General features: G+C 46.3%; 3 protein-coding genes and 1 long non-coding RNA gene across 7 annotated transcripts in view; 3 read left to right on the forward strand and 1 right to left on the reverse strand.

The window, feature by feature from the left end:
• Positions 1-210: 210 nt before the first annotated feature.
• Positions 211-62,868, forward strand: HSD17B2 (hydroxysteroid 17-beta dehydrogenase 2). 2 transcript variants are annotated; one of them, XM_008257668.4, is made up of 5 exons: positions 220-770; positions 34,820-35,032; positions 40,584-40,769; positions 54,908-55,045; positions 62,158-62,868. In XM_008257668.4, exons 1-5 carry the CDS (start codon positions 521-523, stop codon positions 62,514-62,516), a joined length of 1,146 nt encoding a protein of 381 aa, XP_008255890.1. In that variant the 5' UTR covers positions 220-520; the 3' UTR covers positions 62,517-62,868. The 2 variants fall into 2 exon arrangements, with proteins under 2 accessions (XP_017197879.1, XP_008255890.1); XM_017342390.3 differs by lacking the exon at positions 54,908-55,045 and having other exon boundaries at positions 211-770.
• LOC127491340 (uncharacterized) lies at positions 43,864-51,866 on the forward strand. The gene is made up of 2 exons (XR_011384126.1): positions 43,864-49,677; positions 51,051-51,866. It is a non-coding gene; the product is annotated as an uncharacterized lncRNA (long non-coding RNA).
• A 27,855-nt stretch (positions 62,869-90,723) lies between the features above and the next one.
• Positions 90,724-106,370, reverse strand: MPHOSPH6 (M-phase phosphoprotein 6). Of its 3 annotated transcripts, none has more exons than XM_002711659.5 (5): positions 106,147-106,370; positions 103,256-103,368; positions 95,039-95,129; positions 91,778-91,875; positions 90,724-91,395 (listed from the first exon to the last, which is right to left on the reverse strand). In XM_002711659.5, exons 1-5 carry the CDS (start codon positions 106,195-106,197, stop codon positions 91,263-91,265), a joined length of 486 nt encoding a protein of 161 aa, XP_002711705.1. In that variant the 5' UTR covers positions 106,198-106,370; the 3' UTR covers positions 90,724-91,262. The 3 variants fall into 3 exon arrangements, with proteins under 3 accessions (XP_002711705.1, XP_051703286.1, XP_051703285.1); XM_051847326.2 differs by having other exon boundaries at positions 105,918-106,217; XM_051847325.2 differs by lacking the exon at positions 106,147-106,370 and adding an exon at positions 105,696-105,906.
• Positions 106,266-143,231, forward strand: part of CDH13 (cadherin 13) — a 1,467,366-nt gene continuing 1,430,400 nt past the window's right edge. Inside the window, exons 1-2 of the mRNA XM_051847323.2 lie at positions 106,266-106,355; positions 107,107-107,190. The gene's annotated coding sequence lies outside the window, so the exon portion shown is untranslated. The remainder of the gene's footprint in view (positions 106,356-107,106; positions 107,191-143,231) is intronic.

Consider the following 143,231-nt stretch of genomic DNA (forward strand, 5'->3'; position numbering starts at 1 on the left):
CACGCAAGCGCACGCACACACACACACACACACGTGCTGCTCAGCCGAAAAAGGGACTTTGCACACACTGCCTCCCCAAGGCTTCTACAGCAGAATTTAATCTTCCCCTGGGCTAGAGGTTTTGTTCTCCTGTGCTCAGTTCCATTTCTGTCAATGATTATCCAGCCAGTCATCTCCCCAGAGGTGGGACGGTTGTCTTGAGAAAGCGCATGTTTGCCTGCCACTGCAAACGCACCTGTGCTGGGCGTGCAAGGGGCAAGGTGGGCAGGGCCCGGTCGGAAGTGCCCTGTATTTATGCTGAAGTACGTGCAGTTCAACTACCCACTGGGAATATGAGCCTGCAGGATGATGCTTAATCCAGGCTCATTCAGAAGGGGCCGGGGCTGTTCCCTCCCCTCCCTTCTTGCCTCTGCGCTCATATAATCCAGGCTGCCTGCCGCCAGCTTTTGCCCACTGGAATCCCTGACCCCGAGCGCAGGAAGGTGCAGAGAGGTGGAGAACGAGCGCTTTCTCCTGCGAGATGGCAGGGCTCTGCCTGGCTGCTGCCGCACTGCTGGTGGCGACAGTTCTTAGCAAATACAAGAAGAGCCCGGAGCAGGTGGGGAGCCAGGCAGTGTGCTTGGCCCTGGGCCTCTGGGCGGCCGTTTGCCTCATCAGCCTGTCCCTGTTCTGGGGCCTTGCACTCTTCTCCCTGTCATGTCTCCTCATGTACACTTACCTGTCTGAGCAAGAGTGGTTGCCGGTGGATCAAAAGGCCGTTCTGGTGACAGGTAAGCGGACGGGCGCTGGAATTCTTACCGAGCGAGGGTAGGGTCTGAAACTTGCTTGGCTTCTGTGGGACTCTGTCAAATTTGGCTTTGCAATGACATACTTGGCATGCAGAAAATGAAAGCACCTCCCTAGTGTTTTTCGCTGCGTGGTTCTGTTCGCTTCGAGAGGTGCAGGGGAAGGAGCCAGGGCTGGGAAAGAGAGGTGAAGGTGGAGTGCATCCGAGCACTGACTTTGCACTTTCCAAGGAATGGCTATCAATAAGCAAGACCGCCGTGTTTTGTGTGTTTCTTTGTACCGGCAATGTCCTGTGTTTGTCTTTAGGCTTAACCAGCATTTTGTCTGGAGGAATGCTGGGCTGGGTTCTAGACATGGGCTCAGGCTCCTTGGGTGGGCAGGAGAGCTTACAAAGCCAGGTTCTCCCGTCCTTGGTTGTGCTTTTGAAATCGCGAGGGAATCCACCTATGCCGTCTGCCTGGCCGCTCTGCAGAGCCTTGGGTTCTGCCTGAACCCTTCCTGAACGGGTCTGTCATTAGCCTGCTAATGTTTCTTAATTGGATCGAGCCAGCCGTGTGTCTGGTGTCCAGTTGCTCATTAGCCGACTCCTGCTTTTGTGTTTTATTCCATTGCAAGTATTGAGGCCAAATTAAATTCCTTTGAGTTGTGAAACTGGTTTGTTTGGTTGTGAAGTTCCAGCGTGGATAGGGCTTTAATTAGGATTATCCAGAGTTATCCTAACCTAGAAAGCACTGCCAAGATAAAGAGAGGATCCCAGCTGCAGAGTAGGTTACAGGGTGCCTCCCCTCAACCCCGTCCCCTGCCCCCACCCCCAGCTCCCAGTTTGATCTGCTGGGTGAAGGACTGCACGCGGTGTGTGTGGAAAGAAACAGGGGGCCTTGGCAATTCTCCGAGAAGTGAACTCTAAAGTGATTTTTGTCTATCTCCCCTTTTACTTGAACCTAATAACACAACTCCGTCTTGAAATGCAAGTTGGCGCTTGATGGGATTTTTAAGTACTGTGGGAAACATGCTTCTTACAGAAAGTGTGAGGTAGAAAACACAGCCGTGCAAGGGCCGTTTATCTGCATGAGCATGTGCTACGGTCTGCGCTCCTGCAGGTAAACGGGCTGCGTTTTTGCTTTTCTCTAGAATTCTAAGATGACCTGGATGAGAACCTGTAACACTGTCTTAATTGTTGCAATCTGTGTACAGCGGCCAGTACTTGAGAATGATCCAGATCAGACTGACTTCCCATACTTGTCCATCTGAGTGAAAGGAGATGGAACAAATCAGCATATTAAAAAAGAAATGGCAAGGCCAAGGGTGATGCTGATAGGATCTCCCCAGGAGTTTCCTGAGGAATGACATGCAGGGAGCGGCACTGCTAAGGCTAACAAATGAGTAGATAAACCTCAGGATAAATTCAGGGGAAGCTCAGGGTAGCTGAGACCATGACAACTGCTCTTGCTATTTCATCTTGTCAGCATTCTTGATGCCATGCGTTTAAAGCTGGAGGCCTGTGTTAATGCTCACAGACACACACCCAGACCAGGGTGTGCAGCTACTGAAATGCCCCAGCCTGTTGAATGGCCAGCAGGCGGTCCAGATAAGGTTTCCAGATCTTTGTCCTAAATGGAGAAATGTCAAATGTGAGTTTAGTCAGAGCAGAAAACACTGAGCCACCCTGAGTTCACAATAGCTTGTGTTTGTAACAAGCTTGTGCCTCACCTCCCAAAGACACAGTCCTAAACGCCAGAATCCCGGATGTTGAAATCTGGAAAAGGCAAAATCCCCAGAGTCTAAAATCTTCAAAGATCAAAAGCTGGGAAAAACAAAAAAACATGTAAAACTTCTTTTCTTTTCTTTTCTTTCTTTCTTTCTTTCTTTCTTTCTTTCTTTCTTTCTTTCTTTCTTTTCTTTTCTTTTCTTTTCTTTTTTTTTTTTTTTGACAGGCAGAGTGGACAGTGAGAGAGAGAGAGACAGAGAGAAAGATCTTCCTTTTCTGTTGGTTCACCCTCCAATGGCCGCTGCGGCCGGCGCACTGCGCTCATCCGAAGCCAGGAGCCAGGTGCTTCTCCTGGTCTCCCATGCGGGTGCAGGGCCCAAGGACTTGGGCCATCCTCCACTACCTTCTCCAGGCCACAGCAGAGAGCTGGACTGGAAGAGGGGCAACCGGGACAGAATCCGGCGCCCCAACTGGGACTAGAACCCAGTGTGCCAGCGCCGCAGGTGGAGGATTAGCCTATTGAGCCATGGTGCCGGCCTAAAAATTCTTTTAAAAGACACTTGCTTACATTTTTAATAGGGGATTTATTTGGAGAACAGATAAAAACATGACAGAAGAGTTCACAGGCCACTTTAGACAATCAAAATAAGCAACAACCACATATATACTTGTGTAAGCATAAACACTCAGAAAGTTGAACGGTGGTCTCGTGGGTCCGTAACGGTGCTGAGCAGACACAGCGTAATGGAGAAACACACAGGACTGTGCATGCCTGGCTGGGGACCTTGTCCACTGCCTGAAATACTGGGCTGGACAACCTGGTTCTTTTGATGAGCTCACTCAAAGCCACCGCATTTGCAGTTGCCCAGAGACGAGATCTCAGAAAATTTTTATCTTTCACAAATGCAAAAGTACATTTATTGAGGAATTTTCCACCTTCTTAGGTACTCAAATAATGTTTCCACACAAAGTAAGCATGGAGATCATGGACTTTTGACACCAAATTAAAAAAAAAAAAAGAAATGCATAGAACAGAGTCTCTATAAAATGTATACCTCTTGTATCAGAAGCAATGTGAAGATGAAATACAGAGCATAGTGAATTGTGACTAACAACTCTGGAAGCTCAATATAGTGAGGAAAGGCCGGCACCACGGCTCAATAGGCTGACCCTCCGCCTGCGGCGCCAGCACACTGGCTTCTAGTCCCGGTTGGGGCGCCGGATTCTGTCCCGGTTGCCCCTCTTCCAGGCAGATGTTTGGGAGGGGGGTGTGGATCTCAAATAGGACATGCTGAGACGGGGGTCAAGGAGCTGCAGTCTTCAGGCCATCACACTGTCCTTGGATGGGAGGGGAGAGGAGGCTTCAACACCAGGCACTCGGCACCCGTGGACTCTCACGTCCTGGTATGGCCCTCAGACAGCGCTGCAGCCACTGGCACCATGGTTAATGCACACAGAAGTGCTTGGGAGGTCCAGGGTACAGGGCCATCTCCTGCAATCATTCCTAGCTGTGTGGCACTCGGCACCCGTGGACTCTCACGTCCTGGTATGGCCCTCAGACAGCGCTGCAGCCACTGGCACCATGGTTAATGCACACAGAAGTGCTTGGGAGGTCCAGGGTACAGGGCCATCTCCTGCAATCATTCCTAGCTGTGTGGCCTTTGGTACCTCTGTTTTCTCCTCTGTAAACAGGGAATGATCACATTTACAGGAACACAACTCAGACTCTCAAAGGTGGAATTAGAGGAGAGAGTGAGTGGGAGAGAGATACGACAGGGTGACTGTGGGGGGGGGGGTCGAGGAGTGGTTACAAGGAATCAAGAGATAAAAAAGACTGACAAACAGATGGAGAGAAGAAACATCCATTTATTCATTTAATAAATATTTATTGAGAACCCAGGATGTGTCATGAATAAATATTTTCCACAGATAGTGGTGGAAGAAAATTTAGACTTTTTATTGTCAAGCAATGGGATCAGAATTGCTACTTATCCTTGACTTTGAACCCACACTCACTGGGGTTCCCTCCTCATCACCAGCATTTCCTTCCCAGCCCGTCCGAGCTTGCTAGGGGACACACAGGTAACTTGGGTGTTCCACCCTCAGTCCTTTCATCTTCACCCCTCTCGAGTTCTTCAGCCATCCTGAGTGTGAAGCACTGATTTCACATCTCCCACGTGCAGGGCACACGGCTAGAGGCCTCACTGTCCGACGGGAAGACAAGTCCACCTCTAACGGTGGCTAAGTTGAGCGTGGAGGAATCTGCAGGAGACCTCCAAGGTGCCATGCGGTGGGGCAGGTCCTGTGGATGGGCTGGGAGGATTCGACAAAGGAGGGGACTTGTTAAGAATCAGACAGCAGGGGCCGGTGCTGTGACATGGAAGACTAAACCTCCGCCTGCAGTACCGGTATCCATACGCACACTGGTTCGAGTCCCGGCTGCTCCTCTTTCTATCCAGCTCTCTGCTATGGCCTGGGAAATCAGTAGAAGATGAACCTGCAAGGGAGACCCAGAAGAAGCTCCTGGTTCCTGGTTTTGGGTCAGCGCAGATCCAGCCATTGTGGCCATTTCCAGAACAAGCCAACAGATGGAAGATCTTTCTCTCTGTCTCTACTTCTGTCTGTCTGAAAATCTACCCCCCAAATAAATAAAAATCTTAGAAAAAAATCCGACAGTATGTCTCTAGAGGGAAAATATACCAGGCTAATTTTTTGCACAGCCAGTACTGCATTTAAAACTCATTTATTAGATAATGTTTAATTGAAATTTTAAAAGTCGAATATAACAGAAGATGGATCTGGGAAAGGAATTGAGATCTGTTTTCAGTGAAGGTCTTTTTTTTTTTTTTTTACTGTTCCAAATAAAGGGCTCATGGAGGTAATAACTGACATTCTGTGTACAAGGAAACTGTGTCCAAAGCCACTGGCCTTCTAAGGGGCAAGAGGTCAGTTTCATCTGCATCAAAAGCCCTCCTGACATTAGCAGGGCTACAGCCATAGTTAGCTATTAGCCCACAGAGGCTATCTGGACAAAACACACATCCACTCATCAAGTAAATATTGAATATTATGTGCTCATGACTGCTTGATAAAGAACCTGGCAACTGACTGGATACAGGCGGGATGATGAAAAAGGCTACTGTGGACAGGGATGGGGGTGTTTGCAGAGCGTGATCATCTGAGAGATGCTGTATGCTAAGTTTGACTTCAGAACCGACTTTGAGACCAGGAAAGGTGGTTCAGGTGGAATGTCACAGGCCGTTGGAAATACAGGTGGACTGAGCACAGTGATGGTTGGTGCTGCCAGAGACCATATCAAGGAGCCACTACAGTCCCCGGGAAGCCCATGAGCTCATCTATCAGACAGAGTTTCCCTTGAGCCCTTTGCATGGGGAGCATGAAGAGGTTGTTAATCCACCTACTTTTGTAAGCGTCTGAGTGGAGGTTTTCATGGGTTCTGCCGGTGGGGCATTTTGAAAGGGGGATAGTCCCACGAATGAAGACCCACCCTGCTGCACTGAAGGCCAGGACCCGTGTCTTCCTCCTCAGCCACAGCAGAGTGCTTTAGATCCAACCCAGGACAGTGCTGGGTGAGGGAGCCGTGAGGGAACTAACCACGGCAATGAAATGTCCTCTCCTTTCTGGGGTCATTGGTTGGACACCAGAGGACTGCCCTCCTCTGCCCGCTCACTCAGGTGCTTATCTCCGGGTCTCCCTTTGCTGCGAGCACCTGCCTACAGAGCGCAGAGGGACAGGACCAGCCTAGAGGAGGCTCCATTGTTCCGCAGCAGCTGAATTGCTGGCCTGCTCTGGACAACCTTTGTGTGGGCTTTGTTCTAAGTGTGCCCTGGCTTTCCCAGGGGATGGCACACTATGCCCTAGCCCCACCAGGAGGCTGAAAGTTCCCTCCGGGGTCCCTGGTGCCCTCCTGGTCACCAGAGGTCAACGCGCATTCCAGCACCGCCAACCCTATTGTCTGGCTTCCTTTGCCATCCAGGGCACTGAGTGCTCCTGCTGTCCCCGTTCTCTGACCCCTGACACCTTAGATTCTTTGTCTCACCTTTCCCCCAAGGTAACCTCTAAGGCTTGGTCCTTGGCCCTCCTATTTTGCTACATTCTCTTCCTGCTCCAACGGAAGCAATGGTCTCCTTTGTGTGAGGGCTGGCTAATCTGTGGTTTTCTGTACCTGTTATTCCACACCCTCCTGACTCATATTTATAGGATTTTAGCCTAAGACTCTAAACCTGGCACAGGTAAAGCAAACTTATATTTCCTCCTGGTCCTTTTAGTTTTTGAACTTTGTTGGTTTTTTTTTTTTTTTTTTTTTTTTTTTTTGACAGTCAGATTTAGTCAGTGAGAAAGAGAGACAGAGAGAAAGGTCTTCCTTTCCATTGGTTCACCCCCCCAAATGGCTGTTACGGCCGGCGCTGTGCCGATCTGAAGCCAGGAGCCAGGTGCTTCCTCCTGGTCTCCCATGTGGGTGCAGGGCCCAAGCACTTGGGCCATCCTCCACTGCACTCCCGGGCCACAGCAGAGAGCTGGAGTGGAAGAGAAGTAACCGGGACAGATCCAGCGCCTCAACTGGGACTAGAAGCTGGGGTGCTGGCGCCACAGGTGGAGGATTAGCCTGCTCTGATGGTAGCCTTGTTGGCATGTGTGACTCCGGCTGCCACCTGTGTTTGGGTGATGCAGAAGTCTCTACGTCTCACCCAGCCTTGTGTCCTGCACTGCTCCTTGAGACTCTCCATTTGCGTGTCCCAGCGTCAGTGTATCCCCAGCCTGCACTCCAAGTTCCCCCAGATCCTGCCACGGGCCCAGCATTCTCCGCTCACTTGATGGCAGTATCCTCATCCAGCCATCTGTCCACGTCAGAAGATTCACAGCCGCCTCTGAACCCTCCCACCAACGTACCTGAACCAGAACCCGAGAGTCCCCCCGACTTTCCTCTCCTTCATTGCCTCGTTCTGCTGCCTGTTGACTCCTAACCCAGCGGCCTTCCCTTGCCTCCTGGATCGCTGTCCTCCTTCCCACCCCCATCGTCATTCCGTGTCCAGTCTCACCATTTCTCATCGGGACTACTGGAACAGCATCGTGATCGCTCGCCACACCGCACGTTTGCTCCGTTGTCACCTTACAGCCAGGATGGATTTCCCACACTATCAATCTGATGAATCCATATTCCTCTGCTGAAAAAAATCCTGCTACAGCCGCCACATACCCTACACAGTCCACTCGTCTTATGTGCAAAGGCTCTTGACAACAGGGATGGGATCATTCACTTCCTCTACATGCCCCAATGTCGGATAAAGTTCTGGATACTTACGAGCTATTGAAAGTTGTATGTTGGCCGGCACCATGGCTCACTAGGCTAATCCTCCACCTGCGGCGCCAGTACTCTGGGTTCTAGTCTCGGTTGAGGCGCCGGTTCTGTCCCGGTTGCCCCTCTTCCAGGCCAGCTCTCTGCTGTGGCCAGGGAGTGCAGTGGAGGATGGCCCAAGTGCTTGGGCCCTGCACCCCATGGTAGACCAAGAGGAAGCACCTGGCTCCTGGCTTCGGATCAGTGCAGCGCGCCAGCCGTAGCAGCCACTTGGGGGGTGAACCAACAGAAGGAAGACCTTTTTCTCTCTGCTTTCTCACTGTCTGTAACTCTGTCAAAAAAAAAAATCTGTATGCTGTCTAGACACCATCCACAAAAATGTTAGCACCTGTGAGGCACATCAAGTATCACCAGGGAGGTAAATCCTGTGATTTTCATTAGGGCCGCCGGTTCAAACAACTTCTGGTCTCAAAAAACTGTCAGAGGTTGTCCTTGTCTACACTGCCTGCAGCTGCCTTGCCCACTGGATCATGTCAGCACCTGACCCTGAGTGCTCCACAGATTTCAGAGCTCCTTATTTATGCTCCTAATGATGAACCCTTCGGAGGTCCTGCACTTGGCCACATCCTCCACTTCCCAATTTTGGTGAGGGTCAAGAATTAAACTAGACTGTAGGGTGTTGACATACCTGAGGTGCCTCAAAAGTCATATGGTCAAGCTGAATTAAAAAATCAGTTTATTGGGGGTCAAAACAATTTGAAATCCATGCACAGTGTTTCCAGTTTTTGAAAGGCCCCTCGTTTGTATCGGGATACGCATGGGTATGATTCTGAAGCAAGGCCAGAGACCAGGCTGACGGGTGGATGGGTGAGAGAGGTCCACTGAACTGAACCACCAGAAGGTACCCAGACGATGGCTGAGAGAAAGCAGCATGTCCAGGCGCCGAGGGACCGAGATGGGAGCACAGAGATGGGCTGACGTGGGGGACCACATTGCATGTGGATGACCAGAGGCCCTCGGGCTTCCATCCACGCACACTGTCCTAGAGCAGCCTCTCCTGTTTAGCCCAAGACTCTCTACATACACCATTCTGCTGCTCCCTGCCTCACCCTCTCTCACTGGCCCACACGTGAGATCCTGCCTCGACACTCAGAATCACCAACTCCCGTGCAAAATCAAACCTAAAACTCAAGAGTGGGGACTCCTGGGAACTTGTTAATACCCTTCGAGTCTGAGGACACGCGTTCCAGGGACTGTACCAGCCACATCTCAATTTGAACCGGTGCTCCATATGGCCTTAGAAGAAACAGAACCCAAAGGGCTTGGCCACTTAAGAGTTCTCCAAGCTGGCACAAGTTAACTAGCCTGCCAGAGCCATAGTAATCCCACCAGCACTGCCAGGGAAGCAATGAGATGAGACAGGGAAGGGCTTTCCACAGCTGGCACGTCTCACTCTGAGCCCAAGAGGAGCAGCGTGAGGCTGGACAAGAGCGTGGAGAGAGGGCCTCCCACTCTGGCCAAGCAGAGGGAACCCCTCCTTCGGATCCTCCCACTCAACACCCACTCCTTTAGCCACTTAAAGTTTGAGAGAAGCTTCTGGAATAAGGCACAGAAAGTCTGTGTTAAGATGATGGCGTAACTTACTCCTCATGCAGGATCTCTGTCCTTAATGTGCTGTACATTGAGGCTTAATGCTATAACGAGTACTCAAACAGTATATTTCACTTTGTGTTTCTATGGGGGTGCAAACGATTGAAATCTTTACTTAATGTACACTAAACTGATCTTCTGTAAAAAAAAAAAAAAAGAAAAAAAGAAATTATCAATTCCCAACTTGACTCTCACTGGGATTAAACATGACAATAGGTCTGATCTGATTTCATCATCATTTAAAAAAAATCATCTATTATTCCTCACTTTATGTTTCTGTGTGGGAGCAAACTGCTGAAATCCTTACTTAATGTATACTAAGCTGATCTTCTGTATATTAAGATAATCGAAAATGAATCTTGATGTGAATGGAAGGGGAGAGGGAGTGGGAAAGGGGAGGGTTGTGGGTGGGAGGGACGGTTTGGGGGGGGGAAGCCATTGTAACCCATGAGTCGTACTTTGGAAATTTATATTCATTAAATAAAAGATAAAAAACAAAAAACAAAAAACAAAAAAAGATGATGGCGTAAACTAATACATCATCTCGGGGGAACACAGGTTCCCTCCTTGTAACACTGTCCTGCCTGGGGATGCTTCCCACGCAGCTTCCAGAAGGAAAGTCACTATCGGCCGCCCAGCCCGCATGGGGATCAGAGGCTGGGGCCAGGCGTGCCCAGCCATGCAGGGTCCATTTTGGATGGCACCAGGCAATTTCCTTCTGCCTCTGGCTGCCCTTCTTCTCTGCTCCCATGATGCCCCTGCAGCCCCACTCGTCTGTCTCTCAGCCCAATTCTGGAAGGAAGCAGGAATGCTCAAGACTGGGAGCCAAGCACCACGGGACGGAACCTGGATGGTGACATCTTGCAAAGGGTGTGAGAAACCGTGGGCCACGTAGGGTCTAGGACACATGCCCCAACCAGCGTCACATTTCCTGTTTCCAGAGTGACACAGGCACCGAGGGGCCAATGGCCGCTGACAGACTGGTACTGAAAGTCGGGGTCTAGAAGAAGGAAGCGGGGAAGTCCCACACAAATGAGGACACACCTGGGACCACGGGCGGCTGCCCATTCTCACCGCCAGCCTGTTAGTGCTAACTCATCAGACTGTGTTTTCCCACTGGAAGCAGGAAATCGTAAATTTTCATGTGTGAAATCTTCCCTATAAAGCTGGTGATTAGTTCCTTCTCATATTTAAAACAACCCCAACCCCGCAGATCAAACAAAACATATCCTTGTTGCGAGCTGGCTCTGGTTCCTTTAAACGCTTCAGAGAGAAGCAGGTGAAGAAAGAACCTTCCTCTTGCGCAAACCATTGCATCATTTGGCATCATTCCCGTGGTGACTCTGGTATCATGGTTCCTGCCTCTTTCCCAGGTCTTCCGCAGACTCCTTTAGAGAGGGGCTGAGGGAGGAAGAACTTCCCCTCCGGCAAACTTCTCCAAACTCGAGGGCTGTGCGGCTCCCTGAGCCTCCTGCAGCCCCTCTGGGGAGGGGGCATGCTGTTGGGGTTAGGACGACACAGTCCTCTGGTCCCCAAGCAGTGTTTGGCTACATGCGTGGAGGTCTCGCTGGCCTCTTCTCCTTTTTGTAGGCCAGTGTGACACTGGGGAAATGGAAGTAGGAGGTGAGAATGTCTCATCCTGCCTCTTGGGGTTTACAAAAGTCACAGCTGGGGCACACTCTGTTTTGGACTCACCATCCCCACCACCAGGATGTCCTTTTCAGGATCATCCAATTTCATCCAAAGAGCTGTTTGAGTAAGCCCGGTGACAGGGAGCTCACTACCTACTGATAGGAATCGTTATATCTTTATACGGCATTGATAGTTGTAAATATCTGCCTTATAATGAGCCAAAGTAATCCTCCCTGAAACTTGGCTCTGCCCTTGGCAGTCACATAATCCAATTAAAGGACTCTGCACACCATTGCCCTCAAACATGTGGAGTCTGCCTCCTATCACAGCCAAATCTTTGAACTAAATCTTCTCATTCCTTTTGCCGTTTCTCCCATGACCTAGATTCCAGAACCTTTGCCACTCTTTCAAGTCTTCTCTGGCCCATTTCCCGTTTCTTGACATTCCTCTGAGATGTTGACTCAGCGAATAGCATGTCCCACCTCGGGACAAACAAAACAAACCAGAGTGGAATGAAGTGAGGTGAAACTAAATCAACACATCCAAGGTTCATTAAAAAAAATTTTTTTGAAAGGCACAGTTAGAGAGAGAGAGAGAGAGAGAGAGATGTTCCGTATCTACTGGTTCACTCCCCAAGTGATGCAGCAGCCAGAGATGGGCCAGGCTGAAGCCAGGAGCCAGGATCTCCATCCGACTCTCCCACGTAGGGAGCAGGGACCCAAGCGCCTGGGCCATCCTGTGATGCATTCTCAGGCACACTAGCAGGGAGCTGGATTGGAAGCAGAGCCGCCAGGACTCAAACGGGCATTCATATGGGATGTCGAGTCACAGACAGCAGCTTAACCCTCTGCAACACGAGGCTAGCCCCTTGCTAGGTTCTTTACTGGGTACTGTTGCTTGGTGGAGTGGGGTCAAAGAATCCTTTCCTCCCTCAGTTGCATCCTGAACAAAATGAAAAGCCCTGAGAAACCAGGGCCAGTGGCCACGCTGTCAGTTTCATTTCCAGTGGAACCCTTGGCAGAAACGTCTTTGGTGTGTGGTGAGGACTGCGCCCTCCGCTCTCTGGGGTTTTCTTCTTTTTCCCATGCCTGACCATTTCTCTGAGTTGTCCTTTGGGTTCCCCTGCTACACAGAGAACAGACTTCCACATCCCACGAAATATTCACATCAGCCTCAGCAGTCAGATATTTTGCTCTCCGTCCCCAGGAAATGAGAGCGGAGAAGCCAGAGAGAGCCCAGGAGTGTCACAGTGATAGGATCCCTCGCAAGGCAGAAAACACAGCAGTGAGGAAGCAGCGTTCCTCCCTCAGCCGGGGCTCAGGAGGCAGACTCTGGGTGGAGGAGGCTGTGTTTGCCCTGCGGCTTGTGTGAGGATGATCCAGGGAGCTCTAAGCTTCAGTGGAGTCAGCGCTGGGCAGTGTGTTCACAGCCGGCCCCCGCCCCCATCTCCATACCCCTTCAGTTCCTCCTAAGTTCTACACAATATGCAAAGGAAAGTCTGGGACCGCCCACTGGCCCTGAGCTCTTGGACAAGCTGCTTCACTTCTCAGAGGTTCACCTTCCTCAGATATAAAATGAGAAACCTGATTAATGTCTCCCCTAAGGATTAAGGCAGAATTATGAATAGCTATTGTTGCCTGGTGCATGGTTGATGCTTCATGAAATATAATGAGTTTGGCTTTTTTCTTATACTTTCCATCCCATCACCTCCTTGACAAAGGACACTCGGGGGCAAGGGGAGCTTGGGCGTCCTGCCTTCTGTGCCCTGCCTGAGCACTGCTCCGTCCGTCTCATTCAGCACGGCCCTGCCCCTTGGTTTTTGCATTCTGCCTGCTCCTTGACCTGCTAGGTTTCTCTGTGTAGCTAATTTGCTTCTGCCAGCCACAGTCTCGTCTGGATTCTCACTCACAGATGCTTTCCCATGCACGGGGAAGGCTTCTCCAGCTCCTTGGCTTTGTGCCTTGGTCTACCACTGGGTCTTTTTTTTTTTTTTTTTTTTTTTTTTTTTTTTTTTACAGGCAGAGTGGACAGTGAGAGAGAGAGAGAGGAAGGTCTTCCTTTGCCGTTGGTTCACCCTCCAATGGCCGCCGCGGCCAGCACGCTGCGACCGGCGCACCGTGCTGATCCGATGGCAGGAGCCAGGTACTTATCCTGGTCTCCCATGGGGTGCAGGGCCAAAGGACTTGGGCCATCCTCCACTGCACTCCCTGGCCACAGCAGAGAGCTGGCCTGGAAGAGGGGCAACCGGGACAGAATCTGGCGCCCCGACCGGGACTAGAACCTGGTGTGCCGGCGCCACAAGGCGGAGGATTAGCCTAGTGAACCACGGCGCCGGCCGTACCCCTGGGTCTTGCCCTCCAAGCCCTGGCCACACCAGAAAGCTTCCTGTGGGACTTTTTTTCTCTAGGATCTCTCCTCAGACCCCGTCAGTCCTGGTCCTTTTACTCTGAATTGTCTTTCAGCTCCGTTTGAACGAGAGTCTTTGGGGGGCCTTGGATTGCAGAAACCCGTGCTTTAGGCAAAATGTTTGTCCATCTGTCACTCTTGCCCCTGAGTGCCCATCTCTCTTCGAGACACTCGGCTGGGGCAGGGGGTGGGACTGTGAGCAGGGAGCATCAGTGATTCCGGCCGGGGGCTGCAGCTGTTGCTTTCACAGCTGTGTCTCCAACAACTACTTGTTGATTACCCACAGGCATCCTGGTGATGCCTCAGGGACCAAAGCCAGACCAGGTCCCTGCCCTCACGGAGCTTAACTTTAGAGGAGGACATAACACAAAGGGCCCCCCAAAGAGAGGAGAGCGTCCCAATGCCACACACCCTCACGGCAAGGAGAGTGGTGTCGCCCAAAGCACTGTGGAGTGACATCTTTAGTCGGCAGTGTCTGTGTGTCAGGCAGTGTGTTAAGCATCTTCCATGTCTCATTTCATTGAATTCTCACAGACAGCTTACAAGGCAGTTGGCAAAAATCACTAAAAACTCCATACATGAAGAGCAAATAGACTAAACAGACCCCACGGCCACACCCTAGAATGATTACGATCAAAATATTGATGAGATGATTTCTGTTATTAACCTCACTCAAAGATGAGGAGCTCCGATAACTAAGGTTACAAAACAAATAAGTAAGAATCTGCACTAGAACGCAAGTGCAGATCATTCTCTCTCAGCCCATGAAGGCTGAAGGAGCATTGCAGACAGGCAGATGGCCAGTGTACCTCCCTCTATGGAGAGAACAATGAATGCCGCTCAGGCAGGTGTCTCAGACCGGCAAAGCTAATCCAGGCATTGTTGGTTTCCACACTCGGACCCAGGGTCTGTGATAAACGTGGCATTCAGCAAAGGAAGGGGAGCTCTATACCCCAGCAGGGCACCACAGAACATCGCACTCAGGAAGCCAGGAGCTTCCCTGGGGTCCCCACCGCCACCCCGCCGTTAGCAGGAGCGGCCTCTCTGCAGTGAGAGGCTATAACGGTGCTGAACAAGGTGGCTTCTCAATGCTCACAAGCCTGACACCGTTTTCCATATATTCCCAGCTGTGCCTGAGCTTGTGACTTCAGAATCTGCCTAGTGTACTTTTCTTTAAAGATTTATTTATTTATTTGAAAGTCAGAGTTACAGAGAGAGAGAAGTCTTCCATCCACTGGTTCACTATCCAATTGGCCGCAACAGCTGGAGCTGTGCCAGTCTGAAGCCAGGAGCCTCTTCTGGGTCTCCCATCTGGGTGCAGGAGCCCAAGGACTTGGGCCATCTTCTACTGCCTTCCCAGGCCATAGCAGAGAGCTGGATCGGAAGTGGGGCAGCTGGGATCAAACCGGTGCCCATAAGGGATGTTGGCACTGCAGGCAGCAGCTTTACCCGCCATGCCACAGCACCAACCCCTCTAGTGTACTTTTGAGGTGAAGTTTTGGGAAAACTTAGGGAAGATAAAACTTGGATAGGAGGTTTTAGAAAAAGAGGACAATGTAGAAAAGGAAGAATCTGTGCAGTTATAATTTCATCAGTATTTACTGAGTGCTCTGTGCCAAGGACTGGGAACAGTGGCAAACAGCAAATGTTTATTACATTTCATAAAGTGTGATGGGGGACACAGACAAGAAACCAGAATATCAGAAGGCATTGTACCATATGAGAGTGCAGAGGAGTGGGCAGAGCTAAGACCACCCAGGAGGCTGGGACGGAGGTCCTGAGCTGTGAGCGCAAGCACCCATCTGCTGGACTACATGATGATGGAAGGGTCATAGCACTTACTGGTCACGGGGTCTAGGCAGAGAAGAAGCGGATAGGCTCACAGCACATTGGTCTTCCCCCTTCAGCACCCTCTCTGTGTAATTCCTCTTTTGACTGTCTGGTTTGTCAGTGGGTTGCGTGCTCTGTGAGAGGCGGCACTGTGTCCCCGGGTAAAGCACAGCACCCATGACTGGGCCAGGAAATGAATGCACACAGACAGGAATGTGCAGAATGGTTCTGAGGGTCTGAGAAGGAGCGTCGGCAGTGAGAGAGACAGCAGATCTGCAGATTCTGAGGGCAAGGACGTGAACTGGAGAAGAAGACAATATCTTTTATTTGCAATGTGTTCAATTTGGTATGCCAAGGGTTGTATCCAGGTGGGTAGAAGTGAAGTTAAAATCCAAGAAAGAGACAAAAACCGGAGAAAAAATTAGGATAGTGTTCCACATGGGAAGGACAAGTGAAGCTTTGGAAGCTAAATTGGTATCTGAGAGGGAAGTGCACATGGAGTCCAGGACAAGGGGCATTGGGTCCACTCGTGTCTGTAGGATAGGACGTAGAAGGCGGTGCAGAGTCGCAAGGACGAGTAAGTTCCAAAGAGGAGCTGCAGCCACTATTCCCATGTAGGGTAGGCTGAAGGAGATGAGAGGATAACTCGGAATTCCATGCCTCGGTGGTACTGATTGGAGCTAATTGTTTGAGGAAATGCTATAGGAAGGATCCCTAGTACAGAGATATGAGGAGAGGATGCTAGTAGACGATACTGAAGTTTTGAGAAGATGGGAACATAGCTTCATTGACAGTGAAGAGAGAGATAAGAGAAAGGATCAAATAAAAGAAAGGATCAAATCCTGTTATCTACAAGATAAGGAAAAATGAGAGCCATGGGTGTCTCGGCTTTTGTTCTTGTGCAAAGCTGTTGGTTAGAAAGGCAATTTGCTTGTATGTAAATCTTCAATGATTTTTGTTGCCAGTTGTGGTTATAGGGTAGCTAAGAGAGTGATTCGAGGAAACGTCATGATGGAAGCAATATGGCTATTTTCTGAGCTGGAACAAGATGGTCTCATGGTGAGCTCTTGTCTCTATGTTCAGCTTCAATTAAATCTCTCACATTGACATCCTTTTCCTTTTACCAACATCCTCTATGATTGAGGATTTTTTATCTCTTTTTTCACCTTCCAGCAGTGTCTCTTGATGGGCTACAATCTGGATCCCAGGAGATTATTTGGCAATGTCTGGAGATATTTTTGGTTTTAACAACTAGGAGGCATAGAACATGCTACTGGCTTTGAGTGTTGCAGCCAGGAGTCTTGCTAAACCTCCTACAATGGACAGAATAGCCCTCACCACAAAGAATTACCTGACCTCACACGTCAATAGTTCTGAGGTTGAGACACCTCGTTCTGGGATGTGGACTCCCTAGACCAGAAGCCATGATGTTCACATGGGTCACGGGATCCTCAAGTGCCAGCAACACACATGACGGGCACCCTGTCATAGTAAAAGGAAACAGACTGAACCAGACCTGGGAGAATCAGCCAGCTTGATTGCAATTTTTTGCTTTAGTGCCCAGTGGCAGAGGGTTCTGGGAACTGTCTGGAAAGCAAGCTCACAAAGGGCATTGCAAGTATTCTGTAAAGAGGGAGAGGAACAGCCTTGGGGCTTCACCAGGAGACTGACATAGCTACAAATGAGAGAATCTTGGAACAAAAGGTCTGGAACCGCAGGTAACACAAGAACACCCAAGACCAGGAGCAGTTCATTGTTCTGACAGATAGACTCCAGCCAGCCGCTGAAGCAGCAGAGGCAGAATTTTAAACAGGCAGAAAACAGAGAGATTTCCTGTGGTGGTAGGCAAAGGTGAGGCATCTCAGTCCACCGAGGGGCTGCACGCATGCAGGGAAGGTCACACTTCGGATCAGCTCCTTGAATTCGATGGCTGGCACCCATGACTGCACATCGGAATCACTCGTGGGACCCTGAAGGACCCCTGATGCTTGGACACCCATTCCCAGAACTCAGATTTACCTGATCTGATGTGTGGTGTTTCTTTAGGGAGCACACATCCCAGGTGAAGCTAATGGGTAGCCTTACGTTGAGAATGAGCTATATCTCAAAACATGATTCACGCAGCTCCTCTCTGCAATGCCCTAAGTGCCCAGTTCCACTGGGTGTCTCAGAACGTACATGTATGTAACTGAGCTCTTGACTTTGGATCCTAGCCTACCTGGCCCTTGCTTAGGATTCGCCAACTTGGTGAACTGCATGGTGCAGCATTGTGTACAGGCGAGAATCCCACCAGTTACCCTTAACCCCTGTTCCCAGCTCATTTCCAGGGCTGTAACTGTTGCTTACAGAAGGCACCTACATACACCCTCTGCTCTCTACCTCCACTGCCTCTGCCGTAACCAAAACTGCTGCCATCTCTTCCTGGTCTCCTCCTGGCCTCGGGGATTCTGCGTTTGATGCCTTTACCCATTCTCTGCAGAGGACTGGGAGTGTCCATATCTGGCTTAAGATCTTTTAAAAGCTTTCCCCTGTAGAGAATAAGAACTCAAAGGCCCTGCACGATCACAAGAACAGAGGACCCTCTTCCTGCACGGCCTTCCTTATTCCTTAGCTTAAAGCACCATGCTCAGAGGCCTTTGCATGAATGTCCCCTACCTCCACACCTGCTTTACAGGAACAGCTGCCTCGCCTTCATATCTTCATCTAAAGTGGGGTTTCTTCATCTTGGCACTGTTGACATTCGGTGCTGGAAATTCTCTGTGGTTGGGGCCGTTCTGTACATTGTAGCATGATTGGCTGCATCTTCAGACTGTACCCGCTGGATCCAGTGGGATCCCACTCACGCCTGGTGTGATGATCAAAAACATCTCCAGACAATGCCAAATGTCTCATGGGGGGCCATGAGAACTGCTGGCTTAAATACTATTCTTTTGAACAGGTATTCCCTGGTCTTCAGTTGTTTTTCTCAATTTCCATATCCTATGAGTTGCTTTCATCAACTTTTTCCACCTTTAAATTAAATATATACTAACTGGGGCCAGTGCTGTGGCATAGAGAGTTAAGCCTCTGCCTGCAGTGCCAGAATCCCCTACGGGCACGCATTTGAGTTCCAGCTGCTCCACTTCTGATCCATTTCCCTGCTAATGTGCCTGGGAAAGCAGTCAAAGATGGCCCATATGCTTGGGTCCCTGCACCCATGTGGGAGATCCAGAAGGGGTTCCTGGCTCCTGGATGTGGCCTGGCCCAGCCCCATTGTGGCCATTGGGGGAATGAACCAGTGGATGGAAGAGCTCACTTGCTTTCTCTCTCTCTGCCTTTCAAATAAATAAAGTTAAAAAATGCATACCCACCTGTGCCTCACCCCACTAGATGCTCTTAACTGTTTCACCCAGTTCTGTAATACCAACATTGAGTGCAGCTCCTGACTTACAGTAGATATTCAAGAAAACAGGCACTGAGAAATGTGTGCTTGCATGAATGGCTCCTGGGCGTGCAAGGACCTCCACTCGGGTGAGAGAGGAGATCCAGGACAGCAGCAAGGGCATGGACTTTGGGGCAGCAAGTTAGAGGTTCCCAGCTCTGCCGTCTACTAGGAATGAGACCTGGGACAGCTTAAGTAATATCTCAGAGTCTCATTTTATTTACCTGCAAAGTCGGGATACTATCCTTGAGCGCTGGATCAGTTGTGTGGTTTTGCCTGCTCTCTCCTTGACCCCCGGTGGTTGGAACGTTTCTCCATGTACACGTGGCACCTGACGCCAGTCTCCATTAGGGCTCACCGTTGCCAAGGGCAGGATCACACTGTACTCTCAGTGTCTCATACAGAGCCAAGCACATTGTAGGTGCTCAGGAAATGGCCTTTTGAGCAGTAAGACTAACGGTTGTACCTGAGACTTAACGATAGCTCTGCGGGCTCTTGCTGCTGTGACGATCCTCCTAGGGGTTGGTCCTTGGGAAAAGTGACCAATCCCAGGCCCCTCACTGCTGGGTTAAAAGAGTAGCAGGAGGTGCCTGTTGTTGCTATTCAGGTGCACGTTCTGATTTCTTACAGAAAGCTGGGAATCTAGGCCAGGAACCTTCTGTGTCCTCCTTCTCCCCTGGCCATTACGAACAGCCTGTTTCATGGACATGGTCTGTCTCTTAGACCCAGGGGATGGAGTTGGGTGGCAATGCTCAGCTCGTCCTTTTGGCCAGCACAAGGGGAGCTTCATGTCTGCATAACAGTTCCACTGAGGGATCCTCCAATTTGCTTACAGCACGAGGCTCCCTTAGCAAGCACTCCTGAGGTCCTCTGCTTGCTTTGGAAGCCTTCTCAGCAGACCGTTCCCTGGGATTGTGTTTCCCTGGGACTGGCTCCCTGGGCCAGGAAGTGGCAAAACTGGGATCCGAATTTAGGTCTTGAGGATCTTTCTACTTCTCATGCTCAAAATTTACAATGCAGGCGAAGAGCCTTCTTCCTTTCTCTTAGGGTGGGGTTGGGCAGGGACCCAAGATACCACCTGCTAGGGAAGAGGTAGACCCCTATGTTTGTCTCCTGGGGCTGCTCTCACAGAGCTGAGTTCTGAAATGTTTGGCGTCAGAATTGTTTCAGATTTTGGATCTTTTTCGGTTTTAGAATATTTTCATCTGTATAATGAGATACCGCTTTTCAAGTCTAAATGTGAAATTTTTATATACAAAATTGACACACAGACTGTAGTTGATATTATACAACTGTGTTTTGTGCACCTGTGTTTTTAAATTTAATTTATTTGAGAGTGAGAGAGAGGAGAAAGAGAAGAGAAAGAGAAGAAGAGAGAGAGAAGAGGAGAGAGAGGAGAGAAGAGAGAGAGAGGAGAGGGGAGGGGAGGGGAGGGAGGGAGAGGGGAGAGGGGGGAGGGGAGGGGGAGGGGAGAGGGGAGGGGGAGGGGAGAGGGGAAGGGGGAGGGGAGGGGGGAGGGGAGGGGGGAGGGGAGAGGGGAAGGGGGGAGGGGGGAGGGGAGGGGGGAGGGGGGAGGGGAGGGGGGAGGGGAGGGGGGAGGGGGGAGGGGAGGGGGGAGGGGAGGGGGAGGGGAGGGGGAGAGGGGAGGGGGGAGGGGAGAGGGGGAGGGGGGAGGGGAGAGGGAGAGGGGGGAGGGAGGGGAAGGGGGGAGGGGAGAGGGGGAGGAGGGAAGGGGAGGGGGAGAGGGAGGGGGGAGGGGAGAGGGGGAGGGGGGAGGGGAGAGGGAGAGGGGGGAGGGGGAGAGGGGAGGGGGGAGGGGAGAGGGGGAGAGGGGAGGGGGAGGGGAGAGGGGGGAGGGGGAGAGGGGAGGGGAGGAGAGAGGGGGGAGGGGAGGGGAGGAGAGAGGGGGGAGGGGAGGGGGAGGGGAAGGGAGGGGAGGGGAGAGGGGAGGGTGAGGGGAGGGAAGGGGAAGGGAGGGGAGGGGAGAGGGGAGGGGAGGGAAGAGGAGAGAGCACACTCCTGACCTTTGATTCACTTCCTAAACGCCCCCATGGCTGATGCTGGGTCTGCTCAAAGCCAGGAGCTGGGAACTCAGTTTGGGTCTTCCCCATGGGTGTCAGGGACCCCTTACTTGAGCTGTTCCTTGTGGCCTCCAGGGTGTGCATTGTGAAGAAGTTGGATTCAGGTATGGAAGGCAGGCAAGAGTCAGAGAGGTCACATGTCCTTGGGTTAAGACTGATACACTGTTGTGTAGAGACCACAGGATGGTTGTATAGAGTCTATTCGCGTAGTCAGGACTCGAGCCCAGGCTCTCCAGTATAGGGTGCAGCCATCCCAAGAGGGGGCCTAAGTGCTAGGCTAACGGCTCCCTCCCGTGCCTGTTCTGTGAACAGTCAAGAGTGGAATTTTCCATCTGCGGCATCAGATCAGTCAGTGCCCTCAAAATTCTGGGTTCTGGATTTTCAGATTAGGGGTGCCCAACCTGTACCACACGTTGGTGGCTTAAAACACAAATGCATCTTTCACAGTTGTAGAGGCTGGAAGTCTGAAATCAAGCTACTGGCAGGCCCATGTCCCTCCGAAGGGCCTGGGGAACAGTCCTTCTTGCTTCCTGGAGCTCCTGGTAACCCCAGGAAGCCGGGACCTGTGGTCCATCACTCTAGTCGCGGCCTCTGCCTTCCCACACTGTCTTCCTTCTGGGTGTCCAAATTTCCCTGTAAGTACCCTGGCCATATTGGATTAAAGACTCATTCTACTCCGGCCTGAGCACAATTAGTTGTGTCTGCAACTACTCAGGTGTCCCCAAATAAGGTTACGTCCTGAGGTACTGGGAGTTAGGACTTCAACCTATCTTTTGGGGGACACAATTCAATTCATCACATTCCCCCTACCAAAAGCAAGGGTCTTACGACCACAAAAACAGTGTGGGTGTTTGTTGCACAGATTTGTTGGCTGTGGGCAGATCCACACTGCTTCTCCCTTCCTCCCTGTCCCCAAGGCTGGCCTCAGCCCCTGGCAGCACAGCTGAAGACTGTCTTATTCACCCTGCGGCCTTTCACAGCCTCACCAGGGGCTGCCTCCTCTTGCCCTTTCAGGCACAGGAAAGCGGATCCTAACTCCAAGACCCTTTAAGCTTTCCTCGTGTAGCCCTATCTGCCGTTTGGTTTTTTATCACAGAGGTCTCCATTGTCGCAGGGTAAAAATGACCAATGCCCTGTACTTTTCTAAACAGTGTTTGTTCTCACGTCACTGCCTGGCTGCATAAATATTTTGTTGATGCTAGATGGACTTTCATCTCGACTTCTGACTCTGAATGTGTCATCCACACTGTGTCCAGTCTGTGTTCATTAACTAAACGTGCTTTCTAGGAACTTCCTGTCCCAGAGACACAGGCTTCACTGTGTGGTAGGTACAAAAGTCAACAGGGAGCCCAACAAGTCCGTGCACATCAGGAAGCTAACAGTCAGAGCGACCTGGACCTCAGGGAAAAGAAGCCAGTCCAAAAGGTATCAGAGGCAGGGAAGACTCAGAAGCGACACGTCCTTGGGTTAAGACTGATAGGCTTGTCAGCGCCGCAGCTCACTAGGCTAATCCTCCGCCTTGGGCCGCTGGCACACCGGGTTCTAGTCCCGGTTGGGGCGCCGGATTCTGTCCCGGTTGCCCCTCTTCCAGTCCAGCTCTCTGCTGTGGCCAGGGAGTGCAGTGGAGGATGGCCCAAGTGCTTGGGCCCTGCACCCCATGGGAGACCAGGAGAAGCACCTGGCTCCTGCCATCGGATCAGTGCGGTGCACCCACCACAGCACGCCGGTCGCGGCGGCCATTGGAGGGTGAACCAACGGCAAAGGAAGACCTTTCTCTGTCTCTCTCACTGTCCACTCTGCCTGTCAAAAAAAAAAAAAAAAAAAAAAAAAAAAAAAAAAAAAAAAAGACTGATAGGCTCTTGTGTAGAGCCTACAGAAAAGAGATCATTGAAATATCACCACTTTTTATTCTCCTGAATTTAGAACATATGAGAAAGATTAAAACCCAGGAACATAGACACAAGGGTAGCAAATGAGAAGTTGAGCCGAACTGGAGAAGTCCACAGTACTAGGCAGGTATGCTGAATTTCCCAGTACCCAGCCCAGCGTGGGGCAGGGAGAGACTGAGGGGGTTAATGCGTGAGAGCCTGGCTGTGGCTGGCCTCTGGAGACGTGCAGTCAACTCTGAGACTGTGCACAGGGGAAGCCTGACCATGGGCACTGTTGTTCCTGAAAAGAAAGCGCGAGCTCAGGCGGCTGCAGGGCGACTGACACCACCCCAGAGAGCGCTCAGGAGTGGAGCAGCCCTGTGCATTGCGTGAGAGTCGGACCAGAACGCGTGGCCACAGACAGAGGCTCATTGTGGTTTTGACTGAATGAAGCGATTGTCTGATAATCCAAGGGACTCAGGTATCAGTGAGGGTGCCATGTCCATTAGGCCAGGATATCCCTTGTCTGAGTCCCCGTACTATAACCTGGGGGAGGGCAGGAGGGCAGTTCCTGTCTCCATAACTTGTTTTCAAGTTCCCAAGTGCGTAGTTTTCCAAGTCACCTCTGGCTTGATTTCTGGTGAAAATTAACTCTCATTGTTTATCTGGCTTTTAGCAGAGACATGCAAGAGCCCTTTCTCCTTACTCACTTTCAATCTACAAATAGAAGAGACAGAGAGAAAGGGGGGGGGAGACAGGGAGGGAGAGGGGGGAGGGGGGAGAGAGGGGGAGGGAGAGGGAGGGAGGGAGGGGGAGGGAGAGGGAGGGAGGGGGAGAGACGGGGGGGAGAGAGAGAGAGGGAGAGAGAGGGGGAGGGTGGGGAGAGAGAGAGAGGGAGAAAGAGGGGGAGGAGGGAGGGAGGGGGAGAGAGGGGGGGGAGATACAGGGAGGGGGAGAGAGAGAGGAAGGGGGAGAGAGAGGGGGAGGGTGGGGAGAGAGAGAGGGGGAGAGAGAGGAGAGAGAGGGGGCAGGGGGAGGGAGGGGGAGAGAGAGAGGGAGAGAGGGGGAGGGGGAGAGAGGGGGGAGGGGGAGAGAGAGGGGGAGGGGGGGAGGGGGAGAGGGGGGAGGGGGGAGGGAGAGAGAGAGAGAGAGGGAGAGGGAGAGAGAGGGAGAGGGAGAGAGAGAGAGTGAAAGAGAGAGGCCAGCGCTGCGGCTCAATAGGCTAATCCTCTGCCTTGGGGCGCTGGCACACCGGGTTCTAGTCCCAGTCGGGGCACCAGATTCTGTCCCAGTTGCCCCTCTTCCAGTCCGGCTCTCTGCTGTGGCCCAGGAGTGCAGTGGAGGATGGCCCAAGTGCTTGGGCCCTGCACCCCATGGGAGACCAGGAGAAGCACCTGGCTCCTGGCTTCGGATCAGCGCGGTGCGCCGGCTGCAGCGGCCATTGGAGGGTGAACCAACAGTAAAGGAAAACCTTTCTCTCTCTCTGTCTCTCTCACTGTCCACTCTGCCTGTCAAAAAAAAAAAAAAAAAAAGTGAGTGCGAGCACACACACAGGTCAGATTACAGTAATAAGCTTTCTGGAGAATTTAAGACTCTTCTGTCATAACAGATTTTTAGATATTAGACTGTTTTAATCTTTTCTTTACTTCTGAGATGTAATCTTTTCTTTACTTTTCACTGAGATGTCATGGGCACACCATGAAACTCACCCCTTTAAAGCATGCAATTCGGTAGTTTTTAGAATATATACAAAGTTATGCAACTGTTACTGCTAACTCCACATTTTCAACCCTCCAAAAAAACCCAAAACCACTGACAGGCTGCTCTCTTCTTAAACTGTCACATAGTCATCCTACCCCCACATCATCTCTGTAGGGGGCCACCCCCCCGCCCCCGCTCCCATCAGTGTCTTTTGCAGGAAGAGAATAGGGGAGGAGAGCATTGTCTAGTCCCAGTTGGGGCGCCGGATTCTGTCCTGGTTGCTCCTCTTCCAGGCCAGCTCTCTGCTGTGGCCTGGGAAGGCAGTGGAGGGTGGCCCAAGTACTTGGGCCCTGCACCTGCATGGGAGACCAGGAGGAAGCACCTGGCTCCTGGCTTTGGATCGGCACAGCTCATGGGCCATAGTGGCCATTTGGGGGGTGAACCAACGGAAGGAAGACCTTTCTCTCTGTCTTTCTCACTGTCTAACTCTGCATGTCAAAAAAAAAAAAAGTACAATTTTGAAGGAAAAAAGAATGATGGATCAAATTGGCATTTGGTTAGCAGGCAAATATTTCACACCCCAAATTCCATTGGGATGCCCATCTAACTCCTCACATTATGATAGAATTTGTGCTTTTATAAGATCTAGGAGAGTGCACGGTGCTGGGGAGGCATTTAACCAAGAGCTGTTGAAAGAATGACTCGCGAATGAATGGGTGCTTGTTAGAAGGGCAGGCAGGAACCCACAGCATGGAATCAAAAGCCAGCTCAAAGAGAGTAAAAGTTGGATCCCAGGACGGGAAAGAGAGAAAACCTGATTGGACGTGGACACGTTCTAGAGCTTATTGAAGTCCAAGGAGAGTAGTTTGTCCATTCCCTATCAGGCAAGCGGGAGCTAGAGTAGCTTCATGAGTGAGGGAGAAATGTGACAAGGCTCGAGTAGAAATGAGAAGCCCAAATCCAAATGGGAGACAAGATCATGAAAGCCTGGATCTAACTAGGAAATAACACGGCCTTCTGGGTGTGAGTGGGGAAGGTAAACAGGTCTCCTTCCCTGCGGCCCCTCTGGTGAGGAGTTTCTGAGGGCGACAGTGCTTTGATGAAGCAGTAGCCAGGGGAGTATGGGAAAGGTTAGTGGCTTGGCACCAAGGGTTTGCCATCCCCATTGAAGGCAGCTGGTCACCGGCAGGGACTGTTATTAAAGCAAAGAATAGAGAAGTTCTGTACATCACAGGCCTCTTAGAATGCTGGGCGGTATTTTAGTTGAATTTGGCAGGTAGCATCTTGTATCACTGCATGTTGGAAGTGCAGAGTGAATGTTTGGCTATGTGTCAACAAGAATGGCATCCCATCGTCACAAAGCACCTTCCCTGTGAAAAAGGCCCCGGGGGACATTAATGAGAACACCCTGGGAAGATGAAACTGCAGATAATGCTGGGGCGGGAAACTGAGTCACCTTGGAGTAATGGAGCAATTTTGCTTTATCTCTGAGAGTTTCCCATAATAATAATAATAATAATAATCTTAATTTACTTTTTAACATACTGCTGTGCTAATTATTTTTTAGTTAGTTTCTTAGCATGTTCTTACTAGTGTTGTTTTCCTTGTAAACTTCCTTGTGAAATATATGGTTGGAAACCTTTTCAATAAAATTCCCCTAACAAAACCACATGAGAATATAGAAGAATGAGCTAAAGAAGCCAGCCACAAAGAGAACTAATGTATTATTCTGTGTATTTAAAGTTAAAATCAACTACCTATGCCATCAGGGGTCTAGATAGGGGTAAGCTCTGGGGCCTAGTGATGACCTAAAGGAGGCATAGGGAGAGGTTTTTGGCCAGCTGGTTGTTTTTGGCAGCTGGTTCCCTGATCTGGGAGCTGCTGGCACGAGTGTGTTTGCTCCAAAAAGTCAGCAAGCCGGGTTGGGCATTTTGCTTGGCAGGGAAGATACCAGTTAAAATGCCTGAGTCCCACATCACAGAGCATGGGTTTGATGCTTGCACCGGGCTTGGCTCCTGGCCAGACTCCTGCTAATGCAGACCCTGAGAGGCAGCAGTGATGGCTCAAGTGGTTGGGTCCCTGACACCAACATGGGAGACCTCAGTTGAGTTCCCAGCTCCTGGGTTTGGTTCTGGCCCAGCCCTGACCATTGCTGGCATTCGGGGATTGAATCGACAGAAGGGAACTCTTGATTTTTCTATCTCTGTCTCTCATGTAAGCACAAAGGAAACTCGAGAGACACAAGTGGATAAGGTAGTGGGGATAAGCCTGGATACATGGGTCAGAATCAGATTCTAAGGCCTTTAACGCTGGCTTCAGAACTTGAATTTTGTTCTGTGGTTGGTAGAAACCACCGAGCAACGGAGAGTTGGGTGCAGAGACTCCTTTGGGAAGTAGGGCTTGCCACTGTAGGCCAGACAGATGGCAGGGCACGGGCAGTCACTAGGAGGGGTCACTGGGCTCAATAAGTGGGTCTAGAGCAACAGCATGAAGCCACAAGAAAGGTGACAGTACCTGGACTATGATAATTTTATTTAAAAAATTTATTTGACAGGTATACACACATACACACAGCACTCTATCCACTGATTTACTCCTCAAACCCCCAGTATGGTCAGAGCTACCACTGGCAACCAGGAGTGCACTCCAGGACTCCCATGTGGGTAGCAGACTCTCATTACCTGAGCCACCACCACTGCTTCCCAGGATCGGCAATACCAAGAAGCTGGAGTTGGGGGTTACAGCCTGGAATTGAACCCAGGAACGCTGATGTAGGAAGTGGGTGTTTCAACTGTGAGGCCTGCTGCCCAGATTTTGAACTTTTTTTAAAAAAATCGGTGATCATTTGACACACATTGACTGGGCAACTCCAATGTGCCAGGACTCTTTTTGCCTTGGGCACAGGAATAGTGAACTAGGTAGTCCAATGGAATGCCTTCCATAGTTTCTTCTCTTCCCTGCTCACATTCTTTTCCAGTGAGTGTGTCCTTGGGAGATTTTGAGTTCTCCAATGCACACAGACTACAGCCTATTGTAGTAGAACTTCTCTACTGATAATATTCATCAGAATAGGAATCATTTATCCAACACTTGTCTTCTGCCTTGAACCAGGGTTTCTCAACCTTAGCACGACTCACATTTGGGGCCAGATCATTCTCTGTTGGAGGCAGCACGTGTACTGTTCAATTTTGAACAGCATCCCTGGTCCACTGGATGCCAGAAGTATGGCCAGTGTTGTGAATCCCTGGGGGACAAAATTACTCTTAGCTGAGAATCTGCCTCCTATATCCATGGTCCCCAACCTTAGCTGCCTTTTGGGACCACTGGGAGAGACTTAGAAACTGTCACCAGTGAGGGTTGGTCCCATCCAAGACCAATTCAATGAGACTCTGTGTGTGTGAAGGTGGCCTGGATATTATTCTGGATTCTGGACTCAAGGTTGAGAATCTGTCCTAACAGTAAGCTCTGTGAAGTCAAACAGTGTTTGCTTACTATGGGGCTATCACTAGAACCTAATACAGGAAACCTTAAATGAATGAATGAAAGAGTGAGCCGGTGCCACGGCTCAATAGGCTAATCCTCTACCTGCGGCGCTGGCACCCTGGGTTCTAGTCCCGGTCGGGTGCCAGATTCTGTCCCGGTTTCCCCTCTTCCAGTCCAGCTCTCTGCTGTGGCCCAGGAAGGCAGTGGAGGATGGCCCAAGTCCTTGGGCCCTGCACCCGCGTGGGAGACCAGGAGGAAGCACCTGGCTCCTAGCTTCAGATCAGTGCAGCACGCCGGCCGTAGCGGCCATTTGGGGGGTGAACCAACGGTAAAGGAAGACCTTTCTCTCTCTGTCTCTCTGTCTCTCTCTCTCTCTCTCACTGTCCACTTTGCCTGTCCAAAAAAAAAAAAAAAAAAAAAAAAAAAGAAAGGAACAAATGCCAGAAGTTCAAAGTGGTCATCAGGGCGAGCCAGGGAGCCAGGGCGCCCTTCTTTGTCGCCATGAATATCAGCTGTTGGGTAGGTCCTTCCTGTTACCTTTCATTTTGTAGAAGGCAGCTTAAAAAACAAAAACCTTTGCCTGCATCGCTGCAAAGACTGTCAGAGGAAAAAGCATTGGAAAGTCTTGGCTGAGTTCTCCAAGAACTCCCACCAAGGAGTGCTTGCCCCCTCACCCAGGGACTCAGTTCAGCTCTGACAGCCTCTGGCCTTGACCAGGGGTCTCTGCAATTCCTCAGCTGATCACACATCATCCCCATCAGCGTCATCTGGGGGAGGCGAGCATCATGAGTCAGGTGCAGGGGTTCTTACCTAACGTATGCTGTGGCACACTGCTCTGTGTATACCTTCGGCAAAAATAAAATGAAAATGTGGACATCATGATGTGTTTTCTGCACCTGAGAATGCATATCAGTAGCTTGGTGGTCGTCTGGTGGAAGGCTGAGCTGAGCTGAGCTGGATTTTTTTTTACATAAGGTATAGAAAATCTTGGGATGGAAGGCAGGCATGGGTAAAGTATGTGGGCATTAGGAGAGGAGACACAGATACACAGATCCTGGGAGGCCAGAAGGAAAGTGACGCTGTTTAGGAGAGCAGAGTTCCAGAAAGCACAGCAATTTGGGGTAATCGGTGATGAATCGTTATGCACTGGGTGGGTGGAGGGGTCGGGTGGGTTTCAGGAGATGCCTGAGGGACGGACTGTTTCAGGCATCCATTCACCTGCTCAGGTCCAGCTGGACTATTTCTCAACTGTTTGCTTGTTCTGTAGCAAGGCTTAGAGCTGAGCTCTCACATCCACTGAGAAGAAACCCACTGCATTCCCTCGCCCACCCCACGAGCAGTTGTAGGGTATGCAATGTCGTCCAGATGATGGAGGCCCATCTTCTGTGAAGGCAATTGGGATGAGGGGTAGGGCCCCCGACTAGCAAGGGACCTCCACCATTGGTCCCCGCTATCTGCATACCACCCATCTTCCCCTTCTCAAGTGCTCACAGAAAAATGGACCAGAGAAGTGAAAGGATGTTCTCTAGGAAAAGCAAGCCTGCCTCTAGCACGTCCCACTGTGTAGCTTTAAACACTTCCCACTGTGCGGCCTTAAACAAGTATTTAGTCTATCGCCATCTCAGTTGCTCGTGTTAAACAGGAATAACAAGAACACAGAATTATTCATAAAGGTTATGTTCCAGGAAAAACGCATCGGCTTAAAAAAAAAAATGGACATGAATGATCCAGTTACTTTCCAGGCCTTGCCACCAGCGCTGATTCTCTTTCAAGAGCGCTGTGGGCAATAAAGATGGGGTGACAAGTATTTGCTGAGCCTTATTTGAGCCTCAGGGAAGTGTTTCGTGCCCTGGAGTTTAATCTTACTTATCTACTATCTTATTATATGTTAATCTATTTAATTGGGGCACAAGCAGTGTCAACATAAGGGTGGCTATCTGATAGACTGGCTAAGCCCTGAACAAGAGAGGGCAATGTCCTTTCACCACTGGTTCCCACTGGTTTCCAGATAAACAACCCTTGATCCAGATGACCTTTGTAACAGAGATGATGTATGCCAGGGTCTTGTGTTCAAGAGGGGTGGGGCAGGTCACTTTAGTGAGCAGAGCTGGTGATGGGAACGCACATGTCCCACCCTAAGGGCAGCTATTGGACTCTCAGCCTCTGCTGAGGGTGTCCCTTTTGGAAACGCAGGCCGGAAGTTGCTCCATCTGCTGTTTAATCAAGACAAGCTATTGATCTAATCTTCAGGTGAAATCCCCCCGATTCTTAGTTCAAATCTTTACAAAACACATGGTGTGGGCCAATGAAAACTCACATTTAGGCCTTGTCCTCTTATTGACACCTGGTAGGTGATTATCCAGTCCTCTATTAGCAAGGGGAGTTCACTGTGAAAAAGGGCCTGGAAGAAAAATATTCTAAATTATCCTTGATTGGTGAAGTATGAATAATACTTCTTTTATTAATTTCATTGTTGACCATGAAGTGTTACGGTTTGTGTGATTTTTTAAAAAAAGATTTACTTATTTGAAAGAGTTATAGAGAAAGAAAGGAAGAGGCAGAGAGAGAGGGAGGGCTTCCATCCACTTGTTCACTCCCCAGATGGCTGCGATGGCCAGGGCTGAACCAGGCCAAAGCCAGGAGCCTGGAGCTTCATCCAGATCTCCCACATGGGTGGCAGGGGCCAAACACTTGGGCCAACTTCTGCTGCTTTTCTATTAGCAGGAGGCTGGGTTGAAAGTGGAGCACCCGGGGCAGAACCGGTGCTCACATGGGATGCTGGTGTCACAGTCGGCAGGTTTACCAGCGACACCACAACGCGGGCCCCCTTGTATGATGTGTTCATAATGACCAGAATCATTTCCAGGTTTGCAAACTCTCCGCCCTCCCACCTCCACCCCTTCTCTCTGCAAGCAGTTCCAAGAGACCCTGCTTGTGTCAAAGAGGACTGCAAGGCATCCGCCAGGCCTCTATTCACAGGTTGGGTACATTTCTCCCAATGGACCCGACTCAAAAACTCCCAAACTGGCATTATTCACAGCTTGCCTAACTTCAGACTGGACCAAACGATGGGGGATGTCTCTGCTCACCAGATAATATAGCATCGGTATGTGGCGAATCCTTAAATACGCTTTGAAACTCTCCAATGTTTAACACTTAGAAAAATTCAAGGTGGGCTGACTGATGTGGGAGAGCCCGCTGCATTCCTGTTGGGGCAGACGTGAACTCCACAAACATTTCTTGAGCATTTACTGAGTCAGGTACTCTCAACACTAGGGACAAGGGACCCGTGCCTGTTGACATTCCAGAGCCTTGAACACCCATTCATTGAATGCATGTGTTTATTGAACTCCTACTATGTGCTATGCCCAGTGCTTTGGAGTATTTGAATATTTTACATCCTAGACATTTATATCCCAAACCTGCCTGATTTCAGATAACCTCTGCTGTCTCCTAGCTGAATGAGTTAGCCCTTCTGTGCCTCAGTTTCCCCCCTTTATAACCTGGCCACAGTAAAATGACTTATCTACCATGGTGGCCGGGAAGATTTCTTGAGTGAATATGCATGAAGCAGGCTGGGATTTAGGAAGTACACAATTTATTCTAAGTGTGGTTGTTTCCATTGTTGGAAAACTCTTATGAAACTCTTCTGCCTTCTCAAGAGTTTTGGCCTTATCTCTGGGTTTCCAGAGCACACAGAGGTTATTGTATGTCAGCAGGGAGTGGCTCCCCACACACGTACTTCCCCAAGGCCCTCTGACCCGCACAGCCTCATGCTGAACTCTAGCACAGAAAGTCAGAAATGATGTCTGGGTGAGATACAGAGAACAGCACTTACAACATGCTGGCTCCTGTGAGAGGCACTCTGTCTCAGTGAATCCAGGGGGACCCAGGAAAGGGTATTAACATAACCCCATTCTGCCCACAAGAAAGTGGTGGCTTCTTGTGGTTCTATGTGTTCTTCCCAAGGTTCATACATGGAAGAATCTTAACCAAGGTGTTTGGATGATGGTCATGAGAGCAAACTCTCCATCTAGCAACACTGCGTGTGTAAGTGCCTGACAATCACACACACACACACACACACACACACACACAAGGCACCATGTTATTTTTTAAACAGATGTGTATAGTCATTGCTGCTATGCACTTCTCAAATATTTACTGGTGCTGGGACCATGGTGAAGCTCATTTTGCAAGCAAGCAAGCTGAGGCAGAGACAGGTTCAAGAACCTCTCCAAGGCTGCTCAGGTTGCAATGGGAAGGTCAGGCTTGTACCCGATGGTCTATGCTATTCTACTCACAGGTAAGCACAAGCAGATGGTCTCCCATGAACTTTATTAATCCACTGCCAAATGAAATCAACCCCTGATGCAGTTGAGGGAGTTTTATTGGAGAGGATTATTGCAGGGTCTGGGGGGGTGAGGATGCTAGCAGTCACGGGAATGCTCTGGCCATATGAGCTGCCAGTATCTCAAGGATTCGGCAGAAATAGCTTTACTTTTAGAAGAAGAAATAACTAAGGGTAGACAGAAGGTGGAAGACCACTGAGGCGGGATTAGATAGTAGGTGGAAGAGTATTTGACTCTGAGGCTTTCACAGAAGGTATTGGCTGGCGGCTGGCTCAGGCTGAGAGTGGACCAGGACCCTGGGAGGGGAGGCAGAGGGAAGAATCCACGCCAAAGTTAGGTTAAAATGCTTGTTCCAGCTGGTCAGTGGGAACAGGAAGTGCAGCTAATCACTTATGAGACAAAGAGGGAATGTGGAGTCTCTGGGTCACTGGGGATGGAGGGAGCAGCTCTGAGTCTCCTCTGAGGGAGGTTCTCTGCAGAGAATGAGGAGTTCTTAACCGCTGCTGTCTTCCTGGGACCACGTGACTGCCTCAAGTTCAACATGATCGTCACCGAGTTTGCAGCTGGTACTGTTACGTGCCAGGCCCTCTGGAGGAACTGTCCGAAGGCAGTCGGATTCCAGGCTCAGGAAGCCAGTCAAGGGCACTGCCTTCAGGAATGCCCGCGAGATCCTTCTCTACTCAGAAAAAATGGCATCAAGGTCACGATGTCTTCTCCCATATCTGCCTTGCTGCTGCTCTAACTTAGCAAGTTTACAAGGCTCACCTTGTTGTAGCAGGTACAGGCACTTCATCCCTTCCTGTAGCGGAATACTATTCCACTGTGTGGATAAATCACACGTGTAACCCACTCATCAGTTGATGGACAGTTGGCCAGTTTCCCCTTGTTGCTGTTGTAAATGCAGCTGTTGTGTGGCTCTGCACTTTCATTTCTCTTGGGTAGACACCAAGGAGCATGGGCCGAACTGTACTGAAGACTGCTGGGAGGAAAAGGCAGGCCGACCGTGGTTCTATCAGGCACAGTCAAGGGGTGGAATTACACAGGACAAGTGTCATCTTAAGGACCCTGAGGTTAGAGGAAGCTCTGGCACCCATGCTGGGAGCACACCCACAGAATCCCTGAATGCATCAAAGTGAGGGCTGCGAAGTGCGGGGTTCAGGTTTCCCATGTGGATGTGAGCAGCAGGTGATGGGCTCCAGGTCCCCAGGCACCTCCTGCCTCCGCTCACTCAGATACAGGAGAATGTGGCTGCTCCAGTACGGTGGTCATGGACTTGGATTTAGGATCTGACCAGAGCCCCCGACTGCTGTCAAGGGAAGTCCCTCAAGGCTTAGAGGACAGACCACATCACACAGCCAGCATGAAACAATTTCTCATGGCCAGAACCGAGGAGCTGAGTGAACAATTGCATGGTTATTACAGAGAGACTCAAAGGCGATTTTATGTCTGTGCCTTCATCTTTGGAATCCCGGGTGTCTGTGTTCTGCCCTTGTGGGTGTAAAGCATTTTTCCAGGTTCCATCACATCCTCCCAGCTGGTTGGCCAAATTCCCATCTCAGATTCTGGGTGAGCTAACACATATTTGATATGTCACATTACGTTGACCCTCACAAAGCAACGTACGTGGGGCTCTCTATCTGATTTCTACTCTCGTTTTCTTTCTACACTTGATATCTATTCTGCAACTCTGGCGGGGGGCTGTGTAGAGGGGAAAAGGCCTGGGGTGAGGAGCAGCACAGGTGCCATCAGCTTCATCTCCTGCAATCCACGATGAGCTGGCCCCTGGGGCACGTGCCCATTCCTACTCAAGGTCTTCAAAACACAAAATCAGCTCCCATGTTGTTTTGTAATGGAAATATTTGTGGATTTTACAGAATGATGAAGGCTCACATCCTACAAACACTACACAGCAGAGATACTTGTTTAAAATTCCCATGAGATGCTCCGGTTTCCTCCCCAACCCCATGTTCTTTGGCCGCTGGCCACTCCTGGGCCCCTCAGCTGTCTTGCTCCACCCACAGGTACTCGCCCTGGGCAGTCCTACCTTATACCCCCCCCCCTTTTTTTTGACAGAGTTAGACAGTGAGAGAGAGAGAGAGAGAGAAAGGTCTTCCTTTTTCTGTTGGTTCACCCCCCAGTGGCCACTACGGCCGGCGCACTGCGCCGATCCAAAGCCAGGAACCAGGTGCTTCCTCCTGGTCTCCCATGTGGGTGCAGGGCCCAAGGACCTAGGCCATCCTCCGCTGCCTTCCCGGGCCACAACAGAGCACTGGATTGGAAGAGGAGCAACTGGGACAGAATCCAGCGCCCTGACCGGGACTAGAACCCGGGGTGCTGGTGCTGCAGGTAGAGGATTAGCCTAGTAAGCTGTGGTGCTGGCCTATTTCCCCTTCTTTAGGATGAGAAATGTATCTGTCATGCCTTCTCTGCCCATTTCTCCACTTAGCAAACCAAGCATCTCCCCAGGACCCCTTGTCTTAGCGCACAGGCAAGACAGTGAACACTGCGTGATGTTTCCCTTGTTACGTGATGTTTCCTGTCCCTGTGGTCCCAGCTCACATCATCTTGCCTTAACCCTCTGCAGGCAGCGACTGTGGGCTTGGCCATGCTATCTGCAAGCACCTGGACAAGATGGGCTTCACGGTGTTCGCCGGGGTCTTGAACGAACAAGGCTCCGGGGCAGAGGAGTTGCGAAGGAGCTGCTCCAGTCGCCTGTCTGTGCTCCAGATGGATGTCACCAAGCCTGAGCAGGTCAAGGAGGCTCACAGCAAAGTTGTGGAAAAGGTGCAGGACAAAGGTACTGCCCTTCCTCTCCTCACTGCCACCCTGCTCTCGCTCCAGCCTCTGATGCTGTGTCCTCTACTCCACCCTGGCCACTGAGGACACCTGTGCTGGCCGGGGCCTAGGGGCCACTAAGACGTTAGGAATGACTCGGATATGTCCTGTCTTCAATGAACTCTCAGAATTCCCTATCCCTGGCCCTCGCCCACCTTCTTGGCCACCCTTGCGTGAATTACCTGCTCAGCCCTCATGGCTTTCCTTCCTGCAGCATTAACAGGCGTTAGATTCCCCCAACCTGCACAAACACACGATGGGGTCACTGCCCTTTCTCTTCTCTGCTCTCAGGGCCGAGTTCTCTGGAGCCCAGCTGTTCTCTGATCTTTTCTTCCTCACCCTGAGTTTGTCGTTGCCTCTTGCGGTGCCTCCCTAACTGATCTGGCAAAGCTCATAGCACTACCCCAAGACCAAGTTTGCAGCTCATCTGCAGCATGAAAACATGTGGATGACACCCAACATGTTGATGACACCCTAGGCTTTGGGGCCCCCTCACCCTACTGCCTTCCTGGCTCTCCAGTCCTTCTTTCTGCTTCCTCCATCCATGTCCTCCTGACACAAGTGCTTCCAGGGCTCTAACCCCAAACCCCTGCCTGCTCCACATACCCTAGTCTGTGTTCTTCTCTCCCCCTAGACCAGAGTTCACAGGCCAGGTGCACGCTGAAGTCACCCAGGGAGTTTCTGCAACTACCCGTGCCAGGGCTCAGGAAGAGCTGTGCAACTCAGGGGACCGTAAGAAAATGAGATGCAAACATCAAGTCCCTTGTTTAGAAAATGATGAAGAATTTCAGATGGGAGCAGCAGAGAATGAAACCCAGTGTGGGGCCCTTCTGAAGCTCTGGGCCCTGTGTGACTGCACTGTTCCCTCCCCTCTGGCATCCTCCTGCCCGGGTGCCTCCACCCCCAAACCCAGTGTCCCAAGGAGGGTGTCCCGGCTCTCCTTTTTTAAGGGTCCCTAGCTGAGGCTAATGTTTAACCAGTCAGGAACCCCTGATCCATGCTCGTAATTTCAAGTCTCTGTTACCAACCTAGCTCTTTTTTGACACACCTGGCCCTACAGGCATATGACTTGTCCACCAGGTGTCTCCACTCGTATCCCAGAGGCAACCTCAACCAGTTAAAAACTGACCTCATTGCCTTCCTCCTCTGCTGCACAGCAGTCCCCTGCCCTGTGTTCTAGGGCTGGGGTGCTGCCCCTGCCATCCAAGCACTCATTCAGGCCAGCAATCTGGTGATCACCGAGACCCACAGCTTACCCTCCACCCCTGCACCCTGTAGGCTCTGAGTCCAGTCGATTCCACCCCTTCCATGTGTATTGTCCACCCCCTTCCCTCCTGGCCACTGTGGGGAGCACAGGCCCTCGTTATCTCGCTTCTAGGTAGCCCAGTGGCCTCACTGTAACCTGATGTTGCCAAAGAGAGCAGTGTTTGTAAGGCGCTCATCTTTCAACACCAGCCACCCCCATACAGAGCCTCCATGTGCTGGGTTCCTCCCACAAGCCAGGTCTGTGGACGGCCATTAACTTTGTCAGTTGTTCAGTGACTGATGCAGAGGCTTCCACCTCAACAAGGATCATGACCCTGCCAAACCCTTAATCCGCAAGACCTGCTGGTCCACTTAGTCAGTTCTCCAGTTTCCAGAACAGAGCATGGTGTCTCACATCCCTGCACATCCAGAAGCCTCTTCCTGGCACTTCCCTCTCCCTTTTTCCCCTAAGATTCTTGCTTTGTGTAACAGCAGACACCACGCCCACAAGAGACCCGACTCACCCATAGCATCTTCTGCACGGCTTCCCTGGTGATCCGGGTTGCACTATCACATTCCCTTCCGGACACTCTCATTATGCCTTGCATACGTCTCTAATGTTGCAATATTGTAAGTATCTGTCCATCCCCCCACACGGACAACAAGAACCATGAAACCATGCGTCTGTCAGGATTCTTTCAGATCCAGGCGACACAACTCAGTCGAAAAACGCCAAAGCCAAAAAGGGAATGCATTTGCTTAAACATTTGAAAAGACTTGTTGAAAACGGCCCTCAGAAGAGTCCCGGGCACAAGGCAAGCCCTCAGGAAAGGTTCCTCTTTTCCACTCATTCAATATTAAGCAGAGTCCTCAGCATTGAGTTAATATTTGGTGAACATATGATAGACGAGGGGAAAGAGAAAAAATAGATTCCTGGTTAAGAGGAATTTGGCAAATTTAGCAATAAGCAATCGTATATTCTACAACGGCAGTTCTCCCAATCTGGTCGTTTGCTATAGCATTGGGCTTGTCTTTTTTATGGGTCTGACTTCATGGTGTTTTATTTAAAGGGTCATCCAATTGAGATCCTTTTAAGAGGCCCAGAAGGGCCATACCGATCATCTGAAATGACAGAGCAGGGGGCTCTAGATATGGAGATCCTGTCACGGTGTCTATGTGGTGAAGAGTCATGGTACACAGTTCCCCGGGGATGAGCCCCTGCAGCTTTGTGCCCAGCATTCCGGACATGGAGGGCCAGTACCCCTGCCTGCTCTTCTCAGGGTCTCTCTGAACATCAGCCTCCCAAGCCAGACAAACTGGAGTAGTGGAGCAGGAGCGTTTAAGATCATTGAGAAGCATTTGTTAATGAGCCCCCTGGGACCTTCAGATAGTTGAGAAAAGCTCTGTTCCCCTAAGAGGTCAAGCAACTGTGTCGTGCGCCTACACAGCACTGATCAAGTTAGAGTTCATGAACGGCTGATTGTTAACTAATATTAGTGATTACTTTACTGTTATGAAGACCTACAGGTATAATGGGCTCATTGGCCAGCACAGAATTCTATGACAAGGGTTGGCAGATGGTGGCGTCCTGTCCCCACCAGCCTCTCTCACACCACCTTGTCATTGCCATGCTCTTGTCCCCAGATCCCAGCAAACCCTAATCTGTCCTCTCCTTCTTTAACTTTGTTATTTAAAGAATGTTATCTAGACCCACCACCCGATTTGGGAGCTAAGAATTGGTTTTACACTTTTTAAAATAAATGAGATTTTTGACATATGAAAACTACATAGAATTCAAATGCCAATGTCCATAAATAAAATGTCACTGGCATACATTTTTGTGGAGCCTGCGTCTGCTCTCACACCATGATGGCAGCAGGGCCTGCAAAAATAAAGCTTTTACTACCTGGCCTTTTACAGAAAAATGTAGCTGACCCTCATTCTAGAACATTCTCAAGCTGCGTGTTGCTTGGTCAAGGGTGTGCATCAGGCTGGACAGACTGAAACCTCTCTACTCTCACCATCCTAAACCTGGTGAGCTTTTTTTTTAATATATAAGATGTATTTATTTATTTGAAAGTTGAAGTTACACAGAGAGAGGAGAAGCAGAGAGAGGTCTTCCATCTGTTGGTTCACTCCCCAGATGGCTGCAATGGCCAGAGCTGCACTGATCTGAAGTCAGGAGCTTCTTCCAGGTCTCCCACGCAGGTGCAGGGGCCCAAAGACTTGGGCCATCTTCTACTGCTTTCCCAGGCCATAGCAGAGAGCTGGATTGGAAGTGGAGCAGCTGGGACTTGAACCAGCGCCCATGTGGGATGGCAGCACTGCAGGCAGCGGCTTTCCTTGCTACGCCACAGCGCCAGCCCCAAAGCTCTTGAGCTCTAACTGCCTGCCAGGCACCATCTCACTGGATGCTCATCATCACTTTGTGTCAGGATCAGGCCTTCCACTCCGATGTGCAGGAAGTGTGGTTTTATCTTCTGCAGGTCGGCTCAGTTTCTATTTTGAGCCTTCTACCATGTGGCAGGAACCAGAATTCTGAGCCTATGCCGTTTCTCTTAGGAAGGGTGGACATTCCTGGAGACGAGGCACTTGGTCTTCGGTGGTTAGCACTTGGTGTGCGCCCCAGCTGAGATGCCCAATGCTGTACACAGTCCTCATGCAGGCTGTCTGCTCCCCATTCCTCTCTGCCACCAGACAGCCTCATTGGGGCTGGTGCCTTCCCTTTCAGCACGAGCGCTCACTTGGCTTCTATGCCAGGTCCTCCCTCTTGGGCCTGCATCACAGCCTTGCACATGTGTTGTGTCACAGATGCCTCAATAGCATTTCCTGATCAATAGTTTCTGATCCAGCAGGTCTGCAAGGGGGTTTAATAATTTGCATCTCAAACAAGTCATTAGTCAATAGGGCTGTTAGTGGTTAAGGGACCCTCCAGCCCACACCATTCTGGGGCTCTGGGAACTCAGGTCTACCTAGCTACAAAAACCTTGGAGACTATGATCTCCACTTCTCTCAGTTAAAAAGATCCAGCTCGCTCACCTCTGCTCCAGACACTGGCTGGAGTTTTTGTATTATCTCTTTCCTACCATTTAGAGAATGACTCCTACACCTGGCTGTACATTGGACCCCCTGGGGAATTTTGAAAGCTATTAGTGTTCATGTCTCTTCTCTACCCCAAATCCCGAATTCCTGATCTAATAGGCTGGGATATGGCCTGGGTTTGGGGATTTTTAAGTCACATAAGTGGTCCTCGTGGGCAGGGAAGGTTGAAAGCCATTCCTGTGGGGCAGTGTGCTAAGAATGTTCTGGGGGCCGGCGCCACGGCTCACTAGGCTAATCCTCCGCCTTGTGGCGCTGGCACACCGGGTTCTAGTCCCGGTCAGGGCGCCGGATTCTGTCCCGGTTGCCCCTCTTCCAGGCCAGCTCTCTGCTGTGGCCCGGGAGTGCAGTGGAGGATGGCCCAAGTCCTTGGGCCCTGCACCCCATGGGAGACCAGGATAAGTACCTGGCTCCTGCCATTGGATCAGAGTGGTGCGCTGGCCGCAGCGCGCCAGCCATGGTGGCCATTGGAGGGTGAACAAACGGCAAAAGGAAGACCTTTCTCTCTCTCTCTCACTGTCCACTCTGCCTGTAAAAAAAAAAAAAAAAAGAATGTTCTGGAATGGCAGCATCATAATGCCCTGGGAACATATTAGAAATACAGGTCCTCCTGCCCCACCCAGATACCCCAGCTCAGAATTGCTGGGGCTGGGGTCCACAATCTGCATTTGATGGCCGTCAAGGGGTTCAGAAAAAACAACCCAGAGACTCTACCAGGGACCCTACAGTCATCCCAGGTCTTGGAACTTCCCTTTCCCTTTCCATTTCCTGTTCAAGTATAGGGATAAGGGAAGAGAGGCTCCTGGATCATCCTGCATTGTCCTAAAGATAGTATTCTAGTCCCTATAAGGTGGGCTTTTGACTTTGAAGTCAGGATGATTACTGCCCTTCTCTTGCCGACAACTCTTTCCCATGTACCAGAAACATCCAGCTTCCAGGGTGTAGGAAAAGGCTTCGAGCAAAGGAAGGAGTATGCAAAAACACCACTGCTTAATATTGCACACACCGATTCCCCACACAGCTGCCCGAGGTAAGTAGTCTTAGTCGTTCAGGGAGACTGAGGTTGGAGTTTGGGATCTGCCTAGATCTCGCTCCAGAGCTTGAAGTGTTAAAAACCCTCACACTCTCTCATCTTGCCTGTCTCCAAGTCTGTTGCTTTCTGTCCCCAGGGCTGTGGGCTGTGATCAACAACGCTGGGATCTTTGGCTTCCCTGCAGACGGGGAGCTCATTCCCATGAATGAATACAAACAGTGTATGGCCGTGAACTTCTTTGGAGCTGTAGAAGTCACAAAGACATTTTTGCCTCTGCTTAGGAGATCCAAGGGGAGGCTGGTGAACATCAGCAGCATGGGAGGTAAGTTGACCTTTTCCGCCACGGTCGTAGGGTGCCCGGCACAAGACAGGGCTGGCTGCATTCTTTGGGGGCTGAACCAGAATGCAATGCAGGCAAAGGCAGAGCTGGCTCAGCATTCATTAGATTGTAGATCCACTGTTGAACTTAATACAGTAAAACCTTTCTCTCCTTTTAAGTCCTTTTGTGCACAGAATCTTGTAAGTAGTGCACTCACTGCTGGGGATTTAGGATTCTTACATATTTTCACAATGTGACTGCCAGCATCCAAGCTCCCTAGATTTGGATGGGTATCAAGTTCTACCGCAAACAGCAGCATTGGCAGCTGTGGGTTCTCACCCCTCTCTGAGCTCAGCCAGCTCTGAGGCTGAGCTGGCAGTTACCTTCCCTGGCTTTGTACTGTCAGGACTCTGGGGTCTGCCTGCTTTTGTCCCCAGCATTATGCAGCCTCAACACAGCTAGGCCGGGATGGGGGCACTTTATGACTTGTCTTTCCACCTCAAAGAATAGTCAACACCTTGAGTCAAGAGCCAGCCAATCTCCCTTGCCATCAATGTTGCCCAAGCACATGAGATCACATCATTCCTTCCATGGCAGATGCTTTAAAACCGGGGTCCCCTGGAGCCTTCCCCAGCTTTGGGGTTGTCTGTTGGGTCCCTGCAGGCATGAGTGGGGATGCAGGACTCTAGGATTCTCTCTCCCAACAGACACATACTATTCCTCGTTGAAGGGTCACTTGGTTTTAAGGAAGGTTTTATATAAAAGCATTCAACCAGATGTTTTTTGTTTGGCTCGTTTTTGGTATGTGTGTGTGTTTTACAGTGTGAACAACGGTCTTGAAAGAATTCCTTTCTGAGATTCACTGCACTCCCTCAACAATGATTGCTGTTCATCACACTCCCTATCTGTCTGTACCTCAGTCACTTCCTTGAAACTAACTGCTGTGTCTTTGATTACTAGTCGGTTGGTCTAAGGCATAAGCAAGAGAAGTAGGGGGGAGAGGGAGAGGAGGAGGAAAAAGGGAGAGGAGGAGGAAAAAGGGAGAGGAGGAGGAAAAAGGGAGAGGAGGAGGAAAAAGGGAGGGGAAGAAGAATAAGGAGGAAAAAAGGGAGGGGAGAGAGAGAGGGAAAGAGGGAGAGAGAGACAGACATGGAGGGAGAAGGAAAGATGTTGTTTAGGATAGTTAGGAGCAATAACATTATCACATATGTTATGATAACATATAATAACATACAATGTTATCGCTCCTAACTTGTATGAGAACCGCCGAAGCATTTCCAGTTTCATGCTATCTTGCTGAAGCACAACAAATTCAGAGGAATAACACTTGCAATATCTTGCCCTAGGCTTTGTTCTCAACTAAGCCTTTATATTTTTGACCCCTAGAGAAGGTTTATGTTTCTCAGGTGCCGGGTACGGTCTGGAACACCTGTCAGGGTCTCACACGGTGCAGCCTCACTCATTCAGCCAGTGTTCCTGCAGTGACTGACCTCTGCCTTCTCCTCGGCACATAGAAGATGCTGTTTTTCTCCTTTTTCTCTTTGCTCCTGACTCGGAGCAGCTCATTCATTTCTAGGATTTTACTTTAGTTGCTGTTGATGTGGAGAACATTCGTATCTGCTAGAGGCCCAGTGTCTGGCAGGTGGCAGCTGTTACTAAATGAGGAAATGCAAGTGTGTGAAAATGAAGGGAGCGGTGGGTGAGTGAGGACTCCCAGTGCGGAGGATGGCCGTGTGCGTCTCCCGTTTGGCCTCTCAAGCTCTTTCCATGTGGTGTTCTGTCGTCATTTATTTCCACTGAAGGAAAACCTTGAGTGTTAAACTAAACCACGCATCTCACTCCTATTCTCAACCTCTCCTTGTGCAAATTCTTCACACTCAGCCTTACCATTTCCTTTCCGCTGTCTTAGGATCATCACCAAGTCCACACAGCTGCAACCAAACCTGCTGTCAGCCCGCACAGTTTGCCCTGCTGACTTCCTTCCTTCTTTCCGGCTTTTCAGGTGTCAGAGCTTTGAGCCGTCTCTGATGTGTGCATTCCTGTGCCTCTTTTTCCTACCCCATCAACAATTTTGGATCCTTAAGTCCCAAAGAAACTCCACAAATGAGCTCACCTGTGGGGCTCAGACACTACCCATGGTATTTTATGGCGTTGTTAAACAGCACCAAGAAATCAGAAGAGCTAGGAGGCGTATGTACCCGCCGGAACAGGGAGTCTGTAAGAAGGCCGTCACAGCCTGCTCTGGGTTGCTTTGCTTGCTCTTCCTGACAGAGGGCACAGATGGGACGGCTTAAGCAGCAGATTTCTTTTCTCATAGCTCGAGAGGCAAGAAGTCCCAGAGCGAGGCGTTTGCAGGGCTGGCTTCTCCTGGGGCCCGTCTTCTGGGCTTGCGGATCTTCATCACAAGCTCGCGTGTCATCCCTGTCAGCCCAAGTGTAGCCCTGACATCTCTACCTCCGCTGCCAGCGGTGCCAGTCATACAGAATCGGACTCTTTGGCTTCCTTGGAACTTCATCACCTGTTTCAGGGACCTATCTGCAAAGGCGTTCACGTACTAAAGCACTTAGGTGTTAGGGCTTCAACATGGGAATTTTGCTAGGAGGAAGGGGTGGGGGCGTAATTCTGTGCATAACAGCTTCTTAGATGAGGGACAAAGGGATTCAGCAGAGAACACAATGGAGGAAAACCTAGTCCGTACTAGAGGGTTTTTGAAAAACAGGAAAGATTTTGAGTGGGGAAAAAGAAAAGTTAGATTTTAACACAAAGACTAAGAAACTCAAAATATGTGTAAAAGGCACTAAGAACCAACAAATCCGCAAAAATTAACATCCAATGTGATGCCAGATCAGTGATGGACATCTTGATAATTTTGGAAAATGTGCTTTTTTGGAAGTGTGCTGCTGCTGTTATTTTTCTCATTTTGCAGCGGGGAGCTAAGAGAGGCAGGCAGTGACTACCAGCAGGGTTCTTCCAAGAGAGCATGGCTGCCCTGACCCACCACGTCACTCCAGCCCCCTGAGTGACAGGAATGCACGTGCTGCAGATTGATTGCAGGACTTTGACCAGCCAGGAGGAGCTGAGACAGAATGGGTAAATCTGCTTCTGTTGTTTGTGGCTGTAAATCAGATGGACCCCAAAATGAACAAAGGATGCTTGAGTAGGCACAAAAATGCCCCCCCCCAAAAGATAGCCACATCCTAATCCCTGGAACCTGTACCTTTGCAGTCTCATGTGGCAAATGGGACTGCATAGATGTGACAAGTGAAGGACCTACAGATGTCACTCTGGATGATCCGGGGGGAAGGGTTGGGGTGGGACTCAACCACAAAGGTCTGTGTAAGAGGGAGGCAGGAAGGTCACAGCTAGAGAGAGATTTGAAGATGAGGTGGGGGCCCTGAACCAAGGAACCAAAAGGATCACAGCTCCATTGACACCTTGAGTTTGGCTCACTGGGATGCCTGACCTCTGTAAGAGGAAGATACTAGATTTGTATTGTTGAAGCCACTAAGAGTGTGATGATTTATTACAGCAGCAATAGGAAACAAATACTCCTGGTCTGATCTGGAGATCAGGGCAAACATCTCTGGACCCACAGCAGTTTCTTTACATCCGCTTTCCCTTATGTCCATCGACCCCCACAAACAGCCATGGGCCTGGCCTTTCCAATACCCAACAGCGGCTGTCACATCAAGGCTCACCCTGCATCAGGCCGTATGAGCACTCCTCCAGGACATCTCCTGGTGGTTTTAATGGCCAGAGCGAGGTACTGGAGCTTGCTTGCTGCAGTGAGAAGTTTAACAACCCCATTTAGCTATCTCTATGGGTCAATATTTAATTATCTTCAGTTGGTGATATATTGTAGGTACCTCATCTCCTATTCCAAACATTTTCTTTTCCCCTAGTTTAAAGGCTATTCCTCTCTGGCTTCTATAAACCAGATTGGGTCACATAATCACATGCTTAATGTCTCTCCCAGGCAAGCAGTATAGCTTTAAACTCCAATCCTGACAAGGCAGTTGGATAAATATTTAACCCGGGATAACAGGAATTTGGAGGTATGTATGGCAGTGGGAGAATCTTTCTGTTTGACAGATCTAGGAGCTTTTTCCTGGCCACTCTTCCTCTGAGAGGATCCCCAAGTAAACACGTACGGTTGCACACTATGCTTGAACAAGGACGCCTGTGAACAACCCCTTGTGCAGTGATTCAGGTCTCGGGGAGTGTGAGACAGGGTGGTTTCAATCTCCCTCTTCTCCTCCCAGCTGGGAGAACTGGGCCAGGTCATCTCACCTGTTTATTTTATCATCTGCGGCACCTGGGTGCCATTTGTCAAAAGCATTAGGGCTCCAGGCAGGGGGCATTTCTCAACCCTAGATGTATTGACATCTTAGGACAGAGGATAATTCTTTCTACAGCAGGAAAGTGGGACACAGTGGGGGCTGTTCTGTGGAGTCTATGATGTCCAGTACATCTGTATCCTCAATCCACTCAGCCCCAGTTGTGACAAATTTTCAGCCAGTGCCACAAGTCTCCTGGCAGCAAAATGCACCCTCCCCCAACACACACCAAGTTGAGACCCTGTTATCTTGGTTGTTGATTTCAGTGCACTGTGACTCTGAGTGCTGTGCAGTTACTGGTATACACGTAAGACACCTCCATACTGAGAGATAGTGAGACTGCTGCCCACCACACCAACCTGTTTAAAACATATTAATAACTTTACACCAAAGCAGGCCACCTGAGAGTCTACAAATTAAAAGATCCAGGAGAGTTTGTGGCTCCAGCCTTGATCTGTGTCCCAGTCCCCAGTGGGCTGTAGGATCATTTCTGGACTTTTCCTTGCTGATCCAGCACCTTCAGGGAATTATCTGGAAAGTCATGCAGCCTGTCCCTTGGCGACTCAGTGGTGTGACAGGAAGCCAAGGCTGGGACTTTCTGCCCCGACTCCCTTGCCAGCTATCGTGGGGCAAGGGAGCAGAGCCAGAGTGAGTAAGCTTGCGCGTGCTGGGCTGCACTAGATGTTCACACACCTGAAGTCATTTAACTCCAGCATCTGCAAGGTGCAGATAGGAGTTGGTTTTCTAGATCAAGTGCTTGCTTGTCAGGTTCATACACCTGGTAAGCGAAGGCGTCAGGGTTTGAAACCAGGAGTGATTTAACCTAAGTTCTACTGTCTTCCCACTTTTCTAGGCTATCAAGCCAGAACTTACTAGGCAAGCAACGAACATAAAAAATACAAACCCTCAAGAAAAAAATCAACTCTAACTCCGGTCTGTTTAGACGATAATTAGGAAAGTGTCAGGGATTCAGGGCTTTCTCCTACCCAGTGCTTCCCAGACTCCAATGTGAGGATCACCTGGGGACCTTGCTAGAAACGCAGAATCTGGCTGAGCTGGTCCGGGTGGAGCCTGGGGTTCTGCTTTTCTGTTACCAGGCTCTAAGTTAGGTCAGTCCTGCTGCTCCCTGGACTGCACTTCCAAGCTCTGGCTGCATCAGAAGCACCAGGAGGGCTTCTAAAAGCACAGTTGCTCTAAGTGCAGACTGGTGCAGCTGCCGTGGAAAACATGCGACAGGACTTCAGGACGTGGATCTATCGTGGGACCCAGCAACCCCACGCCTAGCTCTCCACAGCCATCCCTCAGTCGCCACGGGCGATGGGCCCTGCACTCCCTCACCCCCTCCACCATGCCTATCAAACTGTGCGGATGCTGCAGCCCCTCAAGCTCACATAAAAGGGTGCAATGTTGCATAGAAGCTATGCATTTCCTCCTTTATATCATCACTGGATTACTCATAATACTTACTACAAGATAAATGCTGTGTAAGTAGATGTTATACTATATTGGTTAGAGAATAATGACAAGAAAACTGAATTTGAACACATTAACTCTAGACACACTTTTTAAACGACTTCTTTGATCCATAGCTGAATCCACGATGCAGCACTCAGAAAAGGCAGGCCACTTGTGTCTGAGAACAGAAAATACACAAACACTGTCCACAGATGTCCAGAGCAGTATTACTCACGATATAACCCCAATGCCCACAGGCAGGCCACTGGATCCAGAGTGTAGCATATTCACACAGTGAAATATTATTTAGCCTTGAAAAGGAGTGAAGTATTGCTCTGTGTTATGTTATGAACAGACCTGTAAAACATTATGCTAAGTGTAAGAAACCTGGCACAAAATCCATGCATTGTATGACTCCACCTTTAAAAAGTGTCTGGAACAGACAAATCCAGAGAGACAGAAAGCTGACAAGCTGGGGCCTGGGAGATGGCAGAACAGAGTGACTGCTTAGTGGGTGTGGGGTTTCCTTTAGAGGTGATAGCAATGTCCTCAAACTAGGTAGAGGTGATGGCTCCCCAACACGAGTGTGCCAAATGCCCCCTGCATTGCATACTTTAAAATGGTCAAAGTTGTTTTATATTTTATTTCCATAGAGAAAATGTCTAGGGCTCAGCCCCAGAATTTCTGGCTTCATGGGTGTGGATCGGGACCGAGGATTTCTCTAACAGACTTCCAGGTGCTGTGGCTGGTTCTCAACCATGCTTGCAGTAATAAGGTGGTGGACTTTGAAACACCTGGAGCTATAGATGTGGTCAAACTAGGAGAAAACCATCGGGCACTGTTGCTTTCCATAGTACCCTGCTCAGTGGAGAGGAGAACACCTGCCACCCCTCCCAGGCCATGTGCCTGAAATGCGTGCTTCAGCTTGGAGAAGTCCAATGAAGGTGTAAATTTTGTTGCTTGACTTGACTCCAGCTGACCTTGGAAGAAGCAAGACATTGGCTGATAGCCTTCATTATGTTCTCCTGAGACAAGATCATGCTAGTCTTGGCCTGGATTATTAGGTGAGCGTAAGCTAATGCAGGCAGAGAATCTTGGTGCCCCTTCCTATACCACCTCAGGCAGAAAGGTTGCAACATTTCAGCTCCCTGATGTGTTAATAGGGTGTTTATTTGCAAAGCCTTTCCTCTTTCATAATTTCCATGTAGCCATACAGCCTCAGGTTAGAAAAACAGGTATCTTCACCTAGGTGTTGAGAAGTTTGTGAAGTCCTGTGTTCTCTCCAAGGGCATCAAGACCTTTGGCTGGGCGAATATTAGGAAATGTTACCAACTCCTGGCTTATGTCAACCCAAGAGAACCAACACCAGATCTGCAGCCACTGATGGTGGGGGAAGGTGAGAGGAGAAAGGGAGTCTATATTTCTTCCATAAGCTCCAAAATGGTAACTTCCACTTGCCTGTTTTTAGTTCATTCCCAATAATATACCACAGTGGATAGGAAAGACAATGACTACCAGAATGAGTGACAAAGTCAATGCTGAATTTATGCACCTGCCGGACAGGGGCACACAGGCCAGGGAACCAATTCACTGAGTAGTTTGCCGAGGAAGAAAAGGCTGAAGAAATATGTTGGAGAACAAGGGGGTGATGTGTTCATGGGGGGCCATATTAAGAAGGACAAAGTTTGCAGCCCGGGTGTAGGAACAGCAGAGTGAGTCCGGAGTTCTCCACGTGGTTGGTGACAAAGCTCAGGCTGCCGTCACAGATCCATGGCCTTCTACAACATCAACCTGTTATCTCCCAGTTCTGAAGGCTGGGAGGCCCAGATCAAAGTGTCAGCAGGGATGGGTTCTGATGAGGGCTCTGCCTTCCTGGCTTTCAGAGGGCTGTTTTCCTGCTATGTCTTCACATGGCTTTTCCTCAATGTGTGTAGGGTGGGGAGGAGGAGGGAAAGGGAGAAAGAGAAAAAATGAAAATATGAGAGAGAGAGAGAGAGAGAGAGAAACAAACGAGCAAGCTCTCTGGTGTCTCTTATGTGGTCAGACCGAGGCCCCATCTTTCTGACCTCAGAGTCTTCGATACGTGTAATCTGGGGGACACACACACTTAGCCCTTAACAAGGTCACCTGTTAGTTAAGTCAGCTTAACTAACTCCAAGAGTTTCAGCTGTGCGGGAAGAGTAAGTCCCATGGATCTGCTGTACAACACCGTCACTACAGTTAACACTTTTAACTCAAAATCCTGTTAAGGAGGGGCATCTCATCTTAAACGCTAACACAAAAAAAAACTTAAATTTAAAAATTAGAGAATCTAAGCTGGCGCCGCGGCTCACTAGGCTAATCCTCCGCCTTGCGGCACCGGCACACCGGGTTCTAGTCCCGGTCGGGGCGCCGGATTCTGTCCGGGTTGCCCCTCTTCCAGGCCAGCTCTCTGCTGTGGCCAGGGAGTGCAGTGGAGGATGGCCCAGGTGCTTGGGCCCTGCACCCCATGGGAGACCAGGAGAAGAACCTGGCTCCTGCCATCGGATCAGCGCGGTGCGCCGGCTGCAGCACGCCAGCCACGGCGGCCATTGGAGGGTGAACCAACGGCAAAGGAAGACCTTTCTGTCTCTCTCTCACTGTCCACTCTTCCTGTCAAAATAATAATAATAATAAAAATTAGAGAATCTAATGAGGCAGATGAGAAAATTACTTACGTAAGGTCAGCAAGGAAGAAAGCCTTGAGACACTGTGAGTCTAGGTCAATGAGCCTTGGACACCCACAGATACTTTAAACATTAATAGAAAACATTTACCACTAGGTTGGATCTAAAAGGTTGAACCCCACAGTACTTCCATTGTATACTTCTAAACTGGTATAATCTTGGCAGTTTTGCAGGGTTCAACATAACATGAAAGATAAATGTGTCTGAAATGTTTGGTCCAATGCACGTTTTTGTTTGGCTTGATAATGGAGGCTATCATTCGTTCTCACCCTAATTCCTCTGTCATATTTATTGTCTTAGTCCGTATTTATTGTCTAGCAGAGTACCTGAGACTAGGCAATTTCTACTGAGCAGAAACGCATGGACTCACAGTTCTGGAGGCTGGGAGGTCCAAGATCCAGGAGCCAGCATCTGGTGAGGTCCTTCTTCTCACCCATGGTGAAAAGCGGAGGGATAGAGGAGGGGGAAGAGAGGAGCTCTCCCTCCCAAAATAACAGCGTTAATCTGTTCACTGCGCCCTCAGAGCCTACCACCTCTCATGAGGCCCCCCTCCCAACACGCTGCACTGGGGATTTTGCTCTCCACCTGTGCTTTTGAGAGGACGCATTCAGGCCACAGCACTTATATTATCCACACGGCACCCATCATAAGGAGGGCTCGTATTCAGACACACGTGACCAGAAAATCCCCAAGTTCATCGTCAAGAGTTAGTATTCCAAAGGGTCTCTTGGATTGGTTTTAAGTGCAGGTTCCAATTCCATAGCTCTAGGGTGGGTCCTAGTAACCCACATCAGAACAGTGCTGCTGGGATTTTGAAGCAGGTGCACTTATCACTCTCAGAAGCACCGAACATATGGAGCCTTTTGGGCAATTAAGATATAATTGGGAAGAACTTGAGTAGCACCAATGATAGAAAGCCCTTGTCGAGAGCTTACTGTGTGCTATGTACTATTCTCACATATTAATTCATTTAATTTTCCTGACAACCTGTGATTCATATACTATCATTATCCTTAACTAAGTTTGGAAGGCAAAGGAACACAAACATAAAGTGACTTTCCTGAGAACAGGTGGCTAATCAATGGCAGAGCTGGGATTTGAACACAGGCAGTGTTGGCTCCCAGAATCTGGAGCCTAGCCATGGCTGGCTGCCTTCTAGCTGGCCAGTCTTCATCACCTATCAAAATCACGGAACAGTGCAAGCTTATTTCAAAAACGGGGTTACCATGCAAACAACGGTGTGACTTTGCACAAGTTCTTCTTTTAAACCTTCTTTAGTCCTTCTCCCAAAGGAAGGACTTGGTTTTTAAACAGTAAGCTTTTGTTAAATTAAAAATCAGGGACTGGCGCTGTGGTATAGCGGGTAAAGCCACCACTTGCAGTGCCAGCTTCCCATATGGGCACCAGTTCAAATCCTGGCTGCTCCACTTCTGATCCAGCTCTCTGCTATGGCCTGGGACAGCAGTAGAAGATGGCCCAAGTCCTTGGGCCCCTGCACCCACATGGGAGACCCAGAAGAAGCTCCTGGCTCCTGGCTTCAGATTGGTGCAGCTGTGGCCATTGTTGCCATCTGGGGAGTGAACCCGTGGACAGAAGACCCCCCCACCGCCTCTGCCTCTCTGTAACTCTGCCTTTCAAATAAATAAATAAATCTTTAAAAAAATTAAAAATTACTTAAATAAAAATCAGCTGGTCATCTGTGACAAGCTTTGTTTAATTGGAGATTGTTTAATGCCAGATGTTATTCTGAAATTATATCAGTTAAGCCTTGGGACTTTTTGTTTTAGGAGACCGGGTCAAACTTCAAATCAACTTAAACTCAAAATTGAAGAGGATTTTATTAGCTCACCAACTGGCTGGGACCAAGTTTTAAGATGAAGTCATCAAAATTTCCCCCACCAATAATCTTTATTCCTCCTCCAACGCCTCCTTGCTTGTTTCTGCTCATGTGATTTTCTCCACTTACCTTCTCCTACGCTGCAGCAAAAACAGCCCGCTAAAAGCTCTAGTCCACTACCAGTAACAGCGTGACAGTACAACTACATCAGCAGCCAGAAATAAACAGTGAAGCCTCCTCTCCTCCTGCATCCATATCTGTTTCTAAGAAGGGCTGTGACTCAATATGGGGCACCTGTTCACCCCCAACCCCACCTCTATATCCAGGTGGTAGGGGATTCTGATTGGCCAGTCTGCCTCTTTTAATGAGAAGGCAGAACCACCGATGAACAGTCTTCCTGGAAAGACAGGGAGAAGAGGATATTATATGGACCAGACCAAAGCTTTAATAATAATAGACACAGTGGTGATGACTGCCAACAACTATTCTAGAGTGGGGAGAATCACCACATTCCTCAAGTCGTATGTATGAAATGCATGAAGTTTGTATTCCTTAAATAAAATTTTTTTTGGGAAAAAAAGAACTATTATAGGTATCTATTCTTCAATGCCATCCTGTTTTTTAATTTAATTTTTCCCTGAGGTACTTATAGATTTACCTGAAGTTGCAAAAAATATTTTGTGTACCTTTTATCTAGTATAACCCAATTCTTGAATTTTTGCAGAACTGTAGTATGATATTGCTGCATATTGACATTGACACAATCTGCTAGTCTTTGTGTTTTCCCTCATTTTACTTGTACTTGTGTGTGTGTGTGTGTGTGTGGTTCCATACAGTTTTATTATCTCATTTTCTTTTCAATTAAGTTGTGCGGCTTTCAAATGACTGAGGTTAGGCAGCCAAATTCCAGACAGTTTCATTGCGTGACTGGAAATAGCCAATGTGTCTACTGGAAGTCGCCTTTTTAACAAACCACATCTGGGTGAGGCACCAGAGCTCTTGTAATCCACACTCCCTCTCTGTGTAGACATGAACCCAGTGTGTTATGGGGGACCAGGAATACGTAGCTGGAAGCTTATCTAGAAATAAGCATGAATCCTTCTCATGACAATTGTGAACGACAGTTTGGACCTCCCTTTGACAATGAGCGTTAATAAATGTCAGATGTGAGCCATGTTTTATGGTCTCAGAAACTCATGCAGAAAATTTTAACTTTTGGTTGGAGGTAGGGCTCAAGCAAGAGAGCTCAAGGCTAAAAAGCTACTGTCCCACGAACAAAGCAGTCCTCATTGGGAGGACAGCAGAGACAGCCGCAGGTACCAGCAGCTTACTGCAAGCCGGAGTCAGAAAAACGAAGACAAGCACATGTGCGAAAGCCCTGTTTGGTTTCTGAGAACCATCAGCACTGAAAAAGCTGGTGAATCCAGGGTACCTAGAACGATAAGACGAAGGAAACTGGAGCTCCTGCACCCACGCCGGAACTGTTAGGAAAATACCCTGTGGGTTTTAGGCCAAGTAAAACACCTCTGAAGTCATCCCCAGCTTTTGCTGAGGTCCTCTGGACTCTTAAAGTACAGTGTCTTTTTTTTTTTTTAATTAGCATACACATTGGAGCTGATTCTGTGGCATAGTGGGCCCAAGCCTCCACCTGCAGTGCCAGCATCCTTTATGGGCGCAGGTTTGAGTCCCGGCTGCTCCACTTCTGATCCAGCTGTCTTCTATGGCCTGGAAAAGCAGTAGAAGATGGCCCAAGTCTGTAAGCTCCTGCATCCACGTGGGAGGCCTGGAAAAATACCCTGGCTCCTGACCTCAGATCAGCTCAGCTCCAGCTGTTCTGGCTATTCATGGAGTGAATCAGCAGATGGAGGACCTCTCTGTCTCTCTCGCTCAAAAATAAATAAATTTGTTTTTAAAAAATTGACATACACAAACATATTTGCAGTATACCATTTGACAAGTTTAGACGTTTGTGTGTGGCATGAAACTGCTGCCACAGTGAAGACAATGTACAGTCCATCATCCACCATACTTGTCCATCCTCTCTAATTCCTTCCTCTTGCTCCCCACTCCACACACTCCATATTCGTTTGCTGGAGCTACCATAACAAAATGCCATAGACTGTATGGCTTAGCAGCAGAAACTTGTTCCATACAGTCCTGGAGGCTACAAGTCGGAGATGGGTGCCAGCACGGTCAGGTTCTGGTGAGGGCTCTCTTCCTGGCTTGCAGGTGGCCACCTTTTCATTGGGTCCTCACATGGTAGAGACAGAGGTGAGTACTCTCTGGTGTCTCTTCTTGAAAGGGCACGGATCCTATCAAAACGGCCCCACCTTTGTGACTTAATTACCTCCAAGGGTTCCATTTCCAGGTACCAACACACTAAGTATTAGAGCTTCAATATTTGCATGTGGGGGGAGGCACAGCTCAACTACAACACAGCCACCCTGCAGGGATCCACTGCTGTGTTCATTACAGACTCGTTTGCATTTTCTAGGATGTTACACCAATGGAGTCAGAATCAAAACATACTCTTTTCTGTTTGGCTCTTTCTGTCACCATGCCTTGTTTGAGGTATCCACACTGTTACACTTTTCCAGTTCATTCCTTTGGATGGCTGAGTTGTGTTTCAAAGTACAGCTCTACCCCCAGTTTATCCATTAACCCAATGGATGCTTTTTAAACCGAAGAGCCCTGATGCCATGGGTTCAGTCTTTCTGTTACCTCACTGAGTCTGCTCACTGATGCCAACCCTCACTGTCTTCACTCTTTCATGGTTTCAGTGTCTTCCCCATGAAGATTACCAGGAATGCACCTGAATTCATTCCCTAGGGATGCTCTAACAAATCACCATGAACTGAATGGATTAAAAAAGCGTATTCTTTCATTGATCTGGAGGCCAGTAGTCTAAAGTGTTAGCAGAACTATGCTCCTTCTGACAGCTCCAAGAGAGTATGTCCTTGTTTCTCCCAGCTTCTCACGACCCCAGGTGTTTCTCAACTTGTGACAGTGTAGCCCCAGTCCCTGCCTCCACCTTCACAGGGCCTTCTCTCTGTCTCTATGTGTCCTTGAAAGAACAGTCATCATCAGATGTAGGACTCATCCTAATCCAGGGTAATCTGATTTAGGCACCTCTCCCTTAATTACATATGCAGAGCCCCTCATTCCAAATAGATCATTTCCTGGTTTCCTTTGATCCTACCTTTGATCCCTCCTTCCTCACAGCAGGTTCAAGGATAAACCCAGTTCAAGACTCAATTTCAACAGCATCTAAACTAAACCTGAGTTAACATGGAATAAAGAGCATCTGCCCCAGCCCTAGAATAAGTCCTTCCTCAAACCCTCTTACCCAGATGTGTGTTTTTCTTTACTGCAACAAACGTTAAGCCCAACTTATTCGTGCTGTAGTAGGTGGACTAGTGGGAAGTGGGCCCCCAAGGTATATGTCCACCTGTAATCAGAGAATGCAGGTTGGTTAAACTGGAAGATTGGGGGCCAGTGGGCAGATGCTCTTTACCCCACACAAATCACTTTTCGCTTAGAAGTTGGGCAAGATTGAGCCTTAAACTTGCTTTGTCATTGTACCAGCTGGGATGGAGGAGCCAAAGAAGGCAGGAGTGGATGAAGCCACATAACGGGAGTGACCAAGAGCACGCATTCACTTCAGTACAAAGGGCCCTCATCTGCCTTTATCTACCTTAAGCTCCACTGACAACGTCCTGGTGTACAGTTAGGTGCTGATTAAATATTTGTTGATTGAAGGAATGAAAACAGCAGACTTGATTTCTCTCTCCTGTTCTGTTCCTATAGCAGGGGTCCCGATGGAAAAGATGGCGTCCTATTCCTCCACAAAGGCGGCCCTGACTATGTTTTCATCAGTTATGAGACAAGAGCTTTCCAAATGGGGCGTCAAAGTCGCTGTTGTCCAGCCTGGAGCCTTCCAGACAAGTAGGTGCTTGGGCCTGAGAGCCCCATAGTGGTCATCCCAGAGGCTCCTCCTGGCCTGAGACGGCTCAGATTGACCCCCTCGGTGCTCCCAAAACTGGACTCAGCCAGGCAACAGATAACGCGGTGGAAGCAGACTGTGTTCAGTCACTGCTGACAATGGGGCAGAGAGCTGAGCCCCATGCCCAGCTGTGCAGACTGGGATGTGCTTCTTTTAGAGAGAGAATGAGGGAGGGGAGGGGGGTTGAGCAGACTGAGCAGAAGGAAAGAACAAAGCCTGGGTCAGTGTGGGTGCCTTGGGGCCAGCTGTGTTTGCTGGCAGTTATCAAAGTTTGGATTCTCCCTCTCACAGAGGCTGGGAGACAGGCCTTGTCCTTCTGGGTGGGTGGACGATTCCATTTCAAAGGAATCGCTCTCGGGTCCCTGGAGAGAGATACTTCTGATGTGCAAGATACAAGCAAGGGGTCTTTAAAAAGTTCATGGAAAAGACACAGTATGAAAAAACCGGAATGAATTTCAGAATTTTTGCCCAAAAAGAAACTTTTAACTCTGTTTGCCCACAAAACTTTTGAAGTTTCCTTATATGTACGAATGCAAATATATTTTATAAATAAATGTAATATATTATGTATTATATATGTAATGTAATATGTATTTATAAATATATGTAATATATTTATTCGTATTTACAAATTTAAGTCCTTTTTAGTAGATGCTCGAAGAAAGGATGGCAAATTAGGGGTGCGATGATGAGAACAAGTAGAACAATTTCCTGGCAGTGTGGTGTTTTCTCAGGCAGGGAGCTTAGTGGGAGGCTCGGGTCCACCCAGGCACACAGCCTTACAGTGCTAGAAGCTGTGCTAGAATTTGGTCAAGCCTAGTGTGCTGGGGGTGGAAGGGGCTGTTATGTTCCCAGAGCTCAGCCACGCTCAGTGTCCGCCCGAGAGGGTCAGCCTTGCCCAGGAACCGAGAGGCAGTGTGTGTTCTCCACTACGGCTGCTCAGCTGCCTCTATCCACAAGGAAACTGGGTTGGCTCAGAAGTTGGCAGCAAGCAGAAGCCACGCTGGGTAGGAACGCAGGTCTCCTGGGGCCCACTCAGAACAGGAGCCTTGGTAGGGAGGACTCTATTTGCCACATGGGAGCACCGGTCAGAAATGTCCACAACTGTCATCAGTTTTGATCATTTTTTCGCTCTGCCAGCCAAACCTCTCTTCCAAAATAAAATCCACAAGGCTCACATCAGGCTTATTTATGTGGATTTAGAGCTTATTTTTTTTTATTTGACAGGTAGAGTTATAGACAATGAGAGAGAGAGAAAGGTCTTCCTCCCATTGGTCCACTCCCCAAATGACCTCTATGGCCAGCACTGCACCGATCCAAAGCGAGGAGCCAGGTGCTTCCTCCTGGTCTCCCATGTGGAAGCAGGGGCCCAAGCACTTGGGCCATCCTCCACTGCCCTCCTGGGCCACAGCAGAGAGCTGGACTGGAAGAGGAGCAACCAGGACTAGAACCCGGCGCCCATATGGGATGCCGGCACTACAAGGTAGAGGATTAACCAAGTGAGCCACAGCACCAGCCCTAGAGCTTATTTTCCTTCAAAAGTTTGAGCAGATACCCCGGGTAACATTTGTTTTGTCTCCCATTCTCATTGGCCAAGATGGTTCTTTTTTCCAGAGTCTCTGCATTTTGAAAACAGTATTTTTCTTCTCCCCCTTGAGGAACACAACTCTCCTCCTCCCCACTGTGGGAGGGGGTGGCCGTGCTCTCCTTCCGCACTCTGGATTTGTGGTCTCTGGGCATAGACGGGGCCACCCCAAGCCTCAGTTCTGGGTCGTCAAGCATTTGATCAGTGATTTCAATGAAGATGTAAAAGCTTGTCTAACGAAAGACCACGAACTAGAGGAGGTATTGTTAACACACTGAAAAATAACCCTAAAGGTTTGACCGTTAGCCCAAATGTACCTGGTAAAATCTGAAAAGATCAACTGAACTTCTGGCTTGAAGTGCTCAGCTGCTGGGACCCTCACAAGGTTGTGGAGTTTGCTCAGGTCTCCACGAAGGGGTTATGCTGGAAGAGAGACTGAGAGGCAGGGCCATGGGCCACGCAGGGTGAGAGGCTGGACCAGGGCAGCAGGAATGGAAAGGGATGAAGTTTGCATCTGGGGGAGGGAACTTGAGAGGAGTTAGTAGAGAAGGGCAGTGGACAAAGACAAAGCCGAGTGTGCCAGACTGCGAGACAAGGCTAGAAGGGAATTCAGGAACCTGGCAGCACAGTTGAAGGCTTAGTGATGTGGCCCAAAGGAAAATTCCAACCCACAAATGTATGACATGACTGGGACAAGCAAGCAACTCTGCCATTAAGTTACAGTTTCAAGGATTCAGTGTCACGGTCACAGCTAAGCTTTCTGGGGAGTGACTTTTATCAGGTGCTGGGCCACTGGCTTTCTATGCATTCTTTCCTGGGGTTCTTCATTTTGTGTTTTAAATTTTATTTATTTATTCAAGAAGTAGAGGGACAGACCAACAGACAGAAAGACAGAGCTGGTTTGTTCCCTAATTTCCCACAATGGCCTGGGCTAGAGTAGCCCAAGGCCTGCAGCTGGGAACTCAACCTAGGTCCCCCACAGGGATGGCAAGGACCCAGTTACTTGAGCCATTGAGAAATGTATCATATGTACAGAAAAAAAGATATTTAACACATGTAGGTTCCAAAATCTGTATATATGAAATACATGAAATTGTATAATAAAATTTAAAAAAACTTACTAATAACGCCCATATATTTAATGCCCAGATCAAAAAGTAAAACACCAGCAGCATGTACACGGTCCTCTTCCTCACAGCCCTCTGCTCTCCCGATAGATAACCACCCTCTCGCTTTCCGTCAGGATCACTCATCTGCTTTTCTTCACAGTGTTACATCCATGTGCACAGCCCAAACAACAGAATTCACTGGGCTTTAATCCCTTGAGCACCTGAAGTGGAGTCAATACATGTCTGCCTGTTTGTGTCTGGGTCTCCCCTTCAGCAGCCTGATTTTCCAGTTCATCTACACTGTGTGTGGCTGGAGCTCACTTCCACTGCTGTGTAATATTCTGCCAACGTGCTACAGTTTTCCTACTGCAGATGAGATACCTGATCACCTCTCCTTTGGGACAGTTATGGCCAATACAACTATGGACTTTCTGCTGTGTGCTCTGTGGTTTTAGGGTGCATGAGTTTTCCTATGACACATACTCAGGAGTGGAGTGACTTACATCATATGCTTACCCATCTTCAGCACTACTGCCCACTAGCAAACGGTTTCCAATTTCTACTCCCACCCTTTATGTACAAAAGTACTTTCAAAAGTTCATAAAGGGGCCGGCATTGTAGCACAGTGGGTAAAACAGCCACCATGGACGCATGTGTCCCATAAGGGTGCTGGTTTGGGTCCCGGCTGTGCCAATCCAGCTCCCTACTAAGGTACTTGGGAAAGCAGCTGAGAATGGCCCACATACTTGGTCCCTGCAACCATGTAGGAAACCCAGATGAAGCACTTGGCTCCTGGCTTTGGCCTGGGCCAGCCCTGGCTGCTGGACCATTTGGGGAGTGAACCAGCAGATGGACGATTTCTTTTTCTCTGTCTCTCCGTCTCTCTGTAACTCTGTTTTTCAGAAAACTAAGTACATCTATTTTAAACAACAAAAAGTTCAGACAAAGCAAAATTGAAGGGTATTTATCTGGTGTGAAAAAATTTTGAAATCTATGCATACAAGGGGTCTTCAAACAGTTCATGAAAAAGCTATACATGAATTTCATTTTTTTGCAACAAAATTCATTTAACTCTCAATTCCATTTTTCCACTACTTTTTTTAAAGTTTAAACATTTTCATTTACGTGGGAGGCAGACACGGAGGGAGACAGATAGAGGGAGACAGTCCCCGTCTGCTGGTTCACTCCCCCAAATGCCCACAATGTGCAGGAATGGGCTGGGCCAAAGTCAGGAGATAGGAATTCAATCCAGGTCTCCCACATGGGTGACGGGGACACAATTACTTGCGCTATCACGGTTGCCTCCCAAGGTCTTCGCTATCAGGAAGCTGGAGTCAGGAGCCAGAGCAGGGCATCGAATGAACCCCAATATTCTGATATGACAGGTGTCTTTAGTAAGTGTCTTCGTTGCTAGACAATATGCCCTGTCTTTATATGAACCTTTTGAAGCAGCCTCGTAATGTTTTAATCTTCACCACCTCTCTAAGGGGTACGTTCCATCGACATTCTTCTCCAGGTGAGGGTGCTGAGGCTGAGTAGGTAGGTTGCCCCGTCGTGGTGCTAGGTTGCTAGGTACACCATGGGGTGTGGTACTTGGTTCATTCTTTTATACCAGGCTGCCCCTAGATGAGCTCTCTGAAGGTAGGAGGCCAGACAGCAGAGGCCAAGAACTCGAGCAGGGACTTCCTGTCTAGATTTCATTGAAGGTGGGGAGTAAGGAAAAGAATCCTCACAGACACAGTCAAGGAGCTTTTTTTTTTTTTTTTTTTTTTTTTGACAGGCAGAGTGGACAGTGAGAGAGACAGACAGAGAGAAAGGTCTTCCTTTGCTGCTGGTTCACCCTCCAATGGCCGCCACGGCTAGCATGCTGCGGCCAGCGCACTGCGCTGATCCAATGGCAGGAGCCAGGTGCTTCTCCTGGTCTCCCACGGGGTGCAGGGCCCAAGCACTTGGGCCATCCTCCACTGCACTCCCTGGCCACAGCAGAGAGCTGGCCTGGAAGAGGGGCAACCGGGACAGAATCCGGTGCCCTGACCGGGACTAGAACCCGGTGTGCCGGCGCCGCAAGGCGGAGGATTAGCCTGTTGAGCCGCGGCGCCGGCCACAAGGAGCTTCTGAAGACGTTCAAAGAGGTAGACCAGACTTTCTTAGGCCTCTACAATGAAAACAGCTGAAACACATTGCATAGTTGGCAGATTTTAAGCACTGTATGTGAAGTGTTTCACTTAATCCTTACTAACAAAGTAGTCCCATACTGCACTGAGAAAACCTAGACTCAGAGATCCTTTCAAGCCATAGAGGTGATATGAGACAGAGATGGGATTTCGATTTGGGTCATGTTGAAGAGTTCACCATGGGTAGCTCCAAGTGGCAGGGCAGGGACTGACAACGTATGTCAAATGTGGCAGATAATGGTTGACAAAAAGCTGACAGCCAGGCCACCCATAAAGAGGACTTTGGAGACTCTGGACAGGATACCCACAAGAACTGTCAGAAGTCCACGAAATTGGGGAGGAAGAGGAGAAGGAAAGGAACTGCTCTATGAAGGTAGAGACTGGGGAGAGGTTGCAAGAGGAACCATGGTTCAGGCACACATTTTCCAAGACTCACCTGCCTCCAGAGTAATTGTCAGGACAATTTTTTTTTTAAAAACATAACATTGTGCCTTAGGAAACAAGCAATTGAAACCGTGTTTGAATTTTCATGAGTGTAATTGGATTTCACTGGCTTCCATTTCACAGCCAGTCTTCCCTGTAGTCCTGATCCCGGGACTCACCAGGCTAGCAATCACGGAGCAATTCTGCTCTTTGCAGGATGCAGCCTGCATGGAAGTAACATTTTGGAAACCTATCTGGCAGTGGCCATTGAAACTCAAAATGCATGTGCCTTCTGACCAGGTGGTCACACTGAGGTCTCTACTATAGGTAAGAGAAGGCCAGGTTCAAACAGGAACATTGAGTCCGCTTCCTGCTCACTGTGGTGTTGCTCGTAGCAGTGAAAATGGTCCACTGAGGACTGTTCATGGAAAATGCTGTTGTTCTGGTTGAAATCGAAGCTGTTGCTGATTAATTATTTATATACCCAGCCACGGACCAGAAGGAGTCTCTGACTTACTATTAAGCAAAACAAAACAAAGCAAACAGCAAAACAAAGTACTAGAAAAAAAGAAAAAAGCAAATTCCCACAAGAAATGTATAGCATGTTCCCTTTTTTGTTCTTTCTTGGTAAAATAAAATTAATCTAAAGCCTTCTATGTATACATACATACATATATATGCATATATTTACAAGGAGGGGTGGTAGAAAGGTACATAAAACTGTTAATTAAGATGAGATTGCTTTGAAAAGCATTATTAACTATATACTGAGCAGGCTTTGCTGTCATTTTTAAGTAACTATTATTTAATTTTATACTAAAAGAAGGCGCCACTGTATTAAAATTCTATTTATATTTAATTATATGTAATTTATGTATTTTTAAATCTACATTTAAATTATATTAAATTACATTTAGTATATATTTTAAAAATTAAATCAGTGATACCATTACATGGATAAAATATTTAGAATAATGAATTTAACTTTATAGAAGCATTCATTACTTCCATATTTTAAAAATCTACTATGTGCATACTATATATGTATGTGTATGCATATTAGTATGCATGTATATAATATTATGTATCGTAGATGTTACATATTATGTGAGGTTACTTCAAAAAGTTCAGCGAAAATGGAATTAAGTTTATTTTGATACAAAAAAATGAAATCCACAGAGTTCTCCCGTATTTCCATGAGCATTGTGAAGATCCCTTTTATGTAGAACAGTCACCTGAGGACACAGAATGCTTGTGGCAGCCTTGTGTATGAGAGCCCCACTTTGAAACAGCACCAATGGGCATCATGGTGTAATGGATAACTGATGGGATATTTGCACCCTGGAAAACTACGTGCAAGGAGAATGAACACACGACACGTGAATAAAACTCACAAATGTGATACTGAGAAACAAAGCTAATGCTGAACAGTAGGCACCTTATGATTCCATCTACATACTTTGCCAGAGACCAGGAAAAACCACGTACCCCGGTGTGGGGACACTGGCTGCCCAGAGGCGGGTGAGGAGAGCTCCGGGCTGGCCCTGTTCGGCTCCTGTTCTGATGTTGGTTACACCAGTGGCTCCGTTTATGCCAGTGTTGTCCCTGTGCGCTATTCTGTGCGTAGGTTTAAAGGTGAATGCCGTTAGAAAGGACACATGGCACATGACACATGACACATGAGGCCCACGCGCAAGCACCTGCTAGCCTGACTCCCCCTCGCTTGCCTGGCCCCTGACCCTTCATTTCCTCTCACATCCTAGAAATCACAGGCACGAGTGACATGTGGGAGATGCACGAGAAGAAGATCCTGGAGCACCTGCCCCGCGAGGTGCTGGCGGACTACGGCGAGGACTACATCCTGACGCTGAAGCACTTCCTGGCACACCTCCTGGACACGGCCAGCCCCGACTTCTCCCCGCTGATACTCGACGTGCAGCACGCCCTCTGTGCCAAGCACCCTGCTGCCTTTTACTCCCCAGGGAAAAGGGCCTTCCTGTGGCTCTGCATGGCCTCCATCTTCCCTACTGGCTTAAATGATTATCTTTGGAAAACAAATGCTACGAAAGCACGGCACATGCCCAGAGCGCTTAGCCTGCCCAACAGGAATAAGGCCATGTAGGCCTCAAAGTTGAGGAGAGGGAGAAGGACGGGGAGGGGGAGAGGAGGGAGGCGCTGTTACCCTCTTGGAGTGAAAGGGAAACTGAGAGCTTCCCCTTAGAGTTGATTCCTACTTTGCATTCCCTGTGAGATCTGTTGGGTAGGGTTCTGCAGTGAAAGACACCAAGTGGTGGTCCACACTAGAGAGAGTGTTAAGCGGGTCCCTTCTACACACATACACATCTCAGATACAGACCCAGCTCAGATATAACTGCGGGCCCCTTCAGACCATCCCAGTAAATCCTGTGTCACAATAAAGGGAGTCACATCGATTTTTGGGTTTCCGAGGACAAATAAAACTTATGTTTACACTATTGAGAGTGCAATAGCATTATCTCAAAAAAGAAGTGTAGATTTTAACTTTACAATACTTTATTGCTCAAAATGTTAAGGATCTGCAGAGCCTACAGCGAGTCATCTTCTTGCTGGTAGGAGAGGTCTCGCCTCGACGTTGGTGGCCACTGAAGGTTTTGGCGGCAATGGGTCTGCCCTGCGGACTGACTCCCCTTTCCCAAACGACTCCTCTGCGGCATGCAATGCTGTTTATGGCACATCGCCCCACAGCAAAACTTCTTTCAAGATTGCAGTCAGGGGCGGTGCTGTGGCCTAGCAGATAAAGCTGCCGCCTGCAGTGCCGGCATCCCATATGGGCATCGGTTGAAGACCCAGCTGCTCCACTTACGCTCCAGCTCTCTGTTATGGCCCGGGAAAGCAGAGAAGATGGGTCCCTGCACCCATGTGGGAGACCTGGAAGAAACTCCTGGCTCCTGGCTTCAGATCAGCTCAGCTCTGGCCGTTGCGGCCAAATGGGGAGTGAACCAGTGGATGGAAAACTCTCTCTCTCTCTCTCTCTCTCTCTCTCTCCACCTCTGCCTCTCTGTAATTCTGCCTTTCAAATAAATAAATAAATCTTAAAAAAAAAAAAAAGATTGGAGTCAATCCTCTCGAATCCTGCGGCTACTTGCTCTCCTCCATCTGTCGTATTCTGTGCCCGTGGCTGTCATTTCAGCATCTTTCACAGCATCTTCAGCAGGAGTGGATTCCATCTCCAAAAACCTACTCCTGGGCCTGACGCATCCACAGCCTCTGAGAACCCATTAGAAAGCAGGTTCTCAGAAGCCACCTCAATCCTGCCGCAACAAATCACCACACACCTAGCAGTGTAAACCGACACAAACTACCGCCATGCAGTTCTTTTGGTATTGTTCTTGTTGTTGTTTTTCTTTTCTTTTCTTTTCTTTTCTTTTTTTTTTTTTTTTTTTTGACAGGCAGAGTGGACAGTGAGAGAGAGAGACAGAGAGAAAGGTCCTCCTTCACCGCTGGTTCACCCTCCAATGGCCGCCGCGGCCGGCATGCTGCAGCCGGCGCACGGCGATGATCCAAAGCCAGGAACCAGGTGCTTCTCCTGGTCTCCCATGGGGTGCAGGGCCCAAGCACTTGGGCCATCCTCCACTGCACTCCCTGGCCACAGCAGAGAGTTGGCCTGGAAGAGGGGCAACCGGGAAAGAATCCGGCGCCCTGACCGGGACCAGAACCCGGTGTGCCGGCGCCGCTAGGCGGAGGATTAGCCTAGTGAGCTGCAGCGCCGGCTGTTGTTGTTTTTAAGATTCATTTTATTTATTTGAAAGGCAGAGTGACAGCGAAGGGGAGAGAGACAAAGAAAGAGATCTTCCATTTGCTGGCAAACTCCCCAAATGGCTACAATTAGCCCGGGCTGGGCCAGGCCATAGCCAGGAGTCTGGAGCTCCATCCAGTTCACTCACATGAATGGCAGGGTCCGAACACTTGGGCCATCTTCAGCTGGGTTCCCAGGTGCATTAGCAGGGAGCTGGAGCAGCTGGGACCGGTCCAGCTCTCTGATATGAGATGCCAGCATCACAGGGGTTGCTTAACCTGCTATGCCACTGTGCTGGCCCCTGCCTTGCAGTTCTGAGGCTCAGAATCTGAAATGGATCATACAGGGCTAAAACCAAGTGTTCAGCCAAGTTGTGTTCCTTCTGGAGGCTCTAGGGAAAAATCTATTTCTTGCTTTCACCAGCTTCCCATGGCTTCCACCCTTTTGCTGTGTCTGTATCACTTCCCTCTGTGTCCATCGTCACCGCTTCTGTCACCTGCCCCCTCTGCCTCCAATTCATAGCAACCTTCTTTTTATTAAGTTTTATTTATTTGAAAGGCAGAGTTACAGAGAGGCAGAGGTGAAGAGAGAGAGGAGAGAGAGGGAAAGAGAGAGAGAGAGTGGTCTTCCACCCACTGGTTCACTCCAGTGAACCACATGGACACAACGGCCCCATGCTGCACCATTCCGAAGCCAGGAGCAAGACGCTTCTTCCGGGTCTCCCACGTGGGTGCAGGGGCCCAAGGACTTGGGCCATCTTCTACTGCCTTCCCAGGCCTCAGCAGAGAGCTGGATTGGAAGAGGAGCAGCCAGGACTCAAACCGGCAGCCATATGGGATGCCAGCCCTGCAGGAAGCGGCTTTACCAGCTATGCCGTAGCACCGGCCCCCATAACACCCTTCTGATTACATTGGGAAATCAGAGATAACCCCAGGATGTTTAATTTAATAACATCCGCAAAGTACCTCTTGCCATGTAGGATAACAATTTTATAGGCCTCAGGGATTAGTGTGTCATTCTGATTGTTAAGGGCAATTTTCTAATGACCTCACCTGCAGAATCAGCACCTCTGGGGGTGGGGTTGACCTGTGTTGCCATGAGCCCTCCACTTTGAGCCTCACAGTAAGCAGGCTGCTGGATGTGTGATCAGATTACAAAAGAAATGGAAATGCTCTTTGAAGACTGTGAGAGAGAGAAAGCAGGAGAGTTGAGACTGAGTGCAGGGCCTACTGTTTCCCAGCTTCCCTGAGGTTGAGAACAAAGAGGCATGGTGAGCGGATGCTGAGTAGAGGCCCAAACAGATCTGAGAGTCCCCGGTCGGAGAGACTTACATCCTTGTCCACATTATTTTAGAGTTGCCTGGGAGGAAAAGAAACTGCTCATTGTCTCCGTTTGGGCCGCTATAATAAAATGCCGTAGACTACAGGGCTTCTAAACAATAGCAAATTATTCTGGAGGTCGTGAAGTCCCAGATCAGGCTGCTGGCAGCTTTGGGGCTTGGTGAGGGTTTGTTTCTCATAGATGGTGCTTACTACGTGGCCTCATGTGGGGAAAGGGATGAATGAACTCCTCAGGCCTCTTATAAGCACACGGATCCTGTTTGTGGGGTGTGGGGAGCAACTCGGACTATACTGTTACTGGAATTAAGACTTATTCTATGCATCTGCTCTCCCACAATGTGGCGCTGGGAGAGGAGGAAACAGCTTCTACCCAGCTGCCTCTCACTAACTTGACAAGCTGCAGGAGCAGCTCCTGATTGGAGGAGAGCAGCGTACTCAGCGTGTGGGTAGCAGAGTTGGGATTGGTGGAAGAGGACTATAAAGGAGGAGAGAGACAACATGCACCAGGAACATCTAAGGAGAACATCTATCTGAAGGAACACCTGTGCAGCCCCCAAGAGAGCCGGCCGGTGGTGTGCCGCTCCCCCGCGGAAGTGGGGAAAGTGGCAGGGGGGCCCGCCCTTCCACGGAAGGGAAGAACCAGCAGCAAACCCGGGGAGGGCCGAGCAGACAAAAGAACAGCGCAGGGTCTTGTGTCGTTCCTCCATGAAGAGGGGGAGTGACATAATGGTGCCGTGACTCGGATAGGAAAACCTAGGAGGATAGGAAACCTAGGAGGGAAGAAACGGGAAGAAGTGGGAAAATACCGGAGAGAGAGACTAGCAAAGAGCCTAGGGAAAAGCCGGACAGAAAAGGTGCTGGAAGAAGCTATTGAAAGCCTAGGCATAGACTCGGATACGGACTATGGGGGAAGCTGGGAGAAATCTCTAAGGTCGAAAGTGAAAGTGAAAGCTAGAACAAACAGACTTGGATACGGACTGTGGGGAGAAGCCAGGAGAAATGAGGGAGGAATATTGTTGGAAGAAAAGTTAGGAAACATACCGGGTAGAGAAAAATATGTTAGGGAGGATGTAGCCGCGGGGGCAGGCTGAGGCAGAGATGAAAGCTACTTTGGGATTCGTTGAGTCAGCCCGGGGAATAAGGGGCGAAAAGTTAAAACCAGAAGCGGAAACGTAAGCCAGGTTGGAATCCGTCAGATTAGCCCGGGGAGCAAAAGACGGGAAGCCAAGCCGTAAGGCGGAAACGTAAGCTATAGGTTGAATTCGCCAGGTTAGCCCGGAGAACTTAGACTGAATACCAGTGGCGGAAACGTGAGCTAGGCTATGTGATTCGCGGAAGCCGCCGCGTGCAGAGAGAGCACGGGGCGTGAATAGATAGGGAACGTGGGGCTAGTGCGAGGCCGTGGTGCGGGCGCGAAGGGGCGCGGAGACCGCGGAGTGCGCGCGCGAAGCCGGGAAGCCGCGCAGATGAGAGAAGCGCGGGCTGAAGCGGCTCAGAGCCGGGAAGCCGCCGAGAAGCAGCCTCGGGGCGGGCGCCGGGAAGCCGCAGGGATAAGAGAAATAGAAGTTTAGAAGTAAAATGAGAGAAATAGGAATGCTGGTAGATAGAAGTAAAATAGGAGAGATAGGAATGCCCGGAGATAGAGAAATAGAGAAAAATAAGGCCTCCCCTCAACATGGCAATGAGAGAGCTTGGATTCAGTCTGCCTGATTAGGGAGGTGGTGAGCACCAGCAGGCAGCTCGACCAGAGTATGAGCTGCAGGTCACCGAAGATAGGCATGAATCAACACCAATAAGTCTCCCCACAATACGGCAATGAGAAGGCTTGGATTTGGTTTGCCTGATTGGTAGGGCTTGTAAGCACCTGCAGGCAGTTCTAGCAGAGCAGAGCATGTACTGCAGGGCACCGAACACAGGGTGCCTAAAAACCTCCTCACAACATGGTGAAGAGAGGACCCGGATTCGGTTTGCCTGATTGGTAGGGCTTGTAAGCACCTGTGGGCAACTCCAGCAAGCAGAGCAGAGTGTGTGCCGCGGGGCACCGAAGACAGGTGCGTATCAACGCCAAAAAAATAAAAAGAAAGGGGGATCTGTGGGGAGCAACTCGGACTATACTGTTACTGGAATTAAGACTTATTCTAGGGGGTGCAAACGATTGAAATCTTTACTTAATGTACACTAAACTGATCTTCTGTTAAAAAAAAAAAAAAACTATCAATTCCCAACTTGACTCTCACTGGGATTAAACATGACAATAGGTCTGATCTGATTTCATCATCATTTAAAAAAAAATCATCTATTATTTTTCACTTTATGTTTCTGTGTGGGAACAAACTGTTGAAATCCTTACTTAAGGTATACTAAGCTGATCTTCTGTATACTAAGATAATCGAAAATGAATCTTGATGTGAATGGAAGGGGAGAGGGAGTGGGAAAGGGGAGGGTGGTGGGTGGGAGGGACGGTATGGGGGGGAAAGCCATTGTAACCCATGAGACGTACTTTGGAAATTTATATTCATTAAATAAAAGGAAAAAAAAAAAAGACTTATTCTATGCATCTGCTCTCCCACAATGTGGCACTGGGAGAGGAGCGAACAGCTTCTACCCAGCTGCCTCTCACCAACTTGACAAGCTGCAGGAGCCGCTCCTGATTAGAGGAGAGCAGCGTACTCGGCGTGTGGGTAGCAGAGTTGGGATTGGTGGAAGAGGACTATAAAGGAGGAGAGAGACAACATGCACCAGGAACATCTAAGGAGAACATCTGTCTGAAGGAACACCTGTGCAGCCCCCAAGAGAGCCGGCCGGTGGTGTGCCGCTTCCCCGCGGAAGTGGGGAAAGTGGCTAGGGGGAACCGCCCTTCCACGGAGGTGGAAGGGTCGGTAGCCAACCCGGGAAGAACCAGCAGCAAACCCGGGGAGGGCCGAACAGACAAAAGAACAGCGCAGGGTCTTGTGTCGTTCCTCCATGAAGAGGGGGAGCGACAGTGGGGTTCCTCCTTTATGCCCTAGTCAGTTCGCCAAGACCCCACCTGGTAATATGAGCCACCTTTCACCATGCATCTGGGGGCAGGGGAGCACTAAACATCCAGCCCATAGCACCCATCATGACTCCCTGGGCTGTGGGTGGGAGTGGGGAGGTCTGGAAAAGCTGCCGAGGCTCCTGGAGAGGGCAAGGAGGATTGTAAAGGGGCTTGAGTTGAGAACCGGGTGGCTGCGGGCAAGTGACAGATGTGGTTGCAGAGGCACTCCCACAGGCAGCCCTGAGCCGGGCTGAGCGAGGATGAGAATCACAACCAGAGGATGAGACTGACCCCCTTGCCTTGTGCCAGGAACATGCACCAACCCCTGGGAACCACATCCTGAGGAAAAGAGGAGAAAGAGAATAGAGGGCGAGAATCTAATTCATCTGGGTTGAGTGGGGGGATGTTGGAAACCAGAAGAGGCTAAGCTATCTGAAAGTATTATGGTGAACCCAAGTAGATTTCATTTTTAGACCAATAAAAGGGGGCTTCAAAGATTCATGGAAATCAAATTAAAAACAAGTTTATTTTAGTGCAAACTATTTGAAATCCATGCATTGTTTTTTCTATAACACCTGTTTTCCATGAACTTTTAAAAAAAAAATTTAGACATGTTCTTGAATAACAGAGAGAGAGAGAGAGAGAGAGAGGGAGGGAGAGAGAGAGATTGGCCTGCTCCCTAAATGGCAAGGGCTGGGCTGAGGCTAGAGTCGAGACTGGTGACTCAATCTTGGTCTCCCACATGGGTGGCAGGGACTCAACTTGTCGCTCCCCCCCTCGCAGAGGAACGACACCGTCCCAAGTTTGCTGCCAGCCCCCCTGCCTCCGCGGAGGGGCGGCACCCCCGCCACTTTCCCCGCTTCCACGGAGGAGCGGCACACCACCGGCCAGCTCTCTCAGGGGCTGCTCAGATGTTGCTCAGATGTTCCTGGTGCATGTTGTCTCTCTCCTCCTTTATAGTCCTCTTCCACCAATCCCAACTCTGCTGCCAACACGCTGAGCACGCTGCTCTCCTCCAATCAGGAGCAGGATCAGCTTCTGCAGCTTGTTAGTCGAATTGGTGAGGCAGCTGTGTGGAAGTTGTTTGCTCTCTCTCAGCGCCATATGGTGGGAGATCAGATGCATAGAATTAGTGTTAGTTCCAGTAATTTAGTCTAGTCTCGGTTGCTCCCCACACAACTACTTGAGTTGTCAGAGCTGCTGCCCAAGGACTGCATTGGAGTGAACCTGGAGCCAGAAACCAGAGCTGGGCCTCAGACTCAGGGACTCTGACGGGGGATGCAGGCAGCTGAAATGCCAGGGTAAACACCTGCTTCTCCACAAACTTTTCGAAGGCCCCTTACACATGCAATTCTTCAGCACACAGAAGAGACAGACATTATACAAGAACAGCCTTCGTGCCTTGACCATGTCGTGTCCACGAAGTCATTGATGCTTCCTGTTTTATTGTAGAAAACCAATGAGAGGTAACAGCAGAGTCAAACCCCTACTGCATCCTCAATTATCACATCCTAGGAGAAGGCATAGAGGAAAAGGCGATCCAACAACAGGCCTCCCAGCCAACTGCACTGCTCACAGACAGGATGCAGGGTGGCTCCGCATTTCACCCTGCCCTCTCCCCTTATCTCTCTCCCTTTCTGTGTGTCCCTGAATGCCATTAACAGGGAAATAGGCTGTCCTCACCACAGAGTCACAATAAAAGGCAGGAATCCGGAAAAGTATCCAGCAAAAATACGGTTTGTTTCATGACACAGGGAGCCAATAAAAGGTCAATAAATAAACGTTATTATATTATTGGACTGGGGTGTTAAATTTGATTAGTTTGATTATTCTTGTGATAAAGACTGTGTTCACAATGCCATTCTGGAGAGTTCAGTTCCGAGGAAGAGACGCTTCACGCAAGAGGCTCTGATGGGGAGGCGGCCCTTCCTGCTCACTGCTCCGGCCCACACAGAAGGTTCCCCTCCGGGGTTTGGGACCCACAGACACTGGCTTGGAAGTGGCACAGAATAAAGTCTTCTCTGCTGGTTTTTCTCGCAGATCAATATTCCCCCTTGGGATTTCTGGGATCCCAGGGGGCCGTAACGAGATCAGATAACTTTCTGAGTCTCAGTATAATGCCCAGATCAGAATGTCATACCAGGAAATGTGTAAAAAGGAAGGGAGATTGGGAACTCCTTGGAAGGCTGAAGAGACTTCAGTACGTTTGTAGTGTGAAGTTCCTTCCTCTTTTGCCTGCCCCACGTTTCCTCTTTTGGATATTTCAGTGTGATTGGCATTCAAGGAATCCCACCTTCCTGCTCCAGAAGTGGGTGTGTGACCCTTGGCTCTTGTGATTGGTTCAGTGATGTGACTCTGCCTCCAAAAAAAGGGCCAACAGAAGATTTTTGGTGGGAGGATCGCTGGCAGGCATGGAGAAAAAGGGTATCGTTTCCAGCCGCTGAACGGTAACGTCCATATTAAACAGAAGCTTCTACAGCCTTCCAAGTGGGAAGTCTGGTAGAGAATGAAGCCGGGATAAAAGAAAGTGAAACAGAATGCTGCTGAGATACCAAGATCTAATAACGTAGCGTGAGCCCTTGATCTAGCTGTATCTAAAGATTTACTCTGATTGATCTCCAAACGTGTGAACCAATAAATTCCCTTTAAACTATTTCAAGTTGGGTTTCTATCTTTTGCATCAGAACTAATTCCTAACAAATAGACGATATAAGAACAGATTCATTGAAGTTGGAGGAATCAAATAATGCTTGGCAGGGAAAAAGATCAACGCTTCAACATCCTGGAGAGAAAGAATGAGAGAAGACTAAAGACAAAGAGAGAGACGAAGCTTAGTGTGGGCAATGCTGCTGATCAGAAGTTCTCTGCTATCGAAAAGCAAGTCTTCCATAAAAATGTATTTTTGAGGGGCCAGCATTGTGGTCTAGAAGGTGAAGCTCCTGCCCGTACTGCTGTCGTCCCATGTAGGTACAGGTTTAAGTCTAGAATGCTCCATTTCCAATCTAGTTCTCTGCTAATGAGCCTGGGAAGGCAGTGAAGATGGTCCAAGTCCTTGGGCTCCTGTCATCCATGTAGGAGACCTGGAAGAAGTTCCTGGCTTCTGGTTTTGGCCTGGCCCAGCCTTGGCCATTGTGGCCACTGGGGGAGTGAATCAGTGGATGGAAAATCTTTCTTTCTCTCTTCCTCTCTCTTTCCTTCTCCCCCCTTCTCTTTCTCTGTATCTCTGCCTTTCAAATGAATAAATACATCTTCAAAAAATGTATTTTGAGGTCTCATGCCCAAAATATGCAAGCACAATGCCTCTGGAACAAGATGAAGCTAAGTTCTTGATGAGTCTCATGATGGAAGCCAAAATCTCAGCTGATCACAGGCAGTTTTAGATTATTGGAATTGGGGCCAGTGCTGTGGCACAGTGGGTAAAGCTGTCGCCTGCAGTGCCAGCATCCCATATGGGCGCCGGTTCGAGTCCTGGCTGCTCCACTTCTGATCCAGCTCTCTGCTATGGCCTATGAAAGCAGCAGAAGATAGACCAAGTTCTTGGGCTCCTGCACCCATGTGGGAGACCCAGAAGAAGCTCCTGGCTCCTGGCTTCAGATCAGCTCAACTCCAGCTGTTGCAGCTAATTGGGGAGTGAACCAGCAAATGGAAGACCCCTCTCTCCCCCCCCACCCTCTGCTTCTCCTTCTCTCTCCATGTAACTCTGACTTTCAATAAATAAACAAATCTTTTAAAAAACAAAAAGATTATTGGAACCATCCTTGCTAGGATAACAGTGAAGGTACATCCTGTCTTGGAATGTTACAAAACATATTTACTATATTATGAAATATATGGACGACTAAAGTGAGAATTCAAGCCTACCATGAGACTTGGAAAGATTAATAAGCAAACTCAAGACTTTTGTCCTAAATAATTTGTTCCTTCCAGATTGTTTTGTCTGTATGAGGAAGTCCCAGCCACCAAGAAATTGCCCCAGGAATTTTACCACAGCCATATTTTTGTTCAGCTCTACTTTCTGTTCTTCCTATTTTGCCAGTGGGCAATGACTCACTGCTACATAGAACAAATCTCTCTTTTTGTCCCTACTCTGGGTCTCTCTCTCTCCCCTGACTGTCTGAGATGAACTAATTCTATATGGAGATTATCCTAAATTGAAACATGGTATGCTGTAGTCTGGGTACGGTTTCTAGGTAAGACTTAAAAGTTTGGGCAAGACAAGTCATTGATGAAGGTAAAACGCATACTTTGATCTTGAATGCCCACGGTGAGTGGCAAAATAGGTCTGTAGAATTGTAAAATGACTGGGCCAATCCACACCACGGCCATTATAATGTCAGCTTTACAGGGCATGGGGGTGGCTGTCCAGCACCTGCTTACCATTCCCCAGGCATGAAATCTTGATGGAAACCAAGGCTTCTCCTCACAAGGTCTAAACCTCACCTTTCCCAGTATATCAGCTCCCAGAATGTGGGCATATGAGCACACACAGGACCCTCCAGTGACAGGGAATGTTGGCCAAGAGGTGTGAAGAGTGAGGCAGCAGTCTCCCACTCATGACAGTCGTGTTTCCTCCTTCTTGGGTACAGGAGACATTTGGTCTCAGTGACTCAACTTTTCACTCCTGGCCTTTCAGGCTTGCTTTGATTATGTGACTCACATACTTAATTCAAGTAACTTCCATTTTGATAAAAGACAGCCAGAACTCAGTTTCTGTTACTTGCGAACCCAGAATTCTAATTTATATCAACATCATTATTGTCGCCATCATCATCATCAGAGACCTACTCGTAACACTCAGACTCACATCTTCATGGATCTTCAGGGTGGCTCCAGGAAGGACCCACCCTCTGCAAAGCCTCTGTGTGTGAGAGTGATGGCAGGAACATCCTGCCCCCCCCCTCCCGATACACACACCATCCCAGCAGCCCTCTCCTCTCCTGTTTCTGTCTGGGTAGGGCTGCACCCCACCTGCCAGGACTTGGTGGGATGGAGCTACAGGTGGGCACTGGAGTCCCATCTCTCCTTCTTGGTTTCCACTGAGACACAACTTGAGAACACCAAGTTCTCAAACGGCCTCCCCCAGAAAGAAGACAGGGGTGTCATGTAGGGATAGGACTAAGGATTTTCCTGAGCAGGTTAGGAGGGCTGGCAGGAAGAAGGGAGCACTTTTTCGGGGAGGCTGCACACACAGACCTGGCGAGGACTCTGTTGCTCCCCTTCCTTTAAGGTTAAATAAAGGACAACTGCCCCTGTCCCCACCCTCTAGAGTCTCGTCTTTGTTGTGTGTTTTGAATTTTGGTGAATCTTGCTCCAAACACTTCACATTCTTGCTTGCAGTTCACAAGGTGGTTTGTAGTGGGCATGTAGGAGTTCCACAGTGTTAGGGGCTGCCTGTGTGTGTCCCCTACAAAATTCCTATGTTGAAATCTTAACTCTCCTGCAGTGGTAGCAGGAGGTGGGGCCTTCTGGAGAGGATTAGGTTGTGAGTGTGGAGCCCTCAGGGTGGGGTTGGTGCCTGTACAAGAAGAGACCAGTGGGAGTTCCAACATGTGAGGACACGTGAGAAGACGGTCTGATTTGAATGCAAACCAGGAAGCGGGCCCTCACCAGACACAGAGGCTGTCTACTCCTTGACCCTGGCCTTCGCAGCCTGCAAAACTGGGAGAGGCAGCTGCTTACTGTTTGGCAGTCTGTGGTAATTTATAACAGCAGCCCAAGCGCAATTACATACGTGGACTTTGGTCAGAGCCTTAGACTGGCTGCCCAATAGACAGGAGACCATGAGCAAGCTGCCTAACTTCTTTGTATTCTAGGGGGTTTCAATTTTTTTTTTTCTGTTGTCTTCCTACCATCAGAGGCAGGGGTGATGATCATCTTATGAAGCTACTGAGAAGGCTAACTATGATGATAAGGCGAAGGGGTTAGCCAGTGCCTGGCATTTAGAAAGGGCTCAGTAAGTGTGGTACCAGCAGTGGCTGCTTTCTTCTGTACCTGAGTGAAGACAGGGTCCCTTGGGTGCGTCTCCTCTCGGCTGAGGTCAGACTGTGGGAAGGCAATGTGGGCACATGTCTGCAGCCAGGACTTCAGGACTGCCCTGATCCAGATGGGGGCTTTCACCACTGACTGGCTAATGCTCCTCCTCCCGTGATGGCGCAGGGGAGTCTTTCACGAGCCAACAATACAACTCACATCTCCCACTCCTCCTGATAAGAATTCGCTGCTGCTCTTTTCTTTAAACTAAGGACCACTTAGAGCTTCCTGTGTGGCAGGAACTCTACTAAGCAATTTGTTTGTATTTACCAATTCAATCCTTGCAACAACCCCATGATACAAGTATTATCATCATCTCCAAATATAGATAAGGTAAGAGGCTTAGAAAGTGCACTTGGCCAAAATCACCAATGCAGAGCTGAGCTTTTTAGATTGAGCTTGTTCAGCTTCAGATTTTCCGAAGGAGTTATAGCATACTGGCCAATTTCTTTTTGAAGCTAGCTTCCTGGGCTGAAGTTTCAGCTCTACCACTGATGAGCTTTGAGATCCTGGGGCTGTTACCCAACTTTCCTGGTGCCTCACTACCTCTGTCTGTGAAGTGGGGAGGGTGATCATTAATGGTCTCATTGAAGGTCTGTATCATGAAATAATCTATATCAAATACTTAGAACTTAGCTGGTAAATGGTAGGCATACAATGGGAATTAGTTTTTGTCACTCCATATGACAAATGACAGGGTGCCACAGAAATGACAGGGGAAGCTAAAATATGAGCGCATCAGAAAAAAATGTTGCAGTGGGATAACGGCTTCGGATGAGGATCAGTTTCATTCAAACTCACTGCCCTGAGCTGGGTTTGATAATTTCCTTAGGTGATGCTGGTTGAGAGGCAGCGCTTTCCTTCTCATCACTGGATAGCAGGGTGGTCCAAGCAGAGCACACATAGCACACGCTCATCTCCGCCTACAGGGCTCACTCCTGGCAGGTGGGGAGTTTGGGGTGCACCGCAGAAACCAGCCTGGGGAGGTGACGTTAGCAGACCTCTCTCTTTTTCTGGACTCCATGCTGGCGAAGGAAAACTCATGATGTTCAGGCCATTTCTCACCTCCCACAGTGACCAAGTATAATTTCCAGAAATTATTAAAATCTCATACAAGCACACAATGAGCACACATCAAAGTTCTATCTAACTCATTAATGACAGAACCAGTGGGATGGCAAAGCTGCATCTCAGAGAGGAGATGAGAAATTGATACATAAAATACAGTGCTTTTTTAAAGAAAGAATTCAAATCAGATTGTTAAATTAGATACAAAGCTACAATACTGGCTAAGATTCTACATGAGGTTATATTCTCTACTGGTCAGAGACCATTTGCATCTCTACTGGATAAAAATGATCTTGCACCTTATCAGACTTCTCCAAATGAATATCCACCTTTACAAAACAGTCTCAATATCTAAGCTGTAGGGCAAGAAAAGTCCCACTTCCTCAGAGGAAGAGGTGGTCCTGGCAGGACCTAGAATTAAACACCACAGCTATGTTTTCCTTAGTTCCAAGTTCTGAGTGAGTTTTTCCTACCAACCAAGGTAGGGATTACTAAGCAACCAGGAAGCACTTTCCCACTGAACGTAGAAATGGCCTCTGACTGTGTCAGCAGCAGCATGCCCTCTGCAGTGAATACCAGCCGATGACAACAGGTGTCAGAGGGAAAACGTGCCGTCCAGCCCTGGACGACAGGTTTAGGAGCCCCCAACAGCTTCTCCATGACTGGCTGATGCTGTTCCAATGACTCAGCCAAAGCTCCAGCTCAGCCCTGGGCAAAGACCTAAAGAAACACCATCTTACTGAAGGAGAGGAGAAGTCAATGGGAGCTCTCACTTTTCCCCGACTTCAGTGGATGTTCACCTGTCCTCCTTTGGCAGGATTTCGTGGGCCAGCTACATGGCGTCAGAACCCTCTGTCTCAGGTGGAGGGGTTACTTGTAGCAGGTGCGGAGAGATGTGTATTAAGTGCTTGAGGGTCTTTGAAAGGATGGGAGGTTTTCTCTTAGATATATTAGATGCTGCTAGTGACCTTGTAGAGATGTATGGGCCATGGACCCAGCAAATGGTGCATTCCTGCTCTCCTTGGAGTTGATAATGTAGTGGGAAAGACGAACAAGCAGCAATTCAACAAATGGCTGTTTGATGCTCCTGAGGTAGAGCTTTATACACCTAACCACAGGGGTTCCTGGTTTTAGCTGTCTCCCACCAGGGTGGGGATGGGAAGGGCCGGATCTGTGCTCCAATTACCAAGCCAAACACCTCTGGCACTTCTGAAAAGAAGTCAATAAAGGATGAGGTTCTTAGCAACCGGCCCCAGGGAGTGTGAGAAGTCTAACAGGTTTTCAGGAACAGCTGGCATTCAGGCAGCCCAACTCCCTCTGCCTGCTATTTGTACACCCTCAACAAGTGACTTCAGTCCCAGCCTGACATCTGTGCAGGACACAGGGTTCTGCCCAGCCCTGGAAGCCCCAGGGCCGCAGGACCACAGGATCCTGGCCACAAGGAGGAGCCTGCGTTTTGCTCTGTTTCATTTTGAAACACCTGGGTGCAGGCCAAGCGCACAAGTCCAGGAGGGAGGGAGGGCAGCTCTGGCTAACACTGGCTGGAAGGATGGAACTTACTGGGCATAAGCTGTGGCTGAAGGTTGGCTTACGCCTTTAGGCTGCCTTCTTTTGTCTCCACCCAGAGAAACCTGAAAAGCACAGCTGCTTTGCTCTGGCCTTCCAGGCCTTCAGGGCTCTGAATGGCACAAGGGTGTCTAAGCTCGCCAAAGCCAGTCTTCCTCTGGCCTCCCCGGCTAAGGTTCAGGGAGGCTGCTAGCTTCCATGAGTGACCCCACCTTGAGAGATACAGACCCAGGGATGCAGGGCTTGGTAAGGGGAGAACAGGGTAGATCTCAGATCCCATTAGCTGCCTTACCAAGGGTGCAAACTGTACAACAGAGGGAGCCCAGGACTAGAAGCAGGCCAGACTGGCTCCATCTCGCAGCCCCTTCCCAGCACGTACACACTAAACAGAATGGATGGAAGCCCATCTTAACTAATATTTGCCAACAGAAAACAAGATTTAGGTTTTGGCAGAAACAAGTTAGAAAAGGCTCCGTTAAGACTGTCCCTGCCCTCACAGCAGCTCATGTATAACCATTGCCTTTGTTCTTTGGAGACAGTGTGCTAAAGACATACAAATACCCCTAGTCTGCGGGACCTCAGTGGCTTGGTCTCTCTTTCGATCAGCCCCTCCAACTGTATTTCGGAGCTTCTCTTCTTATTACGAAAATAAAACTTCCTTCACTCTCACTCTTGTGTCCAGTCTCACAAATCGTCATCGACACCAGACACGAACTCGGACTCATCTCACCAGTTTTCCCGGAGCACATCCTTGCTGAACTTTGTTATCTCCAGAGATGATTTCCCCACAGGATCTGTCTTGCAAGGCCAGAGTGAGCATCAGACTCAGGGTAACGAGCAAGTAGTATTGTTGCAGAAATCCGAGGTGGGAGGACTCCCTTTGTGCAAACAGGCACCAGAGACGGCGCAGGATTGAAGTAGTTGATTACACCAGCAGGCTCAGCTGGGCTCACTCATTTCCTGAGAACTGAGCCACAATCTCGAGTCTCTTACAATAGTTATAGGTTCATCAGCATCACACCTTAGCTGTTGCAGCATTGGTGGGTTTAAATTGCAGCCTACGTGACTTAGGACCGCACTTCCAATGCTCGGAGGGCCTGGTATGTTTGTAGAAGAGATACCAGGGGCAGATTTATTAGGACAGATGTATGACTGGAGTTCACAGAAGCAGAACTTAGGACTTCTTCCCTCCGTAGACAAGATAACAATAGGCACCTGCTTCACCAGTTAATTGCAAGCAGCTGCTTTTCAAGGTCTGTGTTGGGAGGAGGGTCTGCTTCTCTTTCTTTGTCTCTGGTTGTGGTCATATTTCTGCTACAGTACGAAGATGAGTTGGGATTCAGCTTTGGTCTACCTCCCCAGGGAGGCCTCCTGCTCTTGAAGTGCCGGCCACAAGTTTGGAACCTGAGCAGCAGTTCATTAGGGACCCAGTAAGGATGCAGGGCAAGGTTGGGGTCTCCACGTTCAAGCCAACAGCGAAGACTGCTATTGTTAAAACCTATTACCGGGGCTGATGCTGTGGCGTAGGGGGCTAAGTCACCGCCTGCAGTGCCGGCATCCAATATGGGTGCCAGTTTGAGACCCGGTTGCTCCACTTGCAATCCAGCTCTCTGCTATGGCCTGGAAAAGCAGAAGATGGCCCAAGTCCTTGGGCCCCTGCACCTGCATGGGAGACCTGGAAGAAGCTCCTGGCTCCTGATCAGTGCAGTTCCAGTGGCTGCAGCCAACTGGGGAGCCAGCGGATGGAAGACCTCGTTCTCTCTCTCTGCCTCTCCTTCTCTCTCTGTGTAACTTTGACTTTCAAATAAATAAATAAATCTTAAAAAAATATATTACATATTCCCTTGCTCTCCAAAACATTTTGAGGGAAGCAGTCTAGCAAAGCACTTCAGGTGGAAGAAGATGAAGTTGAGATGGAAAGCCAAGGAGATAAAGCGTGGAAGACGGCGCCAGAGCTGGTGGAAGGGAATGTGGCAAGCACACAGGGAAAGGGCCTGGCAGGCAGAGAGAGCCTGCGTGTGCAGGATGGAGGTGGGTTGTGGAGCAGGGGAGATGAGGAATCCAGGCTGGATAACATTGTGCCTTTTGCAAGGTGAAGTCAGTGCAACACAGGATGCTGAAAGTCCCGTTAGGAAAGAGTCAGCTGTGAAATTCCTGATCAAAGGAGTTTCAGCCACTTCACAGGAGTCTAAATGGACAGTAACTACCTTGCTTTAGCCATCAGGACACTGCAAATGGGACTCACAATACAATATCACTTCCTGCTAAAATAAATAAGGCAGACAATTCCAGGTATTGACAAGGAGGAGCAGTAACCTGAATGGCCATTTGTTGCTAAGGGAGGACAATTTGATACAATCACTGTATTAGTTTGCTCGGGATGCTAACTGGGTGAATTAAACAGCGAGAAATCTACAACGGTGCCTTAGAAAGTCTGTGGAAAATGGAACTAGAAGATATGTTTATTTTGGTACAAAAAATTGAAATTCTTGCACACTTTTTTCATAATACACATTTTCATAAATTGTTTGATGACCCCACACATGCATAGGTTTCATATTTTTGGCACCAAAATAAACATATTTATCGCGTCTTTCCACAAACTTCTATTTGTGAACTCTCTTCTATCCCTTCTACTGGATCAATCTATTTGAATATCCTATGCTAATCCACACACTTTTTGTTTTTATTTTTTCTCTTTCTCTTTTTGTCCTTTCTTGGCTATTCTGATTTTCCAAGCAACAGTCGCTGCATTCTGTCTGCACTGATGCTTCTTGCAGGACTCAATCCTGTCTTTGTTTTCCTAGTTCATTACTCAGTGCCTCTTTCAGGCAGGATCTAGAAGGAGTAAGAACTCTTGGTCTCTGTGTGTGTGAAAGCAATTTTCAACCCAGAATTCCATACCCAAATGAGCTACTGTGCAGAGCACTCCATTTCTAAACGTGAGTCCAGGTCCCAGTCCCAAAGGATTTGTCTCATGTAGATCCTCACGGTGCCACACGGTTTCATTTACTTCCGGGTCGACTACTGACACGTGTCTGTAGCTCTCAGATTTGGCTCAATGTTTTTACGTTTGGAAAGTGTATGGAATCTACTTAGTCCTCCACCTCGAGCAGACATGTTCAGAGACAGGACAGCACCATCCAGGCAGAGAAAAAAAAAAAAAAAAAACAAGTGAATAATGCCAGTGCTGGTGGGGTGGAGCGTTTTGCAGATAAGGGTAGGGAGGGAGAGGCAATTGTAGATGAAACTGCAAGGGCAGGTCCAGACCACACAGGTCAGGGCAAGGAAACTGGTCTGTTCTCAGTGCAGTCAAAACCCACAGAGAAGTGACATGAGCAATTTCTAGACTTACAAAGCAATTTGGCATTTACTTCTGGCTTTCTTATTCTCTCTGCTCACCCAGTTTCTGAGAGTGCCTGATTTTACTTTCATATACATATGTCTATTCCCAGGGCCTCCGAGCATTTAAGTTTTGAAGATGCTTTCCACAGTATAAAGAAAAGTCTCCAACATTTGCCTGCAGACAGTTAGAAATCATGTCAAAGCAATGGCTTAACCCTGGGTTATAAATTGCGTGACTCACAGGGAGAAAAAAATAATTTGCATTAGATTTGGCTAAGTTTTTTTATTAAATTAAAATACATCAAGTAATTATTCAAGAAATGCACTGCAAGAAAGAGAGAGGGAGTATGGATCGGTGGGTGAAAAGACTTAAAGAAAATATTAACCAGTCACAATGTAGAGACTTTTGGAACCTGATTTAAACAGACTCTAAAAATATATGACATTTACTAGATAATTAGAAAATTGAACACCAATTGCATACTTTACGTTATAAAGAAAATGTTAATCTTACTTAAGGTATTATAACAATACTCTTAGGAAGCTAGACAGACATTAGCTTGTGTGTGTAAGTGGGGCCAAAGAAAATGGGAATTTTAGGGCTGGCACTGGGGCACAGTGGGTTAAAAATGCTTCCTGCAGTGCCAGTGTCCCATATGGGCACTGGTTCATGTCCCAGCTGCTCCTCTTCTGACCCAGCTCTCTGCTATGGCCTGGGAAAGCAGTACAAGATGGACAAAGTTCTTGGGCCCCTGCACCCACGTAGGAGACCTGGAAGGAGCTCCTGGCTCCTGGCTTTGGATCAGCTAAGTTCTGACCATTGCGGTCATTTGGGGAGTGTACCAGAGGAATGAAAGACCCTCTTTCTCTCTTTCAAATAAATAAAAGAATTTCTTTAAAAAAAATGGGAATTTTAAAGGAAAACGGAAATTTTTTAAAATTATTTTCTTAGAAGGGAATGGATTTCATGTATTTCACATATGCCGTTTTTTTTTTGTTTTGTTTGTTTGTTTGTTTGTTTTGACAGGCAGAGTGGACAGTGAGAGAGAGAGACAGAGAGAAAGGTCTTCCTTTTTCCGTTGGTTCACCTTCCAACGGCCACTGCGGCTGGTGTGCTGTGGCCGGCACACTGTGCTGATCTGAAGCCAGGAGCCAGGTGCTTCTCCTGGTCTCCCATGGGGTGCAGGGCCCAAGCACTTGGGCCATCCTCCTCTGCACTCCCTGGCCACAGCAGAGAGCTGGCCTGGAAGAGGGGCAACCGGGACAGAATCCAGTGCTCCAACCAGGACTAGAACCCAGGGTGCCGGCGCCACAGGCGGAGGATTAGCCTAGTGAGCCATGGCGCCCGGCCAGAAAAATGGAAATTTTTAAAGAGAATTGCTGCCAGACACTACCCCAAACTGGGTCCACTTACCTGACATGCAGAAAGCGAATCACTGGCATCTGGCTTGTGGTGTTTATTGCAAAGCGCAGACAGGAGTCGGGCAGCTAATGCTTAATTCCCGGGCTCCCTGAGGAGTTAGGAGTACAGGTTCTTATAGATTGAAATTGGGCTGAGGTGCCTGATCAGCTCATATCCATCTTCCCGGTTGGTCAGTGATGTTCCTTTGATTGGTCAGTGATGCCGTGCTTTTTTAGGGTATTTGTGGAGGACAGGTGGGCTCCAGTTGTTCTGGGGTTATATGCAGGTGGCAGTTACATTCTGCCAGGACCTGGGATTCCCCTACACAAACCACCCCTGGACAAATACTGGCAGCCAAGGTTCTTATCAATTGGAGAAGCAAATGGACTCACTGAGTCTGGTGATTAGAACCTTGTAAGGAAGCTGCATCACTCCCTCTGGTCAGGGAATTCCTTTTGAGCTAAGAGAGACAGACAAGAGTCTGCGTCCTGCTTTTACATTATGGGGGTTCCATTTCAGAACGAATTTTTGTAAATGGAACGAGGAAACCAGTGTTGAGAGCAGTGTAGCTACAGTAATTGTTCTTGTCCTTTGATCCTATTAGATGGGTTCCAGCCCCCTCTCTGGCGGCAGCTCTGGGAACTCCCCCTGCCTGGCACCAAGGGGCTATTAGGTCCCATAACACTGTGCTGATAAGTCCTGAGAGGATTTTTGGGAATTCTACATCCAGAAAACCCAGGAAGAAAAACAGGGGGACCCATACTCATGTCCATAAAAGCTCCACTCTAAAACAGAGTCCGCACTCAGTTCTTTCTTGAGATGCTGGCCTGGTCTATCAGGTGTATTTCTCATTAAACTTTGCTGCCTCGCATACCTCTGCTCCCTGTCTCACATCTTCATCTTTTCTTGCATGAAGACAAGAACCTCTGGTCAGCCACCTACCCTAACAGTACTGTTATGCTTGTTTTTTTTCTTTTTTGAAAGGCAGAGTTACACAGTGAGAGAGACAAGAGAGACAGAGAGAGAGAGAGAGATCTTCCTTTCTATTGGTTCACCCCACAAATGGCCGCTTTGGCCGGCATGCTGAGCTGATCCGAAGCCAGGAGCCAGGTGCTTCCTCCTGGTCTCCCATGCAGGTGCAGGGCCCAAGCACTTGGGCCATCCTCCACTGCCCTCCCAGGGCCACAGCAGAGAGCTGGACTGGAAGAGGAGCAAATGGGACAGAATCCAGCGCCCCAACTGGGACCAGAACCTGGTGTGCCGGCACCGCAGGTGGAGGATAAGCCAAGTGAGCTGCGGCACTGGCCTGTTATGCTTATTTTAAGAGTCCTTATTTTAAATATATACTAAAATATTTCCCGATGAAACAATATGTAGCACATTCAATTCAAAATAATACAGGAAAGGGCAAGTGGGTGGAGGTAGAAATTCAATGAGAAGGGGCAGGCATTATGGCATCGCAGGTAAAGCTGCAGCCGGCAACAATGGCTTCCCATATGGGCGCTGGTTTTAGTCCCAGCTGCTCCACTTCTGATTCAGCTCTCTGCTAATGCACCTGTGGAAGCAATGGAAGATGGCTCAAGCGCTTGGGTCCCTGCACTCACAGGGGAGACCTGGAAGAAGCTTCTGGCTCCTGGCTTAGGCTTCGCCCAGCCCTAGCCTTTGCGGCCATCTGGGGAGTAAACCAGCAGATGGAAGATTTTTTGTTTCTCCCTCTCCCTCTGTAATTACCCCTTATAAATAAATATTTTTTATTTACTTCAAAGGGAATGAGGAGAAGCAAGTCAACAGAGCTGTCTTATCAAGCAGGTCAGCACGGAGGACAAAAAGCAGCTAACCCCCTGGGAAAATCCCATCAGGCAGTGTTAAACACATACTTCAGAGCTGTCCCATCCCAGGGGTGACGCAGTGTGTCAGTATCAGCTCTGGCCAGTGGAGCTCTGTTTCCAGAACATGTGAAGTCCTTGACTCCTAGAGTGCTGTGCTTGGCTTGAGAGCTCTCCCACCACGTTGGAAAAAGCCAGGCTTTGTGATTTTGTGGGTCAGGTATTTTGAGAGTGTACAGTAGACTTAACCTGGGTGCATCTGAGGGAGCCTGGGACTAGAAGCACGCCAGACTGGCTCCATCTTGCAGCTCCTTCCCAGCATGTACACACTAAAAAAATGGGATGGAAGCCCATCTCAACAAATATTTGCCGGCAGACAGCAAGATTTATATTCAGCAGAAACAAGTTAGGAAAGGCTCCACCAAGACTGCCCCTGCTCTCGGCTGCTAATGTATAACCACCACATTTACTCTTTGGAGATAACGTGCTGAAGACATAGAAATACCCCCAGCCTGCAAGTCCTCAGTGGCTTGGCCTCTCCTTCTACCAGCCCCTCCGATTGTATTGTTCGGAGCGTCTCTTCTTTTTACTTAAATAAAATTTCTTTCTTTTTCCTTTTTTTTTTTTTTTTTTTTGACAGGCAGAGCTAGACAGAGGGAGAGAGAGACAGAGAGAAAGGTCTTCCTTTCTGTTGGTTCACCCCACAAATGGCCACTACGGCCGGCATGCTGTGCCGATCCGAAGCCAGGAGCCAGGTGCTTCCTCCTGGTCTCCCATGCAGGTGCAGGGCCCAAGGACCTGAACCATCCTCCACAGCACTCCCGGGTCACAGCAGAGAGCTGGACTAGAAGAGGAGCAACCGGGACAGAATCCAGCGCCCCAACTGGGACCAGAACCCGGTGTGCCGGCACCACAGGTGGAGGATTAGCCAAGTGAGCCGCAGCGCCGGCCAACTTAAATAAAATTTCACTTCTCCTACTCCCATGGTTGTGTCCGGTCTCATAAACTGTCAATGACACCGGGACATGAACGCGGATTCATCTCACCAGTTTTCCCACAACACATCTTTAGTGTAAACTATACTTTAACACTGGCAGAAAAACAGCATCAATTCTTCTTTCCAGTTGACAGAGCTACAAGATGAAAGGCACATAGAAGCTGAAAATTCAGCCCTCACATTCCAAATAGGGTCCTGACACTGCAGAAATCTTCAAGCCAACCTCTTCCTTGGCCCCCTTTCCCAGGGGAGTTCAATGAAGACAAAGCTGTCCATTCTTATTCCTCTCTCTTTTGAAGAATGAGTTTATTTTTCAACAAGGAAACGAAGAGGGCACTACTTTATATTCCAATTTTTATACTAAGAATTAATTTATTATGAATTATAATTTTTGGAAAAAAGACAGTACTAATTCTGGCACTTTAAGCATTGAAACCAATGAACTTCCAATATACATACTTCATATTCAAGAGAGTTTTCCTAGCTTTAGAACGATTAGTTCCTCACGCATCTGAAACTGTTAGGTAGGAAGTCAGATATGAGCTTATGTGTATGTGACAAAGGCCTAAAGAAAAGACATCTATGTCCAGCGTATGCATCTGCATCTCCAAGTCATCCCGATAACGTTTCAGGGGCAGCCCAGTGTTTGCATCCTGCCCTGCCCCTTCTACCCTATAACCTGCCAGGTGGGGGTCCCCGCCCCTTCTGCCTGACAAATCTTCCACAGTCTTCCAGATGCAGCCCAGTATCTGCATTTCAAATACCCTGCTCCAGATTCCGGGTTAGGACGGCACCAGCTAGGCTTCCTCCTGATACCTTCAGAGGAAAACTCAGATAGGAGCTTCTTAATATTTACATCCACAAAGTCCTTTGTTTCAGGAGGAGATGTGTGAAGACAAAGACCCATCTCCTTAAAATCTCCCGGCCTCAAGCGCTCAGCCCTCTGCCTCTCTGCTGGGCCACCCACCTGGCCTGCCCAGGTGTAATCTCTCCACTCAACCATGTAACCCCGCTCTAGCCCAGTCTGAGCGACTGGGCACTCTCTCTCAGGTTCCGTCTGGAAAGGTGCCCATCCATTCTTATGGATGTCCCTTCCCTAATAAATCTTGCTATTTTACTTTCCTTTTTTATTTTTTGACAGGCAGAGTGGACAGTGAGAGAGAGAGACAGAGAGAAAGGTCTTCCTTTTGCCGTTGGTTCACCCTCCAATGGCCGCCACTGCCGGTGCGATGATCCGATGGCAGGAGCCAGGTGCTTCTCCTGGTCTCCCATGGGGTGCAGGGCCCAAGCACTTGGGCCATCCTCCACTGCACTCCCGGGCCACAGCAGAGAGCTGGCCTGGAAGAGGGGCAACCGGGACAGAATCCGGCGCCCCGACCGGGACTAGAACCCGGGGTGCCGGCGCTGCAAGGCGGAGGATTAGCCTAGTGAGCCGCGGCGCTGGCTCACCGGTCGCTATTTTACTTTCCACTACTCTGTCTCACACCTGAATTCTTCCTTGCACGAAGACAAGAACCCTGCCATTCTCCGGTAACAAAACCACTGCCAAATATTTTGTGGCTGTGTGGCTTTTTGTTATTTCTCTATCTGTGAACAGTCGGGGAGACACTAGGCCTTTTGCTCTACTGCCCCAGGTATGCACATTTGGCTGTATCCCACTGTTACAGTTCTTTGTCTCCCATGAAATAAGACTTTCCACAAAGAAAAGGCAGAGAGAAAACAAAGAATTATTTAAGTCAGAAACTGCCTGTTGCAGTGATCAGGAGGGGAGCTCCAAGACAGGCAGACTCAAGGAACTGTGAGGGTCAATTTTTTTTTTTTAAAGAATTATTTGAAAGGCAGAGTTAGAGAAAGAGAGAGAGAGAGAGCGAGAGAGAGAGAGAGAGAGAGAGAGAGGAATCTTTCATCTGTTGGTTCACTCCCCATATGGCTGCAATGGCCAGAGCTAGGCTGATCTGAAGCCAGGAGTCAGGAGCTTCTTCCAGGTCTCCCACATGGACAGCACTTAAGCTATCTTCCCCTGCTTTCCCAGGTGCATTAGCAGGCAGCTGGATCAGAAGTTGAGCAGCTGGGACTTGAACCATATAGTACACTGGCACCGCAGGTAGCTGCTTTACCACTACGCCACAGCACTGGTCCCAGGGGTCCAGAATTTTAAGCACACTTTTAGGGGGAAAAAAACCCAGAACAGCAGCTACCAATCAGTTAGAAGGCAGGAACAAAATCCTTCTAAATGCTGGATTTGTAATCTTGTCTGTCCTTTCTAGTTTGCTCAGGGTAAGACAAAAAACAAAAAACAAACAAAAACCCAACAGAAGGGAGGGAACCATGACTTCTTTCAATTTTAACGGTAAACTGAGAACTCAGAGTGGAACCACTACTCCCCTGCTATTCTCAACGTTTGGGGGAAGCAAGCATTTTGCACCCTCTTAGAAGGACTCCCCTTTTCCTCATTCCAACTGGGACCACCCTAAATGCCTATTAGCCCATCTGACTGTCACACCATTTCTGACCTGAAAATGACTGGCTGCCAGTGAGTGCTGGAGACTTTTTCCAAACTCTTTGCCACCCGAGCCTTACACCCAGGGGGCTCTGCAACTTCACTCTTTCACCATCAAGACTCCTGACCCAGGCTTTCCTGTTTGATTTTTGTGGGAGCCCTCATCTGCTCCTGCCATTTTTGCTGGAGATGACAGAGCATCATGACTCGTCATTCCTGAAAACCCAGAGCCAACCTTCCCAGAATCAATGGGACCGAAGCCATGCTCCATTACAGAGTTCCTCTCCTGAAGTCAGCTACGAGCACCCCTGACTCACACCATGTTGGGTTAACTAGCCCACAACCAAATTTTGTGGAATTATCTTCTTCCCTTCAAATTTCTCTCTAGCAACATGTGCACTGTAGTTTGTCTTAAATTGCGGATTTATCTTAAGGATTCAGAGAAAGCCCACATTCCCCTCTTCCCCCCAACACCTTGCCTTCCACCATGTCATGCAATTCACAGGGCGTGGTATGTGGGATACATTTGTAGGGGATCATAAAAAGCTTCTGAAAGTCAGTAGTCAAGAGACATGCAAATGAAGACTACGCCTTACACCCTGAAGACTGGCAAACAACTTCAGTTTGGCGTTTTGGTTATGTATTCCTTCATAACAAAGTACCCCGGAACTTGTTGGTCAGGTCTTAAGAGTTGTAGACTTGTTCCTATGCTGTGGTCATGTTTGACTTGTGGCTATTTCAATGTGGTCAGACAAAACTCTAAGGTGGGAGCAGAGAAGTGCATGTTCAAATAGTCTATCTGACTCAAGTGCTACAGGTGAAAAAATACACATGAGTGACAGTGATCCAAGAGGTGGGAGGGAGTGGGGAGAACCTGCCAACTTCTAGCAGATTGGCATCGGTTATTACCTAATAGTCTTGTTTGATTCTGCTGCAGTTTTACAACAGTGTAGGGTCATCTCTGTTGCTCATGGCAGGCACGGTTTGCACCCATCCAGACAATCTGATGGGAGAGATACTAGCAAGGGAGCCCATCCAGATGAAACATGCCTTCAGGAGAACAGTGTGCTCTGTACAGCGAGTCCAGGACCTCTTATTTACAAGTATCCCAAAAGTCAGTATGTACCTCCCCCATGTGCCCCAGGGAAAACATAAACAGGGCAATCCAGAAAACAAGGAACAAGAAAGTTATGTTGGAAGTAAAATTGGGTTTTGGTTTGAAAAGTGGTGTGTCTTCTTTGTGTAAATAATTTCTTTGCCCAAAAGAGATTAAGAGGGTACAGTTATGGGCAAATGGCATTTTCAATAATTAAAATTAAAAAGAAAAGCTACTGTGTAGTGAGCAGCCTAACTTTAAGTCCTACAGGAAGTTACAGAGCCACAAAACAATGTGAATAGATTGTTAATGGAAGATGTTCCTGTAGGGAATGGGCAGGTCACACCAGGCTCCAAGGCTGCTGTTTTCAACTCACGTGGCAAATCTGCTCTCTCAGTGTGGGGACATGGAATTGTTCTGGCAGGCAAGGACAGGAACCTCTATCTTCACAGAGCACACATTAAAAAGTTGAAGGCATCACACAGGAAGCTGTCACCCTGAGAGAAGAGGCTGGGCCGTTGTTTCAGAAGCCTGGACAGAGGATGGCACACTCTGAGCTGTGATAAACTGCAGTGTTCCTGAGTTGGGGGGACACATGTCTGCAGAGGGGGTAATGGGTGCTCGGTGCTGGGGATGCCTGAGGGGCTGTTTCATGGTGATGGGAAAAATGTAAACTGGTAGAAAACTTAATTGGTCACCAGCCTCTGCTGGGGTGCGGTGCTTTTAGGGTAACAAAGGAACACCCTCCTCCTGTGGCTTAGCATTAGCCTCTGGGCTTCCACTGGCAGATCCCATAAAGAACCAGTAAGCATAGGAGGAACAAGGTCTCCTAAGTCCTTGCCCAGCGTCAAGAGTTGAGACTACAGAAGACCAGGCTCCTGGTTTTGGCCTGGCCTGCTTCTCACTGCTGTGGCCAGCTGGAGTGAACCAGTAGATGGAAAATCTCTCTCTCCCTCCCTTTCTGTCACATTGCCATGCAAGTAAATGAAATCTATCCTAAAAAGAAAAAAAAAAAAAAAGACTAAATAGTAAAGTTATCTCCATACAAAAAGCAGGCAGAAGTGGGGCGGGAAATCAATAGACACCCACACAAGGAAGGAAACAGGCACCGCTGGTGCACTGGTTTCTGAGCTCTCAGTCAGGAGGCCCTAGCCAAGAAATTCAGTTCTTCCCTCAGCTAGGACCAGGTCTTCAAGGTTTGTATCCGCTAGAGTATCCTAAAACTGTACTGCCTAACGGGTCTCAAACCATCCCCGAGGTTGTAGTTCTTCACTAAAATTTTCTAATTGGATATGGAAGTGCTAAAACTACCTTGGAAAACCCAGGGTTAAAGTCACTGTTCTTTATCCACTGTATGGGAACAACACAAATGTCCCTTTTTGGCCAGGATTACTCGCACAGCTGAAACACAAAGCTCCTTTGCCTGCTGGCTTCGTGGTAAGAGGACATATTCTCAAAGGCTATCTTAATGGGACCACTGTCAGGTCCCTGGGTGGAAGCCCTTATCACCCGGGTACCCTCCAAGGCAGGCAGGAAGCAAATCCTCAGCATGCATTCACTTCGGGTCTCTCAGTGAGAGGAGCTACTCTCGCCACCTCTGCTTGATTATGGACCACGCATTCTGACTGAGAGCACCAGCCCCATAGAGTGGTCACTTGTTTAAAACATAAATTACTTTCTGTCACATGTCTGGAGCTGTAAGTGTCTTCAGTGGACCAGGTCACCTTTATATCATCCCCTGGGGGTGTGTGTGTGTCTGATTAGTGAATGCCAGAGGCAAATGCGTTCAGCACTCAGAAGAAATGCTGGGCAGAATATGAAGGTGCACATGACTTCAAGCAGGCCACGAACTTGTGGTGTCAGGAAGGCACGGCAAAGCTTCCAGCTTCTGTTCCAGGACGGGGAGAGCTGCAAGGTGTACTGCTATCACCCTCAAGAGTAAGAAAGCGTCAGATTCACTTCAAATACGTAAGTTTTTTCAAAACTTGCCAGAGGGCTAAAAGCACAACCCAAGTTTGCAGAGAATGAAGCAGAAGAGAGACACACATCTCATTTGCTGGGGCCAAAGTCAAGTGATTTCAGGATTCCCACCCATATCCAGACAGACAGTTCCACACACATAACTCAACCCACGTGACATCTAGAGCAGGGTTCAGGTCAGAGGATGGTCTGCTCAGTGGTAAATTCTATTCGGCTATTTCTTAGGAAATTAATAATTGTTTGACCCATAAAAGACAAGTTCTTATGGTTCAACCCACTGTATCACAATATTCTAAATTAACATCTAACTTTATAAAGTCACTATTTGGACTTCAGTTACATAACTGAATCAGACTAAAATTATTCTATGAAAGAAAACAAAAAATGTGAAAACAGGTGTTTATTATGCAACAATTTCCACAATTAAATTCTTTAAACAAAAAAACCCTTATCCCATAAACTGACAATGACTTGGCATATGCAAATTCTTCAGGACGGAGAAGTATGTTTGTTTTGGATGAATTTACAGATAATAAACTGATTCCAAATGTATATATGAACTGGCTTGACTTGATAAATAACAGAAAGTAAAATGTAAACACGGCCAGTAATTTCTATGAAGTCAACTCAAGGTCAGTGACTAGAGAGCTGCATGATAAAAAATTGGAGGTTAAAAAAAACCTCTAGGAAGCAAGCTTGTACCCATGGACGCTGGGAGGTTGAGGGCTGGGGACTCACTCTTGAAGACCGCCACCAAGCAAAGGATGTATAACATCCACCACACATGTTCTAAAAACAGCATGTTTTCAAAACCGGGACATATCTCTTCATGAACAAACACCACAGTATTAGCCATGTCAGAGATGCCACCAGGATGAGCTTCCGCATGAGCCGCTCCCTGTGCTGTAACCGGGGGTGTCTACTTCAGTCTCGGGGCTTTAGGAACATCTTCTTTGCTTTGATGGGCTGCATGTCTCCATTCTCATCTTCTTCATAATTGGCACGGTCTCTCTTCTTGGCAAACTTTTTTCCAATTGTCCCCACCAAAGTCTCATATCTGTTAAGGTGATGCACAGCACAAGTTTAACTTTCAGTAGGCCTTGTCAAGAATATCAAACCAAATCCAATTAAAGAATAAGAAAAATAAAAAGATTAGAAGAAACCATCTGATCTCTCTGCACCATGAATCTCTCTGAAACAAGTACATACTTGTTGTTTCTGTTTTGCAATATCCTAAATAAAATGAGATGCCTATTTCAAATACGAATGGGAAGTAGCACTGGAAACAAACCCTCAACTGCCAGGTTGCGATGGGAGTGAATCAGCTACCTTCCCACTGAGCACACGTGTGAAACTAGGGGCGACTGAGAGCTAAGGCGTGCACGTGGAGTCAGTGAAGGCCAGGCTTGGGTTACAGAACTGCCCAGGGTAACTGTTACCTTCTAGCCATCTCTTCATCCGACACATCAAGCTCCACTGCTTCCTCTTCAACCTCCTCGGCTGCTTTCTTCTTCCCATTCATCTGAAGCATTAATTTCTGAAAAATACGCCATTGCTGTCCCTCACTGCTAGAAAAGGCTTGTCAAAGCAGCTGGTGTCAGAAACTAAGGACACAGAACACGGGGGACTGGTCAAAATTTGAAATACTTTACACAATGATGTGCTGGCAGAGCTCCGCCCTGAATCAGAAACACGGCAAGACTTGGTCTCAATGAATTTAAACTGTTTTAGAACACAAATCTTGGCCGGCGCCAAGGCTCAATACGCTAATCCTCCGCCTGTGGCGCCGGCACCCCGGGGTTCTAGTCCCGGTGAGGGCGCCGGCTTCTGTCCTGGTTGCTCCTCTTCCTGTCCAGCTCTCTGCTGTGGCCCGGGAGTGCAGTGGAGGATGGCCCAAGTGCTTGGGCCCTGCACCTGCATGGGAGACTGGGAGAAGCAACTGGCTCCTGGCTTCGGAACAGTGCGGTGCGCTGGCCGCAGCGGCCATTGTGGGGTGAACCAACGGTAAAGGAAGACCTTTCTCTCTGTCTCTCTCACTGTCCACTCTGCCTGTCAAAAATCTGTCTTTTTATAACATGCCATACCTTCTTTATAGCAAGGGAAGGATGAGAAAGGAAGGCAGATGAGAAACCAGACTCATGTAATTTTCCCAATGTTTACAGGACTGAAAATAGAATGTATTCAGGTTTTTAGAATTCACTAAGGGCCATTTTCTAATAATCTCCCACATCAGGTTCTGAGCTCCATGCTGCCTCTCTTCCCCCTGTACCAGGCATACACTGAAGTACCTGCCCACTCTTAATCCTCTTCTGTGGACACTGCACACTCATGTTTTCCCTTTTTACTCCACCACCTAACCTAAAGCTTAAAGCAGGGAAAGGTGCTGTAGTTTGGCTCCCAAACCCATATAGGAATTTAAACCCCAGGGGCATGGGAGGGTGCAAACTTGATCCAGTTACGCTGTTTCATAGAAGGGTCCATGCAAAGTCCTCAGGTCACTGGATAGCAGTTTTTGCAGGCAGAGTTGGTTATTACAGAAGTCCCAATTCTGAATCAGGCCCAGTGGTACTCTTGGCTTCCTTCCATCCGCTGGTTCACTTCCCAGATGGCCATAACAGTCAGGGTTGGACTAGGCTGAAATCAGGAGCCAGGAGTCAGGAGCTTCTTCCTGGTGTCCCACATGGGTAGCAGGGATCCAAGCACTTGGGTCATCCTGCAATGCTTTCTCAGGCCATTATCAAGGAGCTGGATCAGAAGTGGCTCTGCCAGGATTTGAACAGGTGCCCGTATGTGATGCTGGTGCTGTAGGCAGTGGTTTTACCTGCTATGCCACAACGCTAGACCCCTCTGTGTGCATTCTGCCACTGCCATGGCAGTCCAAGCTTGGACTGTAAACCTCCATAATCATGAATCAAACAAACCTCCTTCCTTCCTTGCATTTTCTAAAGTGACTAGTCACAGAGTATACATTAAAAACAAACCTGTGAACTAGCACTGTGGTGACAAGACACTGCTTATATCTGGCATCCCATACCAAAGTGCTAATTCATGTTCTGGCTGTTGTTTTAGATCTTGCTAATGTGCCTGGGAAGACAGAAGATGGCCCAAGTATTTGTGCTCCTGTCATCCATGTGAGAGACCAGGTTGGAGTTCCTGGCTCCTGGCTTTCAACTGGGCCAGACAGGAGACCATCTGGGGAGTGAACCAGTACATGGAAGATTTCACTCTTTGCCTTTCAAGTAAATAAATAAATAAATAAGTAAATCTATAAATAAATAAAAACAAATGTACATAGTATTGACTTTGTATAAAGTATATATAGCATACTTTCCTTATCACATATTGTCCTGGCCTACCCACCCATCCCCTCCCCACAAAAAGGAAAAAGGAAGCCAAAGCTATGATCTTTAAATCAATTCTAGAATTAACCTCATTAACTGTGGCTCTCTAGAGGCATCCTAGAAGATCTTACATAAGGACGATTCTGCCCAACAGGGATCTCTGACAATGTCTGGACACATTTTTGGTTTCCACCCTGGGTTGCAGGGGGTATGGGTTCTCTACTGGCATTGAGTGAGTGGAGGAAACTGTCAATCACATTGCAAGGCTAAGGGCAGTCACACCACCAATGATGATCTGTTCCAAATGTCAACACTGCCAAGGGCGAGAAATACTGGCTTCAAGTCATGTTTACAAAACCAAAAATTTATACTACAAATGTCTATTTGGTTGGTCAAACACCTGATAGGACAGTGTATAATATTTGAGGCAGAGTCCCAATAAATATTTGTGAAATAAAGGTCTGCTTATCTACAAACCTAGAAAAAGAAAACTCAAATGAACAGCTCAGCTACAAAATGAAGATTCAATTACACCAACTTTCCAAAGGATTCATTTAAAAATCTATTTATGAGGGCCGGCGCTGCGGCTCACTAGGCTAATCCTCCGCCTAGCGGCGCCGGCACACCGGGTTCTAGTCCCGGTCGGGGCGCCGGATTCTGTCCCGGTTGCCCCTCTTCCAGGCCAGCCCTCTGCTGTGGCCCTGGAGTGCAGTGGAGGATGGCCCAGGTGCTTGGGCCCTGCACCCCATGGGAGACCAGGAAAAGCACCTGGCTCCTGGCTCCTGCCATCGGATCAGCGCGGTGCGCCGGCCGCAGCGCGCCGGCCGCGGCGGCCATTGGAGGGTGAACCAACGGCAAAGGAAGACGTTTCTCTCTGTCTCTCTCTCTCACTGTCCACTCTGCCTGTCAAAAAATTAAAAAAAAAAAAAAAAAGAAAAAAAAAATCTATTTATGAGCTTGGATTAAAACTTGTCCAATAAAAAGTCAAATTATATAATTTTTAAGTAACATTTTTCCATTAGAAAAGATACATTTATAGATGCCAGAAAATAACTTTTTGTAATAGCTTCATATGAATAAAACCCCAACATTCCTGTAAAAGACTCCAGTTGACATTCTAAGTCAGTGGCACCGTTAGGGACTATATACTGCCATATTAAATTATCTACTCAATTCTATCATAAAACTAGACTGCAATGCCTGCAATTTCTTTAAATTGCTATGGCAATATTTCAAGAATTGTCATTTTCTATATAATGAGGAGAAACGGCACCTGGTGGGGAAAAAATCTTAGCCCAATTATTAGTAGAAGAAACTCAACTGGAAAAATTTCAAATTTGAAGCAATTATATTTAATACCTCAACCTCAGGATTAAATCCTCTGAATGACATTCTTCCATAGAGAAGATCTTCACACAACAAGAAACTCTGCTCTTCTATTATCAAACTCCTAAACAGAAAAATAGACCTTTATTAACAGCATGTCAACTTATAACAAAGCACAGCAAATAAAAGTCAAGACTTTGAATGAGAAATCAATCTTACGTTTCTCAGTAGAAACAAGTGAGAATATAAGATTTCTAGACTAAGGTGAAAAGTAAAAGCTGGTCAGTTTGGTCAGCAAAGGCAACAGGAGAGGAGAGATGCAGTAGGGAAGCACACTGTCCTCTACATCTTATTTCCATACATATCTACACAATGGAAAGACCTACAGTATTTATAATGAACTTGCATTTTCTAAAGTCAAAGCAACATCTCTTTGACATTTACCCTGGCACCCCCACGTTCTAAACAACACCCAAGAGTAGCAGTGGGAAATCAGGCCTGGGCGGCATTACCGGATTGCGTTCGGCAGAAAGCTTACCCAGACTGACCCTGACTGACTCAGCAGAAAAGGAATCGATTCTAAGAATACTGGGAAAGCTGTAGGAGCACAGTGGAAAAGGGGCAGGTGATTGAACCAAAAGTAAACTCAGGACCCCAGTTCACGCCCTCCCGTCTCAGGTGAGCCGATCCATCTACGCACAGCCACAGGCTCCAGCGTATACCTGCGAGGACACACCTGGCCTTCACGTCCCCCTTGGTGGGGAGCAGTTTCTGTTTCTTACCAACATTCACTCGGTCAACAAACACCTCTAAACCCAACGGTGTACGGGCCCTGTTCTAGGAGCTGAGGAAGCAGGCAGACAGAAAACAGTCTCTATTCTTGTGGAGAATACTGAGGGAGCCTGCTATTAGAAGCAGGCCAAGCTAATTCCATCCCATAGCTCCTTGCCAGCACGTACACACTGAACAAAACAGAACGGAAGCCGGTTTTAACAGGTCTTTGCCAATGGACAAGGAGATTTAGGTTTTGACAAAAACAAGTTAGAAAAGGGTCCATTAAGACTGCCTCTTCCCTCACAATAGCTAATGCATAACCACTCCATTTGCTCTTTGGAGATGACATTTTTTAAAAAGATTTATTTTATTTATTTGAAAGACAGAGTTACAGAGAGAGGTAGAGGCAGAGAGAGAGGTCTTCCATCCATTGGTTCACTCCCCAAATGGCCACAACAGCTGGAACTGAGCCGATCTGAAGCCAGGAGCCAGGAGCTTCTTCCAGGTCTCCCACGTGGGTGCAGGGCCCAAGGCCTTGCGCCATTTTCTACTGCTTTCCCAGGCCACAGCAGAGAGCTGGATCAGAAGAGGAGCAGCTGGGACCAGAACTGGTGCCCATATGGGATGCCGGTGCTTTAGGCCAGGGCTTTAATCCGCTGTGCCACAGTGCCGGTCCCTGGAGATGACATGTTAGAGACATACAAATACCCCTAGACCACAAGACCGCAGTGGTGTGGTTTCTTTATTACCAGCCTCTCCCCTTTGTGGGGAGTACCTCTGTTTTCTACTCAAAACTTTGAGTTGTATCTGGTCTCATAAACTGTCATGGACATCAGGACGCCGACCCAGACTCATCTCACCAGCTTCCTTGCAACTACAGTTTAGAGAGTGATACACAGTAAATAACAGACCATCCAATGGATGAAGATAAAGCAGGTTATTCCATTGCTGCCCAGAAGGGGGCACTGGTACTCAATGAACTCTTCCTTTCTATATTCAACTACAGAACAGGGGAAACGGAGAGCTAGTAATTTTCAGACAATGAACAAATTGAAGCAGAGGGCTGAGAAGAAAGTACCATGAAGTAAGCCCCATGAATGCACAGCTTTGTGCCTTCAGGCGATTTGCAGACGCTGCAGCAGGGATGGGGAGCTGGAAGAGAGCTCAGCGCTGCTGAACTCAGGAGACAAACTGAAGGCTGGGGCCGGGGGCTGGCTGGGGAATACAGTTCAGGATACTAGAGCAGGGGAGCCACACAGAAGGATTCAGGACTTGCATATGGGGTCTCCTTGACCCTCTGGGGGAACGCGAAGCTGTGTATGTACGGGCTGTGTCCACGGCAGCGGGGGAGATGACTACTGAGAGACGTTTTCTGGGAGAACCACCTCCTGGTGTTCTGGCGGAGGCTGGATACACGAAACGAACGTGTTGGCAGGAATGGGATCTGCCAGAGACTTCAGACCGGAATTCAGCCCTTGTTTTTCCAGCTTCTGGTGGCAGCCAGCCCTCCCTGGCTGTGGACTGCATCATCTCCACCTGCCTCTGTGGCCATAACGCTTTCCCTGGGTGTTTTACAGGGCAGAGAGATCCCTCCAGGCCGCCTTCTGAGAAAACACATGATCACATTGAGGGGCCGTCCAGATAATCCACGATGACGTCTCATCTAAAGGACCCTGCCTCATCACCTAACAGAGATGAGGAACTGCATGTGATTTCAGGGGCAGAGGAACTATTTTCCAGCCTCTCCTACCTGGGAAAGAACTTATCCTGCAACTGTGTAAGTAACAAATGCCAGGGCTTGCACGGAGGAGGGAAGTGTATGAGTTCAGTCTGGCCAAAGAGGAGAGATCACGCTGGGGCTCTGCGATACTGAGCACAAGGATGCACTGCAGGAGATAAGCTAATTTAGGCCTAGAAGAAAAGCTACAAAACCCACTAACAAAAACAAGAACTGATTGGCATTAAATTAACTGCCTGATGGAACAAAATTTCATACTCTATTCAGAAAGACAACAAAACCCAGGTAGTTAGCAATGTAACACATATATTGTGTGGCACACAATAAAAAATTAGACATGCAAGGAAGCAGGAAAACGCAACCCCATACACAGAAGAAAGACAAATGCTTGAATTAGCAGAAGGGACTTTACAGCGATTTTATAGACATGCTCAAGAATTTAAACAAGGGGCCAGAGTTGTGGCATAGAGGGTTAAACTGCCACCTGTAAGACCAGCATCCTATATGGGTGCCGGTTTGAGTCTTGGTTGCCCCACTTCCAATCCAGCTCTCTGCTAATGTGCCTGGGAAAAGCAGTGGAAGATGGCCCAAGTATCTGGGCTCCTGCCACCCATATGGGAGACCAGGTGAAGAACCTGGCTCAGCCTGGCTCTGTTGTGGGAACTTGGGGAGTGAAGCAGCAGATGGAAACTCTTTCTCTCCCTCTTTCTCTGTAACTGACTTACAAATAGATAAATCTTAAAAAAAAAAAAATTAAATGAAAATATGAAAGTAATCATGAAACAGGACATATGGAGACTACAAAAAAAAGGGTAGATATTCTGAAAAATAAGAAACAATATCTTAAGAGAAAAACAATAGTCCAATATCTATCAAAGAACCTGAATTCATTATTAAAAATTTTTCCAGGCTGGCACTGTGGCACAGAGCATTTATGGGCACCAATTCGTGTCTCAGCTGCTCCTTTTGCAATCCAGCTCTCTGCTGTGGCCTAGGAAAGCAGTGGAAGATGGCCCACGTGCTTGGGCCCCTGCACCCTGTGGGAGACCTGGGAGAAGTTCCTGCCTCCTGGCTTTGGATCAGCACAGCTCTGGCTGTTGCAGCCATTTGGGGAGTGAACCAGTGGATGGAAGACCTCTCTCTCTTTCTGTCTCTCCTTCTCTCTGTGCAACTCTTTCAAATAAATCTTTAAAAAAAATTACCTAAGTGGTCCAACATAACCTTGGTATAGCCAAAAGTTCAGTAGGTAGGAATCAGAAAGAATCTACCATGAAGGGCAAAAAATTAATGGAAGAAATCTACAAAAACCACTACGCATCAAAAAAACAACAATAAGAAAATAAATATGCAAGTCACTGACTCAGAGAAAAAGTTTACAGTACATATATCTGGCAAAAGACTTATATGCAGAATATAAACAAATGCTATATACAGAAAAATGTTTTTATCCCCCCAAAAAACCAAAAGAAAGCCCTACATAAGTAATGAATTTTGATTAATGATGTGCATGTTGAAGTGTTTAGGGATAAAATGTATTGATGTTCTTGTGAAATGCACAAGAAATACAGTGGCTTGATAGAAGTACGAATACAGAAGGGCAGACAAATAATGTGCTGTACAACACCAGAAAACGTAAAAAAAAAAAAAAAAAAACTCTCAATTTTTAAAATGGCCAGAACATTTGAAAAGGTACTTTACAAAAGTAGACAGAAAATGCAAATCAAAAACCATGAGATGCCAGTAGAACGGGTAAAATTTAAAAGGTACACAGTACCAAATGGGACTGTAAACTTCCAGATGGCACATGCTCCCGCAGTTCAAGGGTCCAGTGTTACAACCACTTTGGAAACTGGTCATGGACTTAAATATATGCCAACCTCATTACTCGGCAGGCACCATTCACTTAAGAGAAATGAAAATGTGTACCAAAAAAACCCAAAATAAAACAAAAATTGAATATGAAAGTTTATAATAGCTTCACCCACAACAGGCAAGCACTAGGAACAAACCAATGTCCATAAACAGGCGAATGCAACAATATTCTTTGGTTAACCTCTAAACCAAAACAGCAATTGAGAGGCCTGAGTTGTGGTACAGCGAGGTAAGCTTATGCTGGTACCCTATACAAGTGCCGGTTCCAGTTCCGGCTCCTCCACTTCCAATCCACTGTGTTGACATGTGCAGAGTGCAAAGTCAACTATGGGTAAATTAAATCTCAACACAAATTAGAACAGTAGTAATCCCAGATTGCATCTGTAGTCTTATTCTTTGTCACTAAGCTCTCACAGATTAAAAAAAAAAAAAAAAAAAAAAGCCAGCTCACATAAAATGTTCTTGATGAAGTAGTAAAAATTTAACTTTATTAATCTCAGTCTTTGATTGCTTAAAAAAAAAAAATATGTACAGAACACAAAGATTGGATTCTTTGGAAACAGATCCCGAGACAGAGTTGTACATGGACAAGTTTATCAGGGGGTTCTGTTCAGGAGAGGCCCCTCCACAGAGGTGGGGCTGGCAGATCAGGGAGAGGGAGACATGGACCTGCACTGTGGCTACCGAGGTCGCGGCCACCTACAAGAAGCTCTTAGAGTTAGGAAATCCCGTCAGCTGTTCCAAGTGGAGGCAAAGATACTTAACTCTCATTCCCTCCCACAGCCCAGCCACCACCTAAACGTGTTCCATGTTAGGAGGTGTTAACACTGAATAAGCCCCATGGTCATTACTGAATTACAGTCTGATACAGCTAATATTTTAAAAGGAAACTTCTAGGGGCAGCTGTCTGGACCACTGGTTCAATCACTACTGATGGAGAAGTCTGCATCCCACACCCCCAGATTGGGGTGCCTGGGTGTAAGCCCTGGCTCTGCTCAGGACTCCAGCTTTCTGCTAATTTGCATTCTGGAGGTAGCAGCGAATGAAGTTGAGTCCCTACCACTCACATGGGAGACCTGAACTGAATTCTGGTCTTGACTTACAGGCCTACCTGGCCTGTATCAGGCATTTGAGTAAACCACTGGATGATGGAAGGTCTCTGTCTCTCTGCCACTCAAATAAAAATAAAAATAAAAATAAAAATAAAAATAAAAATAAGGAAACCTCTAGATTTGGGGACACATAATCCTACAGATCAAGTTTCTAATTACACAGATAGCAGTAACCCTTTGGAACAGTTCAGATAAGCACAAAGCAGTGGGTGAGTTCCATATACTGAAGCACAGCCATGTACCAAACAGTTTCAGCTGATGCATGCATGTAGACATTGACCCCATAAGATTATACTGCTCAGTGACACCATGGATCTCTTCGTCTTTGGAAGTATATTCTATATATAATGTTATATATATATATTCTATATATATAATAATAATTAATATATATATAATATATATATTCTATATATAATGTTCAAGCTGCAAAATGGTCTAACGATGCATTTCTTGGAACGCATCCCCACTGTTAAGTGACACACGACTATTAGCGCCAACACTGATTGTGCCTTACACCTGGCATTGTGGTGACCGCTTTATGTACATTTTCTCATTTGCTTTCCACAAGGTATGTATCAGATACTATTATCGTGCCCCAAAGTGACAAAAGACAGGTTAAAGAACTCATCCAAGGTGAAAAGCAAGTGGCAGAACAGGGCATCAAACCCAGGTCTGCCTGCCTAGGGAGCCTAACTCATTCCGCTGTCTCTCTACATGGGAGTAAAACACAAGAACACACACATACGCCAAGGACAGAGGACCCATTTGCTCCTGCAGGTCTACCTCCCACCCTCTCCCCATGCTGGAGGTCCTGGGAGGGTGACTTGAAGGTAGCATACTGAGTGACTCCTTTGCCACTGGGTACCTGACTCCCTTCCTGCAGGATTCATTACATGGGGCTGGCTGTGCCCTTGAGTGAAGGTAGTAACTCTTGCAAGATGCTCTCTCCACACAGCCTGTTTCCAGATTTAGTAGTCACCTCCTCCTGGGCTGGAGAGGAATTATTTCCACTAGCCAAGACACAAGGTACCGCTCTGTTCCTAGGGGTGCTCCTACCTGCCTACAACTCGTTAAGCTGTGAAGCTCTCCTTACCTTTTCCTGCCAACATCCTGAGCTAACATACACACCTATACATAAACAGGATGCTGAGTGTTGGCAAGAAGTTACTATTTGCTTTTCCAGAAAAGGAGTCTAAAGGTCATTTTCTAGGAAGAACATGCTGTATTGCGGGATAGAAAATACTGGTAAGTCAGAAACAGTCCTGCCCTTCAATAAACAGCTGGAATACTTGCTGTGATATTGGTCCAGGCACAAAATTAAATTATGGCTCCTTACTAGTAATGGCTCCTTGCTCCTCCCTGACCTTCAATGCCTTCTATCTCTGACAGGTTCTGCTTCCCCCGAACAGCAAGCGGAGGAAACCAGGCACTTTCCTTCCATCCCTCCTGGTGGGACCTATTTTCTGTCTTCCCAAAAAGGCCCAGAGAAGGTTGGCCCGATGAAGAAGGGAATGTAACAGAACAAAAACCAGTTACAGAAAGGAAAGACGGGCCAGTGCCGTGACGCAGTAGGTTAATCCTCTGCCTGAGGTGCTGGCATCCCATATGGGTGCCGGTTGTAGTCCTGGCTGCTCCTCTTCCAATCCAGCTCTCTGCTGTGGCCTGGGAAAGCAGTAGAAGACGGCCCAAGTGCTTGGGCCCCTGCACCCACGTGGGAGACCGGGAAGAGGCTCCTGGCTTCACTCAGCACAACTCAGGCCATTGTGGCCATTTGGGGAGTGAACCAACGGACAGAAGACCTTTCTCTATGTCTCTCCCTCTCACTGTCTGTAACTCTACCTCTCAAATAAATAAATAAAATCTTAAAAAAAAAAAAAAAAAAAAGGAAAGACAAACATGCCTGAGGATAACAGCAGCGTCATCAGCGATCTGACAAAAACTGATGTAAAACAACCCCATAGTTCCTCCATGCCAGTTAAGAAAAGTTCCAAGGAGAAATGATAAACAGCTCCGTAAGTTTTCGAATGAATTAATGGATGATGTGAATGCATCACTCTTTCCTTTACAACCGTTTATAAGGACAAGCCGTCTAGAAGTGCAAGGCACAGCTGAGTGAGTTATGCCAGCCTCAGCACTGAGCAGCCGAGGGATGGGTAAAGTCAAGACCTCTTCAGCTTCAGTTTCTTCTGCCAGACAATGTGCGGCACGGAGGGAGGCAGCTCGTAGGTTTCCTGTGAGCACTCAGTAATCAAGGGATGCAATGTGCTTAGCCTACTTCCTGGCACGCTCAATAGCCTAAGAAACTTACCTGAGTGGTAAGAAAAGTATCTACAGTTAGAAAAAGAAGACACCATTCCCAACAGTCTTAAAAGTTCGGCCTTGTGAGGAGTTCTCACTGAAACAACACTGCTGGTCTGAAGCACACACCCAACTTTTGGAATTTAATGAGAGAAAGAATATTCTAGCTACTTCAAAAGGTCCTCTGTTATCAGAGGTAAGGGCTATGTTCCTCCATTCAGTATTTTTAAAAGGGGATAATGGCAGGGAATCAGTAAAAACTTATAAACCACTTAGAACTTTTCTAAGTTTAATATTTATTTATTTTTTTTAGAAAACTACTTAAAAGGCTGACTCAAGAAACTGAAGAGAACCTATTTTATGGGCTTTCTGTCACAGGAGTGACGAGTCACATGACAAGGATTTCCCTCTGAATGTCCCAAGAATCATCAATATATATCCAAATAAACCTACTCTTTCTCTTTCAGCTCTGGCAAATCCAAGTACCAGTGTTCTTCACTAATGATCTTCTTCTCTTCCTCTTCGAGCTGCTTCTTGGTTTCCGAGTCCAATCCCCTTTGCATGAACTGTAAAAGCAAAACAGAATCGGTGTCAGCACTCTCACTCCCCTTGTGTAACTGCTAGTTAGGCTGGACCTGGTATACAACAAGGGTTCAATAAAGGGTCTCTGAGTATAAATGAGTCTGCATGTCTTATTTTTCCAGATTATCTTTATTGGATCATTCTCTTCATAATGCAGAGGCCTCATTTTATCACTCATACCTTGGTGGTCAAACTCATCAATCCTGACCAACTGACCTTTGATCTCCCATTATGATCAAGTAGCTGTTTTTTATGATACATTCTGTAGATCTGGAAATGACAGAACACCCTGTGAATATGAATCAAGCTTCTCCCAAACTCTCCTAACCCCCCAGCATCTGAGAACACACGGCAAAGCCAGTGGTCTAGCCTCCACTCAGAACTGAGGCCCACAGCAGGCTGGATGTGTGCTGCAAATATAGTTTTCCTGTAACATAGCCATGCTCATTTGGCCTAGTTCACAAGCTTAAAAACATTTACTATCTGACCCTTCACAGACAAAGTTCAGGGCCAGCGCTATGGCGTAAGGCATAAAGCCACCACCTGCGGTGCCAGCATCCCATATAAGTGCCAGTTTGAGTTCTGGCTGCTCCACTTCTGGTCCAGCTCTCTGCTGTGGCCTGGGAAAGCAGAAGATGGCCCAAGTCCTTGGGTCCCTGCACCCGTGTAGGAGACCCAGAAGAAGCTCTTGGCTCCCGGCTTTGAATCGGCCCAGCTTTGGCTGTCGTAGCCATTTGGGGAGTGAACCAGCAGATGGAAGACTTTTCTCTCTCTGCCTCTCAAATAAATCTTAAGAAACAAACAAACAAAGAAGTTCACCAAGTCCTGTCCTAAGACTCCAAAAGAGTTAAAATTGCAAATACACATCCTCTCTACAATCACTGGGTCCTACTAGTGACTTTCCACCTGTATCCTTCTTTTTCTACTTCCCACCAAGAGCTTCCTCCTCCAACAGTTAACTCAATCAAAAGAGTTAAAGAACACTGAAAACAAATGAGTCAGTGCTCTCATACTTGCCCTCTACTTGGCTCTAGCTGAACAGTTACGGCAGCTATAATCATATCCGGGGCACAGATGCCCCATGCCTTCACGCAGGACACTCCACTCCATCGGCATGTTTAGTGTCTCCTGCCATCCTATCAATAAGCTCTTTCTTACCAATGACCAAAGCTGCTAACCCCAAATAGAGAATGTGGATAATTTTTTTGCCCTCTCCTCTGCTCCTACATCCAGTTAAGTCTTCCTCTTCCCTTCTGCTTGGATGGGGGTAGTAACTGTTTTAAGTTCATTTCCTTCTTGTTAACTGCAGAGTCAGCTCTTCAGACACAGCCCTAGTTCACCAGCACATCTTCACTTGGCCTATTACAAGAACTAAATGAAACACTAAAATCTTTTCAATGTGTGCTCAATCAACTCACTCCATTTCTCTGAAATCGACGATTACAAACCACCAACAAAAGAAAAGTCTATTCAGTCAAGACTCACATGTTGCTCACATGTATGAGACAACTTTACCAGCTGTAAGTTACGCAACAATTTGACTCCATCCAGTACTCATCCTGGTACATCCTGAACGCCAGTCACACCTTGCACAAGCGCTGTTTACTCTCCATTACTGATGCCTTGTTTTTCCTGGACATTCCAGCACTATATAGGCACGACATCTAACAGTCTGCATCCAGAAGTAGTGACAGGCAGCAAAGGGTAGTACTTAAGATCAGGGGTTCAGGACCTGGATGCCCAAGTTAGTACTCAGTCACTGTGTAACTGCGGTAAGTTACCTACTGCTGTTTGGTTGCCTCAGCTGTACAAGAAAGATAATGGCTGTAGCCACCTCAGAGGGTTACTATGTAAATTACATGGGCTAATAGATAGATGCAAGACACTTAAAATCCACCTGGCACACAGCAGAGACTAAGAGCCATGAATGAAGTCTTCAGGCTTTGCTGCTTCCCTGTGGTCATTCCCGGGTTCGTTTTATCCACTGCCTCCTTTTTAACTTTTCCACTATGAAATTACAATTAGGTTGACTCCATTTCAAATATAAAAATCACTTCAGTTTCAAATCCAAAACCCGATTTAAAACGGGGTGACACAACCCACCCTTTTCACCTCATTCCCACCTCCCCTGCGACCCTCACCCCTTACTCGGCTCACCAGGGCTTCTAGCGGGTCTGACTCCACTGTTGCCCCTTGCCTGGCTTTCCCCCACCAACGTGTTCTCCCCAGGACCAAAGCAGCCGGAGAAGCTGACAGCTTCGCGCCCCATAGCTTCCCCGGCTCACAAGACGAACGGAAAACCAGTCTTCACCTGGCCCACAACTCCCTCCGTGCCCCCAGGCACTCCGAATTCCCCTCGGCTCCTACGAGTGCACACATTCCGCTTTTCGCTCTCGCCGCTCGCCCTCCCGACCTCGCTTTCCTCTCGGTTCAGGACGCGGCATCCTCGCCGCACACTTCCGGCCAGCAGCCCCCGGCGCCCAGCGCCTCCCGACCCTGCCCTCGGAACGCCGTGGGCTTCCTGCCTGCTTACGGAAGTGCCGGCTCCTGTCCGCGGGCTGAAGGGGCGAGTCTGGCTAAACGGGGAAGTTCAGTTCCCGGTGCCAGCGCAGGGGCAGGCGCTCAGGGAATGAATGACCCAGCAGCCGGCAGCCCCCCTGGGCCCCCCGCTGGTGCTCTCCGTACGCCCGCTGCCGGCCCGGGCGGGTCTGGAGGACCGGAGTCCCCTACTGCCCAGCCCGGCTCCCCCAGCATCCCCGCACCTTCATGCGCAGCAAGTTCTTGGACAACTTGGTCTTGCGCTCGGCCGCCATGCTGGCTCCCGCGGGGCGCCGCGCGTGCGTGCTGCCGCGTGCGCGCTGCGTCGTCGTACGTAACGTGCGTCGCCCCGCCCCCAGACCTCGCGCTCCGGCGCGGGCCGGGCGCTGGGCGCCGTCCCTCAGGGAGGGTCCCGCCGCCTGAGGCGCTCTTGGTAAGGCGGCGGTTCGGCGACGCGGGGCCGAGAACGGCCGGTACCCGGTGGGCGGACCCCCGAGAGACCGGACACGGAAGGGGCCCGTGCGCCCGTCCCCGGTGACTTGGGCCGCGCCGCCTCAGGGGTCCGCTTCCCGCCCTTTGTGGCCCGAGGGAGGCCTCTGGCGTGTTTGCCATCTAGTCGTCTACACCGCTGTCTTCCACTGCTATCCCAGGCCGTAGGGAGAAAGCTGTATCAGAAGTGGAGCAGCCGGGGCGCGAATCAGCACCCACGTGGGTTGCACGCGTTGCAGGCTGTGGCTTTAACCCACTGCGCCACAGTGCTGACTCCGAAGAGACCCTATTCTAATCCAAGCAATTGAAAAATGAAAAGCTCTGATGCTCCGTTATTTGCCACCCGAAGTCTATGAATTTTTTTCCCCACATCATTCTCAGGTCCCACACTTTGGGAAACATCTAACCTCGTAGAATTTCAGCTAATCACATGCAGTATCTGTGAAACTCTTGAGTTGGGTACTTTACCTGATTATTTTATTTAGTCCTTTGGAGAAAATATTGTTGTCATTGTGTAGTTAGGGACTCTCAGACCCAAAGAGAAGGGATTCCCTGGAGTTTGCACAGCTGCTAAATGTTAAAAAGTTGAGCTTTGCAAAGCGTTTTGAGTATTAAAAGACCCTACAGGTTTTTTTTTTTAATGGAATAAATAAAGTTATAATGTGCCCAATAATCACAAAAACTTTCATTCACAGTTCACTGAGACACTGCTGTACATTAGTGCATAAAAATACATGAATTCCTTTTCCTGGAGTTGACACCCTGGACGTTAGTAAGGGGTGAGTACCATGGGTGAAAGCAAACAGTGATGTGATAGAGTGACTTTTAGGCTTCTTTCAACCAAGGTGGTCTGGGATGACCCTTACCAGATGATGATACTGAGGCTTGAAAATTGAGAAAAACCTATTATATGAAGAGTTGGAGGAGGAGTGCACTCAAAAGAGGGAACAGAAGTTATGAAGGTCTTGAGAACGAGACAAAGGCCCTCTTACCAGAGTTTGCCAAGTGGGAACAATAGAGTTGAGCATGTCATAGGCTGGATTGTGTCCCCCCAAATTAATATGCTGAAAGTCCTCATTCTTGGTACTTCCAGCTGTGACTGTGACTGGGAGACTGGGTCTTTAAAGAGGTGATAAAATGAGGCACTTAGAGTGGTTCCTTATACAATATGACTGATTTCTTTACAAGAAGAGGAAATGATTACCTACAAATACCAGGTATGTGTGTACGTAGAGGGCTTCTGCAGGCCGAGGAGAATTTAGGAAAAACTACATTTACTAACATCTTGACCTTAGATTTCTAACCTACAGAATTGTGAAAAAATAAGTTTCTTTCTTTCTTTCTTTTTTCCCTAACAGGCAGAGTAGACAGTGAGAGAGAGAGACAGAGAGAAAGGTCTTCTTTTTTGCCGTTGGTTCACCCTCCAATGGCTGCTGCGGCCGGCGCACCACGCTGATCTGAAGGCAGGAGCCAGGTGCTTCTCCTGGTCTCCAGTGGGGTGCAGGTCCCAAGCACTTGGGCCATCCTCCACTGCACTCTTGGGTCATAGCACAGAGCTGGCCTGGAAGAGGGGCAACCGGGACAGAATCCAGTGCCCTGACCGGGACTAGAACCCGGTGTGCCAGCGCCGCAGGTAAAGGATTAGCCTATTGAGCCATGGCGCCAGCGAAAAATAAGTTTCTGTTGTATGAACCACCTAGTCTGTTGTTTATAGTCTGAGCAAATTAATATACCACATAATTAAGTATAGAATACAGTTGTGATAAAAACTACCCTATGAGAAACATATGAAATACATCAGAAGTGACAGCAAGAATACCTAAACTATTCAGGCCTGGAAACCAGTCCTACTAGTGTAACATTTAAACCGAGAGCTGAAAGGAGAGGAGTTAGTTTGGGGAAGGGCCTTATAGTCATTAGCTTTGTTGTATTACTATCACCACCATCAATACACAAAGCTGTTCATCTTGTAAAATGAAAACTGTCCGCATTAAACAACTTCTCAACCTCTGGCAACCACTATTTTACTCTGAATTTTGACTTGTTTGGGATTTTGAAAGAAGGGTTGCAGGAACAGGTAAAGAAATGACTTATTTTACCGTCTTCCTCCAGGGAACTAAAAGGTGGCTCTGAAGTCAGTTTTAAAGGATTGGTCCATGTCTTGTCAGCTTAAGAAAAGGAAAGCAGCATTCCTTGGAGAAATGACAGCATATGAAGGCTAAGGATGCTGGAATCTCTATACCTTCCCTGTGGGCCTCTGTTGTTACTAGTTTGATTACCCACTGAATTCTGACTTGTTTTCCTTAAACATTGATGTTGGTACTCCTTTACTCCAAAATTTATGATAGCTGTTATTGATTGAGGGATAAAATTCGGATTCTTCAACCTGCCACTAAAACTCTATGTTATCACTTGATGATGAAAGTACTTGTAAAATTAGTAAAATTAGTCCCAAGTCTCTTGCTACTCCTCAAAATGTAGTAAATGAGAAGTAGCTTAAGAGTAATAGGGTAATTTTAGCCTTTTTTAAAAAAATTATTTATTTGAAATACAAAGTTAGAAGGAGAGATGGAGAAAGAGGTCTGTCTGCTGGTTTACTCCCCAGATAGCCACACCAGCCAGGGCTGGGCTATGCTGATGTCAGGAGCCAGGACTGTCACCTGGATCACCCACACGAGTGGCAGGGGACCAAGCATTTGGATCATTTTCTGCTGCTTTCTCATCACATTAGCAGGGAGCTGGGTTAGAAGTGTAGCGGCGGGGACTTGATCTGGTGCTTAACAGGGATGCTGGTGTTATTCTCTAATTTAGCTTTGAATTACAATCCCTGAAAGGAGTACTGCTGCTTATTGAAGTGTAGAACACAGAACATAAGTCTTATACTCAAATGTTAACTTGTGGTTACAAAGCCACGAAAACACTGGTTTTGAGAGAAGAAATATTTCAAATAGTACTTAACACAATTCCAAGTTCTTTCATAATGGAATTTGTTGGAAGTGTAAAAGTGCTGCCAACTACTGGATCCAGGAAGAAAAGGTTCCCTGAGTTCTTCACGGCTCTAACTGCTCAGTACTTTAAGTACTAATTCTTTGGAACTACTGAACACTTGCAATGGGGTTAATGCAACTGAAGAACTGAATATTTAATTTTAGCTTAAATTAAAAAGTAACACATTTGTTTGTGTGTATATATCTTTATTTTTTGGGGGAAGAAATAGATTTCACTTGAACCTGTGAAAACTTTGCATCTGGTCTGATATTGCTGGATGCATAAGATGCATATTTCAAAAACTTAAACGAAAAGTAAGACATCTTGGTATTTTTTTCATATTGATTACATGATGAAATAATAGTTTGGACATTGTTTTAAATAAAATATATCATTACAATTAATTTTTTCTTTTTTCAAATATGAGTGCTAGAAAATTTAAAATGATGTGTGCATGTAGGGCTGAATATTTCTTAACTTTTTGCTTTTTTTCTTTCTGTACCCTACCAGTTTGGAGGACCACAGTGGTTATGCATGGCTTCCCAGTGCAGAAACTAGAGTAGAACAGTATGGGTTGGGTACAAGATGGAACTCTTTAAGGCAGTGAGACAATGAAGGTGGTTTATTAAGTACTGTATTCGTTTTTGTTGATTTGTTCACAAATACTGTGTATTGAAGTGACTTATTAAACAAAACAAGGGCTTACTAGAAGAATACTATAAGTAGATGATAGAAGTGATCATTAAGCTTCAGAACAAGAGTGAGTTAGAGAGGGAGAAAGGAGAGTAGCCTGGGGATCTAGGAAGCAGCCATGAACTTAATGCCGCTGCATTATGGATGAGCTCTAATTTTTCTGTTTTTGGAACACTACTCAGGTTTTCAAAGTTAAGGACAAAGTCTGTATTTGCTAAGGGAGGGTAGGACCTGATTTACAATGCTTGTAAGACCGTCCCTCATTGGGGAGGGTAATTCTTTAAAGAGGAATCGGGTGCCCTTTCTCAGAGAAGATAGTCACTGTAAATAGCCAAAACAGCAATGCCAAAGATATATATCCACTTAAGACAGAAGGGAAGAGATTTCCTTTGAGGCAGCCTCAAAGACAGATAATTGGTTGAGTGTCAGTTGGGGAAGTCATGTCACTTATTCTTTCTTACAAGTCTGTTCCCCCTCCCTGGTTCCCTGTTGTCTTCATTAGGCAAATGTTTATTGGCCGCCTGTTAAAAGTGAGTTGTGACTCCAGGTAAACCAGCCTAAAAATCTAAGTAGTGTAATTCCCTTCTGCTGTAACGTTCAATTACTCATCAAGTTGATTCAGTTACTTATCCTGGATATCTTGGTTAAGTTAGAACATTAGTACTAGGAATGACCTTGTGATATATCCGTGTAGTTCCTAAACACCAGTCAATTATATGACAGAATGTCTAGGGGAAGTTAAAATACATCATAAACAACAACAAAATACCTGATTCCCTGGATTATTCTGATGCTCAGCCAGGACTTGGCAACTACAGTGCAAGATGGACCTTATTATATATACCAAATTATGTCAACTCAGAATTCAGGTTTGTTAATATTACATTTAGCTTTCCTTTTACTGTGCTCCCGTTCATCCCTTCTTTTCTATTGCTGTGAGTCTATCCCTGAATCTGTGCCTAACTCTTACTATTTTATGAGTGCCTCTATAGACTTAACTTTTCTTGTGTGTTTTGATTTTTTTAAACAAGTATTTTGGGGTATTTCTTATGTTCCTGGCCATTTAGTGTAAGTCAGAGAAACCACCCCTGTTCTGAAGGTGTGCTACAAACAAGGGTGTAGATCCTAAGTATTGTCATAGTTTTGCAGGGACCTGAAACTGAATTTGAGAAGCTTTGAGAGCCGCCGCCTTCTTCTTTTTTTTTTTTTTTAACAGTTAATAGGGATGCATTTTATTAATTATTTTCTCAGAATACTTGGACAAAGTCTTCAGCATAGTTGGAATGAATAAATGAATATTAGAGACTCTAGAGTACATATACACACACAAAATTTTTATACATATATGTATATATACCTACACACAAATTAGATAGGAGAGAGGAGAGAGGGAGAGCAGAGAGAAGAAGGGAGGAGGGAGAAGGAGAGGGGCACAGAAATTGATTTAATCCTCACTTCATACATTCTTGGCACAGCTAAAATTTTGAACTTACCTCTCCTCTGCACTCGTGAGAACCTTCTTAAGGGAAGTGTCTAAGCAGAAACGTCCGAATGAGTTATGACAGCCAGATATAAAAGGGAAAGAGGGAGGCGGGAAGGATGTTTCAGTCAGATGGAAAGGGGTTTGAATGATGCCTGTTGTGTAAGTGACAAGTCTGGAGAGACAAGCTAGGGCCAGATCCTAAGGTCCTGTGTTATGTTGTATTGCTAGGATTTTATCTGAAAGTCACAGTAAAGCTATTGAACTGTTTTAGGTAGGAGAATGACACCATTTAAAAATTGAATAGAATTGTGTCATTCTTTAGATCATTCTGACTAAAGTAGAGTAGGAAAATGGAGGAAGGAAAAACAGAACTGAAGACAGGGAGAAAGCCTGACTTTTGAGACATTTTGAAGATTCTTTTAGATTATTCTTATTTATTTTAGACTGATTTCCTGTTTTAACTATTTAATCCAACCACTTATGAGATAAAATTTGAACTTTATAGAAAATCAAGACTTTCTATACTGGTCTTCTACCCTTGTGTCCTACCTTTTTAGCCCTAGCTTGTGTGTCTCAATTTACTCTCCCTTAGCCAAAGTGATCTACTTAGTATCCCTCCAAACATTCTACAGTTTCCTTGTATGTAAATATTCATACTGCCCGCTCAGTCTGGAATGATGCTTGGGATAATGTTTTCAACACTTTGAACTTGTCAGATTGTATATATCTCAGAGCCTGATTCAAATACCACCATCCTCTTACCTCAACCAAAAATAATAGTTGGGCTGCTTTAGTTTCAGTGTTTAATTATACTTTGCCTTTTATTGTTATCTAGCACAATTGCAGATGCAGGAAGGCAGTTTTGAATTTTTTCTTAACTGAATCACAGCTTCAAGCATAGTTTTTCATATACTCAATACTTTTTGAATGAATAAGTGAAAAACTCCTTAAAATGGGTGAGACTGCATCTTTTAAAATCATACATATCCTGGGTCCCGTGCTGTGGCACATCGGGTTAACGCCCTGGCCTGAAGCACTGGCATCCCATATGGACGCTAGTTTGAGACCTGGCTGCTTCACTTCCGATCCAGCTCTCTGCTATGGCCTGGGAAAGCGGTGGAAGATGGCCCAAGTCCTTGGGCCCCTGCACCCATGTGGGAGACCTGGGAGAAACTCCTGGCTCCTGGCTTTGGCCGTTTTGGCCAATTGGGGAGTGAACCATCCGATGGAAGACCTCTCTCTCTCTCTGTGTAACTCTGACTTGCAAATAAATAAATAAATCTTTAAAAAAATAAAATCATACATATTCTTTAATAACTTATAAACAGAATACCCTCAAAATTCTATACAGGTGAGTTGACAGTTTTTTAAAAAAATTTATTTTACTATAGAAAAAAAAATGAAAAAAAAGGCCAAAGACTTACTAAATGAAACTAGCTTATTTTCCTGTGCTAATTCTATTCAAAATACTCTCAGTTAAAAGAGATATGATATCTTTGGACTTCTTGAGGAAGTTTCTAGAGAAACCAGTTGCTATGGGGATTATGAAGAGAAAAAAATTTTAAAATATCATCAATTCATGCAAATAAACCAGGAGACAGTTGGGAGGGACTGAGGAGGGTCTCAGGAAAAGGATGTAGAAATTAAGTATTAGGGGAACTTTTTAGTGTGGACATCAAGCCACAGCTGAGATGCATATTTATTTTTTCCAAGGAGAAGAGTAATTTCTATGTTCACCAATAGGAACAAGAGAAATGTTTTAAATCAGAGGACTGGGGAGACCTAATGGTCTTTTTAGCTAGGACAAGTTCTTTTCGAAAAGCAGAGACCAGTTTATAGAAATCAAAATAACTGAAAAAGTAGGCTGATGAGACTCTGCCAAGTTAAGGGCAGTGGTTCTTACCTTTTTATAGCCTTTTCCATTCCCAAGAATAGGAGTCCTGCTATTATGAAAACAAAAAACCCATATTTTTCTTATAAGGATACTTCATGATTGTACCTATTTTGTTATCTATTGTTCATTGAAGGTTTTGCAGACATAAAAATGTGTTTTGCCTTTTTTGAGAAATCTTTCCTGTTACTACTTAAAATATAGTAAAAAACCTGCTCTCCTGGATTTCTGCCTGTGTGCTGAGAGCATGCCTGAAGAATCAGTGACAGGTGTATTCAGCCCTGCATACTCAGCAGATGGTGTGGGTTGATGGAGAGTGAATTAATTTTGATAATGATGCTGAGTCCCTTTCACACTCTTCTGTCCCACTAATGTTCTTACTGTAGTTGGAAAGTCCTGGCCTAGAGGGCATGCGCATACCAGGAAAAAGGTTTTTATGACAAAATGAATAATGAAAACAAAATCCAAGTTCTCGTTTTGAAGCCCTGTAAGATATGAGAGGACAGCCATTTGCTTGTAGCTGTTTTGTTAGATAGCAATGATGTTTGTGATAAAGAGGAAAAGAATCTAATTAGATTACTTTGATTAAAAAAATTAGTTTTTCAAATTATATTACAAAAGTAATATATTTCATTATAACAAATACAAAAATACAGAAGTGTACAAAGTAGGAAACTCAAAGTCTCCTCTTCTCTTCCTCAGCTCCCATTCCTCAAAGGCAACTTCTGTTAAATCTCTTACTTTTGAAAGTTTGCACAAAAAGAATACTCTATATAAACTGTTTTTTGTGTTGCGTTGAGAAATATATCCATGTAGGCATTGCAAACAGTTCTAATCTCTTTTCCATCTCAAATGAATGTTTCTTTTTTTTTTTCAGTGAGGTTTGACCTGTAAGTTAATACCACCTGGCAAACTGAATGAACTTTTAAGAAGTGAATTCATACTTAGCAATGTGTTATGTGAAGTCCATCTTACAAATTACAATTTTGGACAGATGTTTTTTATTTTATTTTGTTTTATTTTTTTGACATGCAGAGTGGACAGTGAGAGAGAGAGAGACAGAGAGAAAGGTCTTCCTTTTGCTGTTGGTTCACCCTCCAATGGCCGCCGCGGCCGGCGCGCTGCTGCTGGCGCATCGCGCTGATCCAAAGCCAGGAGCCAGGTGCTTCTCCTGGTCTCCCATGTGGGTGCAGGGCCCAAGGACCTGGGCCATCCTCCACTGCACTCCCGGGCCATCGCAGAGAGCTGGCCTGTAAGAACCGGACAGAACCCGGTGCCCCGACTGGGACTAGAACCTGGTGTGCCGGCACTGCAAGGCGGAGGATTAGCCCATTGATCCACGGCGCCGGCCCTGGATAGATGTTTTTAAATGAAGCATGGAATAATTTTTATTCTTTCTAGAAAAAGTGAGAGAGAGAGATCAGAATGTGATATGTCTGAGAGAAAAATTTCCCATTAAGCTATTTCATTCCTGCCAATGCATTCTTAACAGCACTGGGGACACTGAACCCTCATCTCTGACGATAAAATGGGGTAACATATTTGAAAACACCTTGCCACACGTGCAAAGCTGTGCAGCTGTAAAGGATGGTTATTGTAGCATGGAGGCAGGTTACTTTTATAGTGACTGTTAGAGGACTGGTTGATATTTAATGGAGTAGTCTATATGAATTAATTGTCATAAAGCCACATCTTTAAAAACTATTGCACATTTTTATTTTCTTTAAACCCACTTATACCCAAATCTAAGAATTCATTATATTTCTGGGTTAGCAGGAATTAAATTTAAATATTTATTAGCACAAACCTCTCCAAAATATTGTACAAAGGTTTGGGATATTAAATGGTGCTAAAGTTTAGGCTGTGAATCCCACCAGAAAATACAGAGATACCCATTGTCTCTTCATCTTGATCCATTTAGATTCTGTTCTCCCCCTGTTCTGAGTCCATGTTTGGCCTCCAGCAATCTTGGAATGACATGGAGGCCCATCATCCAACATTTCTGGGTGCCTCATGGAGATTCTGCTTTGTCTTGGCAGAATCTGTGTCTCATTGGACCTTCTGACCTCTGTTCTCTTCTCAATATAAAAAAAAAAAATCCCGCTTTCCTTTTAGAAACTACTAGTCTTTCTTGTCTGCCTCCCGGCTACTGGGACATTCATCTTCAGTGCATATAGGCCTTTACCAAAATCAGGAAAAACGGTAGAATTCAGGTAGCTTTCCCTGGATGCCTTATAAAAGAGAGAAGAGATATTAAAAGCCTGGGCACTTTCATGGAGCTTTTGAGGTATATGTAGAGAAAAATAGATTAAGGACAAAAAAATTTTCTGTTCCAATGACATAGCAAAGATCTTCTCTTTGCTTTATGCATAGCAAAGTTTTGGTGAGCATGTTCCAGATTGTATCTAACCTATCTGGATGAATGAAAGATCCAGTGTTATCTTTTGATTTCTTGACTACATAGACAAATTAACTGCTTTCCTCTTTTCATCTAACTGCAGTAATTCCACTAGAAAAGATAAGGGAAAACTCTAAGAGTTCTGATTATGATACTTTATGCTTCTCTAGACTGGTTATTATATTTGGATTTTTATAGCATCATTCAAACTATGGGGAAGCTAAGTTGCTTTTGTTTGTGTACCTTCAGGTATACATGTTAATAATGATTAGTCTTGTTGATTGATTTATCACCTAACCAGTGAGGAATTAATTGCTGTGATTTAAAGGTATGGTTGTTTTGCATTTCATAGATAAATTTTATAGGGAGAAAAATATTAAAAACATTTAATTGTGAAAAATTCTGAAAATATTTAAAAGTACAGAGAAGGGAATAGTCTAATCATAGTGTTCTCATCAGCTCGTTTAATGATCAACTCATGGCCGGTATTGTTTTGTTTATGTTCACCCCTCTCTCCAGTTTCCCTCTCTCCATCCATTTCCTACTTTGAAGCTAATCCTAGAAACCATATAATCTGTAAATATTTCAGATGTATCTCTAAAATGTTAAGATTTGAGATGTAATCACAATGTCACTATTGCACTTTAAAGTTAAATACTGTTTTAAAACTTGAATGAACACTTTTTAATCTTATTTTAATCATTTACCCTTTATCTTCTTATTTAAAATTTAATATTTATGTCAACAACATAAATACATACATACTAAGTTATCCTGAAAGATATCCAAGTTATCTTAAGTAAAAGAGCTAGTAAAAGAATAACTTTTATAATATACTTCTATTTCTATTATCTATAATTGCTTAAACATGTAACAGGCTTAGAATCATACTCCACGCCAAGAACAATGGTTATTTTTTAAAAAAGATTTATTTATTTATTTAAAAGAGTTATGCAGAGAGAAGGAGAGAGAGAGAGGTCTTCCATCCACTGATTCACTCCCCTGTTGGCCTCAACTGCCGGAGCTGCAGTGATCCAGAGCCAGGAGCTTCTTCTGGGTCTCCCACATGGTTTCAGGGGTCCAAAGACTTGGGCCACCTTCTACTGCCTTCCTACGCCATAGCAGAGAGCTGGACTGGAAGTGGAGCAGCTGGGTCTCAAACTGGCGCTCATATGGGATGCTGCCACTGAGGCAGCGGCTTTACCCGCTACGCCATAGTTGATATTTTTAAACCAAGAGTGATTATAATTGGTTTTGGGGATAGGGAAAGGACTCTCATTTTTAACCTATTTTTTAAATATTTATTTATTTATTTGAAAGTCAGAGTTACACAGAGAGAGAAGGCGAGGCAGAGAGAGAGAGAGAGAGAGAGAGGTCTTCCATCCAATGGTTCACTCCCCAATTGGCCACAATGGCTGGAGCTGCGCTGATCTGAAGCTAGGAGCCAGGAGCTTTCTCTGGGTCTCCCACGCAGGTGCAGGGGCCCTAGGACTTGGGCCATCTTCTACTGCTTTCCTAGGCTGTAGAAGAGAGCTGGATTGTAAATGGAGCAGCTGGCATTTGAACCGGCGCCCATATGGGATGCTGGTGCTGCAGGCGATGGCTTTACCCCCTATGCCACAGCGCTAGCCCCCCTAGTCTTCATTTAAAAAAAAATTTATTTATTTATTTATTTTCTTGAGAGGTAGAGTTACAGAGAGAGGGAGAAACAGAGAGAAAGGTCTATCCATTGATTTGGAGCTGAGCTGATCTGAAACCAGGAATCGGGAGCTTCTTCTGGGTCTCCCACATGGGTATAGGTACTCAATCACTTGGGCCATCTTCCATTGTTTTCCCAAGCCACAAGCAGAGAGCTGGATTGGAAGAAGAGCAGCTGGAAAATGAACGTGAGCCCCTATGGGATGCCGGCACCACCTGTGGAGGCTTAGCCTACTGAGCCACAGCCCTGGCCCTTCATTATTTTTTATTTGTAAAAATATATTATTTTTGAAATCAATTTTTCAAAAGGGAATTCATGAAGGGAAGAACTTAAGTATGTGAAATAAGAGATGCTCTTAGGTCAGGACATCCTGTTCAAATATCACTCAGCTGGTTGATCTTACTCCTGGGTTAGTAAGAGCAGCAGCTAGCATATATAGAGTGCTGGCTGTGTGCCAGTGGTTTTGACATGTGCCTTCAATCTGATGATTTATTTCTTACCATATTCCTTTGAGGTGAGTATAGTAGTATTCCCATGTTAAAGATTAAGAAAACAGACGTAGAGCAGTTAAGTAACTTAGCAGAGACTTGGAAAAAGCTGACCGAGACTGTGTCCTCAGCTGACCATTCTACTTCCCTGGGTTCTGAAGGATTCACTAATACAGAATGCATTTTGTTATTTCAGTCCATACTGTCTGTTTTGTTGTTTAACTTTCTTTTTTTAAAGATTTATTTATTTATTTGAAAGTCAGAGTTACACAGAGAGAGGAGAAGCAGAGAGAGAGAGAGGTCTTCCATCCGATGGTTCACTCCCCAATTGGCCGCAATGGCTGGAGCTGTGCTGGTCTGAAGCCAGGAGCCAGGAGCCAGGAGCTTCTTCCGGGTCTCCCATGTGAGCAGGGGCCCAAGGACTTGTGCCATCTTCTTACTGCTTTCCCAGGCCATAGCAGAGAGCTGGATTGGAAGTGGAGCAGCTGAGTCTCAAACTGGTGCCCATATGGGATGCTGGTGCTTTAGGCCAGGGTGTTAACCCACTGTGCCACATTGCCGGACCCTTGTTGTTGAATTTTCATATTGAGCTTTAACTATTTTATGTCACTATAATTTCAGACAAGACAGAGTAGTAATTCCTCCCATTTTGCATTTTGTCCTTTGCTCATAGAATCTGGCTGGCCTGAAGAACTGAATAAACAACTTAAAAACAACTTCATGTTTTTTTAAATTTAGGAAAAATTTTATTTATTTTTACTTTATTTGAGAGAGAGAGGGAGGGAGAGAGAGATTGAGATTTTTCACTCTTTGCTTTACTCCCCAAATACTTGTGGTAGCTGGGCTAGGCTAGGATGAGACCAGAAGCTCAGAACTCAGTCGCCATCCCATGTGGGTGGCAGGGACCCAGCTGCTTGAACCTTCACCTGCTGCCTTCTAGGGTGTGCATTAGTAGGAAGCTGGAACTGGAAAATGGAGCCAGTGCTCCAACTTAGGCACTTTGATATGGAATGTAAGCATTCCAGGTGGCATCTTAACTGCTACACAGAACACCCACTCAGATTTTAGGAATATTTAAATGACGGGCAGATGGGTCTTGTCATCAGTGACTTTTGCATTGTTCTGCAGCTGCCTAATGTTTTCTGTTTTTGGTGGAAAATCTGATAAAATTATTTAATTTATTCTATAAACATCAGGGAAAGAGTTTGTGATATAAGGAAGTAGACATGCCCAGAAATTTTATTTGGAACACATTCCAAATCATAGATGTAAATAAGCTATTAATATATTTTAAAAGCATGTTGTGGATTATTTCTTGCATAGTATAGTGAATTTATTTTTCTCAGCTTGACCTTAGCATTCACAACATTTTGGATTTCTTGGACATGTTTTGTTCAGGAATGGCAAATTAACTTTTTATCTAAAACACGAAGAGTGCAATTAGGAAATCAAATTTATCTATAAAATAACATAATCATGGACACGTACTATGATACATGAATTATTTTTGTATTCAGAGCATTATTCCTTTATCTGTTGAAGAAAATTGATAAATTGCTGTGTACCCAAAAGATAACTGTTCATACCCCAAAGCAAATGGATCCTTAACAGTAATTTTCTTAAAATGTTCAAGTTGTTATTTAAGAAGAAGACATTTTTATTCTTTGCACTCCTTTGTCTAGCTTTTCATCAGAGGTCTGAGGAGCTGGGTTGAGAAAAGGCCTCTGACAAGATGGATAATCTGGAACTTAGACCACTTGACGTCCCTGTTTACACACAGTGAGAAAGTACAACAAGGATGAACTACTTCATAGACTCAGGACCAGGACAACACTCTATTATCCAATCCTGCTTCTATTCTTAAGATAAGATTACAGACTTTAGTCATTTAGATTTAAAATTTCACACTTCAGATAAGCTGAAAGATAGGTCACTCTAGTGGGTAGTTAGTTCACAGTGTTCAGAGATAGAAATCTAATATTAATCCTGGAATTGTGTAGATCTCTACTATATGCCTCTGTGTTTTGATACCCCAAAGAGGATATTTTGAGAAATCCCTCATAAATATTCATAATTATGTTTGGTGAGATGTTTTAAAATAATTCAATTCTAACTCCTTTTCAAGTTCCAGACAGAGAATACGTTTAGCTGTGAAGGGGAAAGATTTTACTACTGATGTCGTGAAACATTATAACTTGCTTTGAAAGATCATTAGGTAAATCAAGGGCTGAGTTATAGGAAACCCAATTTTGTTGCCTACCTTCTTAGTAGGTTTCATGCCAGTGTCTGGGAGCCTTGTGAATTTAGGTCTCATAACCTGTGACCTTATTCCTCTAAGGAGATGGGATTTCCCTGTGTCTTACGTAGAGTGGCCATTTATTTCTTCCTTCTTCTGGATCACCTTGCGGGTGTCACTAGAAGGTCCAGACATGGGTATTCAGTTGGGTCATAAAGGTAATCGTAATAAAACCATTTGGCAGACAAGGATGTCTGCAAGGTCATGACTTTCATGGCATTTTAAATGTTAGGGCTGGAAATGTTCTTAAACATCTCTACTCAAATTCTTTATTTGACTCACTGGAAACAAGCCCTAACCAGTTTAAGCAACTAGTTGCAGTTCCAATACTATATAAACCAGTATTGCACCGTAGTTAAGTGATTTGGTCTGGGTTTTAACAATAGTGTAGCCTTGACCAGTTTACGTAACTTTGCACTAGTTTCCACATCTGAAAATGAGATAATCGTAATACAGAGTTTACAGGATATTACAAGGATTAAATAAGTGAATACAGGTTAAACAGCACAGTGTCTGGTATGTAGTGGGTACTTAATGAATGCAGTTGAATTTGGAATTTGTGTTTCCTACCTCTAACTTGGTGGTTTTATCATTGTACCATGTTGTGTCTTCTGACATCCCTTAAATGTCACAAAATATTGTAATAGTTATGATTTCACATTAAAATTGATTAAATGTTTGAGAAGAGAACACACATTTAACAAACATATCATGACCTTTTTTTTTTCCTGTGTGGGAAATAGACATACAATAAAGGAAAATTTTAGAAGTGAAAAATAAAACAATTTATGTCAGAATATATTCAGGTAATTTATTTCCCTTTAATAAAGGCACAATTCCTAATTTGCATAAACAATTGACCGTTTTTGTAGCTCATTAGATAAATTGAGCCAGATCAACCAACATAAACTTATTACAAATGCACATCTGGACTATGAAACAGTTATTGGAAACTCACTGGAACTCAGATTTACAGTAAAGAGAACCCTTGATTTTTTCAATAAAAGAGGAAATGTATATTCTAGATTTAGATGATATGGATTTATCAATGATTTGTGCTTCAATTATAATCACTTACTGCCTTTTGAAGAGAGATCCAAATCTTTCTGGCTCCCTGTAAAGACTTATTGGTAAAACAACAATGGTTAATATTTGATATATAATACTGTCCACCTGTTAAACTGTTCATGTGGCTTGAACCTTGGTGTAGTGAGTTACACTTTTTTTCTGTTAATATAATGGCAGACACTTTAGGCTATCTGTCGCAACTAACTTTCTCACCAGCCTTGTTTCTTGCTAGCAGAAATCTAATTTTTCTCAAAGTTGGGGCTTCTCTCAGCTTTGGAAGGAGGTGAATTTTGAATAGTCTAAACCAGACATTTGAATTACTACCCTTCCAATGATTGGCTTTGGCACGGGTTTGTGATAGAATTTTAACCAGTGAGTACAGAGAGAGAGTGTTTGAGAGGGGTGGAGGTTGGGTTGTGATGTTGGGGTACTTCTATGTAAAATTTATACTTAGAAACACTTCTACCTCTGATAGTTGTTGTCTTTCTATGATGCCTGGAATTGCAGAAACCATCTTAGGACCTTAAGGAGACCCTGCCTTGGAGGGTAAGCTATCGTATGTAGGCTGGTAACATGGAAAGGTGGAAAGAATTTGGGTTATTGTTGATGCTAGTGAATTACCAAATGGATTCACCTTGGAGCTACTTTGCTCTGAACTTCCTGCTTTGTGGAACAATAAAAGTCAATATTTAAGCCAGTTTTTGTTGCCCTTCTCCCGTTTTTAACAAATAAATCACTAGTTGATATTATATGAAATTGTTTATAATTCTGGTTCATTCCTTGTGTTCTTTTATCATAGTTGACAGAATGAGCTGAATGAATTCTGAAGTAAAGTCTCAGTAGAACGAGGCATAGCCTTCTTCTCTCATTTTTTCTCTTGCCAGTTACCACTATCTCAATATTTGTAAACCTAGTATTAATATCTTAATATTAATATCTTAGTTAATATTAATATCTTAATATTTGTAAGCTTATGTTAACCAGTGGCATTTCTTTTTACTTAAATTAGTGTTTTGAGGTCTATCTTGTAAATATTAAAATTACCAAGTAGTTTTCCCTTGGATCCTTATTTTATTATAGTATCTTTTCCCCTTTTCAAGTTCTCAGGGGATACAGTGTGCTTAAGGAAGTCAGCTTGGAGGGGAGATTATCAGAGTCAGCTCAAAAGCAAGCCACCTCTTTTGGGCTGATGTACTATTTTCCTAACAAAAATGCTTAATGTAGAAATCCTAAAGTTAACTTTCCATTTTTAAAAAAAGTCATGAGCTCAGAATCATACAACAGCAGCTGTAAAAGAAGAAGACTGAACATATGCGAGTTGAGATTCCTGTTGTGTTAAATGAAAGAAAAATTAATTTGACATATTCTTAACATATATTTAATTTTTTGCTGGTATTTCAGCATAGATTTATGTAAATTTATTCATGTAAATCACCAGGGCTACAGATAACAGGAGCCTTTAAAAATAAATGCATTTGAATAATGATCAAGTCTATAAGGAAGTCCTACCACCTTTGGAAAATCTTCCTGAATGTCATTCCTGAAGAAGTCACCGTATTTCAGCTACCGTCCTGTAACATGTCATTACTGTATATAGTTATTGAGACTAATGTTTCCTTTTACTGTGTAAGTAACTCTTCTTTGAACGTTGTAGTTGCAAGAGGTTTATCCTCAAACTCACTAGGAATCAAACTATGAATAAAGGGGAACAGGATCTCACTTAAGGATGACACTGGGCAGTCAGGTATTTCTATCTGTCATCCAGGAAAAGCAAACTTGAAGTGGACAGAACAAATGGAGGCTGTTAGGAGAGATCCTTCCGAAAGTTCCTGAGGGAGGCAGACCTCAACCCTTGGCATCACCATATAGTGGTTTCTTCTTCTCTTGGTAATAAACAGACTAATACTGTGGTCATTATTCTTCATCAGAGAATAAAACTCTTAGGCCCTTTTGCAGTAGACTGTATGTTTACATGCTGTATGTCTACATTGAGGAAGACAACTACCTGCTAGCGCATTTAGTAGGTATGTCTCTAAAGAGAAACTGGGAGAAACTCATTTCCTACTGTCTGATATAAGGCAAAAACAAAAGTGTGACTGTATGGTACCATGGGTTTTTGATTTCTTTCTTGGTCAAAACTTTGGGCTTACTTGTTGGGACACTTTCTTCCAATTCAGTCTCTGCAGAAACTTGTGTACATGAGGGAAGCTACTCTGTACACATCACTCCTTAATTGAGCAATGCCGGGTTTATATGATTAAAGGGGCCCACTGAGCTTTTTTTTTTTTTTTTTTTTTTTTTTGACAGAGTTAGTGAGAGAAAGAGAGAGAAAGGTCTTCCTTCTGTTGGTTCAACCCCCACATGGCTGCTACGGCCGGAAGCTACACCGATCTGAAGCCAGGAGCCAGGTGCTTCCTCCTGCTCTCCCATGTGGGTGCAGGGGCCCAAGCACTCGGGCCATCCTCCACTACCCTTCCACAGCAGAGAGCTGGACTGGAAGAGGAGCAACCGGGACTAGAACTCCGCGCCTATATAGGATGCTGGCGCTGCAGGCGGAGGATTAACCAAGTGAGCCCTGGCGCCGGCCCCCCACTGAGCTATTGTTTGGCATTGCATTTGATAGGAAAGTGTGCAAGATATTTTCATGAGTATTTATTTTATTTTATTTTATTTATTTATTTTTTTACAGGCAGAGTGGACAGTGAGAGAGAGAGAGAGAGACAGAGAGAAAGGTCTTTCCTTTTGCTGTTGGTTCACCCTCCAATGGCCGCCGCAGCCGGCACGCTGCGGCCGATGCATTGCGCTGATCCGAAGCCAGGAGCCAGGTGCTTCTCCTGGTCTCCCATGTGGGTGCAGGGCCCAAGCACTTGGGCCATCCTCCACTGCACTCCTGGGCCACAGCAGAGAGCTGGCCTGGAAGAGGGGCAACCGGGACAGAATCCGGTGCCCCGACCGGGACTAGAACCTGGTGTGCCGGCACCGCTAGGTGGAGGATTAGCCTATTGAGCCACGGCGGTGCCGGCCATGAGTATTTATCTTATGGCATACTGAAGCTTCTTTTGTGTCATCACGTAAAGTACAGTTTATGCTGGAGATGAGATGTATATCTAATTCTGAAGGATCTTAGAACAGACCCTAAAGCTTCTCTTTAATGAGATCCATGAGCTTCAGATCAGTGTTGAATCATGAGCTCCTTTGGGGAATATGAAGAGAATAATCGTGGGGGCCAAGAGGTTTGTATAGCTGTCATGTTGGACTCTGCATCTTGTAAAAAGTAAAATAATCAATTAAAATGTTTAGCTTGTTTCATGTAGATTAAAGAGTGTCAGGAAAGGGGTGTGTATGTGTGCATGTGTGAAATCACTGGCCAGCCCCTCTAACCTCTAGGAGAATCTTCTTCCAGTTCTGAAAGAGTTCAGGTTCTATATTTCACTTCAACAAGGGAGGTGAAATTCCATTCTCGTAACATAGAGCCTCATCTAGTTATATAATAGGTTACATTAGTTTTCACATCTTAGAGAATGCTTACATATCTTCAAGTGTTTTTGTTCTGTTTCCTTCACATATTGTAACCTCTTTTGTGTGAAAAGATTTATAATCTAAATCTTTTGTATTCTTGAATGTGACACACACTGTGAACCGCAGGGATTCAGTAAATCCTGATAACTAACCAGTTTCAACTAGTAGATAAGATAGGTCTTTAAAACTTACAAAATAAGAATGTCAGCAATTAGCAGCAGGAGCAATCTAAAGCTCTTAAGGAATCTATTTAGGAAAGGATATGTAAACATTTCAGTTGTCTTGGTAGCATTCTCCCATGAGTTCTACTTTTTAATGGCAACAATAGACGTAATTGAAGCACTTGGGCTACTGTCATCATCAAGTCTAGTAAGCGCATGATTGTATAGTACACACTTTCTTTTATACCTCCCTAATGAATCATATGCAGATATCTATTTTGTTTTGCAATATCTTTTCATTATTAATTCAAATGCCTCTTTTTCTGCGCAGTCTAGTGTGGTATAAAGCAGACGAGGGAGGCCAGGTCTTTGGGGTGTCAAGATTTTTCTTTCTCCTTGGCTCATTTGGTCCATCCTTTGGCTTCCATCTCTTGAATGCATACCTGCTTCTCAATGAGCATTTAATAGTAACCATGAGATCCATAGTCTCTGAGATATGCAGGGACTCCAGGCTGCAGATGAAGGAAGAAGCAAACAAACCAAAATAGATCTGCGTTGGTTAATGAAGATCACAGATGGAAAAACTTTTTTTTTCTCCTGTGGACATGCTGGGATTTTAGAATTGATGCTATTAATCAATCTGTCCTAAAGTAGAAACAGTTGCAAATATGTAATATAGAGTATCAGTGGAATAGAAAACAAACCTTTAACTATGCCTAATTTTTTTTGAAGTTGGAAAATGTTGCCAGCCTGTTTTTGATGTAATTGAAAATGTTTAGAAGCTTTCCTGAAGAGTTGATTAATATATCAAAATCAAAAAAGGCAATTTTGAGTCTAATTTTGTTTGTTTACTGTGTAATACAAGATTCTTGGCTTTGAAATTCTGCCATGCAGGGTGAAAAATGACTGTCAGTGTGAAACAAAGTAGTCTACTGAAAAGAACATTGTGTCTAATAGGAAACAGCTGATAGCCCCGTAAATGATATCTGGAATTACATTATCTTAATCATTCTGATTAGTTCCTAGTGGGCAGAGTAGTGAGTCGAGATTTGGCTAAGATTTGCCCCTCTTACTCCTTGGTTCAAGAACCTCAAAGTGGGGAATTGCTGGGGAGGCATTCTGGTCCAAGCTGGAGGAGCAAGGACAGTTTGGGTCTCAAAGAGCTAAGACCAGAGTAGCCCCATGTGTGCACAGCAGTGGAGGGGTTGCCTTCCGGAGGGGTTGACATACCTGCTATGGGAGGATGTGGCACTCTTGGTAATGTTACCAGAAGATTTTCCAATGGCTTTCTGATTTTATAAATATCAAAGAGCTGAAATAGGTAATTATGTTTTGGCTCCCAGTTTTTGGAGGAAGAGTTCAAGAAAACTTGCTTTGCAAGAAAAAAATGCAGCGAACTCTTAGCAAAAGTTTCCACCTCTTTCGTTGAAACACGAGTACTGAAAAAGAGATAGCTGCTTGCCCTAGAGTAATTTTACATCTTCATTTTTCCAGGAAAGTGCCAGTTTTATATATTTCACCTGTTATTGCAATGGGTGACATTTCTCTGAAGCTACAATATTTTGGTGGTTATACCTGTGTTTCAAAACCAGGTGCATGACAAAAGTCTTCTTACAGGATTACAGGTGTTAGTTTGGGGTTCAGAAAATAAGGCCACCATATGTGGAAAGAAGTTTGACTGAAAGAAATACGTCAAATCAGCTAATTTCCCTAGATGGCTTCTAAAGCATCCAGGACATGTTGTCAGGCAGCCTCTGCTTGTTTCTCTCCTGACGCATGGGGAGTTCTTATTCAGAAGGCATCTAATTGTTGGTAAGCTCTGCGTCTTTAGCTAAGCCTATATCCCATGGCCTCACTTGTCAGGAACAATGGAGAATTTCCTCTTATTTTAACCCTTCAGATAATGAAGATGGATGTTTTATCCCCTCTGAATCTTTTTCTCTTACAGGTCAAAGTTCACCAAACCTTTTATTTTTTAAAGATTTTATTTATTTATTTATTTATATGAGAGGTAGAGTTACAGACAGTGAGAGACAGAGAGAAAGGTCTTGCATCCAGTGGTTCCCTCCCCAAATTTACTGCAATGGCCGGAGCTGAGCCTATCCAAAGCCAGGAGCCAGGAACTTCTTCCAGGTCTCCCACATGGATGCAAGGGCCCAAGGACTTGAGCCATCTTCTACTGCTTTTCCAGGCCATAGCAGAGAGCTGGATCAGAAGAGGAGTAGCCGGGACTAGAACCTGTGCCCATAGGGGATGCTGGTGCTGCAGACAGAGGATTAACCTACTGTGCCACAATGCCGGCCCCCACCAAACCTTTTAATCATTTCATTCATAGTAATATTGTCACTATTCTAGGAGCCTTTACATTGTATGTAAACTTTGATTTTCTATAATGAAATTCTGTAATCTCACTTCTGTACAATAAAACTGGAAACTTCTCTTTAAAAAAATCTTGATAATGTACTTAAAATATTTCATTTCATTTCATAACCACATTTTACTTATTGTTGGTTCAAATTAGCTTTTGGTACATTGATGCCACCTGGTCTGTTTCAAATAAATAAATATCTGCCCTCTACTCCAACATACATATACCTGTGCATTTGAATCTTAAAATTGGTATAAGGGACTTTACTTAATATATATGTTTTTTGAATTCTAGCCTGCCATTCACATCTGTCAAACTCTTGTAAGACCTTGATTGTTCATATAATGTGCTGGTTTTCCTATCAACTGTATATTAAATAGGTTTCCCATGTTTTTATATGTGCTATAATAGTACTATAAAAACAGATGCACCATGCAGTGAGACAGATCTTATATTTCATTCCCAGCTTCCTCATGAACCTGTTGTCTGACATTTATACTCCCTGATCCCAGTTTGCTCATCTCAAAGTTAAGATGATGAAAAGCTCTACTTTTTTTTTTTAAAGATTACATTTATTTATTTGAAAGGCAGAATTAGAGAGAGAGAGAGAGAGAGAGAGTGCTTCCATCTATTGGTTTACTCACCAAATGGCTGCAACATCTAGGGCTTGGCCAGGCTGAAGGCAGAAGCCAGGAGTTTCTTCTGGGTGTCTCACATGGGTGCAGGAGCCTAAGCACTTGGGCCATCTCCTCCTTCCCTCCCAGGCACATCAGCAGGGAGCTGGGTTAGAAGTGAAGTAGCTGGAATTCGAACAGGTGCCCATATGGGAAGCTGGCACTATAGAAAGTGGCTCAACCTGCTGTGCCACAGTGATGGCCCAAAAGTTCTACTTCTTAGGATTGTTGAGGGTCTAGTACAATGTCAGTCACATTGTAGGTAACAGTTATTGTATTAATAATGAAGATACATTTTCCCCCAAAAAATATTTAATGAGTATAAATTTCATAAATACAACTTTAAGAATATAGTGATTATTACACGCCCTCCCACCCCACCACCTCCTCCCTCTCCCAATACCAGTCCCATTCTCTATTAAGATTCATTTTAAATTAACTTTATACTCAGAAGACCAACTCTATACTAAGTAACTTTTTCAACAGTTTGCATTCACACACACACACACAAACACAAACTGGGAACAAGTTTTACAGTTAATTCTCATAGTAGAATTCATTAAGGACAGAAGTTCTGCATAGGAAGTAAGTACACAGTGACTCCTGTTGTTAATTTAATAATTAATAGTCTTACGTAAGATGATCACCCAAGGCTCTTGACATGAGCAGCCAAGGCTATGGAAGCCTTTTGAATCCACAATCTCCATCAGTATTTAGACAAGGCCATAAGCAAAGTAGAAGTTCTCTCCTCCATTCAGCAAAAAGTACATCCTTCTTTGATGGCCCCTTCTTTCCACTGGAGTCTTTTTCAGAGAGATCCTTCATGCAGGACATCTTTTAGCTACAATGTCTTGGCTTTCCATGCCTAAAATGCTTTCATGGGCTTTTCAGCCAGACAAGAATGCCTTAAGGGCTGATTCTGAGGTCAGAGTGCTGTTTAAAGTGATTGTCATTCTGTGAGTCTGCTGTGTGGATTGCTTCCTATGTTGGAACATTCTCTCCTTTTTAATTCTATTTATTATTATCATTGCCAGACATTTGATCTTATTTATATGATCCCTTTAACACCTACTCCTATCCATATGATCACTTTATTTTTTTATTTTAAAGCTTTTATTTAATTAATGCATTTTTCATAGGTACAACTTTATAGTGGTTCTTTGCCTCATACCCACACTCCCACCCTGACTCCATTCCTACCTCCTCCTACTCCCTCTTCCATCACCTTAATTATGGTTCATTTCTAGTTTAACATTATATACATAGGACCAACTCTATGCCAAGTACAGATTTCAACAGTTTGCACCCCCATACACACACAACATATAAAGTGCAGTTTGAGAACAAGTTTTGCAGTTAATTCTCATAGTTCAATTCATTAAGGACAGTGGTCCTACATGGGGAGTAAGTGCATCGTGACTTCTTTTGTTCATTTAACAATTTACACTCTTATTTATGACATCAGTGATCACCTGAGGCTCTTGCCATGAGCTGCCAAGACTATGGAATCCTTTTGTGACCACAGACACCATCAGATTTTGGGACACAATCATAAGCAAAGTGGAAGTTCTCTCCTCCCTTCATAGAAAAGTACATCCTTCTTTGATGGCCCCTTCTTTCCACTGGGATCTCACAGAGATCCTTCGTCTAGGATATTTTTTGTCCCAGAATCTTGGTTTTCCATGCCTGACATGCTCTCACAGGCCTTTCAGCCAGACCAGGAATCCTTAAAGGTTGATTCTGAGGGGCCAGAGCTGTGGCGTAGCAAGTAAGGCTGCTCCCTGCAGTGCTGACATCCTATATGGGTGCTGGTTTGTGTCCTGGCTGATCTACTTTTGATCCAGCCCCACTGCTGTGGCCTGGGAAAGCAGTAGAGGATGACTTAAGTCCTTGGGTCCCTGTACCCGTGTGGGAGATCTGGAGGAAGCTCCTGACTCCTGGCTTCAGATCAGCCCAGCTCCAGCTGTTGCGACCAATTGGGGAGTGAACCAGTGGATGGAAGACCTCTCTCTCTCTCTCCCTCTCCCTCTCCCTCCCTCTGCCTTTCCTTTTCTCTCTGTGAAACTCTGACTTTAAAATAAATAAAATAAATCTTTTTTAAAAAAGGGTTGATTTTGAGGTCAGAGTGTTATTTATGGTGAATGCCATTTTAGGAGTCTGCTATGTGCACTGCTTCCCATGTTGGACATTCCTTATGATCACTTTAACACTTAAAATGGTCACTTTTATGGCATGGCATTTTTTGCCATCCAGCTTAATGGGACTTGGGGTTCTGTGGCAAATTTTTTTTAAACATCTTTTTAAACATTTTTTTTAAAAATTTATTTGACAGAGTTATAGACAGTGAGAGAGAGAGGCAGAGAGAAAGGTCTTCCTTCTGTTGGTTCACTCCCCAAATGGCCACTATGGCTGGCACTGTGCTGATCTGAAGCCAGGAGCCAGGTGCTTCCTCCTGGTCTCCTATTTGGGTGCAGGGGCCCAAGCACTTGGGCCATCCTCCACTGCCCTCCTGGGCCACAGCAAGAGCTGGACTGGAAGAGGAGCAACTGGGACTAGAACCCGGTGCCCATATGGGATGCCAGTGCTGCAGGTGGAGGATTAACCAAGTGAGCCACGGCGCTGGCCCCCTTGGCAAATTTTTAAACTGTACCTTTAGAAGAAAGTCCATAGTAATGTATGCAGAAGTATACAGCTTTAAAGATACAAACTTCTTCCCACCTCTCTTATTTACACTTTTATTTTTTTAGTGAGATCTATTTTCAATTGACTTTATACTTGTATTAATAAATCTGTTAAGAGTTCAATAGATAGCATTAAGAAGAGAAAAACCGTTCCTTGATAGACAAGACAATAGCTGTGCATGTCATTGCTTCTCAGAGTGTCAATTTCACTTCTACAGATTTCCTTTTAGGTGCTCTATTAGTTATTACAGGGAGAACATACAGTGTTTGTCCCTTTGGGGCTGGCTTATTTCACGAAATATGATGTTTCCCAGATTCATCCATTTTGTTGCAAATGACTAGATTTCATTTTTTTTTACTGCTGTGTAGTATTCCATACAGCACATATCTCATGATTTCTTTATCCATTCTTCAGCTGATGGGCATTTAGGTTGAACCATGTCTTAGCTATTGAGAATTTAACTGCAGTAAATTGGGTAAACTGGGTAAACTGGGTAAATTCCCAGGAGTAGAACTGCTGGGTCATATGGTAGGTCTATATTCAGATTTCTGAGCTATCTTCAAACTGTCTTCCATAGTGGTTTTAACAGTTTACATTCCCACCAGCAGTGAATTAGTGTACCCTTTTCTCTACATCCTCTCCAGCATTTGTTTTTTGTTGATTTCTGTGTGAAAGCCATTCTAACTGGAGTGAGGTGAAACCTCATTGTGGTTTTGATTTGCATTTCGCTGAAGGCTAATGGTCCTGAACATTTTTTCATGTGTCTGTTGGCCATTTGGATTTCCTCTTTTGAAAAATGTCTGTTTAAGTCCTTCACCCATGTTGTAACGGGGTTGTTTGTTGTGGAGTTTCTTGATCTCTCTCTTTTTTGAATATTTTATTTATTTATTTGAGAGGTAGAGAAACAGACAGTGAGGGGAAGAGACAGAGAGAAAGGTCTTCCATCTGCTGATTTACTCCCCAATTGGCCACAATGGTTGGAGCTGCGCTGATGTGAAGCCAGGAGCCAGGAGCTTTTTCTGGGTCTCCCATGCAGGTGCAGGGACCCAAGGACTTGGGCCATCTTATGCTGCCATCTCAGGCTGTAGTAGAGAGCTAGATTGAAAGAGGAGCAGCTGTAGCAGAGAGCTGGATTGGAAGAGAAGCAGCCAGGACTAGAACTGGCGCCCATATGGGATGTGAGCACCGCAGGTGGAGGATTAACCTGCACCATGGCGCCAGCCCCTTGATCTCTTTCTATATTCTGGTTATTAGTCCTTTATCAGTTGAATAATTTGCAAATAATTTCTCCTGTTCTTTTGGTTGCCTCTTTACCTTCCTGAGTGTTAGTTTTTCAGTACAGAAGCTTCTCAATTTGAGGTAATCCCATTTGTTAATTTTGGCTTTGATTGCCTATGCCTCTGTGGTCTTTTCCAAGAACTCTTTGCATGTGCCAATGTATTGCAGGGTTTCCAACATATTCTCTAATAATTTGATGGTATAATGTTCTAGGTTTAGGTCTTTAATCCATTTTGAATGGGTTTTTCTGCAAGGCATAAGGTAGGGGTCCTGCTTCATACTCCTGCATGTGGAAATCCAGTTTTCCCAGCATCATTTATTGAAGAGACTGTCCTTACTCCAGTGATTGGTTTTAGATCCCTGGTCAAATATAAGTTGGTTGTAGATGCTTGGATTGATTTCTTCCATTTCTACTGTGTTCCATTGGTCTATCCATCTGTTTTTGTACCAGTACTAGGTTGTTTTGATTATAATTTCCTTGTAGTATGTCTTGAAATCTGGTATAATGAGGCCTCTGGCTTAGTTTTTGTTGTATAAGATTGCTTTAGCTATTTGAGGTCTCCTGTGCCTCCATATGAATTTCAGCATTATTTTTTCTATATCTGAGAAGAATGTCTTTGGTATTTTGATTGGTATTGCATCAAATCTGTAAATTGCTTTCGGATGAATGGACATTTTGATGATATTGATTCTTCCAATCCATGAACATGGAAGATTTTTCCATTTTTTGTATCTTCTTCTATTTCTTTCTTTAATGTTTTATAATTCTCATCGTAGAGATCTTTGATATCTTTGGTTAAATTTATTCCAAATATTTTATTTAATTTATAGCTATTGTGAATGGGATTGATCTTAGAAGTTCTTCCTCAGCTATGGCATTGTCTGTGTATACAAAGGCTGTTGACTTTTGTGTATTGATTTCATATCCTGCTACTTTACCAAACTCTTCTATGAGTTCCAATAGTCTATTGATGGAGTCTTTTGGATCCCCTATATATAGAATCATGTCATCTGCAAATAGGGATAGTCTGACTTCCTCCTTCCCAATTTGTATCCCTTTGATTTCTTTTTCTTGCCTATTGACTCTGGCTAGAATTTCCAGGACTGTATTGAATAGCAATGGTGAGAATGGGCATCCTAGTTTGGTTGCGAATGTCAGTGGTAATGCTTCCTGCTTTTCCCCATTAAACAGAACACTGGCTTTGGGTTTGTTATAAATTGTCTTGATTGTGTTGGGGAATGTTCCTTCTATACCCAGTTTGCTTAGAGTTTTCATCATCAAAGGGTATTGTATTTTACCAAAGCTTTCTCTGCACCTATTGAGATAATCACATGTGTTTTTTTTTTTCTTCAGTTTGTTAATGTGATGTATCATAATGATTGATTTGCAAATGTTGAACTATTCCTGTATACCAGGGATAAACCCACTTGGTCCAAATGAATGATCTTTTTGATGTATTGTTGGAGTCAATTGCCTAGAATTTTTTTTTTTTTTGCATCTATGTTCATCAGGTACATTGGTCTGTAGTTCTCTTTCTCTGTTGTGTCTTTTCTGGGTTTAGGAATTAAGGTGATGCTGGCTTATAGAATATGTGAGGATTCCCTCCCTTTCAATTGGTTTTGAATAACTTGAGAAGTATTGGAGTTAGTTCTTTAAATGTCTGGTAGAATTCAACAATGAAGACACCTGGTCCTGGGTCTTTCTTTGTTGGGAGGGTCTTAATTACTGGTTCAATTTCCGTCTTGGTAATGGGTCTGTTTAGGTTTTCTGTCTCTTCATGGCTCAATTAATGTAGGTTGTATATGTCCAGGAATCTATCCATTTCTTCTAGTTTTCCCAGTTTGATGGCCTACAGCTCTTTGTAGTAATTTCTGCTGATTCTTTTTATTTTTGTGATGTGTGTTGTTACATTTCCTTCTTCATCTCTAATTTTAATGATTTGGCTCTTCTCTGTCCTTTTTTGGTTAGTTAGGCCAGTGGTGTGTTAATTTTGTTTATTTTTTTAAAAAAACTAGCTCTTTGTTTTGCTGATCTTTAGTATTATTTTTTATTTCAGTTTTGTTGATTTTTTCTCTAATTTTGATTATTTTTTCTCCTACTACTTTTGGGCTTGGTTTGCTGTTTTTTTTTTCTAGATCCTTGAGATGCATTGATAGCTTATTTATTTGGTGCCTTTCCAATTTCTTGACGTAGGTACCAACTGCTATAAACTTTCATCTTAACACTGTTTTTACTGTATCCCATAAATTTTGATATGCTGTATTGTCATCTTCATTTGTTTCTAGAAATTTTTTGATTTCTCTTTGGACTTTTTCTATGACCCACTCTTCATTCAGGAGCATGTTGTTCAGTCTCCATGTGTTTGCATATGTTCTAGAGATTCCTGAGTTGCTAGTTTCCAGCTTCATTCCACTGTGGTCAGAGAAGATGCATGGTATGATTTTGATTTTTTTTGAATTTGCTGAGACTTGCTTTATGGCCTCTCATGTGGTCAGTCCTAGATAAAGTTCTGTGCACTGGTGAGAAGAATGTGTATTTTGCAACTGTATGATGAAAAGTTCTGTAGATATCTGTTAGGTTCATTTGGTCTGTAGTGTCAATTAACTCTGCTGTTTCCTTGCTGATTTTCTGTCTGGTTGATCTGTCCATTGCTGAAAGTGGAGTATTGATATCCTCCATTACTATTGTATTGGAGTCTATGTCTCCCTTTAGATCCCTTAACATTCCTTTTAAATAGCCAGATGCCCTGTGATTAAGTGCATATACATTTATAATAGTTAATCTTCCTGTTGAATTGGTCCCTTAATCATTACACAGTACCCTTTTTTGTCTCTTTTAACAGTTTTGTTATTAAAGTCTATTTTGTCCGATATTAGGAAGGCTGTATCAGTTCTTTTTTGGTTTCTGTTACCTTGGAATGTCTTTTTCCATCCTTTCATTTTCAGTCTGTGTGCATCTTTGTTGGTGAGATGTGTTTCTTACAGGCAACAAATAGATGGGTATTGCTTTTGAATCCATTCAGCCAGTCTGTGTTTATTAACAAAAGAGTTGAGGCCATTAACATTCAAGGTGACTATTGATAAGTAACAACTTTGACTTGCCAGTTTTCCAAAAATATTCAGATTTTTTACTTTGGATTCCTTTGTACTTTTACTGGGAGATTTAATGAAGGTACATTTAAAAAATTTATTTGAAAGAGATGCAGAAAAAAACAGACAAAGGCAGGTGGGAGTAGATCCTCCATCTACTGGTTCATTCCCCAGGTGGCCACAATGGCCAGGGTTGGCCAAGCTGAAGCCAGGAGCCAGAGGCTTCACTCAAGTCTCCCACATGGGTAGCAAGGGCCCAACCACTTGGGCCATTTTCTGCTGCTTTTCCCAGGTCATTAGCAGGGACCTGAATTAGAAGTGCAGCAGCTGGGATACAAAATGGTGCCCAGATGGGATGTGGCATTGCAGGTGGAGGCTTTAACCTGTTACGACACAATACCGGGTTCTTGAAGATAAATGTTTTACTGAAATCAGGTTTCTTATTTTCTTTCTCCTTACCTGGGTTATAGTTAATTATTTTGGATAATGCCAGGGACAAACTATATAGCCTCTAGATACTCCAAGTTGCATTCATGAATTAAACAAATATTATTTAGCAAATACTATTTATTGAGCTTAAATAAGTATCAGTACTCTTCTAGTGATTAGGGGCAGAGTGGCCAAAAGGACAGCAGTCTCTTCCCTCAGGAGCTGATAATTCAAAAAGGAAGGGATACCATATAACAGAGGATGTCATGCACTTAGAATTTGTTGACTCTATAAGAGGAGAGAGGAAAAATTATATATGTATACATATGGTTAATATATAATACAATTCCAAGTAGTGGTAAGAGCTTGAATAGATTGGGATGAGTGAAGAAGTTCATATAAAATGGAATTAAAGGAAGTATATTTTGGTGTAAAGTTTTGAAATCTATTAATAGGACCGGCACTGCGGCTCACTTGGCTAATCCTCTGCCTGCGGCGCTGGCACCCCAGGTTCTAGTCCCGGTTGGGGTGCTGGATTCTGTCCCAGTTGCTCCTCTTCCAGTCCAGCTCTCTGCTGTGGCCTGGGAGTGCAGTGGAGGATGGCCCAGGTCCTTGGGACCTGCACCCCTATGGGAGACCAGGAGGAAGCACCTGGCTCCTGCCATCGGATCAGTGCAGCGCGCCGGCCGCAGCATGCTGGCTGTTGTGGCCATTTGGCAGGTGAACCAACGGAAAAAGAAGACCTTTCTCTCTGTCTCTCTCACTGTCTAATTCTGTGAACATTTTGAAGACCTTTTTTTGCTTGAACTTTAAAATTTTTTATACAAATAAACTACATTTTAATTTCATTTTCCATGAACATTTTAAAGCACTAGGTTATATCAAGAATGTAAAAAAAAAAATGTACTCAGTGTATGACGGGGATAAATGTTGTCTTATAGAGTTAGAGACCTGTCTAAGCAAATGACATCTGGGCAGAGGCCTGACTGAGGGAAGACTTGAGCTGTATAACTCTCTGGAGGAAAAGTATTGTGAATAGAAGGGTACTGATTCATAAATTCAAGTGTTTTGGGTATGAATGGTCAACCAGGCATTTGTTTTCTTAAAAGTACTTTCTTACCCATCAGATCCCCGAGAACATTAAGGAGACCTTAATGTAAATATGCTTGCCCTAATTAATATAAACTGCAGATGGATTTAAGCTGGGCTGGGGGCTCTGATGAGTCATAGGAGTTGTATTGATCGTATGAAGGCCTTTCTGTGTGTAAATGTATAACTTCATGGAACATAAAGTAAATAAGGGGACTCTGTCACCCAGCCACATTGCCTGAACCAACCCTGGTGACCTAGAAGGTGATAGGAGCCTCAGAAACGTGGCTCTCACATCCTTCACTGTGCATATGGCGTCTTTGCTTTCATTGATCCTCGTGCTACAGAAAAAGAGGCATGCAAGACATTTATTATTCTTCCCCAGTGACTCTATCCTGGTTTCTGGTGATCCACGTTTCCTTTTCTAAGGGCGCACAGTTATCTAATCATTTCACAATATTACCAGGTTTCAAAGTCAAGCTTGCAGTCCTGTAGATTATGGAATACGTTTTTTTCCTCATGTTCAAAAACTAGAATGTTGTTTTTCTAGCTCCATTCTTCCATTACTTTTCCTATTCTCTATGATCCCTTAAAGATTACTGACAGTGACTCTGATTACATCTGCAAAGTCTCTCCATACTCTGGGATGTAATTTGTTTAGGCCTGGAGACTTGAACTCATTTAAAACAGCAAGATGGTCTCCTGCTATCACCTTACTTATCTCATACTTCAATTCCTTCTCAACTACATTTATTCAACACTCCTGAGTTTGAAGATGATTCTTCTTGATAAGGAAGATGGAAATACAACAGGAGTTGAGATATATGACTTTCTCTTAGTTGTTTGTTAATGTTATAGCATCTGCTTCAAGCAGTGAGTCTGTGTTTTTCAGTTTTTTTTTTTTTTTTTTTTTTTTTTTTACTTTGATTGTGGCTGATAAGGTGTTCGTATGTGTGTGTTTCTGAGTTGTGGATGAAGGTTTAAGCATATTTTACTTCAACTCATTAAGAGATTAATCTTTTACCATGTTTGTTCAGTTCAGTACTCCCATGTACATTTTCTCTTGGTTTAGAATGTGGACTTTAAAAAAAAAGATTTATTTATTTATTTGAAAGGCAGAGTTACAGAGAGAGAGAAAAAGAGATGTTAGATCTGCGGGTTCACTTGCCAAAGGGCCACAACAACTGGAGCTGGGCTGGTCCAGAGCCAGGAGCCAGGAGCCAGGAGCCAGGAGCCAGGAGCCAGGAGCCAGGAGCCAGGAGCCAGGAGCCAGGAGCCAGGAACTTCTTTTGGGTCTCCCACGTGGATGGTTGGACACAAAGTGAGCCATTTTCCACTGTTTTCCCAGGCACATTAGCAGGGGGTAAAATCCTGGATGTTCTACTTTTTGTTGACTTGAGTTGTCATATTTATGAAATGGAGATAATAAAACTCACCTCCCAGGATTTGAGACTAAATGGTTTAATGTACATAAAAGGTTAAGTGTAGTGTCTGTTACATAATAAGTGCTCAGCATCATCACCACCATTTCCCATTTATTCCTATCATATTTTGTATATATCGTAAGTGATCTGACCTCATTAGGGAACTTCCTGGCCAGTTCATCTTATCATTAGGGCACACTCAATCCAATCTGTAGTCTCTTCTATCTCTATGTATCAAACAGTGATACTTGATGCAGTTAATGATGTTGTAAGGCTCTCAAAGATCAAAAATCCTCAAAGTTAGATGAAATTATGCTTAGTGTTCTCATGGCAGGAGCAAAGTGAATGAATGCATCCTACAAAGATTCTCAGCTCTGAGTCTGGTTTGAAGCAAAAAAAAAATCAGAAAATTTAAGTATCAAGCGTGTCTATTTCCAAATCACCTCATGGAAACACTAAAATATTGTTTTATAACAGTATGAAAAGGTAAATTTGTAAGGGACCCTTGAGCCTGTGGGATCCCTGAAACATATTAGGGCTAACGGTGGAAATGCTGATAGAATTTGATCTGTTGCTATATGGGGAGACTCTCCATCCCCCAGTGTGGGGAGCAACTCGGACTAGACTAAGTTACTGGAATTAAGACTTATTCTATGCATCTGCTCTCCCACAATATGGCGCTGGGAGAGGAGGAAACAACTTCTACACAGCTGCCTCTCGCCAATTTGATGAGCTGCAGGAGCTGATCCTGCTCCTGATTGGAGGAGAGCAGTGTACTCGGCGTGTGGGTAGCAGAGTTGGGATTGGTGGAAGAGGACTATAAAGGAGGAGAGAGACAACATGCACCGGGAACATCCGGATAACATCTGAGCAGCCCCTGAGAGAGCCGGCCGGCGGTGTGCCGCTCCCCCGCGGAAGTAGGGAAAGTGGCAGGGGGAACCGCCCCTCCACGGAGGTGGAGGGGTTGCCAGCCAACCCGGGAAGGACCAGCAGCAAACCCGGGAAGGGCTGAGCAGACAAAAGAACAGTGCAGGGTCCTGTGTCATTCCTCCACGAAGAGGGGGAGCAACACCACAGCACTTAGATTTTTTTAAAAAGATTTATTTATTTATTTGAAAGAGTTACACAGAGAGAGTAGAGGCAGAGAGAGAGAGAGAGAGAGAGATCTTCCAACTGATGGTTCACTCCCCAGATGGCAACAATGGCCAGAACTGTGCCAAACTGAAGCTAGGGCACTTGGGCCGTCTTCTGCTGCTTTCCCAGGCCATATCAGAGAGCTGGATCAGAAGTGGCAGCTGGGACTAGAACTGGCGTCCATATGGGATGCCTGCACTGCAGGCCAGGGCTTTAACCCACTTTGTTACAGCACTGGCCCCAGCGCTTAGATTTTTATGAGAGATTTCCTGGCTTGACAGTCATCACATTCCTGGCCTTCTCTAACTAGAGGAGGAACTAAACCTGTTTAGCACATACCTTTCTCTCTCCAGGATATTGCTGCACATTGGAAATTTTCCAAAGTAGCCAACTCCAAATGAGGGAGGGTCCTGCAGCATCCCACTGATAGTTGGGGTTGATGGATAAATCTGTCTAATTTAGAATGAATATTAGCAGGTCCATCTGTGCCCAGTTCTCCAGAAAAATCCTCTAATAAGCCTTACTAGTTTTAATAACAAAAGTGATATTTTGGTCTCTATTTGTCTCTTGTGTCTTATTTCTCAGTAGATCTTAATTTGAGGAGGGAAGAGAGATGTATTATTTATTATTACCTTCATTCCTGAAATGATGCACATAGGAGTAAAGGCAAGCAAGTCATTAGCTCCTTTCTTTGCATGTAGCCAAGATGTGGACTAAGGCAGTGTTCAGCACACTGTGAAAAAACAAACAAACAATCTGACTGACTTCCACCTGGGAACCCCTGCCCTATTTCTCCCCTTTGTTGTGGTTAAGCACACAGATAATAGACAAACGTAAATCTAGAAACTCAAGATGGGAAAGAAGCTATTGGCAGCATCTGGACAGAGGCAAAAACTAAACTGAGTTAACTGGGATTTTCAGAGACTTGGTGTGAAGGTTTTTTTTATTATTATTTATTTTTTTTTTTTTGACAGGCAGAGTGGACAGTGAGAGAGAGAGACAGAGAGAAAGGTCTTCCTTTGCCGTTGGTTCACCCTCCAATGGCCGCCGTGGCCGGCGTGCTGCAGCCGGGGCACCGCGCTGATCCAATGGCAGGAGCCAGATGCTTCTCCTGGTCTCCCATGGGGTGCAGGGCCCAAGGACTTGGGCCATCCTCCACTGCACTCCCTGGCCACAGCAGAGAGCTGGCCTGTAAGAGGGGCAACCGGGACAGAATCCGGCGCCCTGACCAGGAGTAGAACCTGGTGTGCCGGCGCCGCTTGGCGGAGGATTAGCCTACTGAGCCGCGGTGCCGGCCCGTGAAGGTTTTTTTAAGCATAGGGCATAGAGGTGGGTCACTGCTGGGGAAAGGAAGGCTTGAGCAGGATTGAGAATGGAGGTCATGTGATGTACAGAGACTGAGCTTGGAAATTTCTTTAAAATTTATTCTTGTACAAAAGTCCATCCAGTGCCTAGAGACATTTATCCTCCCTGTTAACACGTGCATACCAAGCTCAAATCCTTCCTGAGCCAGAGAGAAACCAACAATTAGAGAGGAGAGTGGAAAAGAAGTAGATGTATGGGCTGTGGGATACAGATGGGAAGAACCCAAGAAATAGGCCATATTTGAAAACTGTTTAATAAATGTGATTCATGCAGATTGACCTGAAGAGAAGACTCTGGATGCACCAGATGGACACTTCCATGGGTGGAAGTAAATGAACACAGGAGTGATTAGAGTGCTCAAGATGCACAACCAAAAGGAACTCTAGTGAGCCACAGAGTTAATGCCAGGAAAGCGTGAAGATAGTAAATGGGATTGAGATGGAAGACCGATTTTACCAGGAGCTGGATACCAGAGTCAATTTTAAATCCCAAACTAATGAAACATGTATTGATAGTTGCTGTGTGCGCATTGCTGTGCCAGGTATTGGAGGTACACTGGTGGGCAGACATGCTCATTCCTCCCCTCCCAGGATTACAATCCAGCCAGAGTGAGATAAAATTTAAAAAGAACAATATATGAGTAGTCAGGGTACAAAGTGCCATTCCACACAGAGGCTGCACCTGACCCCGTCATTGTGAGTGAGGTCATGGAACTCCTTCTGGAGGAAATTCCGTCTAAGCTGGAACCTAGAGGAGAAGTAGGAGTTAGGCAGCCAAGGAACAAAGAAGAGCACTACAGGCAGAGTGACCAGGATGTGAGAAGCCTTTGGGGACAGACAGGAAAACCCTCAGTATTAAGGGATTCAGAAAACAACCAGTCAGCACCATACTTCATGCACTTTTTTTTTTTTACAGGTAGTAGCTTTGCCCAAGGGTTGAATCTGCAGAAAAAGTGAAAATGGGTCCTAGCAAGGTTACCAGTTGGGGAATACTCCTTCATGTCTGTTCTTTGGGACTTAAGGGGAGAAGTGATAAACATGGCATTGATGGGGTTCACAGGACTTTGGTTCAATGCTTGAGGACCATGCTTACAGAGAAGTCAGGAGGACAGTGTGGTAGGTTTTGTGGGCTTCTCTGGATACCCAGGCAGTAGGCAGAGGGATAGCATGCTGCTAAGGTCTGAAGAAAAGAATAATACTGCATTGGAGAGTGAACCTTGTGCATAGCCAGAAAAAAAGACAATTTAGTTTTGTATGTTACATTTTAATAATAGTCATTTGTAACTGCATAATGAAATTTGTGAACAAAAGTTCATTTCCAGAAGAATAATCTCTAACTGATATGCAATGCCTCAGTAGGATTTGGCCAGGTTTTAATTTCAGTTTGAATAAATAATGTAAGATACTAGGCTGGGTGAGATAAAAGGAAATCTCTGTACTTTCATCTCTCCATGATGGAAATAATAACTACTTTATTTCAAAACAAGTTTCCAATTAGTTTCTGTGAAATATTATTATCCCCCTTTCCCAGATACTGTAGCTCATTTTGAAACTTAATTTTGATAATATATAAACATTTCTGAAACTTACTCTACAGGAATGACAGTTACATTTAAAGGGAGGAACACTGCGGGGCTGGAACTATATTATTTGGGACTGTTCTAAATAATGGTGGAAACAATAAAAGAGATTCAAAGTGAAATCTCATTTAGTGGCTATTCATGCCCCAGCTCAAACTTACCTTCACCCAAGACCACAGATCAAGGCCTCTTTCTCCAAAGGTGTTCATTGCGGCTTATTTTTTTCCAAGACTAGTTATGCTTCACTTAAAGTTATGTATCATCTTGTCCCATTTAAAGAGGTGATATTATTTAAATAATTCATGTATTCATCCAGTAAACATGACTGAGCACCAGTCGTGTTTCAGACACTGAGCCTGAGGCTGTGTTCTGGGGCTTGCATGGTAAATCAGGCAGATGTGACTTCCACCTTTGAGGAGTTTATAGTCTGGAGGAGCAGGCAGCATTAAAATACAATTTCTTTCTCTCTCCTCCATACCTCGGCACCCACTTAACATCCATAGCAGTAGAAATTAGAGGCCCACAGTGATTTGAGAGCAGTTTGACTGGTTACATTGGATAGGGAAGAGCTTTGATGTGATTCATTAGAAATACAGTATGGATTAATTGGAATATGGGCTAAACTGTTTTAACGAAGATACTAACTTGCTGTGCCTTCAACAACATTTAAGATTCTCCCTCATATGACAATCCTGAGGTAAGTAGTACAAGTTGGTGGGCAGCTCTTCCATCCTCAACATCTGGCTTCCAAGGCTATTCCTGTGTATACCACTCTCATCTGGGAGAGTGGGTGAGAGCAGATGGCTTTCACAAGGTGCCTTGGAAGCTGAGCATGTTATAGTTGCTTGGCCAGTGCTTAGTTACATGGCCGCACCTAGCTATAAGGTCGACTTGGAGATGGCAGCAGCTGAAAAATAGCTGCGCAGGGAGTTCTGCTGATAAAAAGAAGATACGAATGGATGCTGGGGGCAGTCTTTGCCAGCAAATGGGTAGCTCATGCAAAGGCCATGTAATAGAAGACAGT

This window comes from Oryctolagus cuniculus, chromosome 18 (assembly GCF_964237555.1).
Source record: "Oryctolagus cuniculus chromosome 18, mOryCun1.1, whole genome shotgun sequence".
Classification (NCBI taxonomy): domain Eukaryota; kingdom Metazoa; phylum Chordata; class Mammalia; order Lagomorpha; family Leporidae; genus Oryctolagus; species Oryctolagus cuniculus.

Excerpts from the sequence above, each read along its gene's own strand:
- HSD17B2 (XM_008257668.4), top strand. The coding sequence starts at position 521 with ATGGCAGGGCTCTGCCTGGCTGCTGCCGCACTGCTGGTGGCGACAGTT. Across the intron at positions 35,033-40,583 it reads GGAAAAGGTGCAGGACAAAG|GGCTGTGGGCTGTGATCAAC; the intron begins GTACTGCCCTTC and ends TTCTGTCCCCAG. Across the intron at positions 55,046-62,157 it reads GCCTGGAGCCTTCCAGACAA|AAATCACAGGCACGAGTGAC; the intron begins GTAGGTGCTTGG and ends CTCACATCCTAG.
- MPHOSPH6 (XM_002711659.5), bottom strand. The coding sequence starts at position 106,197 with ATGGCGGCCGAGCGCAAGACCAAGTTGTCCAAGAACTTGCTGCGCATG. Across the intron at positions 91,876-95,038 it reads GATTTAATCCTGAGGTTGAG|AAATTAATGCTTCAGATGAA; the intron begins GTATTAAATATA and ends CGTATTTTTCAG. Across the intron at positions 91,396-91,777 it reads GATGAAGAGATGGCTAGAAG|ATATGAGACTTTGGTGGGGA; the intron begins GTAACAGTTACC and ends TCACCTTAACAG.